Source organism: Melanerpes formicivorus, unplaced genomic scaffold (genome assembly GCF_026170545.1).
Source record: "Melanerpes formicivorus ecotype bairdi unplaced genomic scaffold, bMelFor1.0.p_v2 SCAF_179, whole genome shotgun sequence".
In the NCBI taxonomy this organism is placed as follows: domain Eukaryota; kingdom Metazoa; phylum Chordata; class Aves; order Piciformes; family Picidae; genus Melanerpes; species Melanerpes formicivorus.
This window is the reverse complement of record NW_027142531.1, coordinates 115,992-232,298: the sequence shown is the minus strand read 5'-3', so window position 1 is coordinate 232,298 and position 116,307 is coordinate 115,992. Positions and strand designations below refer to the sequence as shown.

The window sequence follows — 116,307 nt, the reverse complement described above, 5'->3', positions numbered from 1 at the left end:
CCCTTGCATGGTGCCCCCAGCCCTTGCCTCGGTGCTGCCCCCCTGGTACTCCTAGGGCTGGCCAGCACTAGCTATGGGAAGCATTTAGCCCTGTCTAGGCCAGCCGGCCTTCCTGCAGAGTCGGACAGCAGAAGCTGGATCTGGCTGACCGCGAGCACTGTACTGTTTGTTTCTGGAGGGCATTTAGAGACGCACAACTCGGCCTGCCAAAGACCCAAATGTCAGTTCTTAATGTCCAGGTATGGGTGGGGAATTCAGTAGGGCAGGCCTAGTTAGTTTTAAGAGGATTTTTATATAACCCTGACCTTTTTGTTCTGTTAATATTGCCTTTCTCAGTACACCCAGCGTACACACGCAGCTGCCAGGCCAATAGTGGGACACAGGTTATTTAAAAACCTTTCTCAAATATTAGGGCAGCTCAGGAGTCAATTCTTTGTATTTGAATTTCAGATTACTACTCAAAGGTTATCTGACTAGGCTCCCAGTGGGATGAAGGGTGGGTAATGGAGTGAAAGAGAATTAAGTACAGAGCACAGTAAGCACAGCAGGTGCAAGCATGCCCAGCTTACATCCCTGGGCGTTGGGTACAAACTGGGTAGCTCTGTAGCCAGGGCTGGATGCAGAAGGAGCAGGGAAGAAGGAGCATTTCTTGTCTCCTCCCTGAACATTCCTTCCCGTTGAAAAATGTGGTGGTTTGAAAAGACCTGGGAAAGCAAGGCACTGGAAATGACCCAGATTCATCCAGAAAATGAACTGGAGGCACCACTGGGGCACTACAGTCTTCTCCTCTGACCCCCAGGTTTCTGCTCTGAAGACAAAAAATATGCATTTGGAGCAGTAATATGACTATTAGCAAAATAATCTTAGCAGTGCATCCTTCAGAGATATGTCCTGTAATCTGATTTGGCAGGAGCCTTTATGCAGTTCATTTATTTGATGTCCTCAAGTTCTGCTGCCCCGTACTCTCCGACACTAACTCGCTGGGGTATGGATGCCCTGCATTATGCATGGTGCTCGCTCGGAGCCCATCCACCGCTCGGCTAGCACTGCCATAGCTCTGTCTGCAGATTAATATTGAAGGTTAAGTACACCCATATCTCCTGCTTTAAGTGACTGCTGCTTTCTCAGTTAAAATGCAGAGCGGTCCCTGATGGATGCAGTCATGCTGTAATTGGAGGAGCTACTGACTTCAGATTTCACTTGGTCATTGCATCTGCATACTGTTGCTGTTAGCAAAATGAACAGAGCCCTTTATATAGAGAGAAACATCTCTTCATCAAGCAGCACCAGCATTACTCCAGACAGTTTACCCCATGGAGATGCTTCCCACACATGATCAGCTTCACTCAAGTAATACCAGGCACTTCCCAAACGCTCGTGAAAGTCAAGGCACAGCATCAAACAGCAGACTACCTCCACCGAACCCAGCACTCAGGGGTTCAGGTGCCAGCACTGCAAGTAAAAACCAACTGACCAAACAAGCAAAACCCAGACCCATTTAGGCCAAAGCTGTGCACCTTGCCTCACTCCTGAACTGGGCCAGAAATGCATGTAAGTAAATGAAAGGGTGTGCACCGGCCAGCGCACGGCCTCGTTAGGACTGCCATGCACATCTGCCTCCTTTGCCTTTGGGGTTGCTGGGCAGGAGGCACCTACGTACTGCCCACCCCTGCGCGGTGCCCCCAGCCCTTGCCTCCATGATACCCTCCTGGTACTCATGGGGCTGGCCAGGACTAGCTACGGGAGGCATTTAGCCCTGTCTAGGCCAACCTAAAGAGTTCTCACTGGGCAGCAGAGTTATTGTATTTCCTCTGTGCTTTACTCTGAGTGGCTGTAAATGGACTTCCAGGGCCTTCCCTGTTAGCCCCCGGTGTTCAGCTCAGGTGCAAGGTGTCCGTTACTTGCCCAGGACCAACAGCTTTAAAAACAAAGAGCTGCAATTCAGATATTACATATACAGGTAGAACTAATGCCTGGGTGTTTGTAGAGGGCTGCCATATCAGCCAGAATGTCAAGAGCTACATTTTGTTTCTGTGTACCAATACATTAGCATAATGCTCTAGCTGCAGAGCTCCAAAAGATCTACTGCACAAATATTGAAGTCAAACATCCAGAGAAGGGGAAGATTTAAAAACACCAACATGTAACCTTTAAGAATCTAAATCATCCAGATGATAAGGCAGCAACAGAAGCCACCCTAGCATCTGTGGAAGAGCAGCTTGCTAATATGTTTCCCTTCACTCCCTATGAACTCCGAGCCAGTACAAATGTTTTCTGAGCAAATAGCAAATTGACAGGCAATGATACTAGCAGAGACAGTACAGCCTCAGGCTCGAGTGTAGGTTTGTGCCTCAGTCTAAAGAATGCCACATGTGGCCGGTTGACGTTGCCCCCTTAAGAAAGGGAACATGGTGGACGGAAGTTGGTAAACGGAAGGAATAGTCTAAACTAATTTCATTGGACGAGTGGGAGGAAGCACTTTTCGGAACTGGGAGTGAACTGGACATTTCCACGACTTTTCTGTCAGTCTTGCTTCCGCCTTTCTACGGTGCGGCTGCTCTCTGTCCCTGTGCTGGGCTTTCTGCCAAGGCTCCGGCCTTGAGAGAAAAACAGATAACAGGCCTGTATTAACTCCTTTCCAATTAACACAAAACTGCTTTTAACTTCTTTCTTTCGCTCTCTCTCTCTCTTCTAACCTAATCTGGGGAAAGGGGGGAAAGAGGGGAAAGAGGAGGTGGGGAACCCCCTCTCTGCCGAGAGGGGTTCACTCTCAGTTCTGTGTTACTCCGTTGTATATCTTTGTATATATTGTAGATATTGTAAATTTGTAAATAATCCCCTGCATTCCCTACATCGCTTTGTAAATATAGCTCCACTGCTTTGCTAATTCAGCTTGCGAGTTTTTTTTCCCTTTCCCTTCAATTTTTTTTTTCCCTTTTACTTTACAAAGGGGGAAGGGAGGAGGCTTCTTGGCCTTACCCCTTCCATCCCACCACATTTTTTTTTTATTGGCGTACCCAACGTGCGGCAGATAATTAGTTTAATTTATTACTTGATTGATTTAGTGTTTTCTAGCTGAATTAGCAAACATGAAGGTATTGTGGTTTGTGGAGCGATTATTCTTTTCAATTTTTGGGGCTCTGGTTTACAGGTATTGTTTGGGTTTGATTTTGGATTACCTGGGTAAATATTTGGTGCGGACAATTTATATGTGGGTTATGTATAAAGTTAAATTATGGTATGGAAAATGTATTAATTTATTATGGCCAGTGAGATACAGGAATGTTACCTCCACCACTCTCCCAATTGAGATAAAGAGTTTTAAGATTCCGCCTGAGGAGACAGTAACTTTAGGTGATGCCTGGGATCCAAAGGTGATTTATTTGGTGTGTATAATTCTGCTGCTGGTGATAACTAATGTGTATTCTCTGTATTCCTGGCGTCGGGAGAAAAAGGTGTCCAGGGCGTGTTTTGTTATTAAAACTAGATCAAAAAGAAAACGCCGTGGCTCTCGATCAGTCCCAGAGTCATCTAGTGATGAGGACTGTGCGGAACCCGTGTCAGTTAAAAAGAAGGCTAAAAAGTTAATTGGTAAGGCAGCTCTAAATGACTTTGCTGATTCTGGCAAGCAGCCAAGGGCATCGGCGGGTATCAACATGGCACCTACTCCTTCTCCCACTCCTTCTCCTTCTTCTTCTTCTCCGTCAGCCATTAATGGAGCAACGTCACTTCCACCTACTCCCTCGGTGGGACCGGAAGTCACTGCCCCAGCAGCTGATTTATCTCAGGACCTATCAGCTTCCATTAAGGTGGCTGTAAATTCAAACACAGCTCCAGTTAAGGTGGCTCCTTTAAAGACTAGAGCTGGAAAGGGCAAAGATGGAGAAGAAGAGGAGGAGACTGATCCTGGTGAGGGGCCCTCTACTCTAAAAGATCCTGCTCAGGAGGAAGAGAAGGTTTGTTTTAAAGATCTAGCTAACCTAGTGAGATCAAAGCAGGATAGAGATGAAGCTAGGAAAGCAGCTGGCAAAGGTGGTTCTCAGCTTAAAGAGATCCTTAGGAGAATGACAGCAGGATTTTACGGGCAAAGAATTCAGGGAGATGAAGATGAAGATGATATTACGGACTGTTCGTCACCACGGGAGGAATTGCGAAATGTCCGTAAAGATTTCACCAGGGCAGATAAGGAGCCAGTTCTAGCTTGGCTTAGTAGGTGTTATGATACAGGTGCTTCAGCTCTAACAGTTGGAGACAAGTCAGCAGCTCAGTTAGGAACTCTCTCAAGGGACAATGGAATAGATAGACATCTAGGCGAAGCTCTCGGTAAGGTTAATCTGTGGATACGCCTTTTAATAGCGGTTGCCCTGAGATACCCTTCCCGAGATGATCTTCCCTGGAATCCTAAACCCTGGACTACCATAGATGAGGGAATTAAGCGCTTGAGAGAATTTGCTGTTAGAGAGCTACTCTATGGTGAACATGAAACTTTGAATCCTGATGACATTCCTGTGGGTATTGGTCTTGCTAAAAAGATCATCAAACTTGCTCCTTCTAATTATGCAAACATTCTGGCAAGCAGAATTGTGTCAAGAAGTTATGGTGGAGCTTCTCCTACAGTTGGCCAATTCAGTGATCAAATGAGACAATTGGAGGATAGCATGACACGTGGTTCTTTGGTTTCAGCCATTGAAACTCTGTCTGGAAAAATTGAGAATTGCATGAAGGATCTGAAAGATTCCATATACCAATTGGCACAGAAGGATAATTTCAATTCTTCCTCCAGGTGGGTACAAGTCTCATCTGTGAGGAATACACGTCCTCCAAGGAGGTCATTCCAAAACAGGACATTCCAAAACAGGACATTCCAAAACAGACCACCAAGGCAATCACGTAGAACTATTTGGATAACTCTGCGTGATCAGTTTGGTGAGAACATGAACCGCTGGGATGGCCAACCAACTTCTAATCTTTTCAGGAGACTGAGGGAATTGCAAAGTGGCAGAACCCGAGGTAGCAATACCAGAAGGGTAGCTGTTACTTCCACAGTTCCCCAGAACGACTCTTATGGCTCCAACAGTGGCTCCAGTCATAACATGCAAAGTTATAACCCTGCACAATATGTGCAATGCACATGTGCGCATGTTCCCCATAACTAGGGGTGCCCTGCCTCCCGCCAGGGGGAGGAGAGGGATAACAGAGATAATAGAATCTATTGGGATGTGTACATCCAGTGGCCTGGCACTTCACAATTTCGGAAGTACAGGGCCTTGGTTGACACAGGAGCTCAGTGCACCATAATACCATCAAATTATCAGGGATCAGAGTCTATAACTATTCTGGGAGTCACTGGTGGATCTCAAGAGTTAAGTAAGGTAGAGGTTAATATAAGTTTAACTGGTAAACAATGGAGGAAGCATACAGTTGTGACCGGACCTGACGCACCTTGTATTTTGGGAATTGATTTTCTGAGAGAAGGGCGTTTCAAAGACCCTAGAGGTTACAAATGGGCTTTTGGAGTAGCTTCAATAGAAATTGATGGACAAAAGTTGAAGCTGTCTGCCAGACCTGAACTTTCTGATGAATCTGCAGTTGTGGGACAACATAAGATACAGGACATTAAATTGCCGGTTGCTTCTCAGACTGTGCATCACAGACAATACAGAACCAACCGTGACTCTTTGTTGCCCATTCAGAATCTGATTCGTCAGTTGGAAAGTCAGAAAGTCATCAGCAAAACTCATTCACCTTTCAACAGTCCAGTGTGGCCTGTGCGGAAGCAGAATGGAGACTGGCGTCTGACGGTTGACTACCAAGCCCTGAATGAAGTGACACCACCTATGAGTGCAGCAGTACCAGACATGATGGAGCTACAGTATGAGCTGGAATCCAAAGAGGCCAAATGGTATGCTACCATAGACATTGCTAATGCATTTTTCTCTATTCCCATAGCAGAGGAATGCAGGCCTCAGTTTGCTTTCACCTGGAGAGGAATCCAGTACACTTTCAACAGGCTGCCAATGGGCTGGATCCACAGCTCAAGCATCTGTCATGCAGTGATCCACGATGCTCTGGAGAGAGGAGGTGCTCCAGAACACATCCAGTTCATCGATGATATCATCGTCTGGGGTAAAACTGCTGAGGAAGTCTTCGAGAAAGGTAACAAAATCATTGACATTCTTCTGAATGCAGGTTTTGCCATCAAACGAGACAAGGTGAAAGGACCTACCACAGAGATTCAGTTTCTGGGAGTGCGGTGGCAAGATGGACGCCGACACATTCCAGTGGATGTGATAAATAGAGTCTCTACCATGGCAAGTCCCACAAACAAGCAAGAGACCCTACGTTTCTTGGGGATAGTGGGATTTTGGAGACTGCACATTCCTGGATACAGTCAGATTGTGAAACCTCTGTATGATGTGACTCGAAAGAGAAACCATTTCCACTGGGGACCTGAACAACAAGCAGCCTTTGACCAGATAAAGCAAGAGGTAGTTCAAGCAATGGGTCTGGGACCTGTCCGAGATGGTCCAGACATTAAGAACATTTTGTACACGGCTGCAAGTGACAATGGTCCAACCTGGTGCTTGTGGTAAAAAGCTCCAGGTGAGACACGTGGACGACCTCTTGGTTTCTGGAGTCGAGGTTACAGAGGCTCAGAGGCTAATTATACTCCAACAGAGAAAGAAATTTTAGCTGCCTATGAAGGAGTAAAAGCATCTTCTGAAGTGATTGGAACTGAATCACAACTTCTTTTAGCTCCCAGATTACCAGTTTTGAATTGGATGTTCAAAGGCAAAGGATCCACACCACATCATGCCACAGACTCAACATGGTCTAAGTGGATGGCTCTGATAACACAGAGAGCTCGAATGGGAAATCTTGAAAGACCTGGTCTAGTGGAGGTGATCTCAAGTTGGCCTGAAGGTATCAACTGTGCTAAACCTCCAGAGGAGAAAGTAACTCGTGCTGAGGAAGCTCCTCCTTACAATGACCTTTCTGATGATGAAAAGAAATACGCTTTGTTCACAGACGGTTCCTGTCGTCTTGTTGGAAACAAGCGAAGGTGGAAGTCTGCAGTGTGGAGTCCAACACGCCGAGTTGCAGAGGCGAAAGATGGAGAAGGAGAATCCAGTCAGTTCGCAGAGGTAAAAGCTGTCCAGCTAGCTCTCGACGTAGCTGAACGTGAGAGATGGCCAAAGCTTTATCTCTACACCGACTCGTGGATGGTAGCCAATGCTCTATGGGGTTGGCTAAAGAACTGGAAGAAGAGTGGTTGGCAGAGAAAAGGAAAACCCATTTGGGCAGCCAACCTATGGCAGGACATTGCTGATCGAATCGAGAGAATTCCAGTGAAAGTGAGACACATCGATGCTCACATTCCTAAGAGCAAAGCTACTGAGGAACAACAACACAACCATCAGGCAGATCTAGCTGCAAGAGTTTCTCAAGTAGACATGGACTCTAATCTTGATCTCGACTGGAAACACCGAGGTGAGATATTCTTAGCTCGGTGGGCTCATGATTCATCAGGACATCAAGGCAGAGATGCAACATACCAATGGGCTCGTGACAGATCCATAGACATTTCCATGGATGCTATCACACAAGTCATCCATGACTGTGACATTTGTGCTGCTATTAAGCAGGCAAAACGACTTAAGCCCTTGTGGTATGGCGACAGATGGTCCAAGTACAAGTATGGTGAAGCTTGGCAGATTGACTACATCACTCTACCACGTTCTCGTTCTGGTAAGCAATACGTGCTTACTATGGTAGAGGCAAACACTGGATGGTTGGAAACTTATCCAGTTCCACATGCAACTGCACGCAACACCATTCTCGGTCTGGAGAGACAGATCCTGTGGAGACACGGAACTCCAGAGAGGATTGAGTCAGACAACGGAACTCATTTCAAGAACAACCTTGTAAAGAGCTGGGCAAAAGAGCACGGTATTGAGTGGATATTCCACATTCCCTACTATGCACCAGCTTCAGGGAAGATTGAACGCTACAACGGTCTGTTGAAGACCACTCTCAAAGCCATGGGAGGTGGATCTTTGAAAAACTGGGAAAAACATTTAGCACAAGCAACCTGGCTGGTAAATAGTAGAGGTTCAGTGAACCGAGCTGGACCTGCACATTCAGATTTGCTACGGAAAGTAGAAGGTGATAGAGTTCCTGTTGTTAGAGAAAAGAATCTGTTAGGTAAAACTGTTTGGGTATTTTCACCCTCAGGAGAGGCTAAACCTGTCCGAGGGGTGGTTTCAGCTGAAGGTCCGGGTCACACTTATTGGGTAATGCAAGAGAATGGTGAAATTCAGTGTATTCCACAAAGAAATTTAACTTTAGCTGAAAGAGGTTAATTTTGAACTACTGTACAGCTACATCGCGTCCAGAGGAAGAATCAACGAGGAATCTACGGTGCACGAACCCTGAGATCCCTGAGAGCCCTGAGTCAACTAAGAGACCCTGAGATTTCCCTGTTTCCCTTTTCTTCGCTTCATCGGTGAAGAAATGAACTGTTTTCCATTTTTCTCATTTTCTGATTTTCTTGGACTTTTGAATCATCTACATCTGAGCATAGCCGGAATGGACTATGAACTTTACTCACGAACTGTAAATATCGTTTTGGATTGGATGGACAGTATGAACAGCCAATGAAATTGTTTAGAAGGGGTGGACTGTGGCCGGTTGACGTTGCCCCCTTAAGAAAGGGAACATGGTGGACGGAAGTTGGTAAACGGAAGGAATAGTCTAAACTAATTTCATTGGACGAGTGGGAGGAAGCACTTTTCGGAACTGGGAGTGAACTGGACATTTCCACGACTTTTCTGTCAGTCTTGCTTCCGCCTTTCTACGGTGCGGCTGCTCTCTGTCCCTGTGCTGGGCTTTCTGCCAAGGCTCCGGCCTTGAGAGAAAAACAGATAACAGGCCTGTATTAACTCCTTTCCAATTAACACAAAACTGCTTTTAACTTCTTTCTTTCGCTCTCTCTCTCTCTTCTAACCTAATCTGGGGAAAGGGGGGAAAGAGGGGAAAGAGGAGGTGGGGAACCCCCTCTCTGCCGAGAGGGGTTCACTCTCAGTTCTGTGTTACTCCGTTGTATATCTTTGTATATATTGTAGATATTGTAAATTTGTAAATAATCCCCTGCATTCCCTACATCGCTTTGTAAATATAGCTCCACTGCTTTGCTAATTCAGCTTGCGAGTTTTTTTTCCCTTTCCCTTCAATTTTTTTTTCCCTTTTACTTTACAAAGGGGGAAGGGAGGAGGCTTCTTGGCCTTACCCCTTCCATCCCACCACACCACATCTCTCTGACCAACAGCTAGCTTCAGTCCTAGCAGGTCTCAGTGCAAAGCTGCCTTCTTGCTTTCTAGATGCTTCACACGCTGGCTTTGCTTTTTCCCTCTCATTGATACAAAATCAGGTTTTATCATCTGAACTCTTTGGAACTTACAGGAATGCCCGTGTAACGGGAGTACTGGTGTCACCCAGGTCAGAAGATGAAGTATCTCATCAAGATACTGCCCAGCAAGTGTCCTTGGAGCTTTCTTTCCAGTGTCTATTTGCCATTTCTGTCCATTCGTAGTACCCTTGCAGGTTCCTCTGCGATCTAATGCCACTGCTGTCACCCATAGTCACTCTGTCCCAGATGTTTGCTAATAGAAAATCGCCATCTGCTTCTGGCAAAGTGTGGAAACATCTTTCCAGTTCTCCTTCCAATAAATCATTTGCTTCCATTTATCTGGGAATGTTTCCCTTTGTCCTCTTGTTGCCATTCCTGTCTACAGGACCCAATCCTGGACGTGGTGAACCTCACTGAAGTGTGGTTTATTTCATTCCCAGGAAACTGACAGTCTCTGGGCAGTGTGACTATTTGGCTGGCTGTGGGTTCAGGTTCAGTCAGCCCTTCCGCATGGGGAGTTATTTTTCAACGGGGGCTGGTCTGCTTCAGGAGCCGTGCAATGAACTGAACTTGGGAGAAAATGCAGCTTCAAAACACACCCCTCGGCGTGGCTCCCAGCTTTGTCTGGTATTTTTCACCTGGCAGTGGTTCTATATGAATTGGCTGAAGATCGAGCTCAATGAAGAGCGATGGAAGCACGGGCACAGCAGCGCCTGGGGGCACAGCAGCGCCTGGGGGCACAGCAGCGCCGCAGGGCACAGCAGAGTCGCAGGGCACAGCAGCGCCTGGGGGCACAGCGGAGCTGCAGGGCACAGCAGCGCCTGGGGGCACAGCAGCGCCTGGGGGCACAGTGGAGCCCGGGGGCACAGCAGCGCCCTAGCAACGGGCTGGGAAACGGCCAGACAGCCCTTCCCGGCCCCTCTGCTTTCTCCGAGATGCCTTTTGCACCGGCCTCAGGACACAGGGGGGCTGTAACTGAGGCCACAGGGAGGCTGCAACTGAGGCCACAGGGAGGCTGCAACTGAGGGCACAGGGGGGCTGTAACTGAGGCCACAGGGAGGCTGTAACTGAGGGCACAGGGGGGCTGTAACTGAGGGCACAGGGAGGCTGTAACTGAGGGCACAGGGGGGCTGTAACTGAGGGCACAGGGAGGCTGTAACTGAGGACACACGGAGGCTGTAACTGAGGGCACAGGGGGACTGTAACTGAGGGCACAGGGAGGCTGTAACTGAGGGCACAGGGAGGCTGTAACTGAGGGCACAGGGGGGCTGTAACTGAGGGCACAGGGAGGCTGTAACTGAGGCCACAGGGAGGCTGTAACTGAGGACACAGGGAGGCTGTAACTGAGGGCACAGGGGGGCTGTAACTGAGGGCACAGGGAGGCTGTAACTGAGGGCACAGGGGGGCTGTAACTGAGGCCACAGGGAGGCTGTAACTGAGGGCACAGGGAGGCTGTAACTGAGGCCACAGGGGGGCTGTAACTGAGGGCACAGGAAGGCTGTAACTGAGGGCACAGGGGGGCTGTAACTGAGGGCACAGGAAGGCTGTAACTGAGGACACAGGGGGGCTGTAACTGAGGACACAGGGGGGCTGTAACTGAGGGCACAGGGAGGCTGTAACTGAGGACACAGGGGGGCTGTAACTGAGGGCACAGAGGGGCTGTAACTGAGGGCACAGGGAGGCTGCAACTGGCAGCTGCGTGCGCGCGCCCTTCCTCTCCGAGGCGGGGGGGACCCGCGCTGCCGCAGCCGTTTCTGACTAGCCAAGCTCCTCGCGGGGTAGCCAAGCTCCTCGCGGGGTAGCCAAGCTCCTCGCGGGGTAGCCAAGCCTCGCGCCGCACGCCTTTGTGCTCTTCTCTCCCGGAGGGCTGTGAGAAGGCCCCCGGAGGAAGGCCGAGGCGCACATTAGCTGCTGGCATTAGCCGATCTTGATCCCTCCAGCAGCTAGTGGGGCTGCCCGGTGCTCTCTGAGGCAGCTACCACGGCAGACACGGACGCCCACACCGCGGGCAGGGCCGGGGGCAAAGCCCATTCCCGCCCTCAGCCCCAGCCCTCCTGGTTCCCGGCCAGCGCCTCGCAGAACAGCGCCCCCTGCCGCCCCAGGCACGGCGCTGCTCCCGCTTGACCCCGCCAATGAGCTGCGCACACGCCGCGGCGGCCCCGGGCGCAGCTGCCCTGTCGCCGCCTGATCCAAAAGGCAGTGCTCGGGACGCCCCTGTCGCCTCCCTCTTGCTCCACAGGCGGGTCGGGCTCGTTCCGCCGAGTCGTGGCGTCTCACCGCCCACCGAGAACCCTGTCGGCCGTGGCTCCGGTCGGGCACCGGCAGGGGCAGGAGGCGAGGGGCCTCCCTCTCAGGGCCCCTCGTGGCGGCTGCATGCTGGGAAGCGCAGTGCCGGTGCCCGCGGAGGGCCGCCGGGGACGAGCGGGGCGGGCAGGAGGAGACTACAACTCCCGGGGAGCAGAGGGGCCGCCCGCGCTGCCGCTCCCGGCGCCGGCGCTCGTTGCGGCTGGTGGGCAGCGCCGGGGGTCGGGCTGCGTACGTCGCTCGCCGTGTGCCCTTCCGAGCAGCCGCCCGGGGGGCGCCGGTAGCGTCCCGCCGCCGGCGGGGTGCGGCCCTGCCCGGGGGCCTGCCATGGACCTCTTTGGGGATCTGCGGCGCATGAACAAGCGACAGGTAGTGGCCGAGGCTTGCCGGTGCCGGCCAAGCCGGGGGCCCGGGGCGTGGGGCCCGAGGGCCGGGACGCGGAGGCTGCTCGGAGCTTCCCGGCATTTCTGGTCCCCTGTTTTCCATCAGTGAGACGCTTGATAAGCGGAGCCGGGCAGGGTCGTTTTCAGCCGAGCTCTGTTGCCAAAAAAAACCACCCAAAAGCGTGCAGAAGGCATATCCACTGCTGCAGCAGCTGTGGGGCTGGGGGACTTGAGGGCAGAACGTTAGACCGATTAGGAAAAGATTTCCCACGTAAGGTGTTTCGGTCGGACGGCAGCAGGACACAATCCTGTGTCATCCCTGCTCCCACCGCTCCTCCTCTTAAACAAAACGGATTGTTCAAAGTACAAAGCCTGCCGCTACTGACCTTGCAGCGTTCCTTATGTGTTTTGAGTACTGATGAGCTCGGGTAGGACTCAGGGGTATGTGATCACAGTAGGTTTGATCATTAGATGAACAGCTTCCTGGATTGTCGAGGTTGCTGCAGGTTAAGTTCATTGGCGTCTGGCACTACAGGGAGTGCGGCAGAGGTGTGAGGAGCAGGGCTGGGGCACACGGGGGGCTGGAGCTCCGTGCTGCAGCCAGGCTGTGCAGGTGGTGTGCCAACATGCCGCTCTGTGCCGTGAGCCCTGCCGGAATCAGTGTTTGGCATAAAAATCCAGCACTGTGGACTGTGAGTCAGTGGTGCATAGGAGTGGAAATTCTGTGATCTGCTCCTGACTCTCTCTCAGTAACTTCTCAAAGCTGTGTTCCTGTTTCATGCAGCTGTATTACCAAGTCTTGAATTTTGCCATGATCGTGTCTTCTGCCCTTATGATATGGAAAGGGCTGATCGTCGTTACTGGCAGCGAAAGCCCTATTGTGGTGGTGCTCAGGTAAGTCAGCGTAAAGGCCAGATAGTGGTTTGTCCTTTGTCTTTTCCCCTTCCTCCTATGGATAGATTTGGAGTTTGAACTCTGACCAGCCTTAAGTACGGTGACAGTTACTTTCTTCTGACTCTGCTTTTGCACGCTCGTCAAAGGCTGCTTTCCTGACTGCAGTCTACTTTTCACTGAAGCTTGTAGAAGTAGAGATGTGAAACCTTTTAAAATCTAGGTTTGTTCACTCAGGTAAACTACTCAAGATTCCTTGTATGTATGTATATCTATATACACACAGCTGCTTAGGGATAGTAATCCCTGGGTAGATGTTAGGGTTCCAGAAAGTTCATTCTGCTTTACAAATCCTGTGACGTTTCTGTTGTCTCGTAAAGAAAATAAGTAAATGTGTGGCACTTCCTGAAGCCACTGAACACTTTCCACTCTATTTGTTAATCTCTCTCGTCTTTTTGCCATAAGTATATTGATTTTTAAATGGTGTTACAGTAAAACTCATGAGTAAATTTGACTTGTGTGTTGCCTCTCTCTCGGTGGTATCTTACTTCTGGTATAAAAAGGGCCAGTTCTGCAGGCCCCTCACTGCTCTTCAGGTACCTACAGTTAAACACACGTTCACAGAACATTCCGTTCAATCTTGCAGAGATTGTGTGTGTGTCAGCAAGGAATAGATGCAGGCAACAAGAGTATTGCAATGGGAGTTGTCCATGTTGCTGGTTGTGGGCTCTGGAGTCCTGCCTCAAAGGTGGTTACCAAAAGCGACTATGGCTGACTTTGAAAAAAGGCACAGACTTTCTGATTGCTAATAGCAGTCACTAATGTAAGCCTAACTCTTGCTCGTGGTAATTAAACTCTTCCTGTGTAGAGAAGTACTTCCTTTTGTACTGGGAAACGTGTTTGGTTCCTTTTCTGTGCACCTTTCTTTCACTGAGGCAGTAAGGAAGCCTTCTCTAGGCTGCCTGAGTTTGCGACTTACGGAGATTTGGGTTGTGTTAAACGTCTGAGGGGTGTTACTGATGGGTAAAGGTACAGCTTTATGTTAAAGCTGTGAGTTTACCCATAAGAATTGATTGTTCTTTGTTCTCATGGTTTAATGCTAATAAACTCTCTTTCTCTTTGTAGTGGCAGCATGGAACCAGCTTTTCACAGAGGAGACCTGCTGTTCTTAACAAATTTCCATGATGACCCGATCAGAGCTGGTGAAATAGTTGTTTTTAAAGTTGAAGGCAGAGACATTCCAATAGTTCACAGAGTAATCAAAATCCATGAAAAGTAATGCAACTTGGCATTTCCCTTGTTTCTGTGCATAGTTCCCTTCACCATTGCTTTCAGTTACAGTTTAATTGGGTAGTGTTTCATGAAAGAGGCAGCTGAGGATGTGCTGTAAGGTAAAACTCATCTCTAGAATGTCATCTGCTCTTGCCCTCAGTTCTGTGCCACTCTTCTTGAGACAGTGGCCCCTGCCCCTCAGCAAAGTTACTCAGGTTCAAAGCAGGTAAACTGTGGCCAAGGAAGAGTCCAGTAATGCAAGCAATGCCTGTAATGTATGCCAGCAGTAGCAATAGGTATGGGAGCAGAGTTTGCTTCTGTGCTGACAGGTGGAATTGGGATTTTGGCTATCAGAAGTAGCTGATTCTGAAAACAGGTGAAGGTTCAGGTCAGAGCTGTAGACAGTCTGGCAAGGGTGTGAGCTTTGCTAACTGAAGTTTCCCAAAAGTGGCTCATAATGAAAAAAGAGATTCTTACTCTTTTTTTTTTGTGTCTTACTAGTTACAATGCCAGCAACAATTTGTGCTGAAAAGCAACAGATTGCTGGTGTGGTTTTAGCTTCAGTGCATCTACCCGCTATGATAAGCGGTTCTTTCTCAAAGCAAAAACAGGCAGCTCTCTGATTCTTCACAACAAAAAGCTCATCTGGAGGTGGCAACCACTGACATATTTGCTCCTCCACTTTCTTTCCTCAGGGAAGATTTTAGGGTCTGCTTCATCTGAAATTTGTGGTTTAAATTCTGTTCAACTCATTCTCTGATGTGTGGTGGTTTTAACAGGCTCTTACTCCACAAGTTTTTGGGGGGGGGGGGGAAATGGAAAGCAAAATCAAGGCAAACCAACCCACAAAACAAAACCCAGCCAAACAACAATCCCACCCTGTTGTTATTCAGCATTTAAGTTTCTGTCCTGGTGAAAATGCAGAAGGCTGGACAGTATCCCTTTCATGTCTGTTGTGATACTGCTTGCATCAAATGATAATCTATCTAGGAGTGTTTTATAAACATTTCTTGTTAAAATCTGTCAGTAAAGTCTGTAACGTTAATGGTTCAGTGATGTTTGTTCAGCAGGCAAGACAAGCAAACCTAGAAGTGAATGTTACCTAATCTCGTAGCACTTTTCATCTTCATTGTACTTTGTAGCTGTTACTGAGGGTTTTTTAATTAAGTGGTATTCTGTTTTTCATCTCCATGCCTTCTAGGGAAAATGGGAACATCAAATTTCTGACTAAAGGTGACAATAATGAAGTTGATGATAGAGGCTTGTACAAAGAAGGTCAAAACTGGTTAGAGAAGAAAGATGTCGTTGGAAGAGCGAGAGGGTGAGTAATGCAGAAGGATGGCCATGTTGTGATTAAGTGGAGAGGTCGTGACGTGAACTCAGTTCTCTTGGTACAAACTGGATCTGGTATGGCTCTTGGAGATTTTCTTAAATAAAATGCTAATGAAAAAAATGCTTTACCTGGAAAAGTTGTTTTCCATAGTCCCCTCCATGATGTGGAGAGTGGAAGTGAAAAGACAAAAATGCACGCCTACGAAATAATTCTCCAGTAAGTAGAGAGTCAACCAACTTAGCCTTCTGATTGCTAGAGACTACTGGGGAATTATTTCTGCATTCCACGGGAAATGTATGCAAAGTTGGAGCTTTTGGCTTTGTCCCCTTCCCCAGCTGAGATGAAGTCTCTTAAGGTTTTTCTTAAATAACTTGATTAATTTTTTTATTCTAATTAAAAAAAAACCCACATCTGCCTTGGGGAGAGGTGTAAATGATTGCTTTACCTTAAACCGCTCACGACTGAGTCACTTTGAACCGTTTCACTGCTGTATTCAGGGGGTAATTTTATCTTCATCTTTGTCAATGACAGGTTTTTGCCTTATGTTGGCATGGTAACCATAATAATGAATGACTACCCCAAATTTAAGGTATGTGTACAGACTTCTCGGATGGCTGAATTTAAACTATAGCAAGTAAAGATAGTTACAATCTGTTAATAAACAGGTTTCTGTAGTTTGGCACCTGAAGGTGAAATAAGCTGTTTTCTGGCCTCTTTTAGCTTGTTTGTTGTCTGGCAGAAGTTAGTATTTGTAAGCATTAGGAATTTCACAAGTTAAGTGAGTACGGTTGTGGTTCCTGTTTATGGTGAAGATCAATACATTTGAAATAGTCCTGTAACGCCGCAGGGGCACGCCTCCTAACCGTGTCCCTGTGGAGAAGCTGTAGTGCTGGAAAGGGCCCACACCACGGTTTCCCTAGAAGGAGCAGTTAGAGTCGTTCTCTGTTCTCTTCCCTCCTGCAGTATGCTCTGCTGGCAGTCATGGGAGCCTACGTTCTGCTGAAGCGGGAGTCCTAAGGCCAGCCCCTTTGCCGGCAGCAGGGGACACAAAGTTAAAGAAACCCAATATATTTCAGATGCTTTCATTGCTGAGCACAGCTATAAAACTGCAAGCTTTCCAACTGTCTAAGTCGTACAAGTAACAAATAAAGCTTTTGGCTGATGGTTAACCATGTAACGGCGTATTGTCGTGATGTGCTGCTTTCAGTTTGCCTTCTGTTTGTCGGGAAGACACTACCCTGCGTGAAAACGGCTTGTGGTGCCCCTTGACATGCTGTGGTGGTTTTTCTTCAGTGCTGCTGCACCTGAACCTGGTTTCCCTCCTGTTGGTTAAGTTTTGTGCTTAATTACCTTCAGTGTCTGTCAGCGCCCTTTCTATTCGTGCCCGTGCCAACGGTTTTTGTCAGCACTCACAAGGACACATTTCTGGGTTGGAACAGGTAGTGAGCTGTAGGGGTTCAGTCAGACTTGGGCCCCAAGACAGTTGTGTAGACAGCTGACAAGAATAGACAAAGAGCAGTCTTTCCAATTAAGAACTGAGAGATGGACACTTGGAGATTTTGCCCTGAATTTGAAGTGTGCTCCTTTGTGGTGTGACAAAGCCCAGCAACGGTCTGATTTGGAGAGGCCTGGCTTTCAGGGAGTCTGTGTGCTCCAGAATTCAGCCGTTAACCATTCTGTTGTGACGTGCTCAGCTGTAAAACAAACCTAAGAAAAAGATTTTATGGAACTTCCCTAACACTGTAAATCACTGAATGAAAGCACAGCACAGTCCTTAAGAAACACTTCCAACTCACCTTCTGGTTTGGAGAATTCATTGTTCTATCATGTGGCACCCAAATAGCGCTCGACGCAGAATTGCTTTTTCATGTTAGAGCTTGCCTGGTAACTGCCCTGTTTGCAATTCTGGATTCTTCCCCCTGTGCCTTCCCATCTCAGTGTTGTACCTCCAACAAAGCGGAACTTGTTTTCCTTCCTTGCTTTGATAAGGAACAGCGTGATGCCTTCTTTTCCTGTGGAGTTTTGTTACTTCTGTAATCCCCTTTCCTCTACAGCCCCACACTATTATACAACAGCGGCTCCTCTTCTGCTCTAACAGCTTCGTGCTCAAAAGCAGGCAACTGCTGCATTTCTCCAAGCAATACTACTTCTTTTGTGTCCCACTGAGTAGTTTTCATGACAAACCATATTGTGGAAATTACTTACTTTGTGTCAAATTGTGTAGAAATAAAATTGAATATAATAAATGGCATGTCAGAATAATGTAGGTATCCTTAATGCAGGCTTGCCCAAAGTGTACCATCACAGTTAGGAAAAGCTAATTTTATGGCTGGAGACTGTAATAAGATTTTTATTGTTTTCATCCCCAACGCTGCTCAAAGGAGAATCTGTTCCCAGCTGCCTGCCCCACAGTCTGGCCTGAGAGTGGAGTTTCGGACTCAACCCATGTGACAAATCTGACACGGTATTAGGGGGATTGATTTCTGTGTTGAGGAAATAGGGACGAGTACTTGAAGATGTCCCTGCTTACTACAAGGGGCGGTAGACTGTTTGACCTCTAAAGGTCCCTTCCAGCCCAAATAGTTCTGTGAGTCTATGGCTCGGTGAAGACAGCCCTGTGACGGGGCACAAGCTCTGCCTGCACTTCACATCCCTGTACCTGTGCTCCATGGCCGTGAGCACAGCAGGGTCCCTTCACGCATTTGGTCTTCTCCAGCCGGGCTCAGCTGGGAGAGCCTCTCCCTGGCCAGCAACAGTTCCTGAGAACTCAGAAGCATAGATGCTTCCTGTTGGAGTTCTCAAAACACTGAACCCCACTGTCACAAACCCAGTAACAGGATGGGCTGCTGCAGCACTCTGAGGTGTGGAGTGTGCAATGAGCAATCGCTTCAGCTTAGCCTCAGCTCTCCAGGTCTAGGACTTCCTAAACTGCAGCACAAACAATAGCACACATCTCAAAGTGTGTTTATTAAGTGTTTATGATGTCATGTTGTCTGGCCTCTGTAAAGTTGTGGGGAAATGTCTTCTGTCCTTCAGGGAACTGTTGCTGCAGAGTCCATTTCCCGGCTATTTGCAGAGTGCCTGCCCTGACAGCGGCTGTGGAGGGCCGGAGATTAGTCTGTTCAGCATCTCCAACATTTACAAAGTATTCCTCAGTGATCACACCCTGTTATTACATTGGTGATATGCTCAAACCGTTGTTTGTTCTGTGTCTGTGTTAGAGCTGCCTCCGATGTCAGGATCAGCACAAAGACAGTGATGAAAGGCACACTATTTGTCTTTTACCCTTTTTATTAACCTGCCTTCCTGATAGAACAATCAGTTGTCTAAAATGTAAGGGAAGCAAATTAAAGAGTGTGATCAGGGTAACAGCATTTAAAACCCATTAGTGTTTTCCTGCCATGGTGTGCAGCAACAGTTCACTTTGCCATGGGATATATCATGGGATCACAGAATGGTCTGGGCTGGAAGGGACCTCTGAAGGTCATTTGGTCCAACCCCCTCTGTAGTAAGCAGGTGCGTCCTCCACTAGATCAGGTTGCTCAGAGCCCTCTCCAGCCTCACCCTGAATATCTCCAGGGATGGGGCTTCAACCACCTCCCTGGGCAACCTGTTCCAGTGTTCCAGCACCCTCAGGGTAAAGAGCCTGTTCCTAACATCTAATCTAAATCTGCTTTGCTCTAGTCTGAAGCCATTGCCCCTTGACCTGTCCATCTTTCTTATAGCTCCCTTCAGGTACTGGAAGGTCTCTCCAGAGCGTCCTCTTCTTCAGGCTGAACACGCCCTGACCATTTTTGTAGCCCTGCTCTGGACCCTCTCCATCAGGTCCATGTCCTTCCTATACTGAGGGCTCCAGAGCTGGACACAGTACTCCAGGTGAGGTCTCCCCAGAGCAAATTGTCAGAATCCCCTCACTGGATCTGGCCGAAAAGCAGAGAGGTGTTTCGAAAGGGAGAGGGGTGTTTTCTGATGTCCAAACAAATTTACATTATTGGATGGCTTCTCCAAGCAAAGGTGGTTGTCTGGAACAAATGGGCAGCTCTGTAAATCAGCATTTTTCACTGTACCTTTAATCACCTAAAGGGAAAATTAATTTCAACCTTTAAGTCCATAATACAAGGTATAAAAATAGAAGTGTATTAAGGAACAATCTCAAAGTATCTCCAGGCAGTGCACGATGAGATTTAATCTGAAGGCATAGCCTGCAGCACATGGAACGTGTGGATACATAGCCTAGATCCAAAACATGAGAAGGGTCTATTTCTTTACATAATGTTTGTGGTTAAAGAGGCTTAGGGCTACCAGGCAGCAAGGGCTGGATAAGAACTCATGGTTTGGCTTTATGAAGCAAAGCCTACTAACAGCATAGGTGTTGCCTGCAGCTGTAGGTGACTTACTGACTAGCGGGTTCCAGTATTGCTTGTAAGACTTACATAAAGCAGCAGAAGTAAAACCACTGGCAGCAGCTGAAAGTAACAAGAGTACCATGCAAAAAGGAATGACACAACCAAAAAAATGTCCTGAGTTAAGCCATGCAAACGTGGAGGTTACAGGGAGATGAACTGCTGATGGCTTTCCCTTGGCTCAGCTACATGGTGGAACAGGGGCAGAGGGAACCCATGGAGCAACTAGGGCTAAACCAAGGGGCAACAGGACCTGTGCTGAGCTGTAGTGAGCACCCCAGTCCCTGATGCTGATAGCCACAGCCCAAGGCTGATGACCCAGCACAAAGTCAGGTCCAGCACAGCAGCCTGAGGAAGAAAGGATGGCCAGAGGGCTTCCAGTACAGCCTCTGTGGTTTAGGAAGACCAAATATTACGCGTTGGTTTGATTGTGGGTGGGTGGGTTTTCTGGGTGGTTGGGGTCTTAATGCTTTGGTTTGATTTTTGTGGGGATGTGGTCTGGTGTGTGTGTGTGTGTTTTTCCTCAAAATTGACAGTTTCCTGAATTTTCAGTTTCCTGCCTCGAATTGCAGTGAACATTTAGAATTTCCCATGGATGGCAAAGTTGTTGCTCAGCACAGAGCACACGCTGTCTGCGGCTGTACTCAGGGCTGCACAGTGAAACTTGTGAATGAGGCATGAAAATACCACTGCAAATTACACTAGCATGCATAATGAATAGCTACAATAAAAGAATGAATCACATTGATCGGTAAAGAAGATGCAGTAGACTAAGAGGAAACAAGGGAGTCATTTAGCTCGTGCAGCAGGATACTCAACTGACTTCCAAAGTGATCACACCGGTTAGTTTGCTCAATAATTAGGTTTATTCGCATCCTTGTAGTTTCCATTGGGTATCATTCAGTTCCAGTAGAGAAAGGCAGGCTGAAGGATCTGGCAAGTTCCTCACAATCACCTCTCTAACTGTGTGTGCTGCTCCCTGACAAAGTTCTCTAGACAATAAAATTATCACATAAACTGTCCCAGCTCCACATGACTTCATCCTTGTCTCTGTTGTTCCCTTCTGCTGGGGCAAACAGTACTTCAAGACTCAAAATCTCTCCACTACTCATCCACCTTCCCTTCAGTCTCACTACTTACATACCTGAGGTTGAGCATGCATTTAAGCATTCTGCTTCTTCACCTTTCTTACAGCTGTCTCCTTCTCCCCATTGTCTCCTTCATCCATCCTTGCTTCTGCACTGCCTCTTCAGGGAGAAATCTTTTCATCCATTAACCTTGCCAAAAGTCGACCAGTTCTAGGTGCCTCAGAATGATGGGAAGTTAACAGAGTGTGCAAGGAAAGAAGAAAGTCTTGTAAAGCTGTGAGCCACATCACTGTCACCTGTGATGGTAAACTTATGTGTTAGTGGAAGTTAAACTCTTTGCACAGGATCTTCTATGTAATTGAGTTTCACCTTCGTGTGTGGTTGCTCCACAGCCATTGCTCCCACTCACAAAATACTGGGGTGTTTTTGTTGGTTTTCCCCCTAAGCATTCGAGCAAATCTCTCAAGCTGTTTGGCCATTTCAGTCTACAGCACCTCGGGAGACATTTCCATAAAACGATAGATTCTTTTTAACAGAAACTGCTAAAGAGCTCCTGCAGCAGAAATGGATCTGGGTCACCCCGGCGCCCTGGTCCAACACTCTGTGGCCGCAGCCTGCAGCCTACCGGCAGCAGCACCCTTCCCACGGGCTCTGAGGCCCCGGGCCGGCTCGCCGGGGGCCAGGACGGGATGATCAGCGGCGCACTACTCGCGGGGAAGCCCCGTCGAACCGCTGGCGGCCCGGGGTGCCCGCGGGGGCGGCTGGGAAGTGTCGAGCCCCGGGACCTGCACCCCCAATCCTGCCCCGCGCCTGGAGCCTGCGGGGAGGCGCGCGGGAGACGGAGGCTGCCGGCAGCGGCCCCCTCCCCCGCCGGAGGCAGGACGGAGGCCTGGGGGGCCGGGGGCGGCCGCAGCCTCGGCCCCGTGAGGAGGCGTCAGGCGCGGGCGCTCCACTCGCACCCGGTCCGACTGTGTATAAATGGGGGGCGGCGGCGGCGGCGGCGGCGGCAGCGGCAGCGGCAGCAGCACTTCGTCGAGACGGAGCCGGAGTCAGAGCCGGCCCGCAAGGGAGAGCGGCTCGGCATCGGCCCCGGCAGCGACAGGATGGGCGGAGGCGGCCCGCGGCGGCCCGGTGCGCTGCCGCTGCTGGCGCTGGCGCTTTTGGCGGCACAAGGCAGCGCGGCCCCGCTGCAGCCCGGCAGCTCCCCCGCCATCACCAAGATCTACCCCCGCGGCAGCCACTGGGCTGTGGGTAAGTCCCGGTGTCCCCGCCGCTGCCCGGCCACCGGCAGCTCCCTCCGCGCCCCGCCTGGCCGCGTCGCTCTCCGTCCGGCTCGACGGCTCTCCGTGCCTCTGGGGACAGCGGCACGCCACCGCAGCCTCGGCCGCGGGGACAGGGTTACGACAGATCGACGTCCCACCGGGACCCCCGGTGCCGGTTGCTCTGTCCCCGCCGACGAGCTGCTGCCAGCGAGGGCGCCGGTGCCGAAACGGGGCAGCGGAACGCGGATGCTGCACTGGCGGCAGGCTGCTCGGCACGGCCGCGTCGCGTTGTCCCGGGAAGCGCCCGCAGGAGCTGCACCCGCCGCCGGCCGTCTCCCGGTGTCGGAGGATCCGCCGGTCCCTCGGCTCCACGTGCGGCGGGCGGCCCCGGGGCCGGGCTCCCAACCGGGTCACAGCGCGGAGCCGCCTGGCTTGTCCCCCTTGGCCCGGGCCGGTCCTGTCCTGCCGGCTCGGAGCAGTGCTACCACGAAAGCAGCCTGCGCCCCGTTCGGACCGCGGTCCCCCCGTGGCGTGTGCACCCGGCGGTTGTGTTTCTCACCGCTGCCTACCCTAGGGACACAGGAGCCCGGGCCCGAGCCCGAAGGAGCTGGACGGGACCTACCAGCTCCCACGGAGCCAACGCGTCGGGGAGCCCCAGTCCCTGCGGAGCCCTGGCCGCACAGCCGGGAGGATACTCCCCTGGGGCTGCCGCTCCCCCTTCGTTTTCCTGTATCCCTCTTGGCAGCCTAGAGCCCACTGTGCCTTACTGTCAGTAAATCTGGGTCTATCAGGTGCATCCAGTTCAGCTCCTAAAAGGGCACTGGTACATGGGTGCATCCCAAAGTTCCCACGTCCTATGTCAAGACAGGTAATGCCTGAAGCCTACAGCTTCTCCATCTGCTCCTTATTCCAGCAGCTCTTATCTCCCGAGCTCCAGGCAAAATGCTCCTCAGCAACGTTTCCTCTGACAATGTAGCATAAGAGACCGAGGAACTTAACTGTGACACTGTGACAAAACCTCCAGTCCCAGCTGTGCTTCAACCTTGACATCACCTAACCCCTTCCCTCCATCCTGTCAGTCGGTAGCGATTTACGATGCCTGAACAATAATTTCTCTCCCCGTTTTGGTTAATTTCATGCTACTGTTGTGGTTGTTGCAGGACACTTAATGGGGAAAAAGAGCACGGGAGATTTTCCTTATGTTTACGAGGAAGACAAGCCCCCGTTCTCAGCATTACCTGAGAATATCAAGCAGCTGGAAGACTATCTGCAGTGGGAAGAAATCTCAAAATACTTGCTGCGGCTGCTGGAAGGGAACGAAAACAAAAGCACTCACTTTTTAAAGGGGGGACTTCCCTGGTATGCCAGGAACAGCTGGGAGAGAGATGACAGCAGCAGCTGGAAAGAGGTAAGATAAAACCTGTGTGAGCGCTGCCTACATTCAGATTTCGTTTTGCAGTAATAGATCAGCTTCTGCTAATGTGGGCTGTTCAGAAAAGCAGCAGAAATGCGTCTTGTGCACTGGTCATGAATGTCAAGTCAGGCTTGATTCCTGATCACAGATTGTCACTCACAGATTGGATGCTTTAGGCGTTGTTTTGCTGCTGGCCATAATCTCAGCCGACACGAAGCAGATTTTGGTGTCTGGATTCCCCTCAAGTGGCTTGGCTATTCCATTCTTTCATTTTCTGGCACTTACATGTTCTGTGCAGAATTCTTTTGGGTGACGCTGAAACCCAATAAAAAGGTTAATATTCCCCTCTAAAAGCATTGATGGGAAGATTTCTTTTGTTCTGTAGTATGATGTAATTACTATTCTTGGGCTAACTGCAGGCTGGTGCAGTCAAGTCAGTGAATATTCTGAGTTTGCCTTGAATATGGGACAAAGCATACCTATTAACTTAAGCCACAGTGAAGTCCCTTACACTGATGATGTGAATGCTGCCCATAGGTCTCTTTCTGGCTGTGGCCTTGTGAAAGTGATGCTTATAATGACTGTGATTAGTGCTGTCTGAAAAGGAAACTCTCTCATCTTCAGCTCTGCAGTGTGCCCTTTTGTAATCAAATCCGGTGAACAAATACCATTACACTATGTAAAGAGGGAAACATTTTGACTTCTAAAAGTATCTGGAAATAAATCATATCTACAAAGGCTGAGAATTGCCTCCCGTAAGTTGAATCATATCCATACCTTAAATTAAGATCCACCTTTTTATGGTCAGACATTGAACATATACATGGAATAATGAGATTATCGCCTTAAACACCCCTGTTTCTTCAATGGTTAGCAAAAAGTCATGGCTAAGGTTTATGACAACTTACAGAAACTCGTGTTTCTGTAGAACCTTTGATTTCCAGCATTCAGCAGTTCCTTTGTCTCCGTGCTGAAATAAAACAGAATCATGAGACCAGAAGGTAGCTTGTGCTGGACAGAAGTATCTGACCATGTGCGGCCTAGATCAGATCTGTGCTGTTTTCCCTTGGCTTCAAAAGGTAAAAGCTCGGCAGCTGAAGGTTAAGCTATACACAGTCTTGCAATCTGCCTTACAGGGGGAGAAGACCTAAAGATTGACAGGAATATCCTTTACATTTTTGAGGGTTGTGATAATTTCCTGAGCATTTAAATAATGATAATCATTATTGTTTTATAGAGGAGACCTTGCTTATAGAAGTGGAATTCTGATATCGATGTACCGGTCAGTCAGCTGTGTACACGATGACTCGAGATCCTGGGTGACTTTTGGATCTTGACTGTGTAGACTTTTCTGGATGCGAGGGGTTCCACGTTGCACAAGCTGTGGTTAGACAACACCTTTGTGTAGCTGCTGCTCTACCACAGCCAGCGAAGGTGTCTATGTACAGGAAAGATGAATGTGGCTGCCTGCCCGGGTGGAAGATGGCCAGGTAGAGACAGCTGGCAATGGTGGCACAGTGCCTGTGAGAAGTCTGTGCTTGGCATTAAACAATTCTTCAGCCCCCTTAGTGTCTGAGTTTGGAAGAGACGCTAAGGGACAGCACATCTACAGCAGGTTCTGTTCACTGTGAAATGGCCTGTTTGAGGTACTGAAATGTGGCCAAACCCAAGGTAAAGCATGAACCCTACTGTCAGCTGATGGAATAGCTGTCCCGAGACCTTGTCACCATTGTCACCATAATTCCTGGAGACTGGTGCGGAGATGCTGACCGTGAGGAGTCTCTGTGTGTGCTGTCCTGTGTTCCCATCTGCCGAACGTAAGCAAAGACAAGCAGTGCCAGGAAGAAATGAGCTACAAGGACTTTGTTTCAGGGGGTTGTTCAAACTTAGCTGATTCAATTTTCAAGTTGGGTTTTAAATTTAAGATCAAAAATCCCCCAAGCTAAAGGGCTGCAGAAGTGAGCACAGAGGCGCACATCAGGTTGCTCAGTTTAGGGCCTTGCTTATAGGCTCCGGTTCGTTCAGGGCCCTGTGCCCTACTCAAGCTCACACGCTTGAGCTTGAGAAGCTACCGCACGCTTCTCACGAATAAAAAGATTCTTGCCAAAAGACTCCCCCAGAAGTGCTGAAGTGCTGTAGCACACAGACAGCCAAAAGTATCATAGTATCATTCAGGGTTGGAAGGGACCACAAGGGTCATCTAGTTCCAACCCCCCTGCCATGGGCAGGGACACCCCACACTAGATCAGGCTGGCCAGAGCCTCAGCCAGCCTGCTCTTAAACACCCCCAGGGACGGGGCCTCGACCACCTCCCTGGACAACCCATTCCAGGGCTTCACCACTCTCATGGTGAAGAACCTCCTCCTCACATCTAGCCTGAATCTCCCCACCTCCAGCTTCATTCCGTTCCCCCTAGTCCTATCACTACCTGAGATCCTGAGAAGTCCTTCCCCAGCCTTCCTGTAGGCCCCTTCAGATACTGGAAGGCCACAATGAGGTCACCTCGGAGCCTTCTCTTCTGCAGACTGTACAGCCCCAACTCCTTCAGTCTGTCCTCATAGGAGAGGTGCTCCAGCCCTCTGCTCATCCTTGTGGCCCTTCTCTGGACACGCTCCAGCACCTCCACATCCCTCTTGTAATAGGGGCTCCAGAACTGGACACAGTACTCCAGGTGGGGTCTCACCAGAAAAAAAAGTGCCGAGGAGATGAGCAGAATAGTTCTGGGAACTAGGCTTAGGGTGAAGGACTTGAATGACCACCTTCTGTTTTCAGTTAGCACCAGGCAGATGAAGGTGTTGCCTGCTCTGTATTCTGTGAATAAGCCACAGATAAAGTAGTTAAAGATCAGAAGGGAAATGCCTCCTGCAGGTTGGACTGAGAGGAAAAGTAAGTTGGAAAATAAGCTTTAAATTGCTTCTGGGGCTTGTCTTTCTCTCACTAATAAGGCACTGCATAAGTGAGATGGCAGTCAGAGCTATTCAGGAGGGCAGTCGGTTATTCCACTAACCAAGACAAATGAGGGCTGTTTTGGAAAGATTATTAGGACTGTGTTTGATCTGTGAGCGCACAGAGCCGGTACACATTAGGCTTATTAGCTTAGTGAATGACCTTTTTCAGAACGGGTCCATAAATAATGCTTCTCTCCTTTTATTAGATGATGGATTATCTGTTTCAAGTTGTGAATATGAAAGAGAGTGCTCCCAGCTGAAAGAAGGTCTCTAAATTGTGAAGAAATGGAATACTTCCCACAAGAGACTGTATTTCACAAGCACTTGCTTGTACCAGATAATCAGCAAGGTCTCTTTTCTGTAAACAAGATTTCCTTGGTGTCAAATGCCTAGATACGCCTGCTCCTGTGTGTTTCAGAAGTGACTAAACTCTACTTCATTTTCAAGGTTGCAGTTTCTCACTTGAATGGCTTCGATATTCATAATTGTCACGGAAGGGTCTTCCAATTAATTATGTGACTTACCTGTCTAATCACTAAATCTCCAAGCTGCGTGGCATTTCAACAGTTGCAATAAACAGTACTGATAAAAGGCTGAGTTTACACTTTATTTCAGTTGATAAAATGGAAACTGGCTGTGCCACAACTGGTAACAGTGAGACAACAGAGTGGTTCACGGTCCACTGAAGGTCTTCTCCTCCTTGAACAGCTCCCCAGTCTGGCATTTTTCTGATGGAGGGAAGCTGACCCTGCCTTCTGCAGGTATGAGTGGGACAATTCCAAGCATGCTATGGACTTCCACAGGCAGGCAGAAAGAGGCTCTGCCTTCTGGTTTGACTCAGAGGAGGTGTGGCAGTTCAGCATGCTCCCATCACCTGTGTTAACAGGTCTCATACTGTTGCATGTCCACATGAAACCAAAGGGAGAACATTGCCCCTCAGAAGAACAAGTTTATAACAGCTCGTGTGGAGCTTCAGCGCACCGTAGCCAAGCAGTGCTCCTTTGCTCAGCTGTAGTTCTCTGTCCTGAGCAGTTACAGCATCAGAAGCCCAGACAAGGAGATAACATCTTGCCACCTTTCCTCAAAAGAGCACGCTCTCAGTCCAGACTGTAAAGACAACAGGAAGTATTCCTTCATGAATGGCTCAACACAGAGCACATCTGGATAAAGAGGTAGCACTGCTCAGTGCTGGTGAAGCCACCAGCTTCACTGTGCCCAGTTCTGAGCATTCTAGCACAAGAGGGACATAGACAAACTGGAGAGAGTCCAACAAAGGGCCACGGAAGATGATTAAGGGGCTGGAGCACATTTCCTAGGAGGAAAGCCTGGGGAAAAGCTGTCTCAGAGGGTCTCACTAATGTGTATGAACACCTGGAGGGAGGGTGTGAAGAGAGGGCCAGGCTCTTTCCAGTGATATTCAAACACAGGGGCAGTAGCAACAGGCATCTCTGAACACCAGGAAGCACTTTGTCACCGTGAGGATGGCAGTGCACTGGCACAGGCTGCCCAGGGGGCTAGGTGATGGAGTCTCCCTCCTTGGAGATGCTCAAAAGCCATCTGGACATGATCCTGCTCAGCTGGTGCTCTGTGACCCAGCTTAAGCAGGTGGTCAGACAGGTGACTTCCAGAGGTCTCCTTCAACCTCGGACATTTCGTGGAAGGGAGAGCAGACGAAGGGATGAGTCAGTCAAACGCACTGCAGGGCACACCGGGGCAAGCTGAAGGTCTGTCCGTCCCGGCCTCACATCCACCGGGCTGGGACAGCTCCAAGGAGCACCGGCGCTCTCCAGGGCGCAGAGCTCCACCATTTCCAGCAGGTGGCGCCCTCCGCTCACGGACAGACCGGGAGGGGCAGGACGGGGCTGCGGCGGGGCCGGGTGGCACGTCGAGGGGGCCGGGCCGCCTGGTAATTCGGCCACGGGAGCTGGGCGCTGCTGGTGCTCACCGGGAGCGTTGCCGGTGCTCACCGGGAGCGTTGCCGGTGCTCACCGGGAGCGTTGCCGGTGCTCACCGGGAGCGTTGCCGGTGCTCACCGGGAGCGTTGCCGGTGCACGGCAGAACCGCCGGCAGTCGTCTGCGCCGGGGAGCGGCCGGTGCTCCGCGGCGGGCAGGGGCGGGGGCCGCCCCGTGCAGAGAGAGGCGGCGGGGCACACACGCCCTCGCCCGTGTCCTTTTCTTGCCAGAACCGGCACTGTGCCTGTGCCTTAGGCCCGGTCCTCTCTGGGAGGCACGCGTGGCAGCGGCCCCCTTCCATTCCCTCCCCGTCTCTGCCCGGTTCTGCCATTCTGATCCCGTCTCCCGTTTCCGAAGGTGGCAGCTCGGAGGTGACGTGCACACAGCAGTGGTAACCTGAGGACTAGCGGATGTCCGAACGGCTGCCTGGCAACCTCTCGTTCAGCCCCTCAGGTCTCAGCCAGAGCGGTGGAGAAGGCACCACAGGGCCAGCTTGTGGGACCTGCATGCTAGCTCGTAGGCATTGTGAGTTCCAGGGTAACTCATTCATCGCAGCGGACATCCTCGCCAGGGCCAGCCAAAGGGAATACCCAGGGTATGCAATTGCTGTCCCAGGAGTTTTATAACTTACAAATGCTGCTTTTTTTTTTTTTTTTCCTTTTTCCTTTCTCTTTGACCAAAATAAGAGAGGCACTAGAAAAAGCTGCTTCAGAAGCTGGTTTTGGTCTTCATGTGGCCAAAGCCACTGCAGCGACTGATCTTGGGTAAGTCATGATTCCGTGTGCCTCAGATTCTCTGTGCCTCGGTTTATCTGCATGTAAAACGGGACTCCCTGTCCCACAGAGGCAGCATCAAATACGCTGGAAGGGTAATTTCTTGGTATGTTAGGGGGAAAGGATGCGGCAGCAGCATGCTTATGACCAACATCAGGAACTTTGAAGCCGTAAACGGCTGCAGTTTTGCCTGTCACACTAGCCACCCTGCTTTGGGGTCGTGCTGCAGCCAGCAGGGGCATTTGAGCAAGAGCAGGATGCTGGTGAGCCAGTCTTCCCAAGGAGCCCTTTGTTTAAAAGCTTTTCTTTAAACCCAGCATCCCTGCACTGACCTTCTAGGTTTGCTCAGAGGCCTCTTACTCCTTGCACCTGCGTCTTCGCTGAGATGGAGTCAAAGGGGGGATATCTGCCCTACCTGCACTGGTCAGCAGTTGGGACACCATCCTCTTTGTTTACTCCAACACACCCTTCTGGATCTGTGGCCAAAAATTCACGTTTTACCTCTTCTTGCCCCCATCCAAACTTCTGCTGTCTCCATTTAGACTCTCTCCTGAATGTCTTGCCTAGATGACTTTAACAGCATTTCTACATAGAAACGAACATTTCAGAGCTGATTTCTTAGTGGGGCAGCTATGTCATATGACAGAGGGACGACTGCCAAATGGCAGCCAATTTACATCGTACATTGGCAGAAGACAGATGCTCAGAGACAAGAGACACTATTCATTCTAGCAGGAAAGCTGGTAATGTTATCAGAGTGGCTGGCACCCTGGTCTGACTATTTTTGTGTTCTGCTGTCTTTTGTTTATTTTATTTACTATTTTTTTCCTGATAGGGGATTGTAAATGAGTACTCTCTGGTCGACAAACTGCTAAAGACAGCTGATAAAGTTCTGAGGTTTGTAACACAAGGCATCAGTGACACAGGAAGATGCTGACTGCATGGAAGGAAGAACCAGCCCCCAAGCACCGTAGCTGAAGAGAAACCCCTTGAATTAGGCTTTGCAAACATCCTGTTTCAGCCCATTCACCCAGTGAAATACATCAGGGAAGGGAAGGCAAAAGAGCTTCTAACACTGGCTGCCCTCCCCAGGGTCTGTTTGATGGTGGGAGAGTCTGGTTTGAATGGTAGCAGACACAACTTGTTTTGACTCACAGCAAGATTTGCCCCTCCTCACTTGTCATCTGCCCTGTGTTGAGATGGGAGGTGTAGTAGTCCCAGGAGAAGGATCTGTGCCCATGGAAGGGTAGCAGTTCTTTCCATCAGTCTTTTTGGGGCAGACCTCACCAACTGCCCCATATTCAAGATACTAAGCAAAGACTAAGTTAGTTCTTGGGAAGACTCTAAGTTTAAAGTAGTTACATCTTCACCTGCCAAACCACACACACTTCTGTGAGTAGCTGGCACTGCTGACAAACCCTGTCCTTCAGGTCCACCTCCCCAAAAGGTGGCATGCCACAGTTAGCATAACAACAGTCACTGTCTGCAGTTGTCTCCTTGCAAAGGGGTAAATGTCTCAATATGTGAACTGGCAGTCTTTTATCTGTATTATTCTTCCTTAGAACTTCAGATGTTGCAAAGAAGTCAAATACCAGCACTAAAAATACTTCCTTGCTAATACCATCTAAACAAAAAGAGAAACAGATCTCTCAGAAGAGGACAGGCTAATAGCCTTAGCAAAGTTAGAGTAAAGAAGTGGTTAAGGATCTAGATGATTTAATCCAGTTTTAAGAAAAGGGTTTACAGTCAGCAATTAGATGCTGTTTAAGGAATTAATCACTAATGGGTCATTAACTCTGACTGCTATAGCACAGTTAACAAGCCAAGGCAGGATTATTAGACTCAGCACCCAATTAAGAAGAAGATATTTACAACAAAATGAACAAATGAGCTTTTAAAACGGAATGAACTAAAGTGTAGGCACATGGAAGACCAGAAAGGAAGACACAGGAAAGAAGAAAGATACAAGTTTCCATGTGCCTGTGTCCACTTGTGTTTAACTTGTTAGCAGATTTATTTTCAGCAGTAAACTCATAGCTTCCCTTGCAAGACACGACTGCACACAGCTCATCCATTGCAGGCTCCACATGTACAATGTGTAACAAAAGACCTGCTTAATATGTCAGTCAAAGAACAATCATCATAGCTTGGCAGAATCTGTCAGGTTTTGCTTGCAGGAGCTTAATAGAAGTGAACGGGTGTCTTCAGCTGCTGCTTCTGTTGTCCTGTCATGGTGCTTTTATCTAGTGTTAGTCTTTGGCTAGTCCAAGTAACCCAGTGCCAGTGCTGGTTATGGTGCTGATCAGCAAGTCAGGGAGGTCTTTCTAATGGTCTTGCAGGACACAGAACGGGAGGCAGACAAAGCTCACCTGTGAAAGAACCACTGGAGTAAGGCCTGAAGCAGTAGAGTTTTTGTTCTCCTCTCACCCATGAAGTTTACTCAGGTGTCCTTACTGGAAGTTGGCAAAGTATCTTCCTGGTCCTGACAGCAACAGCACTTTTTTCCTGACGGCATGGCACTCTCTTTGCCAAGGAGAGCTACGTACTGGGGAGGCTGGGCACCCCCATGGGCACACATACGGTGGCCCTGACAGGTCCAAAGCCCAACGGAAGGGTAGGGTCCAACCAGGGCTACCTCCCCACCAATCGGTGGGGACCACTCACCGGCCTTCCCTGCACCTTTTTGCACCAGCACAGCTCAGGAAAAGGAAACCTGGGCACACGTCTGCTCTGGTCCAGCAGCAGGTTGGATCCGCAGGGAGGCCGGGAGGGAGGAAAAGGCATTCCAAACAGAAGGACTCCTGTTGTTATCTGTAAAAGAAGCTCTCCAGACAATAGCTGGGGGCTGCTGCGGAGAAGGCTGTGAAGGGATGTTTAGAAACTGCTGTCTAAGGTTAAAAAGCTCTCTGAAGGGAAGCCGCACAGGGCTGACATGCTTGTTTCTGACAGCGTGCTCCAAAGAGAGGCGCAGATTGTGAAAATATAATTAGACGCCAGCCTTTGTCTGGCCACGACGAGTGGGAAATGGTGAAAGGAGAGGTCTCCCAGTCTGCACTGAATCATCCCCGAGACACAATGAGGCCGCTTGTGCACCCTTCTCTCTTCCCTAATGAGAAACGTTAATTGCCACAACCTCCAGAGTGTGTAGAGTGCCCCGTGCCCAGCAGAGGAGAAGGGGTGTTTCATTACAGCTTCTCAGCCCCCTTACAGCCAGTAACGGAGATAATGGAAAAGAAAGATGCCGCAGTTTTAGTTTCGGCAGCTTGGCGATGGGCACTGGGTGGGTGAGGGAGAGAGCACGGCTCAGCGCCATGCCAGGCACTGGGCAGGATGCACCCAGAGGTCCGCAGACAACTCTGGTCACCAGCCCATCAGCTACCACCCATCTCCTGTGGGCAGCTGGGCTGTGGGACCATGGGGCCCTGCAGCACCTGCCAGCCCCCTTAAGGGGTAGCAAGGGCCAGCAGACTAGCACCAACCCCAGCCCACTGGGGCAGGGGTGGGCAAAACCCATCTGAATGTGGGAGCTCTGTGCCTGCTCCACAGGCTGCCAGGCCCCGGGCCCCTCTCATCGAGCTAGGAACCCCAGCCTAAAAGCACTCACAGCCTGTTTAGGCAGGGTCTTGCTGCTGGAAAGGGAGGGCGCACAGCCAGGCCTGTCCCACTCCTCTGCCCATCACACACAGCCAAGGGTCCATCCAGGTAGCCCCTTTGGGTACAGAAACACAATGCAGAGCCTCCACGCGGTCGTGCCATTTAATGGTGCCAAAGCAGAAAGCCCTCCCCAGGTAACGCCAGCCTTGGTTCCCAGCCACCTTACACAGCTCTTTGCCCTACTGCAGCTTTTATTGCAACTAAAGTGTCCAGCCAAGGAGAGAGAGCAAAAGAGGTTTTTTTTCCCCCTAAGCTATGATTAGGGCACTCATTCTGCAGGGCAAGTGGAAAAGGAAATTAAAGGGACCACAAAATACAAAGCAAGTCAAGGCGTAGGGGACAGGCTGGTTGTGAGGGACAGCCTTCTCTTGCCTGGCTATCCAGGGGAGCCAGAGCAGGGCAAGGGTGTCCCTTGGGCATCCCAGGACCAGCCTTCCCAGTGGGTTTCTCCCAGGTGCTGAAGAGGGAGTTCAGATTGTCTGCCAGGGTTTGCCAATGGACTGGATGTGCTCCTTGGCCTTCATCCGCAAGGCGGCAATGCTGGTGTTGCGTGGGTCTGCCTCGTCCAAGGGGAACTTGTCCACAAAGGTGGCCCCGCACTGGTAAGGCGGCGGTGGCCCCATGGCACCCAGGGGCTGCAGAGCGTGGGTCACTGCTGGAGAGTTCAGGAATGGTGGTGGCGTGTAACTGCTGGGCAGGCTCTGCGGTGACGCCACAAAGCCGGGCAGGGTCTGCAGGGCTGTGTTGCTGGGCACAGGTGGGCTGAGCCATGTCTCCAGGGGTAGGTTGCTGCTGAGAGGACCCATGGGTGTTGCCTGCGGCGAGCGGTTGAAGGAGAGGATGGGCGAGTCCTGTAGCTTCATGGAGGTCACCTCCAGCTTCTCCTGCCGCCTCCACTTGGCCCGTCTGTTCTGAAACCACACCTGCAAGCAGAGCGGTGTTAGCTGGGCCGCAGGGCAGCCCTGCCATCCCCACGCTAGGCACAGGCTTGCTCCTGGGTGCAGCAGTACACACGAAATGGAGCAAGTGAATTGTGACAGAGCAGCAGACAGTGCGCTGGGCCAGGCTGTGCCAGGACAGGACAGGAGCAGGTTCCCTCGCACTACCCCGCAGGTCCCGCAGCCCAGAGCTCGGAGCGAGTGGAGCCGGGGAGCCATGGCACAGGGAGAGCCCCGTGGTGAAGCTGGCCCGGCCCACCCACCCATCATCGGTGCACGGCAGCTTTGGCTGCCCCGGCCCGGGGCACGTTAGTCAAAGGGAGTGGAGATGGCAGAGCGCCCGGGTCGGGCTGGTACCGAACGGAGAATGGCCCCAGACTCCGCGGTGTCCCGCCGGCTGGCTCAGCCCGGCCCTGGGGCCGCCTCGTCGGGGCCATGAGGGCGGCGGCCCCTGCCGCCGCACCCGGCGCTCCAGCGCTGCTCGGCGCCCGGCCCTCCAGCTCAGCCCCGCACCGGCCGGGGACAGCCGTGCCGGTGCCGGGCAGGGTCCAAGGGCCAGGGGGCCGAGGCAGCAGGGCCGTTAGCGCGGCGGGGCGCTGGTGCTTCGGCCACCGGAAACGGGGACTACACCGGGCCGGAGTGCGCTGTGCTGTGGGGGGTTCCCAGCGGCGGGCCGGGTCGGCGTTACCTGCACGCGGACCTCGGGGAGGTTGACCTTCATGGCGAGTTCCTCCCGGCTGTACACGTCGGGGTAATGGGACTTCTCGAAGGCGCGCTCCAGCTCGTGGAGCTGGTACGTGGTGAAGGTGGTGCGGTTCCGCCGGTGCTTCTTCTTGGGCTGCTCCTCGTCCGACGGCTTCCCCTCGCCGCCGCTGCCGGCGGGCAGCTCGGGGCTCGCGCTGCCGGGACAGAACGGCTCTGCGTGGGGAAAGACAGGCGGTCACCGGGAGGGCGATCTCTCCGCGGGGCCCGCCCGAGGGCGCGGAGGAGAACCCCCCCGCCCGCGACCCGACGCCTCTCGCCCGCCTCGCTCACCCTGGAAGCGTTCGTCGCGGCCCTGGGGCTCGTCCAGCGGCGCCTCTCCGGGCATCTTGGGCAGGCACTGCCGGGGTCCCCGCCGGTCCGCCTCCTTGGCGCCGCCGGCGCTGCCGTCGGGCGGGAAGGGGCTCAGCAGGCCGTCCTCCTTGGTGAACCCCAAGATGGCCTCAATGCTGTGCAGCCTCGACGGGTTCCCGCCGGGGCTCCGCGCCGCCTGAGCGGACAGTGAGTAGGCGCCCTCGGCCATGGCGAACAGGGCGCCGGGCGGGTGCATGGGGCGGCCGGCCCAGGGCCCCGGCGCGGCTCTGCGGTCCCTCCCGGCCCCAGGGCGGTGCGGGCAGCTCTGGCACGGAGCCGCCGGGCGGGCTGGCCTCCTTGGGGCGGGGGAGGAGTGCCGGGGGGCGGTGGGCCAGAGGGAAGGCGAGGCCCCCGCGCCGCTCCGCCATAGCGGGGGAGGCAGGGCGGGCATCCCCCGGGCCCCGCCGGCAGCGCCCGCTGCACACCCACACCTCCCCCCGCCCGCCGGCCGCCCCGCCCCGACCCCAGACGGCGACGGGCAATGCCATCCGGGGCTCTTGAGGCGGGGCAGGCCGGCCCCCAGGGCTGGCCGAAACCCTGGACCCCGCTGAGTCCCGCAACCGGAGCCCCGGCGCCGGGGACTACTGCTCGGGCCGAGCGCCGTCGGAAATCGTCGTGGCACAGGCGGCTGCCGGAGCGCTGGGTGCGGGGAGATCGACCCGGCACGGCAGTGCCCGGGACGGCGGGAATCGCCGGAGCCGCTTCTCGAGAGAGCGGCGGATGGGTCCTGGAAAGGGAGCTCCCTGGAAGGGCCGGAGGGGGCGGGAGCCCCGTGGGGCCTGTGCCAGAGGACGGTGGGTGCCCGGGTTGGTGCAGTGCGCTGTGCCGCGGGTCTCGGAACCTCTCAAAGTTCTCGCCCTCGACAGCTCGCGCGCACCTTGTAAGTGCCTCGGTTACATCGGCGGCCTCCGCCGCTGCCGTGCGGGAGGGTGCTGCGGCGCTGCTCAGTGTCGTAGAGTCAACCCTTCGGGGGCAGAAGCTGGTGCTGTGGTGCCCCGCCCGGATAGCTGCCCGGCGCCTTCACAGCCAGGCTTGCAGACAAGGTGAGCGTGTGTGCAGGCTTTTGGGGAGGATGGGCTCTGGAGACATTTGAAGGAGGCGGATTCAGCCTTTCATCCTGCGCCGAACCCGGGCAAAGCGCTAGGCAATATTTCTGAGGAAACTTTCCGAGATGTTTGTGTAGGACAGACCCTGTGAGAAGAGCTGATTCTGTGAGCCTGTGCCCCACACCGTGAGTGGGTCTGGGGGTAGGGCATGGCTTCACAGAAGATCTACGAAACGCTTTTGGAGGTAAGGCAGAGAGCCGAATGCCGCACCTCACTTTGTTCTTGGCTTGGTGGAGAACATGGACTCCGAACGATACTGACCAGGCAATGGCATCCATCGCACCTGCCTTCGGCATACTCCTTCATGCATTAGTAGTATTCCCGATTTTCCATCACCCTATCACTGTTTATACTAGCCCTTGCCAGTTCCTCTGAGGCACCAGCTATCTTCTCTCGCAGCTAGTTTAAGTGACACACACAGTAACGTGCAAAGTGGTTTTCAGCCTGCACTTTGAAGATGCTTCCATTTCAAGCCTGAGGAGACTGCATGTGAATGAAAAGCACCACTGCCTCTTCCTCCAGATGTGTTAGCCAGTCTAATAAAAGGTGTGACCTCTCTCAACAAATCTTAATTTCTGCTTCCCCCCTACACCCTGACAGGGTGCATTTTACCTAGATTTTTTCAGAGGAATTACCCCAAAACGAAGATTGGCAGTGCTTGCCTCTGCCAGTGCCCACACCTTTTTAACGTGTATGGTCTGGTGTTCCCAGGTTAGTTCTTTCTGGAAGTGCTTAGGTTTTCCTTCTAGCTCCAGGTGGGGTTTACCTTCACTGACCGTGTCTGGTGGGGTGGGGATTGGGGCCCAAGAACCCAGCCATCCGTCGGCGAAGAGGGATGAGGCCAACAGAAGAGAAAAGAAAAGGTTAGTGTGGCTTTTGTGCGCAATATGAAAAGCAAGTCAATACCATTGTAGGGGCACTGGAGGGTACTCAAAGCAATCAGCCAGGGGCTATTGTGCTCCTCTAATCTACATGTGTATTTCCCAAGAACTCTACTAGCAAAGATGAATGAGCTGTGCAATGTCCCTAATTTCTTCTAATTTGGAGCAGGGGTTTTATGGCACTCAAAAGCAGCACAAACCGTGTCTGTCCTTCCAGAAGGCCTCGGCACACCTGGGAACGATTTGCTTGTAGCAAAAAAAGATAGCGAGGTGAGCTGCAGGAGCAAAAACCTTTCAGCCAGTAAGTGCTGTAAAGGGCAATGGGTCCTGGCATAGGTGCTGCTTTTAGGGCACCTGTGAAAATTGCCAGGTACAGGGACAAGACTTGCATTTTCCTTGTTCATCACAATGCAAATGTACAGCAAAACCAAAAATCCTTCCGTCCCAAAGCAGGGTACACATCATATACAGGGCATGAAAAACCTTCTCCCCAATAGAGAAGGATGGGGATGCCTTTTCCTCAGCAGTTGATTATTACAGGTACATTTGCCTTACGGAACTGCACGTGCAACCTGTGAAAATTCAGAGGGACAATTAAGATTAAAACGGAGAATATTCAGTGGGGGCCAAAATAGGTGGAGTTTATTCCTAGCCTTTCCAAAAGGTAGTTCCCACTCCGCCACCTTTTCCAGTTTTCTGCAATGTATTATCACAACAATACTGCTGTGATTATGTCTGGAAGCTAACAAACATCCTCTGGATGAACAGCCTTTAAAGTGCAGCTGTCTGCTAGACCTCCTTCTTGTGCGTGTGTACTGAAGACTACTGATCTTGGTGGTGGTGTTGAGGCACATACATGGGCTGTGGCTTTGCACAATGAAATCAGCAACGTAAGTGCCACAGATTCTTGCTTCCTTTCCTCCTGTCTTTTCTTCATGTCAGGCTGTAAGAATTACTGCCTTGCAGAGGAAGGCACAGTATGTCTGCATTTGAAGCTGAAGTTACTCTGCAGGTGGGACATCACCCTCCAGACCAGTGATGTGCAGCAGGGAGCTCCTCCCCGAATGATAAGCAGGACTTTCAAGGTCAGACAGCAAATCGACAAGGTGGCAGGGGGAGTAAAAGGGAGAAATCCTCACCCAGTGGGAACCTGTGCCCTGCTGCGGTTTGCACACTCTATCATCAACAGGTGGTTAATAACTGAGAAAGAAAATGCCTTTGCCTTTTTTTTAGTTCACAGAAACTCGTAAGTGTGCAGTTTAAGAATCTTCTCAAAAACACAATGTATGAGGAAGCAGCTGCCTCCTCCTGTCACTGCATCACACCCTGACAGCCACCTCCTGCTTTTGCTCTGGTGACATTTCCTTTACCTGCCCCTTGGAGTGTGGGTTGTGTTACCTGCACCATGGTGTTCAGGAACCCTGCAGAAAGGGCTGGGCAAGCCCAGGGCAGCTCAGTGCCTAAGCCTCCGTGGAGCCTGCCCTGGCTCGGAGCATGGAATCAGCTGCAGCTTCTCTGGCAGCCAGGCATCCCTTTCTGGGTACTGAGCAGCATGGGCCGGGTGCAAGGGCTCCGGTGCTGCAGCTCACCCTGCTCGGCTGTGCCTCTGGAGGGAGGGAGTCGAGGTTCATGCTATAAGGCTATATTAATGCAATCCTTCTTTACTTGTTTTCCAATTAGCCTAATTGAACTCGGATTGCTTAAAAGTGGGCACTAGAGACATTTATCCTGATGGGATGATGGCCTTGAGCTCCAGCGATCCTATTAACTATAAGAACCCAAATCCTAGGTAGGGGTAGGGTCCATCCAGCAGTAGCTCCCATGTGACCTAACACTTTAATCTGCTCCTCCTCCATGCAGCACACACGTGCAGGCAGAGGCAGAGGCGCACACAGAGGCATGTACACACATGCACACATGTGCAGAGGTGCATGCACACAAACGCATCCCCATGGACACAGACCAGCACACATGCACGCACAGGCACTTGCTGCCTCTTAAAGTCCCAGCAGGCTTAGGAGGAAGGTTTAGTGCAAGATGTTTGAGCAGAGTCAGTGTGCTGCCTGTCTGCCTGCCCACTCTGCTCCAGGCTCCTCCATGATCTGTCCCGAGGGCTAAGCATCTCTTGAGCGGCATGCCTGGTGACTTATACTCCATGTGGCCCTGCCACCTCCTACCTGCGTGCTTCCCTGGGCCAACAGCTGGTGACTTGAGGACAGGGACAGTGAGTGCTGCAGGGATGAACCACGCAGGTGCTGGCAGGGCACAGGACAGCCACCTCCGATGTGGTGGTAATCAGGCTCTCACTGAGGGCAGCACAGCTCTGCCTTGGCCATCGTACTGCCCTGCGTGGGGGACTCTCAGGGGCATCTGGGACAATAGTGCCGGTCACCCGTGGGGCTGTGACTCACTGTGCCCCACTACTACTGTGCACAGCCCGATACTGACCCCAGGCTGGGTGCAAACCCCAGAGCCATCACCCCAGGGAAACTCCAGGAGCTCAGGGCAGAATTCAGCACCTTCTGTGATGTAGCCCAGCTCTGCCCCTCCAGACTGAGGGTTTTCAAGTCTCTGGCTCTAACAAAGGCACCTAAGGCAGCCCACTCCCCTCCCAGCAGCAGATCAGCGTGGCTGTGGCCAGCGGCAGGGCTGGGGAGGTCCCACACTGTGGTTTGGAGGGACCCCAGCCCACAGCCACCTTCCAGCCCCACTTGCCTCTGCCAACTCTGGCATTTTTTGGGAATCTCATTAATTGCTTGTTTGGTGATTCTGGCTGCACTTTCTCTCTGACCCTTTAAACTGTGAAAATGCTGATCCTGTATGTGCTGACGAAGTTAATTAGCTCCTTTAAACCACCAGATGCTTTCAGGAAGATTTTCAGGAAGTCCCAGGCACTTTTTAATTCAAGGGTTGAAAGTCTTAGGCTTGTTTACTTTAGTGTTTTATAGGTGAGACAATTCAGTCTGTAAAGTAACAGAACAGTATGGAGACACCTGCCAGATTTGTACAGATACAGAGGGAAATGGATTGATGCAAGAGAAGGGAAGGGGAAAGGGAGAGAAGAAAGAAGAGACAAAAGAGTGAGAAGACAGAATAAGGAGAGAGGTAGGAGAGAGGTGGGAAGGCAGGAAGGACGAGAAGGAGGGAAAGAAAAAAAGGAAAGAGACAAACCATACTTAGTGCATTTATTCGTTTAAAATTAATATTTTTACTTGATTGGGTGGAGACAGAGAGAAAGAGACTTACAAACCTGTAGGAAGGTGCTACATGTATTCATTTGCAAATTTCATTGTCAGGCTACCTTTTGGAGAGCTGACAAAGTCCTTCATTTCACAGAACACCTGAGCCCCTCGGGCGCAGCACTGTGCGCATCCTCCCTGGGCAGAGGCTGGACAGCTGTTGCGTGACTTGTCGTGCGTGACAACTACTACGGCCATGCAAGTGCAGAGACAGCCTGACCCCCCAATGCCTTGACCACGGGACCCTGCTCCACAGGGCTGGTGGAGACGATCTCTGCCAGCCCCATCACTGCCTGCCCAGGCTGCTGGTGGCCCTGGCAGCACTGCTGGCTGCAGCAAGTAACCATCCCTCAACCAGCCAGCTGCTCTGTGCGAGGCCACAAGTGTTAGCCAGCATCACCACTGCTTGTTGGGGAGTGGGAGGCAATCAGACCAGTGTCTGCCTAGGGTTTCCCCAGGAAAAAAACTTTGAACAACAACAACAACAACAAAGAAAACCTTGCCTGGTCCTTAATCTAAAACCACTAAAGGGGGATCCTGCCTGTCTCACAGGCTCAGCCAGATTCAGCACTAGTGGAATCTGTTCATTTTCTCAGGGTTTAGGTGTCCTACCCTGGCATAATCTCCCAGGTGGGTTAGATTTATGTTCAGCCTTGTATGGAGATAACTCCTGGAATAAATGGCTCTTTTTAGCCTACATAAATGGTTTGCTGGTACCCCAGTCCCCAGAATTTGGCACACATAGCCAAGCAGAGGGCCACTGCTGTCACTTGGTGTTTGAACTGCATTTGGAGACTGAGTGGCTGTGAAATTGAAGCAGCCTAAAGAGATTTCTGCTGCTGCCTGACCATAGCTTTCTGATGGCTGCCAAGCCTTGTTTTCCTACTAGTCCACATTCAGTTCTAAATAAGAAGACAATGTTGTCCCAAGCTGTAGAGTTATATGGCTTCACTTTTTGCCTTTTGCTATATCTAATACAGAAAGGGGCAAAACTTCTTCTTTTTTTTTTTTAATATAAAATCCTTGCAGAAAATATCAACATCTGAATGCTGAGTTTGGGTCAAGATGTTTGAAAGAGCATGGATTTTTTTTAGAAAAGATATGGGTTTATTCCTGAGAGCAGCATTAAATGAATGGTTACCTAGGGGTCATGCATCAGCAGCAGGATGTTGCTAAAAAATACACATTTCATAGCATTTGGATCACTTTGACAAAATGGAAAAAGGCACATTTTTTCCCCAAGTTTTAGCTTTTTTGAAGCCATATTTTTTTCCATGGGGAAAAATGTCATGTTAAAAACTGAGGATCAGTCCTAACTTTGCACTAAGCAATCGCAGCACATAAATGTTGACCCCTCCCCGGGGTTTTAAAGTCTCTCTCTCGCTTTTCTCTATTTACAGTTAATGCTCTAGAGCTAAGTGCATCCCTCTGCCTGCCCTCACTCTGCAGCCACTGGGACAAGGCTGATTTCACAACCCCTGGGCAGAGCTCTTCTACATCACAGAACATTTCTGCTCAGCTGCCTGTTTCATTTCGGTGAAGGTGGCTTGTGCCTTTTCTTTGATTGCATCCATGTCCATATTCTGGATGTTTTGCAGCTGTCCCAGGATAGAGTCCTTGTCCTCTTCCTCCACCTGATCTTCTGCCACCATCTTCTGGAGGTCTTCTGGCAAACCCACATCATCTCCAGCCATCTGTATTTGATTCTCATCCAACTCACTCTGACACAAAAAGCAGACAATAAAAACAGCACATGAGAGTATTTCTGCTGTCCCAGGATCTACCAACAAGCCTGTTTTGTTTGTTTGTTTGTTTGGGGGAGAACTGAAACATATGCTCAGATTTTCCAGTCAAAGGCTTTAGATGCAGAGGTTCTATCAGCCCCCATACAAGTGCTAGGGAGTTGCAGGCGATGTCAATTACAGAGAGCTCCAGCAGTGTCAGAACTGAAGCCCCCTGTGTCACTTGCTGTTGTAGAGATCTGTGCTGTGTCAACTGTGGCAACCTGCTGATCCTGCAGGAAATCTGCCACAAGTTTTCTTGCGTCCGCTGAAGCCCTGCTGCAGCACTGCCGCGGCTGTCGCCTGCTGTGCCGTTTGGTCAATAAAGCTACAGCTTTAGAGCAACCCTGTAGCTGCCTCTGCCTGTTCATTTGCTGGTGGGTATTTTTAGGTATCAGCGTTAAACTGAAGCCTTCCTGAAGAAAGGTGTGTTAAATCTAGGGCAGAATTACTGGGGAAAGGGTCCTTGTCTTCCCCACACCGTATCTGTAAGCTGTGTCTGGGCCTTGGGTTGGTATCTCTGAGTTGTGCTTAAGTGCAGGGGCTGCCTGGCACGCAATCAGAGCAGTGCTGCAGTGCTGGTAATAGGAGGACTTAGACAACAAAAGAGAGGATGGAGGTTGGATGTGAGTCTGAGAAAGCAAAAGGAGACAGCAGAAGGAACCAGTTAAGCAATTAAAAGGGCTGAGATGCAGCAAGGGCTGTGCAGGCTTCCTGCCTGCCCGCTGAAATGCTGTCAGCAGAGCTAGGTCAATTTTTCAAACAATGGTGATTTTGTTCACATTTTATGGGGAATTCGGATGGATCCAGAGCTTAGAAGAAGAGGGTATTTTGACACAGTTCACACATCAAAGATAAGCATTAATGCCTCATTCCATCTCCAAAATGAAGCATGACAGCAGCAAAGGCCTGATATGAATAAGCAGCAATGCTGACAGCAGGAGGTGTTTTTGAGAGTGAGACGGGTCCTGGGTTTGCATGAATGAAGCAAGAATGAATGGAAGGATGTATCTGGGCAATGTCTGTGTAGTTCCAGGCCCTAGCTAGGACAGGCAGGCTGGGACGCTTGACTGCATAGCCACTATTTACTGTTAGGTCTATTTGTGTTCTACAGCTCTTAGAAAACACAGAGAGGTGTATCTGGTTGTTACTACGTCAAGGCTGAAATGGGTGACTCCTTTAGGTAAGGGTTGCTGCTACCCGACCTGCGGCAGCTAGAAATAACTTCCTAGCTGGCAGGAGTATTCCTTATTGATTGTGTAGCAGGAAAACACCTGTTAAACTTTTAATCAGCAGGTGCTGGCTGCTGGAGGAGTTGATCCTTTTGGAATTCTCTCAAGTAGCAGTAGAGGATGATAAAAACAGATACTGGGTTAACCACAGGAAAAGTCCCCCCTAAGCAGACAATCGCACGTGTCCTTTTCTTTAGAAATGATTAGAATTTAAGACATAATCACTGCACACTGCTGCACATGATGTGGAGAGGCCCCCACAGCACACGCAAAGGCCACTTTGCTGATGTGAACACGCTCTTGCACGGAAGCTCCCTGTCCTACTGAGGCCTGAGACGTGATGAACTGCACAGTTTGGGGCTTCAGAGTGTTCTCTGACCAAAGAAGAACTTGTTCAGATGTAGTCTAGAGCAGTACAATCCTGCCCAAGTCACCTGCCTCTACTCACTTGACATTTAGCCTGTCCTAGTATGAGCTTCAACAGGGAAGAGCTCAACAATAAGCCAAAGAGCACAGAAGATCCTGTATGGCCTCATCTTCTAAAAGTTGACAGATCTGGTTCTGTTCCTTAGATTTTAAATGGAGATTCAAATCAATTCTATGCCTCTATAATCAAGTTTCTGATTTTAGAATAGAATAGACTACAATGAACCAGGTTGGAAGAGACCTTCGAGATCATCACATCCAACCCGTCATCATTTTACCTGCTGTTTGGTGGTTTGGTTTTTTTCCCCTTTTTTTAAGTCTGGTGGAAATAATCTACAGCTTGTTTTCCCACAAGGGAGGACTGTGAGGTTTTCCTACAGGATGTTCTTCAAGCCAGGCTAACACTGCAAGTGTCCAAGTCCACTGTGAGCCTGCAGCTCCAAGCACTCACTTCTGAAGGTCAGAGACAGAATGTGGTGCTGGAAATGCATCATGCCAGCTAGCTGCAGGCAGCAGCTTGCAGTTGGGTGTGAGCAGGGTGTGCAAGGTTCCTGCTATTCCAGCACACATGCAGCTGGGGACTGTCGCTTGCCCAAAGGCAGCCATGGCTCTGGCAGTGACAGAGGCACTACTCTACATCAGATGCACCCTGCTTGGACTGCAGAGAGCATTCGAAACAGGCAGGCTTCATGGACAGGTCATGGGCTCCAACAGCCTCACATGGAATGCCCCTCTGGACTTTGCCAAGCCTGCCCTGGACTGGATGATGACTCTCCTGATGACTTGAATATCTGTAGTCTCCAGGTCTCTGCAAGTGTTCAGCCACCCTTTTAGGATCTCTGAGAACAAGAAGCAACATCTATTCTAGTAAATTAAATATGCCTGGCATTGGTCTCTTGCCCCAAGGCCAGCTGGCCTGGAACAACCCACTGCAATGCTATTGAACTCTCTCACCCTACCAAACAGGGTGGTCCCATCTAACTGCCTATTGGGCATGTCTGTCCTAACTCCCAAACAGCCCCTGGGAACTTCTTGGGAGAGTGCCCAGGCCAAAACTGGGTCAGGCACCATTCTGACAATTCAGCAGTCCTGGTGATGTTCTTTGGCCCTGGTGATGCATCTGATGTAGCCAAACTCAGATCTGTTTCATTACAGATGGAATGTGGTGCAAAATTCTTCACACATATGTGACATACAGGTGTAAGCGGGAAAGAGACAGTCTCAGCATCTGTTTCTGTGAAGTCTGATTGATTGCAAACAAAAGTGATCAAAGCTCCCAGGCCACTCTGCAGGGCAGCTGAACTGTCTGCCTGCAGTGCTGAGCACAGTTTCCTGGCACCTTGCTCTCCCTGCACTGGATTCACCTTGGGCGGGTGACTCCAGCCCTGATCCTCCAGCTCAACACCTATAATGCCCCAGTTACATATGGAACCAAAGCCCACCTTGCCTTGATCTGTAAGCAGGACTTTTGGGCAAGCAGTACAGCAGCCTCATGCTGATCTATGCCATCTGACAGTGCTGGTACCTCACAAGTGTGAAAAGCCGCAGGTTGGAACCACCAGACTGCTCCCCCACAACCACACACTCTTATCCTGTCCTTTCACAGAGATCACAGTTTGGAGCACAGTGTGGAGGCTGATTTACACTCCAGCTCTCAGGGCCTCATAGGCAGCATCAGTTCATTGCCCAAAATGTCTTAAAAGAGAATCCTCTCACCCTCAGGGCCCAGAAACCCATTTCAGCTTATGTGAAGTCCCCAGTTCTGCCCTAAGCTAGGTTACCGCTGTGCTGGTGCCAAGGTAGTGCCCTGCTGAGCCTGACTTGATGACAGGTTTTCCAGGATGGACCATGCTTTGCCTTCCCTGGCAATCACTGGGCTGCCACTGGACCCTGCTGCCAGCCCCAGCTCTTTGCTGTGTTCAGAGCCCACAGGACTGTGCCGGTGGGTAAGGACACTGCTGCTGCTGGGGTCTCTCATTGCCTTGGCCTGGACTTTCTCAGGGAGCAATCCTGATGCTGCTGCCTGCTCACATCCACTTTGTCACTCCATTTTTCCACAGTGGATCCACAGCTGTTTCAGTCTGGCCTATCAAGAAAACAGATCAGCAAAAGAATTCTTCAAGCTTGGCAAATACTTGTTGTCAGATTTTACTCTGAAGCCGGCAGGCTCTGAAGAGCCTCTCCTGAGAGAAGTTTCTCCTTCTGCTTGGTCTATATGCAAAGCTAGAGCTCAGGTAGTGGCTGCAGACGAGTGAAAAACCTTTTAATTCTGGAATAGCAATATTCATTGAATCAAGTCATAACAATGCTCACAGCACAGGAGAGCAAGACCTGTTTGAGATGAGGTGATGACATGTCCCTTTCATCGTGAGCTTTGCTTTGACTATCTTCAGCAGCACTTGTTATTGAAAAGGCACCTGATAGCGCCTGAATACTCTTTCTCTCTCAGTATCAGTGAATCAAACCAGCCTGCTGGAACTGAGAGCCTTGTAGAGCACTGTCTGCAGCAGTGCTTTGACTAGGGGAAGGGATCCACCTCCCTGATGACATAGTTACTTCCTGAGGCATTAAGAATTCAACAGAACCCCTAACACTTGGATGGAAGAACAGTGTGGATGTGGCAACACTGACAGAGAGTAAGCGGCATTTGAGTTGACGTGGTGGATGCATGTGCAAAGCAGCCATGTGAAAGGGGCCCGTGGGGCGAGGTCGCCGTGCTACAGATGAGGTCTTTGGACAGGCTGGACAATCCTGTGGTCAGATGTTCCTCTCCTGCATTGCAGGCACTATTGCCTCAAGCCTCTGTGTTTAGACCATGCAGAAGTTAACTGTCTGCTGGATCCTGGCTCAGGAAACAGGCAGTGAGTAAGTGAAGGAGTTACGTGTGGTGCTTTTAGATGACAGTATTTATTTATGCATTGAATACCCCAAAGATGAAGAAGTTATCTGCAGATCAGATGTCTCATGGCTAAAAGCTCCTTTCTGATGACAAACCTAAGTTGACAATTCTGTTAATAGGATTAGGTTCATTAAGGGACTGCTTTCTCTTATAAGTCTGGCCCAGATTGCATGGAGCTTTAGATTTTGCACTGAAAAGGGGGCCCTGCCTAGTTCTGAATGTCATGCTTTCATCTACAATGTGTGGTAGTGATTGATACTGGTAATATTCAGGCTTTCTAGTCCATACTAGGCTACCTGGAATGACTTTGGTTTTCAAACTACTTAATGTATTACCGCAGGTCTGAGAACATTTTGCTGCCGTAATGTTGTGTCATAGAGCTGACTTTTTTCAGAGACATACAGCATGCACACGATAGTTTCATTTTCTTCCTGATGTGGCATATGTTTTCATGAGGGCTGATGAAAGGAAAGTGGACCTCCAACCAAGAAATGCTATGTAGTTAGCTACAAAGGCAGAAAAGCGTATCCTGCAAGGTACACTTGCAACCATAGCAAAGCAGCAGAGCTGATCATATGCTTAGTATCTTCTTCGCTGACTTAGAGCTCCTCTCCTACTTTGGCAGCAAGTCTTCTACTGTTACACTGAAATTACTGAAACTTCCCTCCCCCCACCCCCTCAAGAGCACTTAGTGTATACCAGATTTAAGACTCAGATGGAGATGGGGCAGATCACCACTGCATACTCTTGGGTGCTATGAGGTGACAGTATGCTTGTCCAAAGTCATCCAGGAGCCTCTGTGGAGACCCTGAACACCGTCTCAGAACTGAAAGCAACACTATGGATGGCAAACTTTCACCGTCACAGAGAGACACCCACTGCCACTGACCTATAGTTTAGAGGTGGGCACTTAAGTGTCCTGAGGCATTTGCAACAACCCCTTCTTCAGCTGTAAATCTGGGACCTCGCAGCGTGTGTTGAGGCTGTGAGGAAACGCTGCTCAGCAGCTGGCTCGGCATACGCCTCCGAAAGGCAAACAAAGCCTAATGATATTTTACCACTCAGGTGCTAATGAAAATGCTGCTGTTTAGAGATTTAGGCCTACAATCCAATCAACCACTTAAAATCTTACACTTCTTTTTCTTCCCCTCCCTCTCCCTCACCCCGCCAAATAATCATTCTGCAATTAGCTCTGCCCTCAAGATATGTTTTCCTCTTTCTTGCCACTGTGCTGAGCACCCACAGCCTGGAACAAATGGTGTACTGCAGCTGGTGTACAGTACCCCTACCTATGACACTAACTGTACACGACCTGTGTCTCTCCAGGCATTTCCCTCTGGAAGGAATCTGAAGCCCAAAAAGAGACCACAGTTCCAGCGTGTCACCTTGATAATCACCTGCAGAAGTCTCATTGCATTTAAAGGGGTCATTTGAATGAGAAACTATAGGTGCAGGCTTCATTTTTAAAGATGTAAACCTCTGCCTTCAGTAATAGAATCATAGAATCACAGAATGCCAGGTTGGAAGTGAGCTCAAGGATCATCTGGTCCAACCTTTCTAGGTGATGATGTAGTTGCAATGAGCTGGCCCAGCACCCTGTCAATCTGAGTCTTAAAACTGTCCTGTGTAGGGGAATCTACTGCTTCCCTTTGGGAGACGATTCCAAGGTCTGACTGTTCTCACGGGGAAGCGCTTTCTTCTGGATTCCAGCGGACATCTCCCCACCAATAGCTTGTCCCCATCACCCCTTGTCTTTTCTATTGGACTCCTTGTGAAAACAGTCTCCTTCCTCCTGGTAGTCGCCCTTTATGCAATAAGGTGTCCCCTAAGATGTGTCTTCTCAAGGATGAACAATCCCAGTTCTCTCAGCCTTTCCTCATGTCAGGGCTTCCAGTCCTCTGGCCCTTCTTGTCACCCTTCTCTGGACACTTTCCAGCCTGTCAACAGTCATTTGTACAGCGGGGACCAAGACTGCAGGCAGTGTTCCAGGTGTGGGCTGACCAGCACTGAGTGGGACAATGACTGCTTTGCCCCAGCTGGTGGTACCTTGTTGATGAACCCGGTGTCGGTTATAAGCGCTGCGGCTGCCTGCTGCTCTGGAGCTGCGGCAGCTGGGAAGGTGCAGGCAGAGCCCAGGGGAACCGGCGGCTCTCGCGGGGCAGGTCCGAAGGTACCGGGCTGGGGCGTTGCTAGGACGCCCAGGAGACTGGAACGCGAAGGGCGAGGCAGCGGTGGCGGTGGTAAGTCCTTTGTCCTTTCCGAGTGGTTACTGTAACTTCATTCACTTCGCGTCTGCTTACAGGAGCTTTGTTCAGCAGGGACACGTTGGCAGGCCAGGCAGAGGGAGCTTAACTGAGGTTTCTCCACAAGGTTTCCTCCCTTGCTTGCCCCGCACCCAGTACCTGTCTCAAAGGTTCTACCACACCTGCCTAGACAGCTCTTCCTTTGCTCGGAAAGGCAGGCAGTAAGGGTTTGGTCATCGAAGCCGCGTGTTCAGCGTTAAGGAAAAACACGTTTGTCAGCCCTGGTCCTGCGTGGCACAGATGAGACCGTTTTATCCAGGCCCCAGGGTTCGCTCACTTTCCATCCAGATTGTCATTTGCCTTCAGGGTTCAGGCGAAGGCTTTCAGAAGCGGTGCGGTGTGAGGAGCGTGGCACTAGAGGGCCTGTCGCGGCTCGGGGCTAGGAGCAGCGTCAGACCAACGCCGTGGTAAAACTACAGGGTTTACAATTTGTGTTTGTGCTCGAGAGTCACTTTCTGAGCCAAGGTGACATCGTTACACTTGTAATTGCGTGACTGCCGCGTCCTTCCCTTCTGGCGGTCCTGATGTTTCAGTAGGAAATCCTGTAGACAGTTCAGCAGAGATGGCTGCAGGTGCTTTGGTGTTCGCTCCTGCTTGCCACAGACCACACAGCAGCGCTGAATTCTGTTGCTTGTAGGTTATAGCTTTTAAAATTCCTCAATCGTACGTTCGTTTCTGTGACTCTATGTGCTCTGTGAACCTGATGCTAAATCTGAACCCTGAAATGGACTGGTGCTGGGGTGTGCTCTATGGTGCTAGAATGTCCTCACCTCTGTCATTAAACCACTTGACAGTCCCTAACACAGTTCTGGTCTGAGCCCACTAGTCCCTTAGATTCCATAACCTGGCATGATTTTAACAATATCTGAACATTCTGACTATTTAAAAATAATAGTGGTTTATCTATCTATCTATCTGTCTGTCTGTCTGTATCTACACACACACACACTTAACTACAGTAGCTATTGGAAATCTTTGCTTCCAGGAAAGAACACCTTTACAATGTGATGGTGGGGTTTTCTTTAAAAATATTATGAAACACTTCCCCACCCCCCCAAGCAAAATGTGGTTGCTTTTAAGCCCTGCAAAACACTGCAATAAAAATGAATGTTTGCAAAGCCCTTTTCCTGATCATCAGCTACTCCAGTGGTAACTTTGGGTCATGGAGTGGCTTTTATAGCACAACATCTAATTCAGTTAGAAACAGTATTTGGGTAAATGCTGAAGATTTTTCAGGTGGTTGGTGAAGCACACAGCCTGAACCAGGACAACGGCCACCTTCTGGTTTAATTCCTAGCTTCAGGATGATGCCTTCCTCCTGCAGGTGCTAGAAGACATGATAGGGATTTCAGCCAATCCCTTCACAATGCCTGTGCTGTTACAGAGCTAAAATCACAAGACATGAGAGCTCCTGGGTAGGCTTGTCCCTCAATTCTCCCTTGAGCTGGGTCCTAACAAGCTAAGGTGCCTGCAGGCCTCAGGTTGACTCTTGGTTCCTTGCTGTTTGGTAATCTCCATGACAGTTGCCCTGAGCAGTTATGAACGAAGTACCCTGGGGCACTATGAATTTGTTGGCTGACCATATCTTAAATGTGTGGAACTCACTGTTGAGAGGTCATTTCCTTACTGCTAGTTAGTATAGACTAAAACGTGGCATGGTTAATTCTCAACCTTGACTAGGGCCATCATCCCAGGATAGAAGGGTCTGGGAAATACAAGCCCTATACTGCTAGAATATTTTAATTATACTTGATATAATTAATCAGACTTCTGTCTACCTGGCTCATGCTCACAGGGTCAAATAGGCTCTTAGCTTCCTTGAAACCCATTGGAGTCCAGTACCTGAATACCATCTTGCAACAAGAAACAGTCTGCAGAAGATTCAAGCTTCAAAACTTTTTTAATAGGCAAGACCTTCAGTACAGGCTTAGTGCTAAAGCCTGTACTTTGACAAGCCTTTGATAAACGAGGGTTTTGCAGTTAAATCCCTGAAAATGTGAAAGATGATCAGTAAATGAGAAGCAAGTCTTCCCTCTAAACCAAACACTGGGCTGTCCTTGTTTGTATCCATGTGTTTTCGACAGGAAACTACCATCAATGCAAGCACTAACTATGCTTTCTGTCACTGCTCACAAGCTATTGCAGCTGCTGTCTGCTTTTAGCAAACTTCCAGATTTCTCTGCTGCTTGGGGTATCTGCTGTCTGTACTTTGTTTTTCCTGGGAATGTTTGACAGTGTCAGGAGCACTAAAGAAAACAGAATGGACAGTTCACTTGCACGCTGTAGAAGGCAGTAAAAAGGACCCTTGGGAAGTCTAGCATAACTCAAACACAACTTGCAGAGAGTTCTAAGGGGCTTTGCCTATAGCTGCTGTGTGTTGCTAAGAATGTGTGCTGTCAGATACAGTCAGGCCAGTTACTCAGCCTCTCTTGTCACCTGTTCCTGATCTGACAGCACGGAAAAGGATTATGAGAATCTATTAGATCCATCTACCGAGCAGAGCAAAAAGGGTCTAAGGGAGGCAGTCACTAGGGAGAAGCATGGCTTGGGCTCCTCCATTTCTGTGCTGAGCTGCAGAGGGATTTCCCCAGATGAGGCAACTTGGCATGCTCAGAATTCTGCATTGGTTGTCACTGTGTTTGCTGTAGCCTTGGCCACTGAACCAGAGGAGAGCATGGACTGCAGGCTTACCTTTGGGAGTCTGTACTTCTCTCTCAGATGAACCCTCAGACAGGCTCGCTCTGCCTTTTTGTGTGCAAATGCTGCATCTCTTTCCATCCTGGAAATTGGAAAATAATGTTTCTTGAAGTTACTGACAAAATGTGGTCTTTCAGACTGAACCAGTTGCTCAGCTGTGAAAAGCTACGTGCAGGAGTTATTCACACTGTTACAGAACTTGTCCAAAGGTACAAAATGAGTGATATCAATAAAGTGATGCTGGGGGGCAGGCTCCCTGCACCCCAAGCTTGTTCTCTGAATAATTCCTCTGTTTTGTGAAGAATGGAGAAGGCAACCTCCAATGTCTGGAGTCTGGACCCTGCTGTCTGTTATTGCTGACTCTAACAGTGATTAATACCAATGAGCAGAACAGGAAAGTTATGCTTATTCCTCTCTTCTTCCACTGGGGCACTTAAAAAGGGGTGACTGCCTGCTAGTGCTGCTGTTCTACAAACATGACCACCTTCTGGGATAAGAACACATGCACTGAGTGTCAGAATGGTCTTTCTAGGTCAGACCAAAAGTTTGCCTATCCTAGTATTTCATCTCCAACAGTAGACGGAGCACGAGCATCCTGTATCAAAACTGCTCAGCTTCCAAAAATCAGTGTGGAGTACTGGAGCCAAAAGCTGGCCTTGCATCATTGCTGAAATAGCCCAGGGTGGCCTCTGTCACCTATGAATTTCCCTGGTCTTTTCTGCAACCATTCAGGACACCCTAGGGCAATGAATTCCACAGCTCCCCTGTGTGGAAAATTTCCTCTTTCCTCTGTGTTTTATAAAATGCTTTCATTAGATTTACAAAGTGGTCAGTGGGACTTTTGGTTGGATTACTTGTGTATTTATTTTCAAAATGTATCTCCTCAAAGATTTTGTTTTTGTAACATTTTATAACCTTTGATAACCTTCACCTTCTCCCCTCTCTCTCTCTCATTTTTTTCCCCCCAGAAGCATTGTTACAAATGTTCTGTGGCAAAACTGGTTAACTGGTTTAATTCCAGTATAGATATTTTGTCACATAGAAGCCACTTGGAGGATCAAATGCTGTTTGCCCTCTGCTTCCATAAATGAGCTTTTGGGGTTTTCATCTCCTTCTTTCTCAAAAACCAACCAAACAAAAAAGTTTCACATTAACTGGAAGCTCTCTTAGACTTCTTTCAGGTAGTCATTGATGGGAAGCGTAGAGGTTTGTGAGTTTGGTTTTTAGCCCTCTTTCTCAATCTTCCTCTTCTGTTGCCCTCTCCTCCAGAGGAGTTGTTAGCAGCCACAGCAGGCATCAGGATGTGTTCCCACAGGGCATCACTACACATCTCTTTAGGTGTCCTGTGGGGCTGAGGGGCAGGATTTTCTGCTTGAGTAGATCTGGGCTTCTTGCTTGTCCTTGCATCATGAGGACACTTGGCAAAAGTCACTTGGCAAGCCTTCCAGCATTGCCTGAGCTTGCACCTTTTTATTCTGGAGGCTCTGGTTATGCCCTGCAACACGAAGCTCTGCAGGAGCAGGAAAGCTGTGTGTGAGCGAGCTTCAGATGTTCCTATTGTAGTTTCAAACCGTACTTTCAGAAGTATTCCTGCACCAATTTCTCAATACCTGCCACACTTGAAAACATGATAGAAATAATTCCTTTCCCAAGAATTTTCCTTATCCTAAGGACCCCCTTTTGCTCCGGTCTCAGTAAAGCATCTTCCTGCTGGTAGGTGATTATTTCTCTTTCTAATATCCCTTGACAAAATGCACAGCAAAACATTGTGCTTTATTCCAGACCAAATGATGCCCGCTCAGGGCTTTATGATGGAAATGGCTGCTGCTAAATACAGACCTGGATACCTCAAATTCCATCAGTCATTAACCTTTCACCTATAATCATCTTACATGAAGGATTTACACAACCATTATGTAATTGACCATTAGAGGAACAGATGCATTTGAGGTTTAAAAGTCAATCGTTTTATTTATAATTATGTATGATTTGAACTCCTACATGTGAAGTCCTTTATTTTACTTCTGTTTTGATATTTAAACAGAGCAAAGTGGTAAAGATTATGATCACAGGGAAAATAAAATCGAGGTTTAAAAGTTCTGCTTTATTTAGTAGATTTTAGAAAAAATAACTGAAAGTGCAGCTACAAAAATTAACAACCTTAAAGCCTTTTCCTAGACGAATATCATCCATTTAACTTAGTGCTCGTGACTTCTTTTGTGTCTGCCATAGTAAATGTGGAGAAAGGAAAAATATGTATTGAATGTGTACCCTACATGGAGTTCCAGGAGAACAAATCATACACATCTTAGAATTAAAACTCCTGCACTACAAACAGCTTTGTACTCAGAAAATTTGGATAGACAGGGATCAGCTAGGAATGAATCCAGCATCTCAAGGTGTGGAGGCAGCAGGAAAGTGTAGGAGAGAGCTGCAGGATGAGGGGAAGGGGGAACACAGGACCTGATCATTTCCAGTTGGTGAACTTCTACTTTGGAAAGTCTCTTTAGCAAAGATTCATCTGCTTTAAAAGAAAAGGGAAGAGAGCTGAATAGCTGGCTTTTTATTGGGTTATTTCATCTGCACAAAGGTACCACGAATCAGCCCCATACTGATAATAAGGGAACAGGTACTCACTTCTCCTCAACCATTTGCTTTTGATATTCCTCATACTCCTCTCTGGTCATTCCTGCAGCTGCTGCTGGATCAGAAGGAGTGCTTTCTTCTTTGCTTTCTTCCCCTCCACCTCCAAGTCCCAAATTCTTTACCTGGTTGCTCAACATGCTTTTCATTAGAAAGGCCATCTTCTCAAGGAAAAAAAAAGGAGCTATAAGCAAACAGCTATGAGAAAGCCAAAGCAAGCAAAAAATGTTTTCAAACCAAGAGTTGTAAGCAGAAGAGTTTCTACAGCCACATCGGCTCTTCAAGGGCACAATGCTAGTGAAACGTGAATGCCAAAACCAGTTTGTCAGCCATAATCTGGATTAAAGAGTGAACTCCTTAATATCTAGAGGCAGATGGTTCAGATTACTCAAAAAAAAAAGTCGTTAGATGAAGCTACCTACTTTTTATATTAATACTTTAAGCTAATTGTTCATAGACACACAAAAATCAATTATGGTGTGCAGGAGCGTTTTGACTTTCAGTCTTGAAACTCTCACAGAGACAAAAACGTTTCCCGAAACACAGCAAGTCTGAAGTCAAAAGAAGGTTGACCAACAGCCAATAGTTCCTGGGCAGAAAACCCTTTGGGATTTAAACAAGCAAATGAAATTTGAAAACTGGAGTTCTTCGTTAAGTGACACCCCAGTCCTTGTTATCCGCTGGACAGAAGATACATGGAATGGTTTTAGTTCATCCTCTTTTCGTGTGGGTGGTTTGTCCCACAGATGAGCAGGCTGTGGCTGTTACTTTCTTTTCAAGAAAGCTATCACCAAAACCCCAAGTAACATCTTCCTATTTTTCATTCCTTAGGATTTATTTCAACTCTTCCCCAGGCTGTCTCTGGATGGGTCACCACTTTGACAGGTGCTGCATAGGACACCTGGTGGACTTAATCTTGACTGGATAAAGGAGAAATGAATCTGGCCGGTTTCTGTTGGCTGTAGTACAGCCTTAGTATCCTTAGTTTGTGGAGTGCTCATGTAGGTCCTCAACTTTGAAAACTCGATTCCCATCGTTAGCCTCACCCGGTCTATCCAGTTGATGTGCAGGATCATAGACTATTTTGGGAAAGAAAATAAGCTGCTAGGTCTCAAAAGTTGATGATGTTAGGTTTTGAGCATTTCCCCCACTCCAACTGACTGCGCATGCCTTCATGAAACATTCTGTAGTTTTCATTATCTAAATGGGCCTCCCAGAACTCTCATAATTTCACTGAGAGATGGGAGGATTCCAGCTTGCCTAATGCCTTAATCTGTATTAGAAAGGCTTCTAATTAAAGCAGACCTGTTACTATTAAAAAAAAGAAAAAAGGCAGGCAGGACATCCTGTAATCCTGGATTATTACTGATTAAACTTCAGATTTCTTCTTGAAGTAGAGTATCATTCAGAAGCATGAATCCCAAATCACATCAAAACCACTTTGATATCCTACAGATACCGAGAGAGCATCTTTCTGAAACCAAAGTTGCTTTTATTGATCACTGTGTGCTTTCAGAGCTATGCATAGGTTGAAAGGTGAGCAAACTTTTACACCTGACAGGAAAGCTGACAACCAGCTGATGTTGGAACAGGACCAGAATAGCGAGAAAATCCCATACCAAACACAGCAGTTGCACACCCAAGGAGACACACACGCACACTCTGACTTGTTTTGGGTAAGCAAGTTGTATTCTGACAAACAGGAGCAGAGCACCCAGGTGAGAGCAGTTTATTTGAAGAACTTCAAAGATACAGGCAGTCCTCAGCTCAGAAAAATGATCTGCTTTGTATACTCAGAGCAGCCACCAAGCAACTCTTTGTGCCCTTAAGAGACTTAGAAGCTGACAGCTTCACATTTGACCCCAAGAGTCTGATGCTCAAGGCAAGCCTGATGCTCTTACACAAGCTTTTGAGAGTCCCTCTTGCATGAGACTGCAACACAGAGGATATAATACCTCCCTCTCCCTCCACCCCCCCAGGAAGAATTTGGTCTGGATCCAGCACATCTTTCTCACTGATTTCAAGAGGTCAGTGAGTGTGTATAATTTTCTCTTGTTTCTGTTCCTTTTTGGTGGGTTGTATAGGTCTATCCACGACACAAGTTTCATTAAATAGAAACAAAAAAAGAGCCAGAAGTAATTGCAGGTAAAGAGGGAAGGAAGACTCATTGGGGTATTGCTTTGTATTGTGGCTCATAAAACCTCCCTTCCCACTGCACCAGTAGTAGCCAGGCCCATTACCAAGGCATCTTCTGCAAACGACTGGATTTTAACACGCTAATACAAGTTGCATTAACAAATGCACAACTCTGCATTTAGAAGCAGGATTGCTGAGAGACGTCTTCCGAGGCTCTGTATCTGAGGACAACCTCTGTGTAATTGCTGAGGGGCAGCTAGGTCGAGGCATGCAATGAGGCAAGTGTTGCTGGTCTTGGATTTCTGGGCACAATGCTGTCAATTCCACTGTGCTGTCACCAGTTTTTACACAGTAAAAATACACTGATATTCTATTAGTTAGCAGTGTGTAACCAACCCCTGCAAAATAATACCTCCTCAGCTGGAAAGGTGTAGCAGTGTCCTGGTATTCACCAGGCATTAATACAACAATCTTCAGCATTCTATAGAGACCTGGCTTACTTGCACTCTGCTTTGGAAGGGTTGTAAATAGGGTCTGACTCCAGCTGCATGCTGCCACTGTCTACCCCCCCCCCCCCCCCCACTTCCCTTTGGTAACTGTATTTAGCCTCAGACTAGTTGGGTAACAGTTGGACTTGATTATCTTAAAGGTCTCTTACAATCAGAATGCTTCTATGATTCTCGCTCTCTTTGCTACAAGCAGAGCCTCAGCCTCCCACTGCTGTAAACTCTCCAGGATCAGGCAGGACTGAGCCCAGATCTCAGTGTTCAGGCTCTCTGAACAACAAAGGGATAAGGCATGCTTGGATTTCATAGGCATGTACCAAATTAAAAGACAAAAAGCTTATTAAAAATATGCATCTTTATTCAAATAAGGTTATCTCTGAACTCCAAGTGTCAATTTACATTAGTCAGAAACATAGGAAAATGTCAGCTGTTTGAATCACAAAACCCCAACAGCAGTCTTCAGTGTTACAGCAATCGATGCATCGATAAATACCAGATCTTCTTCAGACAAGAATTTACAAACCATGTTGTGAGTTTGTCTGTTGAAAGATTTGGGTGGGACTTTATTTAACAGACCCTGACCAGTACAATGAGATTCTCTTGGCACTGCCAAATATTTGCTACTTATCCACACTTCAAATACAATTATTAGGCCTGTTCTTCCCCATATTGTCAAACTGGACTCCAAGGTGTCTTCTCCTCCTAGTCCTGAAACTTTCCTCGGCAGGAATCAAACGCACGATCAGTGTTGAAAGAAACTTCTAGCAGCCACACGTAACAGGAGCCTACACTGACTGACAAATACTCTTCAATTCCAAATTTGTTGCTACTACTTCAGCAACAAACAGGACAAAAGTTGGGCCAGTGGGAGCTTTCCTTGGGTCCAGTGAGTGATGAGGCAATTATGGAAGCTCCAAGGAGAGATGACTGTGAAACGAAGTATGAAGCAAAGTTACCACTTTTTGGATGTTATGCTTTAGACCTTCTGGTCTCTAACACCAAAGTTTCCCAGTTGTGCACGCAAGATGTCAGAATTAGGAGCAGCATCAGCACACAAGCTGAGCTTCACGGGAAGAGACAATTGTAATTGTCCCCTAAACACCACCCCCAGCCTTCTCTTCTAACAAAAGACACACAGGCATGGGTTGCTCCAGCTTTAAAATAAAGTTAGGGCTGGATAATTCACAGTAACAAAAAAGAGAGGCTTCCAACTGCTATTAGAGAGCTGTTCCTCATTATGCCAGAGATATGCATTGACTTAGCAAAATACAACTGCTAGCCTTGCTCTCGAAAGGGTTTTGCAAAGCCTGCTGTGTAAGAGTTCTGCTTAGGTGTTGGACTGATGCAGGAAGGCTTGCAACTGAGAGGAGCAACACTATATGTGTTCAGAATGATTTAAGAAAATACATTAATTTAGCTAGAAGAGTCAGGGTTCTAATACCTTAGACTCAAGGCACCTGTAAATATTTGCTGGTGTTGCAGGAACTGAATGGATGAACTCCTGTTCTATTCTGGCTTGTTTAGAAGAAGCTTTTTTTCATTGATTTATCGTATTTATCCAGCAAGACTAGCTTGAAGCTTTCTCCCAGCAGTACAGCAAAATCTTCCCAAATGTAGTAATTAATTTATAAAGCTTTGTCGCTTACAGCGTGTCACATACTGTAGCTTTGTAAATAGGTCTGTAAGCGGTGCTGTTTTATGGGTACAGCACAGATCCGCTTTTTGAACATTAAGTAACAAACTACATTGCATAGATGTATCATTTCTCCAAACTGACAGGCACAATACTGAAGTGTTCTGCATTACAGCAAATTTGGCAGCATGTTACACTCGGAGAGCACACTGCAGAAATGTAGTAGTAGCATGCCAGATTCCAGATAGGTTCTGTAGACTCAAACAGGTTGCTAATCAAAACTGAAATATCCTGATGTATTTGTGCATTGTAGAGACTATTAAAAAGCCATCCCAGCCCATTCTAGCTCTACAAGCAAACAACTCAAGGACAAAGTTACCACAGATATGTAAACAAGGCAAAATGAATTCAGTTCACCTTCCTAATTTGGGCTATCTGCTTTGTTTCTTTCCTGAAGTACATGTTCACCTGATAAGCAGTATCGAAAACACACGTTCGGTCTTATGCTTTTGAGATGAAAGCAGGGACTGACGCACCGTACTGGTTCTGCAATAGCTGCGGGATTTGAAAACGTGTCTGAAGCAAAAGCTTGTGAAAAAAATGGGTTGACACTCAATCAATACCTGTAGCTCAGAATACTTGCCCTGTCAAGACTTAAACCGTCTGTACTTGATAGATGAAAGACAGGACAGCTTTACAACAGTGAACACTAAACAAATCCTCGATAAAATCAGATGTGAAGAGGTATAAAGCAAAGGTATCTTTGCCGACAAGGTTCCCCAATCGCCAAACTAAATTAGGGTTTTGAAACTACCAACATGAAATCAGTCCCACAGTATACTTGGAAGTTTCTTCTCCATGGTTTCCCTCACAGCCTAAAACCAAAACCCAAAATAAGGAGCTAGGACTTCGCCTGTTCTCCGTGGTTTGTTTTCCACATCAGGCAGCGACAGTCAGACTGTTAAAGGCTGACTTTGTGGCCACAGATTACAAAGTGTTTAAATCTGTATTTCAGGACAAGTTAGAACTAACTGTAAGTCTGAAGCTGTTACATCCAACTGGTAAAGAAAATAGAGAAGAACACTTGTCTGGGGTTTGGGGAAGAAACATAATGAAATATAATAGTAATAATCACGAAATTATCTTTTGTCTGTTTGTTGCATTCGATTCTCTTTTAAATTTTATTTTTTTTTAAACCTGTATGTCAGGACATGTAGTGGCAAAGCATTCTGCATAAAGCACCCATCTGCAGTTCTCATGGACAACCACCAAGCCTGGTGTTTCAGTTTTCTCATCTGAAATCTGAACAAAAGAGCAACGTGGCAATTGCCGTCCAGCATCTAGGAGAAAGCTGGAGGAAAACATAGACCTAGATAGGGTCTGCAGTCTTCCCCTACCTAGCATTTTCTCTGCTGTTGCTTGTTTGTTTTCAACAGTTTAAATGGGAACTCATTTTGTTTAACAAAATTCAACAATTTTGAACTGTATAAAACACTAAAGTTTCCCTCGTGTACAGGGATGTGGATTTTCTGTGCATACATACTGCTGTCATGTACACACAACAGGTACAGGTCATCAAAAGAACTTTTTGGCTGCTGCTTCTTGTTGACTTCTGAAAGAAAAAGCAGAGGAGAGTTCATTAAGTATTTATGGTATAAAACAAGTTAACTGTTTTAAATATTCAGTATTTATTTGGGGATTAGAAGGTTGCATTCCTTGTCAGCAGAGACTTAGGGAAGGCAAATGTACATGGTGTCACAGAAACAGGACAGGAATTTTTCTGTTTACAGAGTCACTGGTAATGTCACTATAGCTCCAATTTCTATCAGACACAGAAGGAAACAAAACATTCTGGACAGAAGCCAGAGACTGAAAAGAACATCTGAATGAAGCCTCTCAGTATCTGATTGGCCTGAGGATCATCACACAAAAGGCAACACATGCAGCTAAGCAGCACAAGAATTTACATGACACGGGCTTTCCTTTTCCCTCTGGCGCTAAAACATATTTCTTTTCTTAGTGGATACAGATACTGTGGCTCAACCACACAGCTGCTACAGTTACAAGGGCATCAAAAAGAAGTGAGTCCAGCAGAAGACCGCAAGGATGGTGGTCAAGAGCTGAAGCGTATGCCTCAAGGGCAGAGGGGGAGAGAACTGGGCTTGTCATCCCAGACTAAAGAAGGCTTCAAGTGAGGAGGCAGGGACAGTTTCATGACAGAAAGCAGACACAATAGTCAAACCGCAACTGGGCAGGTTCCCACCAGATATACTGTGGAGGTGGGGTAAGAATAAAACAAACTTTATGATTGAACATTTCCAGTGAGGTCTGTAGCCAGTAAATTCTCCATTCCTAGAGCTTTTGAAGACCTGAGCAGCCTCCAAATACTGAGGAACCTGGTCTGATTTCAGTGTTGGCCCTGCTTTGAGCAGAAGGTTGAACTAGAGGCCACCCAAGGGCTCTGAATGATGTCTTGTTTTAAAGAAGATTAACATAATCATCCCATTGCAAATGCATTTCCAGTCAGAAGTTCTAAAATCATTTGCCCTGTTGCCTTCAACCCGGAGCATACATACTTACCTATACATGATATAAGCAATGAACAACACTGTCTGCACTGCTACAAATATGAAGAAGTGCACGGTAGATAAGCATGATGGAAACGGCGGCAAGTCTGGACACTTCAGTTTCTCATTAGCTGGCTAAAACCCAAGAAAAGCAGTGTTTGAGGAAAAAAACAAGGCAAACAAGACCTGCCATTGAAAGACTGTTACATGCAAGAAACAAAGCAAGGTCTTTGCAACTACAGGAGTGGAAAAGGTGGAAATGTCATAACCTTACTCTTTGTCTTTCCTTTTTCGCCTTTGTTTCTCAGATAAACTGACTGTTTGTTTGAGGGTTACAGGGAAAAGAATAAATCTTTGGTAAACCAACCCTGAAATAAAGAACCCTTGGTGGGACCACAAGCTAATTCAGCTTAACTGCTACCTAGGCTAGACTAAGGTGCTCCTGAATGTGAATGCGGTCATCTTTCACACTTACAGACCTTAAGCGTAGCTGCCTGAGCTTCTCATGATTAAAGCTCTCCCTTTTGTGCAGAAGTAATAGAGAATCTCCTCTGTATGGAGCTGCAAAGCAGGGAGACAAACACACAAAAACCCACCCAGAAAACCTAATTGCTTGACCTTGTTTCCACAGGAAATTAGACTAAAAATCATGCTCTTTGTGGAAAACTTCTCATCAAGACACAGATCATGCAGTTAGGTCAAGGCAGCGCAGTTTTAGTGAAGCAGCTTAATGAAGGATTAATTGCTCTATAAATTGCATGCTGGCTCATCCTAGCTTTTCACTAACAGCCAAATAAAGAAGTGTTACACTTCCAGCACATAAATTACCGTATTTCGTTGTACTAAGTGCTCAATGTCCCTTTTTACTCCATGAAGGTGTTCTTTGATGTCATTGAAGTGTTGAGTTGTTTCATAGGCTCCTGCAACAGAGCCAGGATGTTGAGCTCCACTGATCAACCTCAGAGTATCAGCCATGGAATTTCTGAAATGAGACAATGACAAAACATCTTTCAGCTGGGAACAGCAGTTTTTAGTCTGTTTAAATTAATCTGAAATGCACAGTTGCCCCAAAAGGCAGAAAATGCTTTTTCTACCTTCCAAGAATACCTATCAAAAAATAATTCCTTAATCAAAGAATTATTTTGAGTAATAACTTGATTCTGTATTCAGTTCGAATTTGTGCAGTGCACCACCTCCCACGAGCACATTGAAAACAAGATCTGGCTAGACATCTGCTTTGCCTGACTGATGAAGTCTAAACCAAGAGTTTTATCTGAGGCTCTTGCCAAGGCTTTAGGATAAGCAGAGTTTAATGCAATCTTTGAAGAAAACCAAAAGCTGGTTGAAAAATAAATAAATAAATCCAGTCATGTAAGAAATAAAAATAAAGAGGCGGCTTTAGGGATAAGAAAAGATTTAGATACATCCTTGTTTCATGATTATCATCTATACGAGAAACTCATTTCCTGCATGCATTGTTGCAACGCTTAACGTTGTCTTCATGTCAATTCATTTTGCTTCTACAACAAATCACATTAAATCCATAAAAAGTTGAGGCTCTATAACTAATTTTGTTTGAGGTAAATTAGTCAATGAGAGAAAGACCCCTTAATCTCTAATCAATATGTTTATATAATTCCCCCCAACTTTTCAGTTGCAAAGAGGATTATTTTACAGATAAAATATTTATCATGTGAATGTTAATCTCTTCATTATTAACAGAATAAACAATCACAATGTATGTCTTTGGATTTCTTTTTAATTTACTTAAAACTTTACCATTTGTTCAGATGAGAGCTTACTTCAATGCCTTCAAGGTGCAGACCTCTTTGTACAGTGGTTAGCAATTTATCATAGTATCATAGAATGGTTAGGACTGGAAGGGACCGTCAAAGATTGCCTGGTCTGACACCTCTGCCACAGGCAAGGACATCTTTCTTTCACTACATCAGGCTGCCCAAATCCCCATTCAGCTTGACCTTGAGCACTGTCAATTTTAACTTTTACACAGGAAAACAAACCACAAAACCTGGCTTGAACACTATTAATTTAGAAACCTGGCAACAACGTTGGATGGTATGTGTGTTACACAAACTGAGAAAACCTCAAGTGAAGGGTAGAAACGTTAATGTTTACAAGTAGTCTTCACGAAGATGAAGCTGTGCAGCACAGAACTAAAAAGCCCCCACAAGCAGATTAACAAGAAAAGTAGTACTGTGCCTATCCTGTTCAAAGGCACCGTGACAAGTCTCTGGCAGCTTGAAGAGCAAGCACAGATCTGCTAGTGCCCCAGCAGCTTTTGTGCTGTTGGGAGAACCATGCAGCATGTTTAAACTACCTGAAGCAGCTCCATACGAAGTCAAAGCCACGCACCGAATTGATCTACACAATGATACCAAGTTGCAGACCCACCACCTTAAGAGATGCAGTCAGTAATTACAGCCCTTCCTAAATGCTGGATCAGCAACATACTTCAAGCTGAAGACTACCAGCTACTCTTAAAAAAAACCACTTTGAAACACAAACCAGTACTCTGCATGCTTCCCACACCACCCAGAAAAACCCACCTGTTTTCACTTCCAGTAACAAAAAGATCCAAGAATTCACCCTGCACTGTCACCTTTGTAAAAGCTCAGTCCCGCTTCCAGCATGTGTTAGAAGATCAGGTGCTTTCCACAGTAATGTCTGCAGTTGCTCCAGGTAACATAGCGTACTCTAGGCCAGGTGGGGTTAGCCCTGGACTTCTGCAAAACTCCCAGTATTCACCTCGATAACGTGGTTCATACTGCTGCAAAGTTATCACAAGGAGCTACCAAACCCCAGTCCTTTGTTTCTGGAAGCCACTGCAAACAGAACTAACCAAAGCAGCTGTTGCTTTCTCTCATTGTGCATTTCTGCTTTGGAACTCCCTGTGACACAACTCAAGTTAGCATGTATGCCGGGAATGACTGTATTTTTGTATTGTATTTAAAGATTGACTAGTATTTTCCTCTGCTTTGAATCATCTATGAGACAAGCAAATTTTTCACTGGTAGTTTTTCCCTAAATGCAGAGACATGCAACCACCATTATGGCCACTGCCTGGTACCTGCTGATAGTAACCCCGATTGGGCACACGCACCACACTCTTTATCTTGCCCCACTGCTTTCAGTACTGGAGCACAACTGTGACACCCGTTTTGTTCCGCTCCCTCCCTAATACCACCAATCTCTATGTCGTTAACAGAGGTCTGCACACCCAGCTTCCCCCAGGCTGATGTGCTGTTTGTTAAAAGCAGAACGACCTCCTTAAGTAGACATGGTCTCTATCAAATTGAATTTACATTTGCTGTTGCGCGAACGATACCAGGCGGATGGTTTCTTTTGTATGAACATGCAGGATTCCTCTGTAATCAGATGATTAAGAAATCCACAAATCTTGACAAGCAAATTGCTTTGGACAGTAAGTCCTTCTCCGCCGGGATGACCAGCGGCGCAACAGCGGGCTGGTCATGTCTGTCTATAAATAAAAAGTTTCTTTAATCTAAGAAAAATACTAAGATGACGTTATGCAAACCCATACCCACTAACAGGGCAGACTGCCAATATTAACAAGAAAATCTAATTTGCTTGCAAGGTATAAGGATTTGGCAAGAAGCTTTTGGGGAAAAACAAGTGCAAAAATGGAAGCACTCTAATCTTCCTTCCACAAAAAAATGACCTACTTAGATAAATAACCAGAGCTGCCCTTGAGCTAACACAGGAAAAACCCTCAGCTGCAGGAATTCCTTTTCTCCTTCTCGTAAGCCCAAGGTAAGGAATGTTTTAAGTACTAAAAATGAAGAGTTAAAGCAACTTAAAGCTGTTGCTGCTGAAGACAGAAATTGTAGAGCATCTTTGAAGCAGTACACAAACATTCCTATTTTCTCACATCTATTTCAGCAGCATAGCACCTTCAAGGTCAGACTTTTACCTAATTTAGTGATGTAGCTTCCAAAGGAAACCGTGCTGTTTCTCCCCTTGTTTTAAGAAGTTCAGGCCAAGGGAGGATGTTATGTATTTTCCACATATGGCCCTTGTTTCAGCTGCAATGCTCTCGTAAGGCCTAGCCCTACTCCTATTGATAAAAAAAGTTAACCTACAATGGAAAGTAAAGGAAAAAAGAAAGACACAAAACTACCAACCAAGGCCTGGAATTCTGAGAGACTTGACATAAATGGGAATACTTTTTGTGATATAAAAAAAATAATTAACACTACGGAGGAGTAATCAATGGATGAGCTTTAGATGATCATAGCAACATAAGGGAAAAGCCCCGCAGATAGCATATGTCTGTACTGACGAAAGAACCAAACTACTTTAGCAAAACCCAGAAAGGAGTCATTGGAAGAATAATCAATAATTCTCAAAAACTTTTATTACATGCAGAGTCATTTTAATTTCATCACTAAGGAACTGACACAGAGGAGAAATTTCACGTTTGTAAATATTCTTCTCCTGAAATAATAAAAGGATTTAGAAGCTGGAAAACAGTATGAAATTCAAAACACAGCCTTAATGTTTAGAAAGCATTTACCTCATTTCAGTTGCTTGTCTAATGACCTCTTCTTGAGTTTTCACAACTGTCTCAAACCCTTGCTGGGAAACCTGGCAGTGGAGAGTAGGGGTGAGAAAAAGATCAGCATGGTCTTGGACAAAGCAAATCAAGCTGGGGCATCAATCATGATGCAGTTTCACTTGCCTGTCCTTGTTGAGCCAGAACACCAGCTCCTCTCTTTGCCATCTCCTCTGTGACCGCAGAGACGTACTTCCGCTGCTCATCCAGGATCATGTCCAGTTGCCTGTTCAGCTGTTTGATTTCAAGATGGATTCGATTCTGCCCCTCCAAGATTTGCCTCAGTTCACGATCGCTGACAGTTTCGAAAGGGTCATCCGCTGACAGGGCAAAAGCACAGGCTGTTTGCGTACATCTGCAATCCTCTATTTTGAGTTGCACTGTATCCTTTTCCTTCCAGGGTTCCGCATGCACGTACTTGGTTCCCCATCATTTGATCTATTCGGTGTTTATTTACCACCCTTGCCATAGCAAGGAATACCTGAGTGGGATCAGAACAACTGCACAGAGATACTCACACGTATCCCACATATTCAAACCCAGGCTCTGTATTTGAGTTCCTATTTCAATACTTGGCTAATGTGCCACATGAAATGGAAACAGGATGCTGTCATTACTAGGAGGCAGCTACCTTTGCATAAGCTGGCATTGTATTACCAACTGTCAGAGGAGATATGCAGGCATTAACAGCTACTTTTTAGAATAAGTAAGCTTGAAAACGTAGCTTGAAATAGTCAAGTGACTGCATGCTCTGAGAGAGTTTCTCCACAGCCTCAACAACATCAGAAATTCCAAAAGACTGTGGCAAAAAGATTATTATTTCTTACCAATGGAAGGCTGGACAGTATTTAAAAAAATACAGATTAAGATAAAATGGTGCAGGACCTGTACACAGTCATAACTGATCACTGTGCAGAAGAAGGTGACAACCTGAAATTTCAGGCCTAGGTGCCTGAAGTACCATCCTGACATGTGTGCATTCAAATACAAACAATTCGATCCACAACAGTAAGAAAGAGCCTGGCTTCCATTATGCTTTCAAATAAACAGTTCTAAAGAAAAAAAAAAAGACAATCTAGGCAGACTTTGTACTTCAGAGAAGTCCTCATAAGGAAAAGATCAAAGACTCTTAAATAAAGTGGCATCGGCAGAAGCGCTGTGAGATCGGGCCCTACTTCTGAATCTCCCAGAAAGCAAAGGTTTTCCCTGACAACTGAAAAACTGCTGAAATAACTTGCCTGGCTGTCCTTGCACATCAGGATGTTCCTTTTTGAATTCTTCTTTCTTTTTATCCAGTTCTTGTTGAAAGTGCTCAAACTCTTCTTGGTATTTCTCTTTATCTTGTTGAGGAATTTCTGCACCTGTTGTTGGCTTCAAAACATTATCCGGGGAGGAGGGGAGGAGATATTTTTTATGTTCTCCACCACTCCTATGTAACTTATTCTCCAGAAAGACCGTTTAGATTTCAGATTGGAAGACATAACACAACTAGTTGAGCACATTACTGTATTTTGAAGAGAGGAATCAGATGTCCCTATGGAGACCCACAGGTTTTTCCTGTCACAGGTGTACCTTCTGCGACTAAAAAGAAATCTAATCTCGCAAGCATAGATGCTGTTTAGTACAGAACTGCTCTAGATGTGTGGGAAGCCGAAAGCAAGAACAGATTATTTGTTTACTTTCCCAACACAGTGTACATTTTAGTTTGTTTCCTCTGCATGTTTGGATTTAATATCAAGATTTTGGGTGATGCAGTGTTGCTTTAAGAATTCTGGTCTTGGAAATGTTAGTCAAAATCCATTATAGCATTAGCCTAGTTTCTCTAGAACAGGTAACAGCACAGCTACATGCCACAGTCCTGGAACAGAAATGCCAAGTATGACTTAAGACAAAATGCCATAACCTAGTGCTGCATATAAATCGCACACCATAAGATATTTTATAAATGATGCATGAAGATGCTTACTGCTTCCTTCCCAGGCTCAGTCAGCTGGAAGGTGAGGAAAGACAGGACATCATGATCATCTGTATTGAACACATTAAAAACACCTGTTAATTGAAACTGCTACAAATCCTTGTACTTTCCAAATCAACCCTGCACTTGCAAAGGATATTCAGGTAGCAGCATCCTCCCAAGACTCTATGCAGCAAGGAATGAGACTGCACGTCTTTGTCAGGACAAAGTGAAAGTCCTTCTGCTCTGGCCAGGAAAGGGCCTAAGCATATCCATAATTTGGGAAAGGGAGTGGATTAACCACATCAACATGGCCAAAAATTGGTGTAATGGGCCAACATCAGCTGTAAAAACCCCTCACTCATGATCCCTGCAAGTCCCCACACCATTTGCCAGAGTTTTTAACATTTGCTACCTGCAAGGCCCCCCGTTGCCGCAGATATTCCGAAATATCCCTGTGATGGCAACGCCATATCTTCCACTTTGGCACAAAACTCATAGTCTTCTTTATCTGGAGTAAAGCCGTTGTTAATTAATACCTGAAGGACAAACACAATTTTTACCACACAAATCTCTTTGTGTTAATTGCTTTATCAGTTTATAGTGTCCTGGTTTGAGGTTGGACAGATCCTCTATCGCCCCGAGAGGGACAAAAGAAGCTACCACATACAGTCACAGTCAAAAAGAGCAGCTCTGGGCCTGACACAGAATTTTCACTCCAGAGTAACAAAGATCTTTTACCATTACAACACAGTGCAAGGTTCACCCTCTTTTAGGTGCACACATGTTGACTTTTAGACAAACTTTTACTACAAAAGTTGTATGGTTAATAGCTAGGAACAGCCTCTTCTCAGAAGAAATCAGAAGCCAATTCAGAGTCATCTGATTATAGAACTTCAGAAGTCTTTAAGACTTCCTTACACCTGCAGTTCTCTATCTTCTCCAATCTTCCAAGCTCTGCTACTTCTTGGAGGTGGGATGGCTCAAGCAGTGAATTTCCACCTACTGTCAAAGAGCAAGCTTTGTTTTTTCAGTCATGTTTCAAGAACCTCTTCTCTTCAGCTTCAAAAGCCTATGTAGCTCTCAGATCAGCTTGAGAAATACTGCTCAAATAAGAGCTGCTTGGAAGGCGAGTGTAGCCTAAAACTACTGCAGCGAGGAACCCATACAGGCTTTTGGGACACTTCTGCAGCCAAGTCAATAGCCATAGAGGGCTCTGAGCGCTTGCGAGTACATGAGCACAACTGACTCCCAAGGCACAACAAAAGAAATCAGCAACACCTGCCAAAGCAGCTCAGGAAACCAGAGAGTTGCACTAATGTAGCTGAAGGAACTTATCCAGCTTTGAACATAATGCATCTCCTTCCAACTTCTGCTACTAAGCTCAACATTTTCAAGAGTACTGGAATTAACCGTATGGGGTCTTTGGGTTTCCAAACAGCGTCCCCAACGTCACACTCAGAAAGCTGAGGAACAAGAGCAATGACATTCTTTCAGAGCACTCACAGTCAGTGTTTTCTGGTAGTATGTGACCTTCACTCGGACAGGATAGGGCTTGTTGCGGAAGTCCCTCTGACAGGATGCCAGTGCTTGTGTGGAACCATCACTATACAAGAAGACAGCTTGCATAAAAATGGGTCTTACGACTTATCAGCTAGGACAAAGGCGTGTTACGCGGGACACAACATGGACAGAATGCAGTATTGGGGAGATCTGTTTGCTTTTAAGACATATTCCTGCACTTGTGAACTGAGATGGAAATAACTCACAGTCTGGACTGTGTCAGCTGAGCTAGACACCTCTCTTTTCAGAGTGCCCAAAAAGATGTCAATTGTGCTGCTGACAATCGACAATCAGAAATTAAACCTATCTCAATTACTTTTGGTAACAGGCAATTAGGCTTCAGTTAGTCACTTCTGCCAGTTATTAAGCTGTGTAGAAGACACTCATAAGCAATGAAGAGGTAAGAAGTCTGTATCTTCCTTTATCTGAGTTTGCACATCCCAAGGGACACATGCCATTTAAATATTTGATTTCTGTGCTGCTACTGCCAAAGCAGTGTTTTGACATACAGGAAAACTCAAATGTAAAGGAAACGTTAAAGTTTCATGTGAAATAAACCTTTCTAATGTCTCTCACAGTGCAACAAATCATAATTCAAAAGCAAATATTTCTCACTAACTCTGAAAATACACTTACTTCTGATGGTCGTACAGAAGTTTTCCATTGTTGCGTACGACAATCACTCCAGGATTGTTTTTCTAGGAAAAACAGTAAACAAATGGAATAGTTTAATCCAGAGTGAAGTGTAAGTAACAGCACTTATAGCCTTTCTGCAATAAAGCACCTGAAGTCATTACACTACAGACACACCACAGATGTGTTTATTCTACCTGTACCTCAGGATCACATATATGACCTTGTACAGTCATTAGAAGAACCTCAGGAGCTACGTCAGAGTCTAAACAAAGCCTGTTGAACACTTCTCTAGTTATTCACACTGCTAGAGGAGAAGAACAAGCTAAAATGCTACCGGCAGAACAGACTCCCAGATCTGGGAGTTCATCTCCCTTCTGCCTTCATTTCCAGATGTCTTCTCCCAGATGTTGGCTGCAGTAAATTTCTTCATAACAGACTGTGGGGCTATGTCCTCAGGCTAGTAAGGTATCATCCAGAAGAAGAGTTCATCTAGTACTGTCAACTAAATACACCCTGCTTGTGATGCTGATGTTAAAAGTGATTCTTCACTGCCTTTCAAGTGGTTGTATGTGCTTGCATCCAGACATGACCCCCAGCAGAAAATGGACTGCCCATCAACCGTGAGTATTGAACACCTTTGTCTATGCTATGCTCTGAGGTAATTAGACCTGAGCTGCACTCATGAATGCTTCAAAAGGGCAACTGTGACCTGCATCGGCCACAGAATTTTTGCTGCTGAACTACTCAAGGCAGGTCTGTTCCAAGAAAAAGACCATCTCTGAAGACTCAGAAATTTGTGTTTCCGCACTGTCATTATTTTGACACAGTACTGTCCTGGTTTTGCTGGGACACAATCACAGGCCAGCTGTGGGCTATGGGCCATCAGCAGCTGAGGCAGCCAGGACAGCTGACCTGAGTGGGCCACAGGTGTGCTGCATACCATGAATATCAGGCTCAGTATGAAAGAGGGAGCTGGCAAGGAGGACAGGCTTCTGCTGGAGCTCCTCCTCACTCCTTTCCTGCTACTGAGGACTGCTTTCCTGAATGTTGTGACGGCTGTGCTTTTTCTGGGGTGAGCATAATGATATGTACCTTGTACTGACACTAATTTGGCTATTTCGTTTAAGCTGTTTTTATTTCAGCCTGTGGGTCTTTTCTCCTTTTCCTCATCCCTCTTCTCTGCTGGGGAAGGGTCACTGGGTGCTAGAAGAACTGCCGTTGTTTAGCCCAGATATGAGCTAAACATAGATGAATATACCTCTTCCAAAGCACACACCCTTAGATACATCAACATTTCAAATTGTACGTGAATGTTCCAGGTTTCAGCTTGTACACATATACAGGGTATTGTCCCTCAGTGTTCATAGAGAAAAGACCAATTATTTGCTATGCTTCATCTCTGAAGCTTTTTCTGCAAAGGTATGTTCATGAAACAGGTGGGAAATTCCTCCAGAATCTTTGCTAGAAGATTTTGCTTCTGACTAACCTTTCCATCATTGTCAAAAGAATCAAGGAAAATTCCAACACCATTCCATTTATCAGCTGCCCCAAAGACAGGACCTTCCAAGCCTTGCTCTTCTGTAAACCAGATTGCCTGTTACAGAAAACAAGAGCTGTGAGCCAGAAGTCGCTTTTTACAGCGTATCTATTTTCCAGTTAGATCAAATTCTGGATACCAATCCATCAGCTCCAATGCGGCCTCTTCCGGTAACTCGAAAGGTCACTTCCACTTCCCAGTACTCAAATGTTGCCTTGGTTTTTGTCCACACTGACCCTCTTTGGCTTTTCAAAGATGTCGTTAAACGAATCTGGTCTGCGCTGGGTATGGCATCTAGAAAGGGAAGGAACCAAGTGAGTATATGAAAGTACTGGGAGTGCTGAACCAGTCAATTAACAGGTCTCCTAAACTCGCAGAACTTTCTGGTTGCCTCAACTAGGGAAGAGCTTTCAAAATAACTTCAGTGGAGCATTCAAGCACTTGGGTGGAAGGTGTGTGGAACCCAACATTTCCCCCCCTGCCCCCCTTTCAGTCCCCCCAGTCTTTACTTTCAAGAACCTCAGTACTGCTTTATGGAAGATTTAATTGTGACCAATTGTGATTTAATTGTGACCAATTGTGATTTAATTGTGACCAAAATGTACAGCTTAACAGAATACCGGCCTTGCTGTTAAGGTAAGCGTTAAATAAATCTTTTTAAAAAGTCCAACCCATAAATAAGGTTAACCTTTCTGCTCTGTCCCATGACTTTCCATGAAACAGATTTCTGTTCTGCATTTTAGAAGGATGTTCTAATTCTCTGTTTAATAGTTTGAAAGAACAGGCTAGCGTTTAGAGATAAATTAATTTGTATTAAGTAACATTTATTTTTGTGATTATCTGCTTTAAAAAGCAGGGGGAAAAAGCTCATCTAAAGACAGTTTCCTTTGTGCCACCTGTAGCATAACATCAAATACGGAAAGAATTAGTACTTGTGAGTGAACATAAACTGCAGCCTGTTAAGAAGCCAAACAATGCACAGAAGCTACTGCAGAGAGGCTCAGGGCACGACAGCACCTTATGCACAGTAAAAATCATTATGTTTTAGAAGGGGACTGTATGGAAGACCGGGTGTCTGAGCACCACCCGATCCTTAACCCATACTGCAGAGGACACAAATTGCATAAACTGTGGCAATAAGATTGTGTTTGCCAGGGCAGACTGCCTGTCTCAAGCTTTTAATGTATGGATTCCAACAGGCTTCGTAGCGCACAGAAGCATCAGCAGCCTGTCTCGGGTCCAGCACACAGGCGAGAGGCCGACTTTCCTGTTGACTCGCAGTGACACATCATCACTTCACGAGGTATCGTCACCCTTAGCAATGGAGCAGCCACAGCACCAGCTGAGTAACTTCCCACCTCATGCCAAAGAAACTGGGCGAGTATTTGCTGGCGTTGTAACCGCTACCACGGTGTCTCCTCTGTCCCTCTGGGACAACGTGGAAATCCGCAAGAAGGGGCCCGCGGGCGCGGCGGGTACCCACGGCGCTGGCTGCAGGCTCGATCTGTCTCTGCCCGCAGCTCAGCTCTGCCGAGGGAGACGATGGGGAGAGCCGGTGGCGCCGAGTCCGGCTCTCCTCCCTTTCGGCAGCTGCAGGAGTGCCTGCATCTGGCACCCGGTGCCTTGGCAGCCCCCCGGAACCCCACCGAGGCTGACAGGTCCTGCCGCACCCCATCCCCACGGTCTCAAGTTGAGCCGGGGGGGTTTAGATTTGATATTAGGCAAAAATTCTTTACTGAAATAGCGCTCGGGCATTGCAACAGGCAGCCCAGGGAGACGGTGGAGTCGCCGTCCCTGGCGGCGTTCGGAAACCGCGTGGACAGGGCAGTGGGGGAGGCGGCGCAGTGGCCACGGCGGTGGTAGCTGAGAGCTGGACTCCACAGGCCACGACAGAATCACAGAAACGATTCGATGATTCTGTCTCCACCGCGTCCCTCAGCCCCCGGGCACGGCCTGGGGTGGCTCTTTCCCGTGTCACCTCCTAAAGTAACGAGAAGAACGAGCCCGTTTCGGAGCTCCCCGCAGCTGCCGGCGCGGCCCCGCTCGCACTTCGCCGCCCCGCGCCCGGCACTTACTGCCCGTATGAACCCAGAACGGCACCGTCCCGTCCGCCTGCACCAGGTGTGGTCCCTTAAAGCTGTATTTGTACTCAAAGCGACGGTGCGGCAGAGCTGCCGCCGCGTCTGCCGCCGCCTGCCCGAGGGCGCTCTGCAGGTGGCCGAAGGCGAGCAGGGCAGCAGCGAGGAAGGACGCCGCCAGGCCGCCCCCCTGCGCGCGCGCCGCCATCTTGGCCCGTGCTGCGGGCCGCCGGGTGCCGCCAACAGGGCGCCGCGCGATTGGCCGGGCAAAGGGCGCGGCGGCGGGGCCGGCCGGGGAGGGCGGCGCTGGCCAGGGCTCTTCCGAGGCCGCTGGGAGTGCGCCGCGTCTGGGCGGAGCGTTCAGAGCCGTGGCGAGCTTTGGTGTGGTTCCGCTGCCGCTCTCGGGAGCGGCCTCAGCTCTCTCGCCGGCTGCGGCGCGCGAGGCGGGGTTCCCCGGTACGGCTCATCCGTGAGAACGGATGGGTCCTGGAGGAGCCCGACACGCGGCGCCTGGCAGGGTTCTGAGCAGCCCTGGGTGCCGGCGAGCCGCCGTTCCCTCAAGTGTGTCCGGCCGACTCCGCATGGCCGTGGTGGTGCGAGCGGCTGTAGGAATGGCCTGCGGGCCGGCAGCCTGCTGCTCTAGGAGCGGCGGAGCTCCGGCGTTCCCCGTGTCCCGCAGCCTGTGGCAAGGGTGTGTGCCCTTAACAGCCTGCAGCGTATCAGAGGGGCAACGATCAGCTCTTTCCCCTCAATATTACTTTCTTAGCAGAGATCCTGCTTACCCAGGCTTTGTCTGTTCCTTTCTAGGATAGTCGGGAGGCTTGACAAACAAGCAGTGCAGCTCCTCGGCACGGGAGATCACGTCAGGTGTGCAAAGCAAGCCCTTGGTACGCCCTCGAGCGTGCGAGCAGCTGGTTAGTGCTCCGGACGCTGCTTCAGGGAGGGTCAGGTTTATAAAGGTGAGAAATACGGATGGATGTCTGTCAGTACGCAGCGCTGCGGAGCCAGGCAGGTGTTGCCTTTGTTGTGGTGGAGGGACGGGCGCACCTGACCGGCGTGTGCCCCCGTGGGGTTGGTGGCTGAACCACCAGTCAGAGCTGTCTCTCTTGTTCTGTAATGCTGTCTGTTGCTCTTACAGCCTCACTACAGATGAAGGTAGTGGCTTCATGAAAGATGAGTAGGAGTGTTTTTTTAAAGTTTCTTTCCACCCTTGTGTTTTGTGCTACTCTTCATATCAGCTTGTTGCTGACATCCCTCCTTTTGCTCTTAACTAATCTGTGAGTAGGAGGAATTTAAGAGGCAGTAAGTAGCTTCAGAAGCTGCTGAAGAGGAGGAGGAGGATGATCTTGGACTCGTTCAGGAGAGATTGAGGTATTTTTTTCAAAATGACACACACCTACTTCATCATAGATGAAAGTAAAACCTTACACATCATAGAATCAATAAGGTTGGAAAAGACCTCAAAGATCACCAAGTCTGACCTGTTACCCAAGACCACATGACTACTAAACCTTGGTGCCACGTCCGGTCCCCTCTTGAACACCTCCAGGGCAGCACATTCTAATGGCCAACAACTCTCTTGGTGAAGAACTTCCTCCTCACCTGGAGCCTAAACTTTCCCTGGTGCAGCTTGAGACTGTGTCCTCATGTTCTGGTGCTGGCTGCCTGGGAGAAGAGACCTACCCCCTCCTGGCTACAACCTCCCTTCAGGGAGTTGTAGACAGCAATAAGGTCTCGCCTGAGCCTCCTCCAGGCTAAACACCCCCAGCTCCCTCAGCCTCTCCTCACAGGGCTCGTGCTTGAGGCCCCTCCCCAGCCTCATTGCTCTTCTTTGTACACGTTCAAGAGTCTCAATGTCCTTCTTAAATTGAGGGGCCCAGAACTGGACACAGGATTGAAGGTGTGGCCTAACCAGTGCTGAGCACAGGGGCAGAATGACCTCCCTGCTCCTGCTGGCCGCACTGTGCCTGGTAGAGGCCAGGATGCCATTTGCCTTCTTAGCCACCTGGGCAAACTGCTGGCTCATGTTCAGCCAGCTGTCAATCAGTATCCCCAGGTCCCTTTCTGTCTCTCCAGCCACTGTGACCCCAGCCTGTAGCGCTGCATGGGGTTGTTGTGGCTGAAGTGCAGCACCCGGCACTTAAACGTGCACCGGGAAGGATGCGTTCCCTTTAGCGCACAGAGCAAATGCATTTATCGGATGAGACTGAGATACATTTCAGACATTTCTTGAGTATTCTTGATAAGTTAGTGCTTGTTAATAGAGAAGTACTTGATGTTTTGTTTTGTGTAGTGTCTTCCATCCAAATATGTAAGAAGTTCTTTGCAGCTACCCAGCTGGACACCCAAAACTGCTGTCTTTCTGTTCTTTAAAAATCCAGAAAGTAGTTTTTCTGGTAAAATTCTAGATCACTGGAGCAACACAGTATGCTGAGGTTACTTTAAGAGGATAAAATGATGTGTGTCGAGAGATAGAGAGAGAACAGCACAGAGCCCTATCCCATCTGCTTGTTCAGCTACGTAAGGTCGCTATAGGAGATAAAACATTTTTCCCATTTGTAAGAACTTTCTTGAATTCTAGCCTGAAAAGTAGCTTCAATTGAAATACAGTAACAGGGAAATGATGGCCCAGCAAAGAGAGCAGAAAAACGGCTTGCTGGCCTGAAATGTGCTTGGATTAGCAGGGACCAACAGCTTTCTCTCTTAAAGAAGATACTGGACTCCCTCAGTCCGGTTACCAGTGGATAAATGCTCACTCAGAAAAGCAAAACTGTATCTGCTGAAAGCTTTGCAGAAACACCCAAGAGCATGTGGACATGCTTAAGGCTTATTAATCACTCACATCTGGAATGCATCTTCATAGGATGTTTTCTTGGGTGGAAACCTGTTGATGGGGTGATAAATTCTCTATGCACCTTACCTGTCTTGGGTCCTCCCAGGCCATTGTTTTACTGTAGTTGTTTTTAGGAAAATTCCATTGTATTTTCCAGAGGCCTTGTCAGGGAAATCCAAGATCCAACAGATAGATACTCAGTACCTATGAAACCATACTTCAGCTTCCAGTCTTGTGAGCATTTGGACATGCTAATGAGACCACACTGAAAGCGGGCAAAGGAAAGACCTAAAAGGTGTTGGGTGAGCCATTGTTTATCATGATGACAAACTTCTGAGGTACCTTGGCTGAAGGTAGAAATTCTAAGTAGAAATGCAGGTGACTGTATCTGCAGTTAATGTGTAAAATACAAATATGTCTTACACCAAGAGAAATCTGCAGTACAACTGGTAAGTTGTGCTTATCTGGCTAATCTTAATGATTGATCCAAGTTTTATAGAAGTATGTCCATGAAAGCAAGCATTTGTACACAGACACAAATTATTTCTTCTGTCACAGCAGGAGGCAGGAGATGCTGAAACCGTCTGTGGCTTTTGCATTGGTCGTGCTTAAATTTGTGTAGTGAATGGTTGAAAAGTAACTGTGACCGGTTAGGGGAAACAAATCATTGCTAAACCAGGCTTTAGACTTCTAGTGAAAATGTTACATCGGTAGTGATAGAGATGCTGACATCTCCAGAACACAGAACCTAGGGGTTCTTACCACTAAGGACAATGTTCCAGGAGTGCTGTTTTTACCAACCTCAAGCTGCCTTTCTGCTTTCCTGTGACATCTGTGTAGGGAAAATGGATGTGTAAGGCCCCAAGCATGCTCCTGCTCCATGGAGGGGAAGTATGTCTGTCAGATGGAAAAGAACCATTAAATCCTGTTGTTCCAGTGAGCCTCGTGGAACTGAGGCATTCCACCAGCTAACTGCCACAGAGTGCTGTTCCCTGGAGACCTGCACGAGAAGGGTTATTTCTGTAAGGCAAATGTGGTAAGCAGCTGACCTGACACCAAACACACCGTGAAGAGGAGCCACAAAGATAGGTGCCGAGAGAGAGCACAGGCAGCGTTTGTGCCACGGGCATATTTCTGTTATTGTCACATGGAACTTAAGGGTCCTTCTCTGATAGGTTCTTAACTGCAGGACCGATGAGATTTCCTGGAGAGGCTGAAGGTTAACACAGGCTACCTTGAAAGAAGTAAAGTACTGTCTTCAGAGCAGAGAGCTCCAGAGCAAGTTGAGAGGTAAACGGTAAAGTACTGACATCTGTAGACTGTTTATGTCCAGAGAAATAACGGTGCCCCAGGTGTGAGGCAGTAAAGAGCCATTAGAGACTGGGTAATGATATAAAACCAGTGCAGAGTTTACCTTGTGTTGTGCAAACAGAAAATAGAGCCCATGCAAGCAACTTGTGGGTGTTGCTTTTGAACAACTCAGCGTTGGGGTCTGTCAGGATAGATGTGTGCCCTGTCAACTGTGTACGTAACACCAGAGTGCCTTCCCTGGGAGAGTTCCCCCTGGAGCTGGAGTTTGGACTAAGGCAGAGGCAGCAGAGAGCGAGCAGGGGTAAACTGTGTTCATCCCATTTTGGTCTCTCCCAGGGAGAAGCATCGCTTTCGTGGCTTATCAGATTGCTGAAAGAAAAGTCTGTTTTCTGAAATTGTAACCCTGTTTTGATAAATCAGCCCCATTTCATCTCTACTCCCAAGAAATTGGGAAGTAATAAAGTAATTTTGACTGGAAAGGTACCGCAATTTTAAAGAGACAACAAATATTTTGACCCCTGTTACTGTTTTCTTAATTTCTCTGGTGCAGCTTTGAGGATTCTCTCACGTTCCTCCTCCTGGTCCTGAAATCTGTGGGTGAAGAGTATTACTTAATTTCAATTAGAATGTTAATTACAGAAGACAAGTGGTTACTGAATCTCACACCATAATTAATCAACCTGATATTTACTTACTGTGTTGCTCATACTGGATTAAGCTGTAGCTGGACAAGCAGGGCAAGGAAAGTGAGTGACAGGAGCATTATCATGGCATACTGCCTCCCGTTGGGAAAGTTCATCTGCCTTCTGAAAGAGACGCCTTCAGGGATCATGTAATTTGAATTCCCTGTGAATTTAGTGTCATCTTAGCTTGACCAGCTCTGGAAGAACATATTAACCTCCTCTTGTGATTTTCAGAAAACCATTCTAATTTAGCAAGTAATTAAGGGTCACATGTAGGATAAAGAGCTAGATAAGCTTGGATTACGCACAGGAAGCTTTGTTTCCAAGGCAACCCCAGCAGAGGGGGTGTTAATGCTGAGGTCAGTCAGTTAATGAACTGGGAACAGTTACAGGCTGCAAAATGTTTTAGAACTGGGGAAATGAAACTTAACAATTGCATTACCATTTAATGATTTGATGATAGAAAACAAATGCCTGCAAAGCTAGTTATCACAGAAAATATTGGAAACAAAGGTTAGAAACAGTAAGCAGTGGGACGGCTCTGCTAAGCGAGGTCAAAAGAAGTCCAAAACAATGATGCTTGACAAACCTCTTTCTTTTCAAATTCCTTTAGTCCTCGTTTGTGGATTTTGCAGCTTCTCGGAATGACGCCGTCGGCGTTTGCGTAAGCTGCCGCTGCCGAGGCGTGCGCTCCGTGCTGGATGCTCATTTCTTCCTGAGGTTAGTCCTGACCGAGGTTACTACCTATGTAATTCTGTCAGAAACCAGCCTGATAGATTTAGCACCCTGGGAGGCAAGGCTCTAGGCTTCCAAGATCTCTTAGGGCTGTAGGCTCTGGGAGCTAAGATCATGAAAAATTTGTCAGGGCAAGCACACAAACATCATAGATGTGGCTGAAGTGTCCAGGTGGCTCCTGTGTAGTGAACATTAGTTGATTTATTAAAACATGTTGGAATTTTAAGCACTCAGTTGTGGCCTTCCCTCCCTCCTCCCCCCCCCAATCTCTTTATTTATTAAACTTGATTTTTTGATGCTTAATGAACAGTGTGTAGGCTCAATCTCTGTCCACCCTTCCTGATAATCAGCAGGGTTTGATAAGTAAAATGTGTGTTCCCATAACTCCACGATGACGTACTGCTTTACTGTTCTTCTTCCTCCTCTGTTTAGAAACTCCCAGATGCACACCTCCAAAGTGGGGGTCTGCGATAAGTTTGAGAGCTGCAGCTCATGGTGACTTTTCCAGAACTCAGGCCTGATTTTTCAGGGACTAAAATTTATCTGTAAGAGGTTTGAATATCTGACCACCTGTAAGTCTTCACAGCTTGCAGAGTTGGATGTAAATGTTTTGTTTTCCTTTCAGTACTTCTGACTAATCTGTCTCTGAAGACAGCTAAGCCAAAGGAGCAATGATTCTCTGTAAAACAGGGCACTAGACTTAGGGGAAGAAAAATATTTTCAGCTGGAGTTAATCAAAGCATTTCAAAACATACTTTCTCCAGGAAAAAAAAAATATATTGTCAAAATTTATGTGTGGGTGTGTGTTGGTTGGTTTTCTGGTTCGGTTTGGGTGGCTTGTGGTGGTGGCGGCTGGGTTTTTTTAAGGTAATTTATTTCAGCTATAGTCTGGATGATGGGAAGAATATCCTTAGTTCACTGGATAGCAAAACATCCTTTAGCACTGTAACATTTTGAAATAGAATTTTTTTTTTCACTCCTATATGTTTAATTTTGGCATAACGTTGTCTGTATGTGTAGGATTTTAATGTCATTTGTAAGCCAAAGCAACATTCGGTGTTTTTAACCTTGCAAAAACAGAGCGATGTTTTCATTTCCAGAGAAATTGTCAGGTTTCTGTCTCATTTAAAATGAATTCCCCTAATTTCAGACCTTGCTGCTCTCATCATCATTTATTCCTATAGAAACATACAATTTGCAGCAGAAGGATCTTTCTAACGAGCAAACAAGGTAATGTTTTCTGTTAACGTGCAGGCACTACATAAGGTAAGAGGCGTTAGAGGATCAGATTATTGCGCTATAAAGCGGCACAACAGAGCACAGAAGGTGCCACTAGATAGCAAATACTCTCTCATTTCGCTTGGCCGTCCCTCGTGATCTCTGACGAGTTGTGCAGGTATTGCTCAAATATTTCTCTAAAACAAACAAGCATTTTCTGCTGCTTGCTACAGTCAGGTGACATGAATGTAATTCAGTCTGCTGTAGCACTTAGGTCACTCTTGTGTCTGGAATATAGGTGCCTCACGCTTTGTGCCGTGCTTCCTGGAAGTGTGTACCCATTGTGGATGTATAACTTGGGACAATTTTTGATGCCACCTTATCTCTTTTTTAAATTTTTTTTTGTCTGCAGTCTTGGCTTAAAAGCAGGCCACTCTTCATTAGAGCAGCTCTGCTTGCACTGGGGGGATGCAGACACTCTCCTGTCTCAAGCATACACTGTGGAGCTCTCAGTTACAGCCTACAACAACAGCCTCTTGGGACTGTTTGAGCCAGCCACTAGCCCACGTGAGTCTGCAGTGAGTATTCTGTATGCTGTTGTGACCAAAGGAGGGCATGGGAATGAGGGGAGGTGTGGAAAACGCATCCTGTCAGGAAAGGCAGGCTTCTTACCTCTGCATAGATTAGGTGAAAGAGGGCGCAGCAGAGCCGTTCAAACCTAAAAGATTGTTAATCCTGCAAAAAAAACCAAACCGGATTAAAAAACAACACCCACAAAACACCACCAAACAGAAGGGAATTTCCCTCCTGTGTCCACAGATAGCAAGAAAAAAAACCCTAAAGGCCTTAAATAAGTAATAGGTTTAAAGAGTGGCGAGTTGTTTTGCCTTTTTTCCAGGTGCTGAGTACCTGGGGAGAAGAGAGGTGACAAGATGTCCCTGCAAAAGCTTTTTTGAGGAGCAGTTTCTGTGCTGCTGTATCTGCCTGGTGGTGGGACAGACTGATCACCTCTCAGAACTTGCTCTTTGCTTCCCACTTGCTTCCTGGGAGAGCTGCTGCTCTTCATTCTTCATTTTGCACACTTCCAGGATGACGTTACAGTGGTCTTCAATTTGTCTTTAACCACTACAGTTAAAGGACTTGGGCAGTGTTGGGAATAATAATATATCTGCACCTGAAAATGCTGTACCAGGTAAGGAAAAAGAATGTGAATTTTCTAGTTTTGTCTTGAGCAAATCAACAAAAACTTCATCTGGAGCTGGGAAAACTCAGCAATGATGCAAGGTCTGTGGTTCTTCCAGCCTGGACTTGAGACCACAGCTCCTAGTATAAAGTGTCCTGATTGAGACAGTAGAGTGAGGCTGTTGTCTTTTGCAGACAATGCTAGGCGAATTGTCTCCTGTGCAGTGATGTGGTGTGTATTACTCTACTGGAGGTGACTGCTGAGCAAGCTCAAGTACAGCCTTCAGCTGTGTAAAACATTGTTTGGAGGTTCTCTGCTATGAATTTGTCTTGGTATGTAACAAAAAAACCCAAACCCTGCCTGACATAATAGAGCTTGAGCTGGTTAGTAATTTTGGTACGTATCTAAGTCATATTAGGATATTTTGGCAGAGTCAGAATCACAGCTCTGCTGGAAAATAGAGATATGAAGAAAATGTTTAGCTTAACTGATTGAGTTCAGCATTTCATCTGGCAGATGTGCCAGCCAGAATGTTGCCAAGGTCAGTAAATGAGCCCTGGGACTAATCCAGAGTGTCCACAAGTTAAATGATGTGAAATTCAGAAAGAGGTGAAGCTTTTTTAGCTTCCATGTAGGTATAGGTTATTAGTCATCAGGCTCTTGACTCCTGAAATTATTCCAGCTACCATGTTTCTTTCACTTTTTTCCAGGAAATACTGGTAATGCAGGCATTCCAGAGTAAGGGAAGTGCTTTTTACTGTGCAGATGGCTTCGTATTCTAGATCCCAAAATACCAGGTTAGTTAACCAAATGACACGACTGTGCGGTAACAGCAAAGCACATCCCTCTCGGCCACCGATTTGTGGATGCCGTCGCAGAAGTTGCTTTCAGGAGACACAATTTGCCAATTACTATTCCCAGATCAAGACTAAATGTGTAGTCATCAGTTAATGAAAGACATCAGTGCTTCTATGGCCCACTTAGTGTAAGAGGCTGAATTTCAAACGGATACAAACATTGGATGGCTAAATCCACAAAGGCATGAATAAACGAGCTTCTGAGAGCTCAACCTCTGTGAAAAATCAAATGACTTCATCTAAATTTGGCTCGCAGAAGGTCACAATCTTGATAGTTCTAGCTTTCCACTGGAAATTGCTGGGAGTATCTTCCTGTGCAAGAACTCTTTTTGATCACTAAGGAGTGAGCAGAAGGGCACAGCAGCTCATGGTATTCATCCTAGGGTACTGAAAGAGATGGACAATGTCATTGCGGGACCTCTCTCCTTTGTTTTTCAATGGTTTGGGGAATCTGAAGAGGTCCCAGTCGCATGGAGGCTGGCAGTGTCCCAGTTGCCAAGAAGGGAAAGAAGGAAGACCCTGGTAGTTACAGGCCTGTCAGTCTCACTTCAGCACCTGGTAAAATTCTGGAGAAGGTTGTCCTGGTGGTTACTAAAAAAAAAACCAACAAAAACCAATTGAAAGAAAATGCAGTCAGTGCACCAGGTTGTGAAGGGAAAGTCCTGCTTAGCCAATTAATTTCCTTTCATGAAGGGAAGCCAGTAGATCTGGTGGTTGGGGATTTTAGCAGACCTTTTGGTACTGTCTCTCACAGTGCCCTTCTGGGTAAAACGTCCAGCACGCAGCTAGACAAGTCTGTAACACGATGGGTGAACAATTCATTGCCTGACAGGTTAGGCTCAAGGGGAGTTTAAGTAAATGGGGTTACATCAACCTGGTGGCCAGTCACCAGTGTAGTTCCCAAGGGCTGAATTTTAGGGCCAGTTCTCAATGATTTCATCAATTATCTTGACTCTGGAACTGAACAGACATTAAGTAAGTTTGCTGACAATACTAAATTAGGAGGAGCTGTGTACCCTATTGAGGGCAGAAAGGTCTTGCAGAGAGATCTGGATCGACCAGGGAGCTGAACTGTTGCCAACTGTATGCCTTTTTACAAGAAGTAGTGCTACATTCTGCACCTAGGACAGAGCAGTCCTAGTTGCATGTACAAACCTGGGGATGAGAAGCTCTGAAGGGCAGCCCTGTGGAAAGATAGCTGGGGGGTTGGGCTGGAGGGTAGCCCTGAGGAGAGAGACTTGGGGGTGCTGGTGGACAAAAAGCTCAACATGAGCTCTCAGTGTGCACTTGCAGCCCGCAAAGCCAATCAGATCCTGGGCTGCATCAGGAGAAGTGTGGCTAGCAGGTCGAGGGAGGTGATCCTCCCCCTCTACTCAGCCCTGGTGAGACCCCACCTGGAGTACTGTGTCCAGTTCTGGAGCCCCTATTACAGGAGGGATGTGGAGGTGCTGGAACGTGTCCAGAGAAGGGCCACGAGGATGATCAGAGGTCTGGAGCACCTCTCCTATGAGGACAGACTGAAGGAGTTGGGGCTGTTCAGTCTGCAGAAGAGAAGGCTCCGAGGTGACCTCATTGTGGCCTTCCAGTATCTGAAGGGGGCCTACAGGAAGGCTGGGGAGGGACTGCTCAGGATCTCAGGTAGTGATAGGACTAGGGGGAACGGAATGAAGCTGGAGGTGGGGAGATTCAGGCTGGATATGAGGAGGAGGTTCTTCACCATGAGAGTGGTGAAACCCTGGAATGGGTTGTCCAGGGAGGTGGTCGAGGCCCCGTCCCTGGGGGTGTTTAAGAGCAGGCTGGCTGAGGCTCTGTCCAGCCTGATCTAGTGTGGGGTGTCCCTGCCCATGGCAGGGGGGTTGGAACTAGATGATCCTTGTGGTCCCTTCCAACCCTGAATGAAACTATGAAACTATGAAACTATAATGTGCCCTAGCAGCCGCAAGGGGTAGCCCAGGTGTTTGGGATGAGAGGTGGCCTGGGAGGTTGTGGGTGCTCTGTCTCTGAAAGTGTTCAAAGCCAGGTTGGATGAGACCTTGAGGGTGTCCCTGCCAAAGCCAGGGGTATTTGAGCTAGGTGATATCCGAGGTCCCTTCCAACCCAAACCATTCTATAATTCCATGATCCTAGGATAGCTGCCCGATTCCTGCTGAGGTCAAAGAGAAGCGATTTACTGTTGGTTGATGGTAGGAACCACTGGCTCAGGTTCACGGATGAGATGGTCTGAAAATGCATTCAGGAACAATTCCCAGCAGAAATTGAAAGATGCTTCTAGTCTAGCAAGCACAACACTAATTTCAAATTTAATTTCACGTTTGCCACGTGACATCTACCCCGTGCACTTTGCAACAACTAAACCACTTACCACTTCTGCAGGAGAAGAGAAGGCTTCCATATCCAAGCCTTTTAACAAGAGGAGGTACCTTTAATCCCCTCATTAGCAGCAGCTGATGAGAGATGCCATCCCATGGGCTGGCATGTGGGGGAGAGAAAGCTAGGCCTTCTCTCTCAACCCACTACAGCTCAGGGAAATGGTTCCTACTTTTCCTGTTCCTTAGGTGGGGTAGCGTGGCATTCATGTGCCCCCAGGCTGCAGCTGGTGAAGCAGCAGTCGGCAGTGAAGCCACCACTCCGCAGGACTGGGAACGCTAGAAGCTGGAGAAGGACTCTGCCTGCTTGCCTCTTTGTTCATTAAGATTAGGATCACCTTCACTTTCAGAAAATGAAGGTCGTTCCTGTTTGACTTGGTGCATAATTGCCTATCCTCATTAGGAAGGGAGGGAGCCTGGGAAGCATCTATCCCAGCAACAGCAAGCAAAAAACAGACTGGGGGAGGAAGTGGAGGGATGGTAGAAAATGTTGAAGGCTTACATCTTGGCGTGCACAGCATGCAATTTCACAACTCATGGCACACTGGCTTGTGGTAAATCAGAAGCTATTAATCTCATGGGAAACAAAGGAAACCCGAGGGACTGCCTCCTGCAAGCGCTCTGTGAGAACGCAGCAGGCAGCAGTGAGGAGAGCACAGATCTCTGTGGGCACAGGCATACCTGCCTTGGAAAACACAGGAAGATTTCCAAGTGCATGAATTGTGAAAGGGTAAAAAGGGGGGGAAAAAAAAAATTAATTGCTTAATTAGCCTTAAGGGATCCAAGCTTTCTTTCAGCTCTGCATCTTCAGGGACTTCTTAAAGCAAGGAGCTCTGCTTTATCGCCCATTTTATAGATGGATGGCTCTAGGAACACAGGGATTTATTCCTGTGGAATTAATTGTAACTTTGTTCACTAGGAAGTTTCTTTCTACCAGCCACCAAGAAATCCCTTGTTTTCCTGACAGCCAAAGAAAAGCAAGTGACCATGCATTAGACTGAAAAGAACCTGGTTTAGAATGTGAATAGGGGTACAAATTAGCACGCGTAAACAGAGACCGAAGTACGGGGCTGTTTGCAAACTAATTGGTTTTTCTAACTGTGAAGTGCACGGGCAAAACAAGAAAGAGAAGGGGAAGGCCTAACTCTTTATTTCTCTTCAGCACAAACAGATCCTCTGAGTTGTCCTAATGAAAGGGGCATTGTCTTATGGAGCTGATTGTAGATCTCACAGTTGCAACTCCACTTTCATCTTTTTGTCCGACGTGAAACGACTCAGCAGAGGAGTTTTGAAGGGTTTCGAGAGCTGCCTGGTGGTACTGAGGCAGTGACACGAGGACAAACGTGCGTTTGGCGTGGGATGACGCATTTGGTTCCAGCGTGATGGGTTTGGCGGGGGCAGATGTGTTTGGCACAGGTGATGCATTTGGCATGGGGTGACACGGTCGGCGCAGGCAGGTGCGTTCAGCACAGGGTGATGGGTTTGGCACGGGTTGATGTATTCGGTACAGGCGTGTTTGGTCAGCGTGTGGTGGTGCGTTTGGCACAGGCCGTCGCGTTTGGCGCGCGTGGGGTGACGCGTTCGGCACTCGGGGGCGCGTTCGGCGCGTGCTGCTGCAGTGCCATTTTCCGGAAGCGTACAGAATTGTTTGTGTGTATTTCCAGGTACCATGGGCAATAGGCCAGGTGTTTTCTGTGGTCTCCTTCAGGACTTGCATTGCTTCCAGTAGTGGGAAGATTCTGAATTGGACTAGAAATGCAGGAGGCAAACTCAAGCCACCTACAGGTAAGTGCTGAGCTCCTAATTTTACTCAAAACCTCTTTTAGGAAATGTGTATAGGCATGGCGAAGCTGGGATCTCTGGATCCAGTTGTAGTGGTGACAGGTTTAACACTCTGTAGATTAATCACCATACTTTGTATAAAGCTGGTGGGGGGAGGGGAGGAAAGGTAAAACCAGGCAAAGCATTAGGAAAAAAAAATCATCATGGGACTCAAAATATTCAGGGTTTCTCTGTCGCCAAGTTGTTACTGAAAATACTGTCCAAGTTATTAATTACATACCCAAATTAAGTAACTATATTAAGAGTATTTTCAAAACACAAAACTCCCAAAAAGTCTTAAGCATGTAAGCATTTTTAAAGGTAATTGTTTACAGATCTATTTTTTAATAGAAGCCCATTTGTGCTGGTCGAACTGGGACCCACTGTGCTGTGGTTTCCCAAGCTGCAGATTGCAGTGAAGCTCTGTGCTGGGAGGGCCAGGCAGTTGCCTGCTGCGGCAGGCATGCATGGCCCAAAGCAAGGCATGTCTCCTGGTGAAGGGGTGGCCTTGGCTGCAGGAGGTAGCTGTTAAATGTGACTCGGGTGTCTGGGCTGTTTCTAACCTGCTTGTATCAATTTAAAAGCAAAGATAGTAAATTACTGCTAATCAGAAACCTTTCCAACCTAGTTTGACCTGTGAAGCAGTGGGCTTGCAGAGTGCAGTCTGCAGGGCCAGAGCTGGCAAGCAAGCATGTCTGTCCTGTGCCACATCCACCATAGCTTCTCCGGGCTGTGGCGTCTGGCCTTGGTGCACATAGAAAGTGCTGGCATTTCCCTGGGCTGCAAAGGGTGCCGTGGCAAGCGGCTTGCCTGCGAGCAGCAGAGTGGAGTGAAACACATTTGACCTCTGAAGCTTGCATCTTTCTGAGGCAGATGGAAACCTCACCTTGGCAACCTCTGTAGAAGGGTTAAAAACCACCTCCAGGGTGGTCCTCTGCAGGAGCCTGCATCTGGCCGTGCAAGCTCTGCACCCCACGCTGGGGACCCACCTCTACTGGGCACGGGTCTCTGTGCCTGCCGCTGCCCGGGCATCAATTGAGCGGTGCCCCTCGGGCCGTGTCCCAGGCAGGAGGGCTGGGCTGGCAGCGCCGGCAGCGTGGTGCTGGCACAGGCAGGCAGGAGACCCGGTCGTACGACCTGCTGTGGCATAGGGCTTGTAAGCAGTCCTGCAAGGTATGGTGGGCTCCGGCACGCCTCTAAGGCGTGCCAAGGGTGCCAGCCGAACCAGCGGACACTTGTTTATTGCTGGTATTGCCCCTTTGCTCAGAAGACTCAGATCCCCGCAACCCTTTACCTGAATGCCGTCGTTCCCCTTGCGTTGCCGTTTCCGCCGACAGCACGCATGCATATCCATGTGTTTGGGGGGGTGGGGGTGGTGGTGTGGCGTTGGGGTTTATGGGTTGGGTTTTTTGTTTTGTTTTGTTTTTTTGCTAAGCCCTCATTAACTCCACTCACGCTGTCTTACTCTGTTTGCCAGCGCTTAAGTAGTGCTTTTTAAAAAAAGCAACCAATTAGCACCTCATCAGCTCCAATTAGAGGAGACAAAAGCAGTGTAAAGATAACTCAATGAGAGGGGGTGGCACAACATCGTGTAATCACTTAAGACAGCGGTGAGCATTCACTGTGCTGGCTGTGCCGGGCCTATTCACCTTTTTTTCTTTTCTCTGGATGCATTTACGACTTTCTTTTTTCTTTCTTTCTTCCTCTCTCTCTCTCTCTCTCTCTTTTTTTTCTTCTTTTTTCTGGGAAGCTGGGCCTCCCAGGAGTCTCAGAGTCTCTCATTCAGGGCTACCTGTTTACAGCTCACCGAACAGAAGGACCTAAACAATCCTATATTGTATGCCTAGTGCTGCCTTAAACTTAGGCTTCCACAATGGCATGTTTTCAGAAGCTGGGCAGAATAAGTTAAAGGCTGGCTTTATACTCATTAAGTGTTCTGCTTGTACTGTCTTCTAATTACATGGCAGGGCAACAATGTGTTTTTTTTTTTCAATGGAGTTCTTTGGAGCAGTTAATTTGGTGCCTGCACTAAATGCCCCAAAACATTAATTAGTGTGGAAGGAACCCTAATTTCCTCAGCGGCTTTCCTCTCCATTTACTTCCCTTGTTTTCACATAGGCTTGGATGAGCCTCTATAATGAAATTACCTCATTAATACCTTTATTCTTGCAGAGTAACTCATTCAAGATCTACCATTTAGTTTTAATTTAATGTTGTCAGAAGCAAAAGGTGCATTCATGTCTTTGATTAGTGCATTTTTTTCTCTCTAAAGAGTGGACAGATTTAAATTATTGAGATGGCAAGTAGTGAGTTATAATTGGATACAAGCAGCACTTCAGTGAATATTAAATGCTTTCAAAGCCTGGCCTATGTGGTCTGATGACTATTAACTGTGTCCAGTGAGTTATTCTGTGGGTTTTGAATTAACGGCACCTTAGCTACTGTGAGGCAAATTAAGTTTAATTTTGTTTATAAAAAACGGTGAAGTTGCATTTATCAACGTGACATTTAGTTGTAGCACAGTTTGGTTTCCCCCATTATCCTGTGCTGACCTCATCATTTGGGTAGCACTGCTAACAGAGGGCCTCATCCTGTACTTCACAGTCCTGTGAATCTAGCTGGAGACTTGCCTTTTTTGCAAGAGCTACCGAGTTCTAAATGTTGCCAAACACAAACCACCTTAATCATGTCTGGCCAGCCTGATGATTTATTTGCTTGCAGAGGACAGCGGCACAAAGTATGTCTGCTATTAATGGTGAGTGCGTAGTTATGAAGAGTTCAGCAACTGAACAGGCAGGATGTAACATGCCATCTTTCATCTTTAATTCTTTCCTTCCTTTCATTTACAGCTGGTATCACAAAACATCTGAGGAGCATCAGAGGAACATGTATGTCAAAAGCATTAAGCAAATTCCAGTCTGCTTGGTGGGTGCATATTGTAGTTTATTGTGTAGCCACAGTGCTACCAGAGGTCACAAATCAGTCACATACATGGGGTAGGACCTCTGGGGGAACCGTAGTGTAGCCCTCTGCTCGAAGCAGGCACAGTCACATCAGTTTGCTCACAGCCTTGTGTAGTTGTGCAGGGCCTTTAAGTGCTGAGCGTCTCGAGGATGGAGGATGGACATCCCACACAACCTCTCTGGGCCCCAGTTGCAGTGTTTCTCTGCCTCAGTAATGATGTTTTCTGAATGTAATTATAAGGAAATTATCATACTTTCAATTCAAGCATTAAATATGATGATAATGGTGATGTTTTATACATGTCATGAAGTATAAATTTATTATAACATACTCCATATATTAATTAAAAAAAAGATACATTTCTTGCATATTCCATATGGTACTTTATAAATACACAATTATAAGAGTAGTTTGATATATTATTTAAACAATACAATGCCATTACATTAGATAACTTAAGTTGATTGTAAGAGTATACAGGTTACCTTTCTCTACAGAGTGTATATATTCAGGTCTCACCTTGTGTGGGGTGAGGATGTGGCTGAGATCTCAGAATTGTCAGGGTTCATCTACTTCCATCCCCCCTGCCATGGTCTGGGACATCTTCCACTAGATCAGGTTGCTGAGAGTCACATCCAGTTTGGCCTTAAAAGCTTCCAGGGATGGGGCTTCCTCCACCTCTTTGGGTAACCTGTTCCAGTGTCTCACCCTCCTCATGGTGAAGAACAACTTCTTAATGTCTAATCTAAATCTGTCCTTCTCCAGCTTGGATCCATTCCCCCTCCTCCTTTTACTAGCTGACACCCTGGAAAGTCCCTTACCAGCTTTCTTGTAGACACTCTTCACATATTGCAAGGTCACAGTAAGGTCGCCTTGGAGCATTCTCTTATCCAAACTGAACACCCCCAATTCTGATTGTCCCCGTAGGAGAGGAGCTCCAGCCCTCTGATCATTGTCATGGCCTTTCTCTGGACATGTTCTGTTGGTGGCTGAGGAAAGACAGAAGGGAAGTGCCAGGTGTGACTCCTGCACTGCCATGCCAAAAATCCCTTCTGCTGTTATCTTTTTGCAGTGCTTTGGGACCAGCTTGTTTGGCCTTTTGGCATGGTTAGTGCATCAGCTACATCCCTGCTCCAAAGGAAGTAGTGGCAGGAACTGCTCTCTGCCATGAGTCCAAGCAGTGCAGACCAGACATGTCCTCATTACTTTACTCCTAACTGTGGGCTTCTGCTGGGTTTCCTGCGAGGACCATTTGACCCTGACAGATGGAAGACAAGTCTATTTTGCATGCGTGCTTTTCCAGTGCCTGAGACGGGACAAGTGCTTGAAGCATGAAGAGTGTGTGTTGCCTACTGTGCAATGTGCCATTGGGCTGTGTGATGTGGTTTGAAGCATGAATCTGCAGAATCTGGCTCCAGAGGCTTCAGAGAACTAGTTCTGAAAGGTCTCATCCATCTTGTCCATGGCTAATGGTCTACAGCATGTGTTATGTGGTGCACCAGCCTTATGAATTGCTGCTCAGCACCTGTACTACTAGCAGCTATGGGCTTTCAGTGAGTGGGGTCCAAAAGTTGAGCTTGCTTTCTGGCTTTGGCTTGTTTTGCAGTGAGAACATACTATAAAGTCCTCTTTCCGTTCTAGGTCAGCTTGAAAAGAGCCAGCTTAAGTCCAGTCATTCTCTAGATCCTAAGTGTTTCTTTATGCCACATGAAGGCCCCAGTCCAGGGCATATTCTCAGTGTAATGTAAGGCTGTTAAACCTGCGCTGCTCCTGACATTCAGCAGTATTCTGCCCTAGGTCCCTGTTAGTCCAGTGACTGAAGCAGATGAGCAAGGTAATGACTCCAGCTCTGTGCTCATCCTAAGGAAGCATGCACATTTCAAATCATTGCACCACATCTTCCTAGGAGAAAGAGAAAGGAATGGTTCTTGCTATCCACTTCTTTCCCTTTGTAATGTGGCATTATGCAGGAAAAGAGTGAGAGCAAGTGAGGATGGCTGGCAGCAAGAATTACAGTCAAAGAAACCGAGGGAGCAACTGAAGGGACCAACTGAATTGGTCCATAGACAATTTCATTCGTCGGTGGCTATGGAACAAACCCAACAGAATCTGAGTACGTGGGTCAGAGAGAAGGCGAGTAATGAGGGAAAGGTGTACATAGGGTAAAAGGCCAGCAGGAAAAGCTTGCACTGCCCCAAAGAGATAAAATTGCAGCACTGTCAGCCGGGCTCTATCTGTGGTGGCCATAGCACGCACACTTTGAAGGAAGAGCGCAGGCTTCGTGGTGCAATCAAGCTATGTTTAGCAGCAGTGGCACACTCCTTGACAGCTGCCATTTTCTTCCACCTTTGTGGTGTTCAGCTGATGGTGGGATGAGGAGTTAGGTCAAAAATGATGTCTCACACTTTGCTCTTTGTTGACAGGTTAATTTTAAGTTCCTTGTTGGAGACCACTGCACTGTTGCCCCATCCATCTGCTGGCACTGCTGCCGGGCAGGAGGAAGCAGAAAGAACAGCAGAGAAGGATGAGACAGGCTGAACATGTTAGCCATTGATGAAAATGATAAGTTGGAGACTATTTAGAGCAACTTTAAAGACAGACACACTCCTGAGGAGCATGTCTCTGCCATCCATTTATCAAGAAGGATTCTTAGTATGGGCAGTCTGATGCAAACCAGAAAACCAAGCACCTGCTGCAGACCTGTCCTTGGTGAGAGCTCTCGTACTCCAGTCAGAGTGTGTGGTAAAGCGAGGCAGCCCATACAGGAGAGACCGTGGTGTGACACTGCCCCCTTCTGCTGTCGTGAGACTTGAGGGGAAGAGAAGCTTCGCAGCATGGGAAGGTGACACAGTGGGAAAAGTGTCTTGGAGAAGGGGAGGCTGCAGGAGCCAGGAGCGTGAATTACAAGGCGCTGGTACTGGAAGAACAGCACAAGGAGAATCAAGAGACACTTGTGTAATGGGTTGGGGCAGAGCCCCTCCCCACCACGCACAGAAATAACGACTCAGACAAACGGATTGCAAAAGTGATGAAAAGTTTAAATAGAACGGTGAGTGCGTGCAGAAAAACTAGAAACACAGTGACAAGAGAGAGAGAGACCCAAAAACAGACCCAGAGAAATCCCATCCCCACCTGGGGGTGCACCTGAACCCCCAGGGCTCCTCCTTCCCCCCCCCCCCCCCCCCCACTGCTAGGCTAGTCTCAGCTGGCCAGATCTGAGACTGCCCATCCCCCCGTGGCCTTGGGCCTAACCAGGCCCATGGCCGGGAGATCTCTCCCCCAGTTACCGGGTGGCGAGGAGGAAGGAAAGAGGAAGTGCCAGACCCTGCCGTGAGACTTATAGTGGTGCAAGGGATCATGGTAGGAAATAACCTAATTTCCTGTGTCCACCCACTGGGCTGGACTTCTGGACACAGGAAACACCCCTGTAGCAGAGGGCACCCAGCCCAAACTACGACAACTTGCAACTGTAGGACAGAAAGGTGAGCAGGCAGAGTCTCTTTCTGAATTATTCTGGCCAGAAAAAAAGCCAAAGTGTAGTATCAGCAGGCTTTAGGATACTTTGCTTTGCCTTCAACTTAGATGATGCCCTTAAAAGCTTCTGAAGTCTTGCCCTGGCAGAATCTGTCCTTCTCTTTACTGGAACCTTGGACCTGTGGTCTGTGCATTAGTGAATTCCTTTATATGACCAGGGACTGTGCAGAACACCTGCAGTTTGATCAAGAGAGTCCTGACACGGCCGAGCATTTAGCCCAATCAGCATTTCACTGTGCATAGCACAAATATTTGGATTCAAGTATATGTCGGCAGCCATTGATTGAAACCTTCATAATGAAGGCCTGTGGGAACTGAAGGTACACGAAAGAAGACAAAAAGATTCTTTGTAGGGATAAGTTAGGGTATTACGACAGCTGTGTTCTGCGCAGAGCCAGCGATGTGCAGACACCAGCGTTCCGCTCAGCCCGGGCATCACTGTAGCAGCGAGGGGTTACGGGGAAAGCAGGCTGAAAATGGAAATCACCTGCTAAAAGGTGGTCAAGAACGTCGTCAAACTGCCCAGACCCAGCGAGCTTAGCAATTGCAAGGGTGGAGCTCTCGTCCTTCGTGCATTGCTTTGGTGGAAAGGGGGTCTGTTCCACTCAGCTCTGTAGTTCGTGTATTTGCACGTGCAACACCAGGGTGTTAATAGAAGCGGCAACTAAAGTGAGTCATTTTCCTAACGGACAGGAGCGGTGACACCAGGGGAAGCTAGCAAGCCGTGGGGGAGTAGTTCCTGCTTTGAAAACAGTTAATGCATGGCGATTGTTAACGTCTTCCGTCGGGCGGCCAGAGCCACACCCACCGCCGCTCCCTCGTGCGTGTTTAAGACGGGCTTCCCTGGCGGAAAATGGGACATGCCCTCAGCGTGGGCAGTGTGAGACTGCATGTGGTTGCTTGGCTCTCAAAAGGTGTGTTCTCCCTCCTTGTAGGATGCCCTGGAGGGAGGAGATGGGATCACAAGGCATAGGAAAAAGGACAAGATACCTGAAAAAACCCACAACTGCTTGTGAAAGGCAACAGTTAGCAAGTACTGTTTTCAGCATGGATTTTTCGAAAGAGGGGCATGCCCATGAGATTTTTTGGGGGACTTCACGCCCCAACCCTTGTAACTTTGAAAACTGGAGGCTTAGATATTGGAACAGCCTATGTGGATCGTGGGGAGACTTAAAAGAGTGGTGAGAGGCACTGTCGAGGACGGGGAAGTCACTGGCAACCTTTCCATGATTGATACCGGGCTTCTTGATGAGGCCTTCACTGTCTCTAAGACATCACAGACAGAGGGGCTGGAGTAGCATAGGGGAAAACAGGAGGGAGCTAAGTTGATAGAGCTTGGCTTGGGTGATGACTTGCCCCTGCTTAGTCTTCCACCTGCAGAGGCAGCCAGGGTGAGCCATTGACTGAAGCCCGAGTCTGGCAGGACCTCGGAGTGCAGGCAGCACCTTGTAGCAGCTGCCCTCAGGGGCCTGTCCCCACTGAGCGGTGTGCTGCAAGCTGGGCTTTAGTGGGCCTGGGCTGCTGCCAAGGTGGATTTTGAATGTGGGATTTGAAGGTTTAAATCCTTTGCTCACTCTCTCCCTTTGGTGTCGAAGGATTGAAAGGCAAAGCTACCCCATGCTCCACCACTTGTGAAGCACTCCAGCCTGCTTGCTTAGGCACAGCTTCACAAAGCTCTTTCCAAGGCTTGCAGAAATATCTTTTAACAAAAATACCCTAGGCTTTTTGAGCAGAAGGCAAGTCACTTCCTGAGCGTGCTGGCACCTCCAGCAGAGCCTGTCCCACTCCTGTCACCCCTTAGGCTCTTGCCCAGCAGCCTGCTGTGATGGGGCACAGCAGCACCCCAGCCAGGCAGGTCCCCAGGTGCCAGGGGTGACAGATAATTCAAAAGCAAAACAAACAAATAGAATAAAGATAGGGATGGGCTGTGTTGGACCCTCTTTCTCCCTGCAGTGTTTCCCACCTAAGGCGTGCAGTCAGTGTTTGCTTGCCAGGAGCAGCTGTTTCTTGACCTGTGGGTTGATGGTTTGGCACCAGGAGAAGGCTTTTTAAAAGGGTCTTAGGGAGCAGCCTTCTATTTCTCTAGTGCTTCCATGCTTGAGGGACTCCAAGTCACTTGTGACTGTGTCTCAGTGAGACTAGACCTAGATTTGGAAAACACAGCCACCTATGCGGTGGGAGAGTACAGAAATGGTAGAAATCGATTCCTTGCCCACTTCATCCCTCTCAGCACCATTATAGCCTGCAAGGACATAGTTTAACACCCATGCTAACATGCACAAGCAATTGCCTTTCTCTTTTTCCTCTTAAGAGAGAATGAATCGAGCTGTGGTGACACAACTCGACAAGCACGCATGCTCTCGGAAGGCCTCAGCGCTCAGTATCTCCATGGGCACATCAGCATCCAAAGAACCAGCAGCATATTCCTGCAGTCCTGCCCTACAGACAGCCAGAGAAAACATTTTTCTCTTCAGCCTGTGAGTTATCACCCAGTTTGCCATGATGTAGGATAGATGACAGCTGGACAAGCCCTGCTAAAGCCAGGTGGTGGCAATTCATTACGGGGCGGTGAGCTTAGCCAGTAAGTATGGAGGAAAACACAAGGACTCATCCAGGGCCCTGTAAGAAGCCATGTCCAGACAGCCACATAAGAATAAAGGAGGTGAGCTATAACAAACCTAGAAATGTGCTGTGGTAACGAGCACTGGTTAAGAGGCGAAGCGCCAGTCGTAGCCTTGTTTTTCTCATTAAAATTACAAATGTCATGAAAAGAGAGGTTTTCATCCTGTGTAAGCTGAGTTCTCAGTGAGAAGTGAGAGGAAGGTGGGGCACTGCGCAGTGGCCAAAGCTGCAGGCTTTGCTGTGCTGGAACAGCAGCTTTTGCCTTTGCTCTGGTTACACCTGCTTTGCTTTAACATAGCACAAGGGAGTGGGGATTTGTTTCCCCCGCCTGTATTTCCTTAATTGTAATGTGTGAATGTTCTGGCTAAACACCAGAGCATCTGTGAGCAGTTACACCTGTGAATAAAACCTGCTTTTCATTGAACAGAGTTGTGTATAGAAAAATGAGAGAAACAATGACCAGGGTCTTGCTGAGAGTGACCATTAGTCTCTTCTAATTAGGAATTTTTTCCCATGGGCTTGTCTATGTCGCCAGCAAAGTGCACAGGCTCCCAGCAGCAGCCATAGCCATTTGGAGAAACCCCACGGGCTGCTCTTTTATCAGCCTTTGCCATGTAGTGTTGGGTTTGGCTTGCTCCAGCTATGAATGTGTATTTTCACATGGTTTTATGATGTAGCTAAAAAATTCACTTGAGGCCACATATGGCAAACACCTCACCAATGATCCTGTTTCAACTAGATTTCACTGGGCATCACCAGGGATCCTCTTGAGTAGAGTAGCCAATAAAAGGACATGGTCCCAACTGGCTGCAGCACCGGAGCAGGACTGCTTTTGCTTTAAGAAGAGAGCAGCAGCTAAGAAAGGCATAAAAAAGCATGGAAAAACAAGTTAAGGCACCTTCCCTGGGCTGGCAAGAGTCCAAGTGCAGATGGCTCCCCGTGGGGGCAATTAAATGCAACCCCCACCCTACCAAAAATGCTCTTGCCAATATCCCTGGCCATAGGACGGAGGAGAGCGGTAAGGAGCCGGGACCGTGGTGAAAGTCGGTAATCTGTGTGTGAGTCCCCACAGGTGCCCACCAGCTAAAGGGCACAAGGAGGCTGCTTGCTCCACACATCACCTGGAAAAAAAAACCAGGGCAAAAGTCCTTGCAGCTGCCTCCTGCCTTGTTCCTCCCTTTGCCAATTCAAGAGTTGCTAGGTAAGCCTCTGGGGTTTTCCTTGAGGCACCAGATAGCACTTTTTTTCTCAAGCCTTGCAGGAGAACATCCTGTGGCACCCTTGTGCCCACACTTGGCACCGTGGGAATGTGCTGCTTGCTGCCAGTGCTCAGGGAATAACATCGACGAGCATGGGCACGCACCTCATGGGGCTTTATGAAGAGGAGAATTTCTTTCCGCCGTGATCCCGGTTGCAGGATCGGTGTACAGCCCTTCAGCTGGCAGAAAACGGCTGAAGGAAGAGGCCGGACTGGCTCCACCCACCTGAACACCTGCCTGCACGTGTGTGCACTCACATACGCACAGAGAGGCGCGTGTGCGCACTCGCATTCCCCTCCCACGTACTCCTGCATGCATATCCCTCATGCACCTGTGTACACACGGGCATGTGCATCCCCTCCGTGCACACAGACCCCCCTTACAGCCACAATACTCCTGTTCAGCCTGTTCTTAAACACTCCCCACCCCTGCACTGCCTCCCCCAAGCTGGTTAAGGGTTAGGGATTAGGAGTTTGGGGATAGTGCTAGGGCTAGTGGTTTGGGTTGGGTTTAGGGTTAGTGTTCACTTGCCTCTCCCAATCTATGTACCTATCATCCAGGTGTTTGTCATCTATGTTTCTATCATGTATTTATCTGTCATCTAAGTGTGGTCTGTGTATCTGTACATTTGCCTCTCCCTATGTCTGTCCCCTGTGTATCTGTGTATCTCTGGGCAGTGCATGTGTCATCTACGTACCTCTCAATTTGCCTCTTCCAGAGGCACCCAGACCACTTTAGATGCCCACAAACCCACTTCAGACTCCCTCAAAAACTCTTTACGTGCCTCCAAACCGCCCCCTTCGGAGCATGTGGCAGCAAGCAGCATCTTACCAAGGCGGCAGCAGTGAACATGCGAGTTGCGGCGCTAGGGCTCCGAGTCCCGAGCCGCTGTTACGTGTCGATCATCAACGTATCTATCCATTGGCGTCTCCGTTGGCTTCCATCATTCCTGTATCTGTCCTCTGTGCATCTATCACATGTGTATTAATCTATCCATCCATATATCTCCGCCTTCTGTCTCTCTCATTCTGTACCCTGCCCCCTCCCCGCCCCGGTTCCACTATGTCCCAGCCCACACTCCTTGCTAATTTTCAACTTTTCTGGTATCAGCACCTGAGCAAGGTTGTGTCCAGTCAAGATGTGAAGAGCTCACGGTCCTGTAAGGGAACAATATGTGAAGCCATGACCTAACCTCATCACTTCCATTGGCGCTCAGGACTGTTCCATGGCATGGAGACTGCTTGGGATACAGTGTTTGAGCAGTGTTAAATGGGGGATGAGGTTCTTGAGGAGAGACACAGACTTCTGCCTGCATGAATTCTGTATGTGGTGACCAGGTCAGCTCAGGGAGGCTCTGTTTTGGGGAAGCCCTAGGGAGAATCACCAGAGAGAGGCTTTGACTTGGGGTAGCAGAAGGCAGCTTTATGATGGCAAAGCTTTTCTGAAGCAGGTTCATGGGGCTCCTGAATCCAGAGGAGGAAGGCAAAGAGGAGGGCAGGAGAAGGGTTTTGTGGAACTGACATTCCAACAGCCTGACAAAAGTGCTAGGCAGCTCTAATCCATTTTGAAGACAAACAGTCAAAATAATGAATTGGAGCCTTCTGTGGGTTTGCAGCATGTATCAGTGGCACATGTGTCTAAGTCACGACCAGAACAAAAGGTGCCTCAGCTGAGGGATCAATGCAATCACTCATGTTGGAAATAATCAGAGTAAGAGCTGTGGGCCGGTGGGAACCAAATGACACCAAACACTCTTGTAAAGCACCACCTCAGTGCCAGAAGATGTTCAGTCTCACGAGGTGTTAGTGGGCAGAGACTAAATGCCTGCTGAGATGCCTCTGGCTGTATTTCAAAAGCACCTCCAGATACCAAAGGCAGGGAGCTGCATGAAGGACAGGCTTGAAGCATTGATAACAGAAGGTCTGATGCTGGCCTCTGAAGCTGCTCTCTAAGGATGGTTCCATGGAACTGTGTTTGCCACAGCTCGGACCAGCAGCATGTGCAACTGGCATCTGGTCTGCTGTTCCCTCTTTGAAAGACCTATTGGCACCAGTTTATGCCAGTAACTGGAGTGAGAGTCTGGCCTTGCTGCGCTTTCCTCTGGAGACCACCGGTTGAGGCTGTTAGAGCATTAAAAGCTCATCCTGCTGAGCCAGGCACTGTTCCCTGGACATTTCATACTTCAGGAGGAACCTGCCTGCAATGTGTGTTGGATACCTTCATGATGAGGATTGCTGCCAAGAAGTCCAACCAAAACAGGAGGAGAGAGACATGGCACTGACCTCTGGCACATTCACCACCGTACAGCACAGGGGCTGGGGTACCTGCAGCAGCTGGGAGGGGCACCCCCCCCTTTATTCGTCTAGCAGAGCTTCCCTTTTTTTTTTTTTTCGGGGGGTGGGGGGAGGAGTGTGCAGAGGAGAGGCTGTACACACGTGTAAGGACCAGAGCTGAAAGAGTGAGCGGCTGCCTGGGCAGTTTGCTTTATTTTGTGCCTTTTTGGGGACGAATCAAAGGGAGTGGGGGGATTGTGGGTGGGCTGGTTCTGCCACGTGGGGCAGGGGGCTGCTGCAGCAGAGGAGCAGGTGAGCGAGGGCTGGGGGCCCCCCCCCTAAAGTGCTGAAAATTCTCCGAGGGGACCACACTATCTTTAAAAGTGTAAGTACTGGGGTGAGGCGAGGCGGAGGCAAACCTCTGGTTTGCAGCTGGAGAGGGAGGGCTTGGAGTGACTGGTGCGTAAGAAAGCTTTGGAAACGACCCCTGTCTGCCCTCTCTGCTTCTAAAAGGCTTTTAGCGTTGGAAAATAAAACCCACGTGGGGGCCCGGCTGCTGCCCACGCCCGGGGAGGTGCTCAGTGCTGCCACCCGGTGTGTAACGGCCGGCAGTGCAGCCGTGCCGCGGCGTGTGCCGCCCCGGGGGAGCTCAATGCTGCCACCCTGTGTGTAACGGCCGGCAGTGCAGCCGTGCCGCGGCGTGTGCCGCCCCGTGGGAGCTCATTGCTGCCACCCTGTGTGTAACGGCCGGCAGTGCAGCCGTGCCGCGGCGTGTGCCGCCCCGGGGGAGCTCAATGTTGCCATCCGGTGTGTAACGGCCGGCAGTGCTGGCGGAACGAACGTTTTTCTGACAGCTCTTGGAGGAACATTTCTGTACAGGTGTTCCCCAGGGCTCCTCAGCTGCTCAGAACTCAACGTGTTGTCTTGGAGGGGAATAAAAACCATGGAACGCTGAGCGTGAGGTCACAACGCAGGCACCGCCCCCCCCAGCGTGGCACCGCCCCCCCCAGCGTGGCACCGCCCCCTCCAGCGTGGCACCGCCCCCTCCAGCGTGGCACCGCCCCCTCCAGCGTGGCACCGCCCCCTCCAGCGTGGCGCCGCCCCCTCCAGCGTGGCACCGCCCCCTCCAGCGTGGCGCCGCCCCCTCCAGCGTGGCACCGCCCCCTCCAGCGTGGCGCCGCCCCCTCCAGCGTGGCACCGCCCCCTCCACCGTGGCGCCGCCCCCTCCACCGTGGCAACGCCCCCTCCAGCGTGGCAACGCCCCCTCCAGCGTGGCGCCGCCCCCTCCAGCGTGGCAACGCCCCCTCCAGCGTGGCAACGCCCCCTCCAGCGTGGCAACGCCCCCCCCCAGCGTGGCAACGCCCCCTCCAGCGTGGCAACGCCCCCTCCAGCGTGGCAACGCCCCCCCCCAGCGTGGCACCGCCCCCCCCCAGCGTGGCACCGCCCCCCCCGTGGCACCGCCCCCTCCAGCGTGGGGCCGCCCCCTCCAGCGTGGCACCGCCCCCCCCCCAGCGTGGCGCCGCCCTCAACAACATGGCGCCAGATGCTTTAAAATGGCTCAGTGCAGGGTTGTGGCTGGTAGAGGTTGGAGCTCTTCTGCTGTGTCCCAGGTCAGTGCCAGTCTCTGCTGCTTTGGGGGGTTTCTCTATAGCAGCCGCTGGAGCTGCGCGAGGCTTGGGGGGGTGGCCACCGGCGGGGCAGCGCGGGGCTTTTGGGGGGGGGGGGGGGGGGGGGGGGCGTGTCCGGGCTTGGCCGGTGGGGCTCTGCGGGGGTGGCGGCTGCTGCCTCAACCGTACCCAGAGGCCCCGGGGGAGCTCAATGCTGCCACCCTGTGTGTAACGGCCGGCAGTGCAGCCGTGCCGCGGCGTGTGCCGCCCCGGGGGAGCTAATTTCTGCAGCCTAACTGCGCTGAATGCTCGAAAATTCTTAGGGGAAGAGCGGAGGGCGGAGAGCTTGACTCGAGCGTCGCTATGGATCCGGCGCCTGCGCCCTAGCCCGGCTCTGCTCGCGCCAGAGGGGCAGCGTCCCGGTGGTCGCTATGGATACGGCGCCTGCGCCGCAGCGGGTCCGGTCCCGCGCACGCGCCCTCCTCGCGGGCTGCGCCCCGCTTTTCTGGCCGGGGGGGCGGGCGCCGCGCAGAGCAGCTTTGCAGCCGGACCGGTCGCGGAGAGCCCTGATTCGGCGCCTGACGCCGTTCTGTGCCCCAGGGTGCCTGCGAACCGCCGTCCTATGCCGGGGCAAGGGGTGCTGGCGCATTCGGGGAGCTTGCAGTGCGGTTTCCGGTGTCGCTGCCGGCCCGGGACTCCCAGGTGTGTTCCTTCCGGCGTCTGAAGGTGGTCTGGGGCCATCGGCAGGGCTTTTGGGGGTGACGGAGGAGGTCTTGGGGACACCTAAAAGGGTCTGGGGATACGCAAAGTTCTGGTGGGGCCATCTGAAAGGGTCAAGGGTCGTGGAGAGGCAGCTGGGCACCTCCGACGGACCCTTTGGGAGGTCTCTGCAGGCTGCCGTGGGAGCTGGGGGTGTCTCGGGGTGGGTTTGGGTTTGGGTTTGTGCTGCAAACAGCGTTGATAATGACTTAGAGAAAGACACACAAGAGACTCAGTAAGTCTCTTGTATCGTGCTTCTATTCTGGCGCCTGACACAGGTAGGATCATTTCAAAAGAGCTGTGTGTCTTCAGAGAGGTTTGGGCAAACTTTTATACAAAAAGTTATCTGTCTATAATGACAGAGGCCCAGATGCTGCCTATCTATACAAAGCTTATCTATCTAAAAGAGCAGAAGTACACATATCATGCAGGTGTCCTTTGTCTTATCCAAAAGAGCATCTTGTCCAAGACTAACAGAAGTGAATCACTGACAAATCCTGTTATTCCTTCTCTATCCAAAGGCTGTCTGCCAGCCCCTCTCCCCCTCCCTGCGTCCCAGCATTTCAGCTAACAAGCGGAAAATTCTTATCAACTCTGTGGTTCTGTTAATGAGACTTTTCTGTTCATCAGTTCCCCCCTTTCTCACAGCCAACAGTATATTCCTATACTATATTTTCTTAAGGCAAACTTTGGACCCAGGCTTTCTGAGCTATCTTTCCCATGCTGACACTTGTGGAAGGTACTCTCAGATGTAGTCACCCAGTCTGATGCCCCCCAAGTCCAATTCATTGAGGCTTCCCCAAATAAAGGGGTCCTCATTTGGCCTCGAGGAAGTTCAGTGCATATCCAACAGTTAGAGAGATTAGTTTGCAAAGCCAATTCTTGCCTAACGTGTAAGTACATATTGCCTTCCCATCCCTCAATTTCCTTGCTGTGCTGCAAAGATTTTGATAGGAATTTCTAGGTATTAACTACAGCCAGGGCAATCCTTCAAGTGCCCTAGGAATGCAGTGAAAACCTTTTGGGAATTGTTCCTGCTCTGGTACTCCTCAAGCTATGAGGAGCTCTTCAGGGCAGCTCCAAGGTTAGGTTTGGATTCTCCTGGAGTCTCACACAGAACGAGTCTCACGATTCCAGTGGTCTCATTTCATAGCTGCATTTTCTTCTCTCTGCCTAGGTGACAGGACGACCTCACTAATGAAGAGAGATAGCCTGAGCTCTGCAGGAACCTTGAACCCAAGCAGCCAGTGCCTTCTGTGAGTACAAGCTGTCCTTGCTCAACGTGGAACTAGTTGAGAGCTGAAGCCAGACCACGCCATAATTCCCTCAGCTTCCTCTTCTGCAGATTAAACAGTGCCAGTTCCTTCAGCCACTCCTCCTAAGGCTTGTTATCCAGACCCCTCACCAGCTTTGTGGCCCTTCTCTGGACTCACTCTCTCACAAGGGGTGTCCTGGGGAACACCACTTGTGCCCGGCCGGCCACCGGCTGGGTTTAACTCTGTTCCCCACCGCTCTTGGGGCCCAGCCATCCATCCTGTTCTGCTGTCCAGCAGTCCCTTTGAAAAACAATCCATCTGAAAAAAGAAGTAGCAGAGAAGGAAAGCTGAAGCTGCAAGGATTGCAGTCCCCTCAGTTCTGGTTGTAGCCAGGTGGGGGTTGGTCTCTTCTCCCAGGCAAGCAGCACCAGAACAAGAGGACACAGTCTCAAGCTGTGGCAGGGGAGGTTTAGGCTAGAGGTTAGGAAGAGGTTCTGCACAGAGAGAGTGATTGCCCGTTGGAATGGGCTGCCCAGGGAGGTGGTGGAGTCACCATCTTTGGAGGTGTTCATGAGGAGACTGGATAGGGTGCTTGGTTGCATGGTTTAGTTGATTAGGTGGTGTTGGATGATAGGTTGGACACGATGATCTTGAAGGTCTCTTCCAACCTGGTCCGGTCCATTCCATTCCATCACCATCTAATCAACTAAACCACGGCACTGAGTGCCTCATCCAGTCTCTTTCTAAACACTTCCAGTGATGGTGACTCCACCACCTCCCTGGGCAGCACATTCCAAAGGCCAATCTCTCTTTCAACCTGCTCTATTCTATTCTATGAAGACCTTCTTCCTAACATCCAGGTTTAATTGGTGAGAGCAACAGACTTGGTTGCTGCCACCCGCTGCTAAGGGGTCTGAGTGGCCCCCAAATGGGGTTTGGAGGCAGGTAAAGGTTTCTTTTGGCATGTGAAGGGGTTTTGTGGGCATCTAGAAGGGGTGTGGAGCCCCCTGAAAGGGTCTGGGATAGTGTCAGGGGGTTCTGGGCTGGTCTACCAGCGGGTCTGGGGACATTAGAAGCGTCTGGGGGTACCTAAAACAGATCTGGGCGTATCAGATGGGGGGTTTGGGTGCATCCAAAGGGGTTTTGTGGGCATCTAAGTTGGGGAGTCTGGGGGGGTCCTGAAGGAGTTGGGGGGTTCTCCTCAAGCTATGAGCAGACACACAGACAGTTGTTAACGGACTTTCTTTGATCATTCCAGGACTGGTGTGCTGGGACTGGCAGGGTCTTCCTGAGCTGTCCACGTACAGTTTCTGTCGACACTCTTCAGCTCGTACATCCGGTTTGCTGACAGAGGGTGTGGGGTTTGTGGGGCCCGGCAGCGAGAGTTTTCCAAAGAGGAGCTCTTCAGGGCAGCTCCAAGGTTAGGTTTGGATTCTCCTGGAGTCTCACACAGAACGAGTCTCACGATTCCAGTGGTCTCATTTCATAGCTGCATTTTCTTCTCTCTGCCTAGGTGACAGGACGACCTCACTAATGAAGAGAGATAGCCTGAGCTCTGCAGGAACCTTGAACCCAAGCAGCCAGTGCCTTCTGTGAGTACTAGCTGTCCTTGCTCAACGTGGAACTAGTTGAGAGCTGAAGCCAGACCACGCCATAATTCCCTCAGCTTCCTCTTCTGCAGATTAAACAGTCCCAGTTCCTTCAGCCACTCCTCCTAAGGCTTGTTATCCAGACCCCTCACCAGCTTTGTGGCCCTTCTCTGGACTCACTCTCTCACAAGGGGTGTCCTGGGGAACACCACTTGTGCCCGGCCGGCCACCGGCTGGGTTTAACTCTGTTCCCCACCGCTCTTGGGGCCCAGCCATCCATCCTGTTCTGCTGTCCAGCAGTCCCTTTGAAAAAAAATCCATCTGAAAAAAGAAGTAGCAGAGAAGGAAAGTTGAAGCTGCAAGGATTGCAGTCCCCTCAGTTCTGGTTGTAGCCGGGTGGGGGTTGGTCTCTTCTCCCAGGCAAGCAGCACCAGAACAAGAGGACACAGTCTCAAGCTGTGCCAGGGGAGGTTTAGGCTGGATGTTAGGAAGAAGGTCTTCATAGAATAGAATAGAGCAGGTTGAAAGAGAGATTGGCCTTTGGAATGTGCTGCTCAGGGAGGTGGTGCCCAGGGAGTCACCATCACTGGAAGTGTTTAGAAAGAGACTGGATGAGGCACTCAGTGCCGTGGTTTAGTTGATTAGATGGTGTTGGAATGGAATGGAACGGAATAGAATAGAATAGACCAGACCGAGTTGGAAGAGACCTTCAAGATCATCGTGTCCAACCTATCATCCAACACCACCTAATCAACTAAACCAAGCAACCAGGCACCCTATCCAGTCTCCTCCTGAACACCTCCAAAGATGGTGACTCCACCACCACCCTGGGCAGCCCATTCCAATGGGCCATCACTCTCTCCGTGCAGAACCTCTTCCTAACCTCTAGCCTAAACCTCCCCTGGTGCAGCCTGAGACTGTGTCCTCTTGCTGGGCCTGGTGATGATCAAAGTTCTTTTCCAAGCTGCTTACTCCTGTTTGGTTTTATTCTCCTGCATGAATTGTCAGTTCAAAGCACTCGAGAGAAATGGTGTGATGGCTGTGCTGCCAAGCATCAGACTGGGGACCGAAAGACAACCTCCTGTGGATCGATGTACCGGGATATTCCAGGAACCTCTGTGCTGCCACAGACCTGGACTTAAACTCGTTCCAGATGCCGCGGTGTGTTCCGCATGACAATCGCACTCGGCACGTGAAGAGTGGCCAAGAGACTTCCCTTGTTTCCTTTGTGGAAGGCTTTTGTGTGTCCCCCGGCCCCGGGGGCCGTGTTCCTCTCGGGCAGGCTGCGGACGAGGCTGCCCTCGGCAGCAGGCGTGCCGCAAGCGGAGCGGCGAAGCTGTGTTCCTGGCAGTTCTCTCTCCGCCTGGATCAGGACGAAGGTGCCGGCCGACAAGGACTTGCACTGACACAGGGTCAGAGAGCTGAGAGCACCAAAGGGTTTAATTGGTGAGAGCAACAGACTTGGTTGCTGCCACCCGCTGCTAAGTGGCCCCCACGTGGGGTTTGGAGGCAGGTAAAGGTTTCTTTTGGCGTGTGAAGGGGTTTTGTGGGCATCTAGAAGGGGTGTGGAGCCCCCTGAAAGGGTCTGGGATAGTGTCAGGGGGTTCTGGGCTGGTCCACCAGCGGGTCTGGGGACATTGGAAGCATCTGGGGGTACCTAAAGTGGAGCTGGGTGTTTCAGATGGGGGGTTTGGGTGCAACCAAAGGGGTTTTGTGGGCATCTAAGTTGGAGAATCTGTGGGGGTCCTGAAGGAGTTGGGGGGTTCTCAGTGAGGTTTTGGAGTCTCTATGGAGTCCCTGTTGTATCTTGGGTCTGCTGTGGGATTGGTAGTGACTGGGTGCTCCGGTTTTGGTGGCTCCAGGGCAGCAGGTACCCACAGGGCTGTGCCTTGCTTTATGTTCCCCAGCTGTGGGCCAAGCAGGAGCCCCAGGGGAAGGGAATTTCAGCATGTGGCGGGTGATAGTGGAGGCGACTTCCTGACAAAATGGCTTTGGGGGTTTGGTTAGGTCTTGTTTTTATGGTTGACTCACTCTTGCTTTCTTTCCTTTTTTTTCAGGGAGCTTAACTGCTTTGCCTGAGGACCAGTTGCAGATTTGTATTCGGCCTCAGCCACAAGCCCTGACGCGGAGCGGGGTGCTTTGGTGTCAGAATGTGGAGCTGTTGGAAACCCAATTGCTCACTGAAAAAAAGAAAAGGAATAATTTGTCATAAAAAAATCCCCACAGTTCCTGTAAGCTTTCGAGTTCCTACTTAATAATATAAAGCAGTTTGTGGTTTGGTTGGTTTGGTTTTTTTCTTGTTGTGCTGCAAAGATTTTGATAGGAATTTCTAGGTATTAACTACAGCCAGAGCAAGCCTCTACTTGCCCTGGGAACGCAGTGAAAACCTTTTGGGAATTGGTTCTGCTCTGTTACTCCTCAAGCTATGAGCAGACACACAGGCAGTTGTTAACAGAGTTTCTTTGTGCATTCCAGGTCTGGTGTGTTCAGACCGGCAGGATCTTCCTGGGCCATCCGATTACGGTTTCCGTTGACACTTTTCAGCCCTTACATCCGGTTTGCCGACAGAGGACGTTGGTTTGTGGGCCCTGGCAGCGACACTTTTCCAAAGAGGAGCTCTAAGGCCAGCTGCAAGGTTAGGTTTGGATTCTCCTGGGGTGCCTGTGCTTGAAAGCCCCCCAGAGGCCGTGCAGAGTGGTGCTCGCAGTAGCTCTGTGCAAGTCTGCCGTGGGCTCAGGAGGCCAGTATCTAGAGAGAGGGAAGGACAGAGACACTTCTAAGACAGTTTTAAAGAAATAATTATGAGAAGAGGCAAATTAATTCTGGGGACTCATGTGATATATCTGTTCAAGAGAAAAAAAAATGAAGGAGGTTTCTGACCATAACCAGGCTGACAAAGCACAGTAATGTGGTTTCCTATGGGATTCAACTCCTCCTGCATTGCACAGGACACTTCAACAGCTGTCCTGACAAGCTCTAAGTAATGAACTTAATCCACCCTGTGCGAGCAATGGGGCAAAAGATTACAAAATCCATGTATGCAGTTGAGATGTGTTACGTTGGGACGCCCAGGATAGAGCTCATCAAGCTCTCCTAGTGTTTAGACGCAAGATGGAAGAAGGAAGGGGGAAGACAGAGCAGAAGGTCTATTTAAATATGAAACTCCTAGGCTGAAAGAAAAGAAAAACATTTTAAAGAGCACTCAGTGAGACTCTGTCACCAGCATAGCTAATCACAGAATCACTGAGTGTTAGGGGTTGGAAGGGACCCCAAAATAGCATCCGGTCCAACCCCTGTGCCAGTGCAGGATCACCTGGGGCGGGTTTTGAATGTCTCCAGAGACTCCACTAACTCTCTGGGCAGCCTGCTCCAGGGCTCTGGCACACACAGTGAAAAGGTTTTCCCTTCTGTTCCTGTGGAACTTCCTCCTTTTATTCGTCGGACGCAGCGAAGCCGCTGGGTCGTGTTGCTGCGGCAAGGTGACCCACCCTGTAGTTCAGGGCCTGGGTCTGTGCCTTCATGGCAGCCTGTTCCCTTGGCACCCTGTCAGCTTAACAGCCCTGTGCTCGGGGTCTGTGTGACGAGTTGTGGAGCCCTCCATCCCCCTTCTGTCCCCAGCAGCAGCCCAAGGTCCCTGGAAGCAGGGCTGGGGAGGCTGCTTTAGGCAGCTAACAGGAACCAACCTTGCCTGGCCCTTAGGGGGCTGAGGTCAGTCCCTGGGCTCCTGAAGAGGTGGTGTTGCGCTGCTGCCAGGAGGGCCGGCCCGTAGGTGGGGCACGGGCCAGAGCCTGTGGCTCTCTGTGGGGCTTTTTGGGAGTGCTGCTGAGGCCTCACTCTGTCCTGTTGGCATCCTGTGTCAGGGTAGCCAGATCCTAGGCCTGATGTCTGTCGTTAGCTCAATCGCAGAATTTGCTCGTCTGCTGTTCCTGTCCGTAAATTTTTGCCAGTGCTTCTGTAATAAAAAGGTTTTTATTTCTCCTGTAACTTGCAAGCTGGTGACCTCCTTAGGAGCACCACTGTGTTGTTCACAAAGTTCTTTGCTGTTGCAAAGCTGGGAGAAGTGTGAGGTTCAGCTGATGAAGTTTCTCTCTTTAGGGGTGTCTGCTCAGCCGTCCTCTTCCTGGATCTCGGAGCTTTGTCTCTCCCTGTTTGCGGTGCCCCGACAAGGACTTGTGCCGACACATCCTCGGGAAGCTGAAACCACCAAAGGGTTTAATGGGTGAGAGCAAAGCTCAGCTGTGTGCTGAAGCTGCAAACCTTGCCCAGAAGGCTGTCCCCGGCTCGGGGTGATAAAAAGAACAGGAGCGTAGCCGCTCGGCTGTCTTTCCTTCTGTGATGCCACAGCGGGGTGGGCGAGGATACAGCAGAGGAGCAGTGAGGGAGGGGTGAGGGCAGCCTCCCACAAAGGCTGCTTGCAGACCTGAAATGCCAAATGTTTGAAATGCCAGGACGTTCTTGGAGGGGAGGGAAAGCCCCGGGCAAGTGTAAGAGTGAGTGTGAGGTGTTCCAGCAGAGGAACAGCGGTGCTGCTTATTGAGAGATTGCAGAAGGGCAGTGATTTGTGTGCAGAAAGGCCTTGACGTGACCCCCCTCTGTTCTGTAGAAAGGCTTCTAGAGGAGAAAAGCACATCCTGAGCAGAGCCACGGGGGGGTGTGGGGTGTGGTTTGAAGCAGAAATAGCAACTGTCTCTCAATTAAAACAGTGGATTGTCTTTCGTGTGTGTGTGTGGTGTGCTGTTTTTTCATTGACTGGAAAAAGCTCTGCAGGGAGACCAGCTGATCTGCTCCCGAGGCACAGCAGCACCGGACCTGCTGAGCGCTGGGGGCCTGTTAAGGAGGGTCTGCTGTCATCTGAAGTGGGCTTGGGGGTATGTAAGGGGAATTTGGGGGCATGTGAAGGGTTCTGGGAGCATCTAGAGGTGTCTGGGGACCTCTGGAGGGGCTCCTGGGTCATGTCTGGAGGGTCACGGAGGAGTGGGGGGGTCTGTGCCTCAGTGTGGTTTCGGGGTCTCTGTGTCAGGTCCCCACAGCGTGTGGGTTGCTGTGTGGCACTGCTGGAGTCTCGGTGTCCCTAGCGCCCCTGGCTCTTCTGCTCACTGCTCCCACCTTGTGGGCACGGCCAGGTACTGCTTGCTGTCGCCTGCTGCCAAGGGTGTGAGTGGCCTCTGCAGGGAGGCGCAGAGAGGTATTCTGGGGCGTCTAGAGGGGCTTTGTGGGCATCGAGAGGTGTCTGGCGGCCTCTGGAGGGTCTCCGGGGGGGTCTCTGGAGGGTCCTGAAGCAGCTGAGGGGGCGGGGAGTGGTGGTGTTGTGTTAGAGGTCTCGGGGGGGTTCCAGGGTTTGGGGTCCCGCAGGATTGGGGTGGTCTCACCCCGGTATTGGGTGTCCTGCAGTCCCAGGGTCCCCCAGCCACATCTCCCCCGGCATCTCAAGGCGAGCTGCGAGCACCTCAAGGGCCTTAGAGGGTGAGAAAGGAGGGCTGGGGGCATGTAGACGGAAGTGAGGGCACCAAGACGGCACCGTCCTCCCCGTGACAGCGCCTGCCCTTCCCAAGATGGCGCCGCCCTACCCGTGACAGCGCCTGCCCTTCCCAAGATGGCGTCGCCCTCCCCGTGACAGCGCCTGCCCTTTCCAAGATGGCGTCGCCCTCCCCGTGACAGCGCCTGCCCTTCCCAAGATGGCGCCGCCCTCGCCCCGTCGGCTCCGACCTAGCCAGCGTAATCCTCGTCCCCTCTGCTTTCTCCGCTCCGCATCAGCGAGCTCAGTGTGGACTCTGCTGCTCTCTGGAGTTGCTCTGTGCCTGCTGCAGGACTCTGCTATGGGTTTGAGGGTGGGCGGCAGCGAGGGGGGGGGCCGAGAAACACCAGCGGCGGGGGGGGGGGGGTGGGTGTCGATTTGCCGCGGTCGGGAGCAGTCTACTCCCAGTTCACGAGCTGTTCTCCTGTCTCTCCCAGCTCTTGCAGGCTGACCCCAATGCCCTCAGACTCGCCCAGCGATCCCAGGGTGAACCCGGCAGCACCCAGACTCGCCCAGCGATCCCAGGGCGAACCCAGCAGCACCCAGACTCGCCCAGCGATCGTCACGTGATTAGGGGCCGCGCAAAGGAGGGGCGGGGAGCAGAGAAAGCGGCGGCGGCGCCCAGCCTCCAGCCACGCCCGCTGGAACATGCTTTCCAATTAGTACGCTACCTCTTAGGTTTCCAACCTGGGTATTCAAAGAACGCCGAGGAAAGTGGGGGCAGGTGCTTTTGCCAGGCAGCCTCCAATGAGCAGGCCCGGGGCAACGAGGAGGTGGCAGCAGCCAGCACATGCAGGCATTTCCTGGGGCTCAGTGAATGTTTAGAGCTCAGGGGCTCAGCCTGTGCTTCCGCTTCCTTTTCTTCAGCACAGGAGTTCGGTTTGGCTGTCCAGAGCCTTGCTCTGCACCCGAATGCCGTACCGAGCGTGAGGGAAAGATGAAGCAACACCCACGTAGGCACCCAGGGAAAAAGCGGAGGTTGTCTTAGGAGCCGGTTTGAGACAAAATTCACCCAACTCCTTCTGCGGTGGTGTACGGGAAAGAGTCGGTAGGGGAAGCCGCAGGACAGCCTGCAGCAAAGCTCAGGACTTGTTCCCTCGCCTCTGCCTTCTGCACGTCTCCTCGTCGGCCGCCTGTGAGCGAGACGCTTCACCAGCTGGCTTGTTTGAAATCAGCAAAGTTATGGCATGGAAGTTATCTGGTAGGAGTCGTTGCTAAACAGATGCAGTTGAAGCTTTGTATCTTCCGTTCTCTCTACTAGTTATTCTAATCTTGCCCTGTTGGTTTAGCCCATCAGTTTTCATGTTCTCTTCATCTATTAATAGCAGAAGAAAGGGCCCCTTGATTCCAGTATTTCTTGCTGTAGTTCAGAGGTAGAGTTGGCTTTCCCTCTGACCTTTTATACTTTTACTTTGTGTTAAGTGGAACCCAAAACTGAATAGGATACTTTGTGTAAAGCTTGAGCAGCCCTTAACTTTCGAATTATTATACCGCATGCACTACTGCTTTGCAACATTCACAGGACTGTGGTGGTGTCAGATAGTTCACTTGCATTTAGTTCCTCAGGGCCCAGGCCTTCCTTTGGGCTGATGGTCTTGGCCAAAGCTGCAATGTTCAGTCCTTGCTGTGAAAGGCAGGAGGTGCTGGCTGGGCAGTTTGCTTTATTTTGTGCCTTTTTGGGGGCGACTCAAAGGGAGTGGGGGGCTTGTGGGTGGGCTGGTTCTGCCACGTGGGGCAGGGGGCTGCTGCAGCAGAGGAGCAGGTGAGCGAGGGCTGGGGGCCCCCCCCTAAAGTGCTGAAAATTCTCCGAGGGGACCACACTATCTTTAAAAGTGTAAGTACTGGGGTGAGGCGAGGCGGAGGCAAACCTCTGGTTTGCAGCTGGAGAGGGAGGGCTTGGAGTGACTGGTGCGTAAGAAAGCTTTGGAAACGACCCCTGTCTGCCCTCTCTGCTTCTAAAAGGCTTTTAGCATTGGAAAATAAAAGCCAGGTGGGGGCCCGGCTGCTGCCCACGCCCAGGGAGGTGCTCAGTGCTGCCACCCGGTGTGTAACGGCCGGCAATGCAGCCGTGCCGCGGCGTGTGCCGCCCCGTGGGAGCTCAATGCTGCCACCCTGTGTGTAACGGCCGGCAGTGCAGCCGTGCCGCGGCGTGTGCCGCCCCGGGGGAGCTCAATGTTGCCATCCGGTGTGTAACGGCCGGCAGTGCTGGCGGAACGAACGTTTTTCTGACAGCTCTTGGAGGAACGTTTCTGTACAGGTGTTCCCCAGGGCTCCTCAGCTGCTCAGAACTCAACGTGTTGTCTTGGAGGGGAATAAAACCCATGGAACGCTGAGCGTGAGGTCACAACGCAGGCACCGCCCCCCCCCAGCGTGGCACCGCCCCCCCCAGCGTGGCACCGCCCCCCCAGCGTGGCACCGCCCCCCCAGCGTGGCACCGCCCCCCCCAGCGTGGCACCGCCCCCCCCAGCGTGGCACCGCCCCCCCCAGCGTGGCACCGCCCCCCCCCAGCGTGGCACCGCCCCCCCCCAGCGTGGCACCGCCCCCCCCCAGCGTGGCACCGCCCCCCCCAGCGTGGCACCGCCCCCCCCCAGCGTGGCACCGCCCCCCCCCAGCGTGGCACCGCCCCCCCCAGCGTGGCACCGCCCCCCCCAGCGTGGCACCGCCCCCCCCAGCGTGGCACCGCCCCCCCCAGCGTGGCACCGCCCCCCCCAGCGTGGCACCGCCCCCCCCAGCGTGGCACCGCCCCCCCCAGCGTGGCACCGCCCCCCCCAGCGTGGCACCGCCCCCCCCCAGCGTGGCACCGCCCCCCCCCAGCGTGGCACCGCCCCCCCCAGCGTGGCACCGCCCCCCCCAGCGTGGCACCGCCCCCCCCAGCGTGGCACCGCCCCCCCCAGCGTGGCACCGCCCCCCCCCAGCGTGGCACCGCCCCCCCCAGCGTGGCACCGCCCCCCCCCAGCGTGGCACCGCCCCCCCCCAGCGTGGCACCGCCCCCCCCCAGCGTGGCACCGCCCCCCCCCAGCGTGGCACCGCCCCCCCCCAGCGTGGCACCGCCCCCCCCAGCGTGGCACCGCCCCCCCCCAGCGTGGCACCGCCCCCCCCAGCGTGGCACCGCCCCCCCCAGCGTGGCACCGCCCCCCCCAGCGTGGCACCGCCCCCCCCAGCGTGGCACCGCCCCCCCCAGCGTGGCACCGCCCCCCCCCAGCGTGGCACCGCCCTCAACAACATGGCGCCAGATGCTTAAAGTGGCTCAGTGCAGGGTTGTGGCTGCTAGAGGTTGGAGCTCTTCTGCTGTGTCCCAGGTCAGTGCCAGTCTCTGCTGCTTTGGGGGGTTTCTCTATAGCAGCCGCTGGAGCTGCGCGGGGCTTGGGGGGGTGGCCAGCGGCGGGGCAGCGCGGGGCTTTGGGGGGGGGGGGAGGGGGGCGGGCGTGTCCGGGCTTGGCCGGCGGGGCTCTGCGGGGGTGGCGGCTGCTGCCTCAACCGTACCCAGAGGCCCCGTGGGAGCTCAATGCTGCCACCCTGTGTGTAATGGCCGGCAGTGCAGCCGTGCCGCGGCGTGTGCCGCCCCGGGGGAGCTCAATGCTGCCACCCGGTGTGTAACGGCCGGCAGTGCAGCCGTGCCGCGGCGTGTGCCGCCCCGGGGGATCTCAATGCTGCCATCCGGTGTGTAATGGCCGGCAGTGCAGCCGTGCCGCGGCGTATACCGCCCCGGGGGAGCTCAGTGCTCAACCCTGTGTGTAATGGCCGGCAGTGCAGCCGTGCCGCGGCGTATACCGCCCCGTGGGAGGTCAGTGCTCAACCCGGTGTGTAATGGCCGGCAGTGCAGCCGTGCCGCGGCGTGTGCCGCCCCGTGGGAGCTCAATGCTGCCACCCGGTGTGTAATGGCCGGCAGTGCAGCCGTGCCGCGGCGTATACCGCCCCGTGGGAGGTCAGTGCTCAACCCGGTGTGTAATGGCCGGCAGTGCAGCCGTGCCGCGGCGTGTGCCGCCCTGGGTGAGCTAATTTCTGCAGCCTAACTGCGCTGAATGCTCGAAAATTCTTAGGGGAAGAGCGGAGGGCGGAGAGCTTGACTCGAGCGTCGCTATGGATCCGGCGCCTGCGCCCTAGCCCGGCTCTGCTCGCGCCAGGGGGGCAGCGTCCCGGTGGTCGCTATGGACACGGCGCCTGCGCCGCAGCGGGTCCGGTCCCGGTGTCGCTGCCGGCCCGGGACTCCCAGGTGTGTTCCTTCCGGCGTCTGAAGGTGGTCTGGGGCCATCGGCAGGGCTTTTGGGGGTGACGGAGGAGGTCTTGGGGACACCTAAAAGGGTCTGGGGATACGTAAAGTTCTCGTGGGGCCATCGGAAAGGGTCAAGGGTCGTGGGGAGGCAGCTGGGCACCTCCGACGGACCCTTTGGGAGGTCTCTGCAGGCTCCCGTGGGAGCTGGGGGTGTCTCGGGGTGGGTTTGGGTTTGGGTTTGTGCTGCAAACAGCGTTGATAATGACTTAGAGAAAGACACACAAGAGACTCAGTAAGTCTCTTGTATCGTGCTTCTATTCTGGCGCCTGACACAGGTAGGATCATTTCAAAAGAGCTGTGTGTCTTCAGAGAGGTTTGGGCAAACTTTTATACAAAAAGTTATCTGTCTATAATGACAGAGGTCCAGATGCTGCCTATCTATACAAAGCTTATCTCTCTAAAAGAGCAGAAGTACACATATCATGCAGGTGTCCTTTGTCTTATCCAAAAGAGCATCTTGTCCAAGACTAACAGAAGTGAATCACTGACAAATCCTGTTATTCCTTCTCTATCCAAAGGCTGTCTGCCAACCCCTCTCCCCCTCCCTGCGTCCCAGCATTTCAGCTAACAAGCGGAAAATTCTTATCAACTCTGTGGTTCTGTTAATGAGACTTTTCTGTTCATCAGTTCCCCCCTTTCTCACAGCCAACAGTATATTCCTATACTATATTTTCTTCAGGCAAACTTTGGACCCAGGCTTTCTGAGCTATCTTTCCCATGCTGACACTTGTGGAAGGTACTCTCAGATGTAGTCACCCAGTCTGATGCCCCCCAAGTCCAATTCATTGAGGCTTCCCCAAATAAAGGGGTCCTCATTTGGCCTCGAGGAAGTTCAGTGCATATCCAACAGTTAGAGAGATTAGTTTGCAAAGCCAATTCTTGCCTAACGTGTAAGTACATATTGCCTTCCCATCCCTCAATTTCCTTGCTGTGCTGCAAAGATTTTGATAGGAATTTCTAGGTATTAACTACAGCCAGGGCAATCCTTCAAGTGCCCTAGGAATGCAGTGAAAACCTTTTGGGAATTGTTCCTGCTCTGGTACTCCTCAAGCTATGAGGAGCTCTTCAGGGCAGCTCCAAGGTTAGGTTTGGATTCTCCTGGAGTCTCACACAGAACGAGTCTCACGATTCCAGTGGTCTCATTTCATAGCTGCATTTTCTTCTCTCTGCCTAGGTGACAGGACGACCTCACTAATGAAGAGAGATAGCCTGAGCTCTGCAGGAACCTTGAACCCAAGCAGCCAGTGCCTTCTGTGAGTACTAGCTGTCCTTGCTCAACGTGGAACTAGTTGAGAGCTGAAGCCAGACCACGCCATAATTCCCTCAGCTTCCTCTTCTGCAGATTAAACAGTCCCAGTTCCTTCAGCCACTCCTCCTAAGGCTTGTTATCCAGACCCCTCACCAGCTTTGTGGCCCTTCTCTGGACTCACTCTCTCACAAGGGGTGTCCTGGGGAACACCACTTGTGCCCGGCCGGCCACCGGCTGGGTTTAACTCTGTTCCCCACCGCTCTTGGGGCCCAGCCATCCATCCTGTTCTGCTGTCCAGCAGTCCCTTTGAAAAACAATCCATCTGAAAAAAGAAGTAGCAGAGAAGGAAAGTTGAAGCTGCAAGGATTGCAGTCCCCTCAGTTCTGGTTGTAGCCAGGTGGGGGTTGGTCTCTTCTCCCAGGCAAGCAGCACCAGAACAAGAGGACACAGTCTCAAGCTGTGCCAGGGGAGGTTTAGGCTGAATGTTAGGAAGAGGTTTACAGCTTGGCCGAAGACTCTTCTGATCCCTGTCTTCTGGTCGTGACCAGCAGCGTGCACGGGTGGCCAAGAAGGCCACTGGCAACCTGGCCAATATCAGGAACAGTGTGGCCAGCAGGAGCAGGGAGGTCATTCTGCCCCTGCACTTGGCACTGGTTAGGGCACACCTTGAGTCCCGTGTCCAGTTCTGGGCCCCTCCGTTTAAGCAAGACGTTGAGTTGCTGGAAGGAGTCCGGAGAAGGGCAACAAAGCTGGGGAGGGGTTTGGAGCACAGGCCTGTGAGGAGAGGCTGAGGGAGCTGGGGTTGCTTAGCCTGGAGAAGAGGAGGCTCAGGGGAGACCTTCTTGCTC

General features: G+C 49.6%; 5 protein-coding genes and 4 long non-coding RNA genes across 26 annotated transcripts in view; 5 read left to right on the top strand and 4 right to left on the bottom strand.

The window, feature by feature from the left end:
* Positions 1 to 11,767: 11,767 nt before the first annotated feature.
* SEC11C (SEC11 homolog C, signal peptidase complex subunit) lies at positions 11,768 to 16,769 on the top strand. Its single transcript, XM_068169360.1, has 6 exons — positions 11,768 to 12,082; positions 12,881 to 12,990; positions 14,113 to 14,262; positions 15,461 to 15,580; positions 16,124 to 16,181; positions 16,556 to 16,769. Exons 1-6 carry the CDS (start codon positions 11,783 to 11,785, stop codon positions 16,607 to 16,609), a joined length of 792 nt encoding a protein of 263 aa, XP_068025461.1. The 5' UTR covers positions 11,768 to 11,782; the 3' UTR covers positions 16,610 to 16,769.
* Positions 16,770 to 22,097: 5,328 nt separating this feature from the next.
* Positions 22,098 to 27,293, top strand: GRP (gastrin releasing peptide). Its single transcript, XM_068169327.1, has 3 exons — positions 22,098 to 22,334; positions 23,506 to 23,753; positions 26,914 to 27,293. Exons 1-3 carry the CDS (start codon positions 22,187 to 22,189, stop codon positions 26,965 to 26,967), a joined length of 450 nt encoding a protein of 149 aa, XP_068025428.1. The 5' UTR covers positions 22,098 to 22,186; the 3' UTR covers positions 26,968 to 27,293.
* A 5,880-nt stretch (positions 27,294 to 33,173) lies between these two features.
* On the bottom strand, positions 33,174 to 35,604 carry RAX (retina and anterior neural fold homeobox). 2 transcript variants are annotated; one of them, XM_068169328.1, is made up of 3 exons: positions 35,061 to 35,604; positions 34,714 to 34,943; positions 33,174 to 34,010 (listed from the first exon to the last, which is right to left on the bottom strand). In XM_068169328.1, the coding sequence occupies exons 1-3, from the start codon at positions 35,530 to 35,532 to the stop codon at positions 33,558 to 33,560; spliced, it is 1,155 nt and encodes a 384-aa protein (XP_068025429.1). In that variant the 5' UTR covers positions 35,533 to 35,604; the 3' UTR covers positions 33,174 to 33,557. The 2 variants fall into 2 exon arrangements, with proteins under 2 accessions (XP_068025429.1, XP_068025430.1); XM_068169329.1 differs by having other exon boundaries at positions 34,726 to 34,943.
* A 4,448-nt stretch (positions 35,605 to 40,052) lies between these two features.
* Positions 40,053 to 54,699, bottom strand: CPLX4 (complexin 4). Its single transcript, XM_068169358.1, has 3 exons — positions 54,343 to 54,699; positions 51,700 to 51,787; positions 40,053 to 42,088 (listed from the first exon to the last, which is right to left on the bottom strand). The coding sequence occupies exons 1-3, from the start codon at positions 54,507 to 54,509 to the stop codon at positions 41,861 to 41,863; spliced, it is 483 nt and encodes a 160-aa protein (XP_068025459.1). The 5' UTR covers positions 54,510 to 54,699; the 3' UTR covers positions 40,053 to 41,860.
* A 2,628-nt stretch (positions 54,700 to 57,327) lies between these two features.
* Positions 57,328 to 73,783, bottom strand: LMAN1 (lectin, mannose binding 1). The gene is made up of 13 exons (XM_068169357.1): positions 73,550 to 73,783; positions 71,614 to 71,768; positions 71,424 to 71,531; positions 69,938 to 69,999; positions 69,245 to 69,344; positions 68,154 to 68,277; positions 67,751 to 67,809; positions 67,023 to 67,155; positions 65,911 to 66,104; positions 65,746 to 65,816; positions 62,019 to 62,172; positions 61,204 to 61,325; positions 57,328 to 60,235 (listed from the first exon to the last, which is right to left on the bottom strand). The coding sequence occupies exons 1-13, from the start codon at positions 73,758 to 73,760 to the stop codon at positions 60,199 to 60,201; spliced, it is 1,530 nt and encodes a 509-aa protein (XP_068025458.1). The 5' UTR covers positions 73,761 to 73,783; the 3' UTR covers positions 57,328 to 60,198.
* On the top strand, positions 70,809 to 99,436 carry LOC137457458 (uncharacterized). 14 transcript variants are annotated; one of them, XR_010991269.1, is made up of 12 exons: positions 70,809 to 71,009; positions 72,674 to 72,777; positions 74,360 to 77,675; positions 78,993 to 79,099; positions 80,745 to 80,899; positions 81,231 to 81,524; positions 81,710 to 81,847; positions 82,226 to 82,312; positions 85,901 to 86,523; positions 89,409 to 89,447; positions 91,947 to 92,572; positions 93,751 to 99,436. It is a non-coding gene; the product is annotated as an uncharacterized lncRNA (long non-coding RNA). The 14 variants fall into 14 exon arrangements; XR_010991270.1 differs by having other exon boundaries at positions 80,745 to 80,910; positions 81,421 to 81,524; XR_010991266.1 differs by having other exon boundaries at positions 80,745 to 80,910.
* On the bottom strand, positions 89,255 to 92,277 carry LOC137457460 (uncharacterized). The gene is made up of 3 exons (XR_010991283.1): positions 92,213 to 92,277; positions 90,043 to 90,512; positions 89,255 to 89,746 (listed from the first exon to the last, which is right to left on the bottom strand). It is a non-coding gene; the product is annotated as an uncharacterized lncRNA (long non-coding RNA).
* A 1,343-nt stretch (positions 99,437 to 100,779) lies between the features above and the next one.
* Positions 100,780 to 107,030, top strand: LOC137457459 (uncharacterized). Of its 4 annotated transcripts, none has more exons than XR_010991281.1 (7): positions 100,780 to 100,821; positions 102,755 to 102,833; positions 104,092 to 104,253; positions 104,347 to 104,425; positions 105,431 to 105,935; positions 106,480 to 106,653; positions 106,898 to 107,030. It is a non-coding gene; the product is annotated as an uncharacterized lncRNA (long non-coding RNA). The 4 variants fall into 4 exon arrangements; XR_010991280.1 differs by lacking the exon at positions 100,780 to 100,821 and adding an exon at positions 101,363 to 101,520; XR_010991282.1 differs by lacking the exon at positions 100,780 to 100,821 and having other exon boundaries at positions 102,533 to 102,833; positions 106,484 to 106,653.
* An 8,319-nt stretch (positions 107,031 to 115,349) lies between these two features.
* LOC137457436 (uncharacterized) overlaps positions 115,350 to 116,307 on the top strand; it is a 9,475-nt gene continuing 8,517 nt past the window's right edge. Inside the window, exon 1 of the long non-coding RNA XR_010991252.1 lies at positions 115,350 to 115,463. This is a non-coding gene — a long non-coding RNA (uncharacterized lncRNA). The remainder of the gene's footprint in view (positions 115,464 to 116,307) is intronic.

Bases quoted from the DNA above. Each gene is read 5' to 3' on its own strand.
- SEC11C (XM_068169360.1), top strand. From the start codon at position 11,783: ATGCTGGGAAGCGCAGTGCCGGTGCCCGCGGAGGGCCGCCGGGGACGA. The intron at 12,083-12,880 runs GTAGTGGCCGAG...TGTTTCATGCAG, and splicing joins GGCGCATGAACAAGCGACAG to CTGTATTACCAAGTCTTGAA. The intron at 15,581-16,123 runs GTGAGTAATGCA...TGTCAATGACAG, and splicing joins GTCGTTGGAAGAGCGAGAGG to GTTTTTGCCTTATGTTGGCA.
- GRP (XM_068169327.1), top strand. From the start codon at position 22,187: ATGGGCGGAGGCGGCCCGCGGCGGCCCGGTGCGCTGCCGCTGCTGGCG. The intron at 22,335-23,505 runs GTAAGTCCCGGT...TGGTTGTTGCAG, and splicing joins CGGCAGCCACTGGGCTGTGG to GACACTTAATGGGGAAAAAG. The intron at 23,754-26,913 runs GTAAGATAAAAC...TCCTTTTATTAG, and splicing joins ACAGCAGCAGCTGGAAAGAG to ATGATGGATTATCTGTTTCA.
- RAX (XM_068169328.1), bottom strand. From the start codon at position 35,532: ATGCCCGCCCTGCCTCCCCCGCTATGGCGGAGCGGCGCGGGGGCCTCG. The intron at 34,944-35,060 runs GTGAGCGAGGCG...TTCCCCACGCAG, and splicing joins CCGCGACGAACGCTTCCAGG to AGCCGTTCTGTCCCGGCAGC. The intron at 34,011-34,713 runs GTAACGCCGACC...CTCTGCTTGCAG, and splicing joins TCCCCGAGGTCCGCGTGCAG to GTGTGGTTTCAGAACAGACG.
- CPLX4 (XM_068169358.1), bottom strand. From the start codon at position 54,509: ATGGCCTTTCTAATGAAAAGCATGTTGAGCAACCAGGTAAAGAATTTG. The intron at 51,788-54,342 runs GTGAGTACCTGT...TCCAATTTCCAG, and splicing joins AAGCAAATGGTTGAGGAGAA to GATGGAAAGAGATGCAGCAT. The intron at 42,089-51,699 runs GTAAGCCTGCAG...TTTTTGTGTCAG, and splicing joins AGAAGTACAGACTCCCAAAG to AGTGAGTTGGATGAGAATCA.
- LMAN1 (XM_068169357.1), bottom strand. From the start codon at position 73,760: ATGGCGGCGCGCGCGCAGGGGGGCGGCCTGGCGGCGTCCTTCCTCGCT. The intron at 71,769-73,549 runs GTAAGTGCCGGG...TTCCCTTTCTAG, and splicing joins GTTCTGGGTTCATACGGGCA to ATGCCATACCCAGCGCAGAC. The intron at 71,532-71,613 runs GTATCCAGAATT...TTTCTGTAACAG, and splicing joins GCATTGGAGCTGATGGATTG to GCAATCTGGTTTACAGAAGA.